Here is a 115,248-nt window from a genome sequence, read left to right as displayed (position 1 = left end):
TTTGTTTTGGCTTTTCCTTTCTCTATATTCCAGTCCCCCATGTTTTCCAGCTCTGAAATATACCAGAGTTTTTTTTTTATGAAATATACCAGAGTTGATTGTTTTGTAGCCACAGTGTCAGCAGGGTATTGCTTATTACACTTTTGTGCAACCAATGCCAGAAAGATAGAACTTTTTCCAGTTTGCTGATTAAACTCTTAAAAAGCAGTTTATATGATGGGGTTGGTGCCAACTTTTATAAATTTCATACAATCTGCATAGTCCAATACCACTCCTTCAGCCTCCGCATCAGCAATTTTGACCATCCAGATAATTAATGTTTTTTTCTTTTCCTGACAAAACTTTTTTATTTAAAATATTTCTATTATCTGCTTTGTTCCATAGATTATCATCCCATTTATCAGGGTTCTAATCACAGTGACAGTGGCTAATACCACATGTACTTTTCCTTTGTTTATTTTACCTTATCTTTCTTATGTTTATATTTGACTATATGGGCCGTGGCCCTCTCAGCTATTGATTGATAATCAAAACAATTTCTTCAAAAACTAAATTTTGATTCTGCAGTATTTACAGTTTTTCCTGTAATTCTACCAATTCCTTTTCATAATTCATTTTTCTTTTTTCAGAGATTCCTCTATTTTTCTGTTTATATACATTTCTATATTATATTAACATAGCTTATTCTTTTTTTATACATTCCAACTTTTTTTCTTTTTTTAATGGTATGCTTTTTAGATATAGAATGACCCAAATAAGTTTTTGCTATTTTATTTTATTCTCCTAATTTTTTACAGGGTCCTGTGCTTTCTGCTCATTCCTCTGCAAGTGAGGAGTAAGGTAAATTATCTCATCCTGGGATTTCTTTTTTTTTTTTTATTTTTAGCTTAAAGGATCTTTTTCCCTAAACAAAATGACATTATTTCCTAAACTATGTTAAAAGTCCATGGCTTACTCTTAATTCACTTTAAATAAACTTTGAAGAGGGCCTACTGACCTAAAATTTTCCAAATGTCTTAAAGCACCAGAAAGTATACTCTAGGGAGACAAAATATTTAAATTTAAAACAATTCTGCATATAAAAAGACAAGAAACCAGCAATTTTTAATTTATCAAGAATTGTCCTAATAAAACATCACAATATTTAGAAGAACATACTCCATAGTTTCTGCTCAATTTTTAAATTGTCTCATTTACCTCTACTATTATGAAGCCATGCTGAAATGCGAATCCTGCTCCCAGTGCCAATTTTGTACATGAAAGACAACGTGATATTTGGGGCCATTTAATTTATAAGTTCAGATTCGTGGACAACACTGACTTCAGTGACATAAAAATAGATTTTATCAGGAAAGTAAGTAAAGAAAATAATTAAAAGATAGCAACTAAAAGCCTTCAAGAATAGAGCATAGTTACATCACCAGGTAAGATGGCATTACCACCTGAAGAGAAGTGCTGGAGAATTTCAGAAGCAGCATTATAACTCTCAGTAAAAATCCATAGCAATTTTGTGGACAGCATTCAGAGTCTCCTTAGTTGAAATACATAGCAGAGCATAAGATTTTGAGGAGGTGCTGTCCCCCTCTCATAAGATATGAGAGGGAGACAGCACCTCTTTCCTCTTTTTATGATATCTTTTTATGATATCTTCACATAGTAGTGGCCAAATTCCAATTAGCTTGTGTTACTAGGCCCAGTTTGGTCCTCTGGGAACTGGTTAGGGACCAAGAGAAACTTCCTGAGACTTAGATATTTTTATTAAAGTACACCTCCTTCTGAGAGGATAGCCAGTCCTCCCAGCTAGAGTGCACATTTTAACTGTTTTGTTTGTTTTACCAAGGTTACACAATGGCAACATTAATTGTACAGAACAGATTCTTTTTATGAAATCAATTTTAAAACCCTTACATAGATGTTTTCCTTTTACTCTGAAATGTGTAGGATTTAATTTATAAGACAGAGCAATAATAAGCTGTAATACAAGAATATTTCTTCCTTTTATTCTTCCTAAAAGTGGTCCACTTTAATTCATATAGTTTTTTAAGTCAGTCAGGGGTCAGCTTCATTCCCCAGTCATTAGTAAAAGCTTTTTTAAAATTAGAAATCATGCATTTTAACTGAGTCTTACTGACTCCACCTCTCACATCTGTGGCACCAATGATTAGTGGGAGGGCTTGCAGACAAACAGCAAAGGGTTTTGAATAAACTGTGACTTCCTCCAGTCTGGCATCTCCCCCATGGAGACATTGGGCACCTAAACCCCCAGCCAGCCCCTCCTTTCAGGGTTGCTCACCCTGAGTCATACGAGGATTGCCACAAACTTGCAGAATCTGAACTCATTCGTGGTCTGCTGTGCAGCCCAGGACTTCCTTTCAGTCACACAATTCCACACACACACACACATTCTAACACCCCCCTGCACCACCCTTTCCAGAACCAAACCTGAAGACTTTCATTTCCCCTGGTCCTCCAGCTGGAGACCAGTACTTGGACAGTCTGGGAGTTGATCAGGCTCCCCTTCCACTCAGGCCCCCCTAGCCTTTTATGAGTGGGCTGAAACTGATGCACCTGGGTGCTTACCAGACAGATGGGTGGTGGTCCCAGAAACCTGCTTCCAGAAACTGTTCTGGATCCATTGCCGCTCTGGTGGTGACAGGCGCCCCATCCAGGGAGTTCAGGAATCTGAGAGATGGGGAAATGCCCCACTGCTGGCACTGGATTCTGTTGGGTCTCCAGTCAGGGCAGCGCCACTGCCTGTAGGTGGGGGAGGTGAAAGTACACCTGCTTCATATCCTGAATTAACCCCCACAAATTTAGCACAAAAACCAGGAATGGGGCCACAGGCCTCCAGGAATGTTTCACAAAGTTAGAACAGACTGAGACTAAGCATCTGTAGTTTTGGGAAGCAGATTTTATTTGCTATGGCCATAAGGCTCAGCTGAGTAGCCTCTGAAAGTCTGATCCACAAACAAAAGGCAACCTTTTTATTTGCTATGGCCATAGGGCTCAGCCGAGTAGCCTCTGAATGTCTGAGCCCCAAACAAAAGGCAACCTTAGCTTTTATAGACTGTGTGACAAGTTAAAGACAAGACAAACAATTGGCTGATTTAAGTTGAGAATGGCCCAGAGCTGAACTGTTGAGGGGCCCCCACCCCAGGAATGTCTTCACTTGCCTACGTGCATCTTCACCAGTTCCTGAAGGCTGGGGGAGGGGGTTTCTATCCCAGGAATGTGTCTTATCTCAGTTGCCTGCAAGGAGAGGGGGTTTGGGGATTTTTCACAGACAGCACAGCTAAACCAGAAAGAGGGGAAGGCCTGCTTGCTACAGTATGATGCCATGTATACAACAAGTATTAAATTATTGTTGATTTGTACTCATTTACCTTAGGAGAGGAATATATAGTAATATCATAATGAGTAAGATCCAGGGTCTTCTTGTTAGTGTTTGAAGATTAGCCACGGGATAGGAAAGTTCATGTAAACAGCACAGAAAACTCTCCTATGATGAGTGAACTGGTCAGTGCCAAGAGATCCCAAAGTGGAGTTCACAGGAGGTTCACACCAGCTTATCTGTTTTTTGAAATTTCCCAGAACTTGGCTCAATGGCTGGCAAACAGTGCATGCTCAGGTATTGATTGACACAATTGATGGAGTGACTTCTACTTTTTCCAGAAGGCTTGAAAGAAAGTAGGAAATGTATTAAGAATTGTCTCAAACTGTGTGTTGGAAAGGAAAAGTATAGATAGATTCAATAGTGGAGATAAGGAAATATGAACAAATCACTTTCTTTTAATCCTCTCTTTTGCATAATTCAAAGGTCTCACGTTCTGTGGGCTCTGTTTGTTCTGATGGCTCTGTTTGCTCCTAAGTGTTTTCAAAATGGTTCCCTCTTAAAGGGCTCCAGGAAACAATCCCACCTTGAATGGGTGGAGATGCATTTCCATGGAAACCATCTAATCAAAAACTATACCCACATTTGGGCAGGTTCCACCTCCACAGAAACAGTAAAAAAGATCCTTCCCAGCAATACTGAATGAGAATTTAAAAACACGAATTTTCTGGGGTAGATAGTAGCTTCAAACTGGCACACATGGGAAAAGTGGTTTTGTAGTTGTGATTATGTTAAGGACTTTAAAATAAGGAGAGTATCTTGAATTACCATGATGAACCCAGTCTAATTATATGCATCTTAAAATTAGAGAACCATCCCTGCCTGTCTTTAGAGAGGTAGACATGATTTAGAGGCCCAGGTTTGCTTCAGTTTTCTGTTGTTGCTGTGACAAGTTACCATATACTATCTCTGTGGGTTAACAGGAAAACAGGAAATGGCATCCATGGTTTTCACATCTAATTCATTCCATAGAATTAATTACAAGATAGATATCACCACTATCACTTTGTCAAGGTAAACACTAAAGCTTCAACAATTATTCCTAAATTTCTCAAGTAACACAGTCAGTGGTAGAACCAGAATTCTAGGAGAATCTGTTGCACATGCACAATCTATGCATCTACCATTAATCAGCACAGCAGCAGTATAATAACTAATATTCTTGTCACTTTTACTATTGATAGGAGGAATTCTAATTGCTTAACATATCAACTAGTTTATTCCTCACTATAACTTTTGAGGTAGTGATTACTATTATCGCTACTTTTCAGAAATGTTTTCCATCTGACTTGATCTTTTTTTGTATACTGTATGGCAGGGTCATATTTCATTATTTTTCCATGTGAGTATCCCATTATTGTAGAACCATTTGTTGAATTTTTGTTTGTTTGTTTTGCTTTTTGTCTTTTTTTTTTTTTTTTTTTTGGAAAGTGCATGGACCAGGAATCGAGCTCTGGTCTCACACATGGCAGGTGAGAATTCTACCACTAAACTACCCTTACACACTCCATCTTGATCATTATTAAAGCTACTTTGGGGGTCTTGTAGGACAGTTCTCTAGAACAAGTAAACATTTCTTCCATCTAAGTTTCTTGAAACACAGCTCAATTCTACTGAGAGTTGATGCACTTACTGGATATTGTATGCTCAGCCAAATATTCTACTTTATTTGACTTTTCCAATACCAGCTGTATAGGTTCTGCTTTTAATTACATGCCATCCTGGGAACTTCCCAACCTTGTCCTGTGGAATCATTTCATTCTTTCTAGGGTGAGAACCAACATTTTCCTTCTGCCATGTCTTTCATTTTAATGAACATATTTACTACATTGTGTGGGAGGCATTTCAGTAGCTAGGTTCTGAAGAAAAGGTTCAATGGGAGGTAAACCTCTTGAGATATTTTTGGGTTCTATTACGTTTCTTTCCTCTATGATAATTTCCACATATATTTCAGCCTTGTTAATTACATTCACAGAGTTGTGTTTTGATCACTCCATGCATTAGCAAAGCATTTCGATCATTACAAATAGGAACCCTATACAATTTTTTTTTCAGCATGGGTGGGTGCTAGGAATTGAACCTGGGTCTCACATGGCAGGTGAGAATTCTGCCACTGAACCACTATTGCATCACCCACAGATAGGAACCCTATACATTTTAAGCCTTAACTTCCTATGTCTCCTGGTTACCTATATTCTAGATTGTGAGTCTATGAGTTTTCTCACTGTAATTGTTTCAAATCCATGAGATCACACTATATTAATCCTTTGTGTCTGGGTATTCCACTCAACATGATGTCTTGAAGCTTTATCCATGTTGTCACATGTATCAAGACTTCATTCATTTTTATGACTGAACAATATTTCATTGTATATATATGCTACATTTTGTTTAACCATTCATCAGTTGATAAACAATTGGGCTGTTTCTGTCTTGAGGAAATTGTGGATAATGCTGCTTTGAACATTGGTGCACAAATTATATGTTTGAGTGCCTGTTTCAATTATTTGGAGTATATATTGAGGAGTGAGATTTCCAGGTCTTATAGTATTTCCTCATAACTTTCAGAAGAACAGCCAATCTGTCTTCCACAGCAACTGCAATATTTTACATTGCCTCCTGCAATGATGAGTGTTCCCATATCTTGCACCCTCTTAACACTTGTAGATTTCCATTTTTTTACATTAGCAGCTTGCAATAGGTGTGAAATGGTATGTTGTGTTTTTTATTTTCGTTTCTCTGATGGGTAATAATGTTGAGACTGTTTTCATGTGCTTTCTGACCGTTTGTATATCTCTTTGGAAAGATGTGAATTCAAGTCTTTCATTTGTTCTAAAATTGGGTTGTTTATCTTTTTCTTGTTCAGTGGAAGGATTTCTTTATAGACTATATAAAACCTTTATTGTATATATGGTTTCCAAATATTTTCTCCAATTGTGTAGGTTGTCATTTAATTTTCATGGTCAAGTCATTCCAGGCACAAATTTTAAATTTTGATTAGACCCAATTTATATATCACTTTTTATTCCTTTTGTTTTGGGGGTAAATCTAAGAAACAAATGTCTCAGACAAGTTCCTGAAGATGCTTCTTTATGTTTTCAGCTAGGAGTTTGATACCTCTAGCCATTATATTTAGGTCTTTAAAAGAGTTTTGGTTGATTTTAGTATAAGTTGTGGTAAGCCTCTTCCTACTTTTTTTGTGGAATGGAGATCTTATTTTCCCCAAACCATTTACTGAAGTGTCTATTCTTCCACAATTTTTCATTGAGAGTTTGATTAAGATTTTGTTGTAACTAGGTTACGTATTTCCTAATATTTAACATATACATTTTAATCTCTCTATTTTTCCTAATTTCATGTTTCTCTTTTCTCAACCTCACAAACATACTTCAGAGTCCTGTTTTCTCTTTCTCTTCTAATCTCCAACTACTAATCAATTTGCAGCAGTTTTGCAGAAGGAGTCAAGAAGCAGCACAAAAGAAGTGGGACAGAGAGCTAAAGTGCAGAAGAAGGCATTTGATTCAGCACGTTCCTCTTCACAGCAGAGAAGTCAAACACTCAAATGGTCAAAACAAAGCTGCTGAATGTCCCAGGGACTGCTGTCCACTCAGTTCTAGTCAGCCTTGACAATCTCCTTTCCTGCACCAGGAAGTAGTTTAGGTACCCTGGGGACAGAAAGATGAATAAAAGACAGAATCTACTTAGACCAAGAGTTAATACATGGCAGTGGTTATGTCACAACATTTAGGTCAAGCAGACCCGATCTCTTACTAGCTGAGAGAACTTGGACACATTATTTAACTATTCTTTGCCTTGGTTTCCTTATCTGTAAGACAAAGATGAATAAATTTATGTACTTCAAAGGGCTGCCTGGAGAATAAATGAGATAATACATGCAAAACCTTTATGGAGATTGACAAACAATAAAACCCTCAACAAACATTACCTGCATACTTTATCATCAAAAAGAATTTCTCAATCTTTGAAGCATAGCCACACAAGTAACTAAATCAACCTTGATCTTGGCTGCACCATGTCTGAGGGAAGGTGTGCTGGTTCAAGGACTCAGAGGAGGTTTTTGGAGAGGAGCAGATATTTGATAGAGAAACTCAATAATGATTGTTTTGACAAGTAGAAAAATAAACCTCTCCTGAGCTTTTCTATCATCCTCTCTTCAGTGTTACCACAATTTGAAGGAGAATAGAATTTTAATTTTTTAATAAATCTTAAGTTTTTTGTCCATAATTGGGGCCAGGACAACACAGTATACTAAAATATTTAATTAGATGTACTCTGTAACCATGGATCTATTAACACAAAGGACATGATTTTCTAGAATCATCAAGGGAAGTTAACCACGGCTGTTTCAAGCTTTAACTCTGTAGGTGAGGAGAGTCATGGCAAGGCTGCACTACAACTACCCAGTGGAGAGGTGAGAGAGGTCTTCCCTGTGCTCATTGTGGTCTTGTAATCACAGGGTGGCATCATTTGCAAAGAATGGGGACCCCACACTGCTATGCCTGCCTGCCACCATGTACTTTCAGAGAGCAGTGCAAAGGAAGGGAATCTGACCACTTGCCAGAGTACTGATTTGTGTCAAGGAAACTCATTCATGACAATCGATTGGAAAGTCTCAGTGAATTGGTGTGTTTATAGCATGATGAAGGGACATGGTGGAGGAGTAATAACATATTCTTAATAAATGGTTGATTTATTTGTGAAGCATCAATATTCAGGGTGCTAATGGACACAATTTTATAATGCCTATTATGTTTCCTGAATTCTAGTTGGGGTTTGTCATACTTTGTCATCCACAATTCTCACAACACCCCTGCAAGAAAAATAGTAGTAGTATGCATTTCCTAGATGAGATAAGAGAAGCTCAGCGATTATAGGTCCCCCCATGTCTTTTCTTAGAGATTCTAGTTTCACAAGCAAATATTTGTGCAAGTTTATATTAATTACAGATTAGTTATATGAACATAACAGGCAAACACATGAGCATCAAAAGACAAAACATGATGATGACAGTGCTGCCAGTCTGTGAACGATAACTGCAAACTCAGGAAATAACTAACTAATTTGCATCTCTTCGAAGTCTCTTGGGTGTTCAGACAGTGACAGATATTACAAAATGTGACATTTTGGACATTACAAAATTATTCCATATATTTTTGTGAGTTTTTAAAAAATAAGGTGATGATTTTTACTAGATATGAATGAGTTTTTTGAGAGAGCTTTTAAGCAGGAGCATTATTCAAGAAATTGATAGTAGGAAGTGAAGAGATGAAGAAAAACCTGTGAATTATGTGAAAATTTATATAGTTTAGAGTCATGAAAGGGAGCATTGAGGAAAGAAGCTGGAGGAATATGCAGAATTTAGTCACTGGAGGTCCTGAAAGTTTATTTTTTATGATCTGTTGTACAATGCTGGGATTGTATCTCTCCAAACTACTTTCTCAGAGTCCTCATACTCTAGCTTTGTATTAGATCTCTCAGTGAGGATGGGAAAGGGGACTTTCTTTCCAGCTTCATGAATGTCATTCCAGTGTCACATACAATTGTCTCCATCCTCTAGCTGCCTTCACTCTCCCCAGAGGAGCTGCCTCATTGTCTCAGAGGTAGCAGGAGCAGCTGAGCTATGCTCTCTTTTCAGTGCAAGTATTTGCTTTGTCTTCTGAACAACAAATTGGGCATACTCTCTTCTCAGAGATTAAAGCCCCAATCTTGTATGGGGCCCTTTCTCTGATACATTAGTTCTGTGAATCCCATTATTTTGTTATTCCAGTCCATCAATTCTCATAAGAAGTAAGAAATCATAGCAGTGGTTTGTTAAATATAAAACATTTCCCCTCTTCTGTCTCCACCACTGTCACTTTCCTCCTCTTCTCCCACCATCAGCATTCACAGCATCTCTTCAGTTCTTCCCTGTCACTGTGGGAAATGCTCTGAACAGTACTAGCCAATAAGTCATATGCTATAATATATAATTATATAAATAAATTAACAAATATGCAAGACTTGTGTATCATGAGAACACATGGAAACTATATTCCCTCTAGCAATAATGTGTTTATCTAAATCTTTGAAACTCTTGAAAAGAAATATGAACTGAAACTGTTGTCAGTTATGTTACATTCTAAAAGCATGATGGAAGCTTGATGTTGGAGGCCCCCTGTGGAGAATTATTTGTCATATGTGGAAATATAATTAAAGTAATCTCATCAAAATGTCATGCTTATAATGGGCTCACACTCACAGGAATGCATTATGGTTTAAGAAACACAAGAGTTAGTTTCCTTTAATTTTCTTATTTTACATTTAAGATAAGCAAGGTTTAAAGAATTTTACTGTCTCAAGACAACAGATTTTGGTGAAGTGAAGAAGTTGGGCAGAGTATTAGAAAGAAAGAAGAAATGCTGAAAAAGAGCTCTGGAAATCCAAACAGGATTCTTTTTAAGTGTTCTACAGAAGATTATAATATGTACACAATTCCCTGCAGCTTTTTGTTTCACCTGTCTTCACAAATATTAAATACAATTATCTAAAGTATCAAGTGGGCCCACAAATAACAGATTGCTAGAAAAAAATTCAGTGTTCTTTTAAGTAAGACAACAAATCTAAACAATTCAATGATAGCTGTCCAGTTATTTGGCCAAGCAGGGACTGGGCTGATTGTTAATGAGTGGATATTACATGGATTTAAATCTTAGTCATTGATTGAATTCATGGCTATTTCTATTTATAATGAACAAAGGAGTTTAACTTCAGCAATAAGAAGAGTTTCCTCACCCAATGAGTTGTAGGCTTTAAAACAGAACCAAGGGTGTTAGAAGTTAGAAAGATATATTGCTCTCCATACTTCATCCAGCTTGCTTTTCTTAGGGAATTCAACATCACTTTCATCAGAGTTTCCAACTGGTGGCTTCTTCTGTGGAATTTAACTTTACCTCTATCAAGTTGGCAACCTGTAATCTGCCCTACAGAATTTAGACTTGGAAATCCCCATGATTGTTAAACCCAATTCCTATAATAAATCTCTTAATATTTACATCTACATGTAAAATGTACATAGGTGTATACACTCATGTGTGTATATATATATGCACATAATATATTCTACACATTATACACATTATACACGCACACACACACACATATATATATTTCCTATCAGCTCTTTTTCACTGAAGAACCCTGAATATTACATTTCTAACCTGTTCCAATTCTCCTCCTAGCAACTCAGGTCCCAGAAAAGGCATCCAGGATGATATTTGTGACATTTAAGTCAACTAATATCAATTTTATTTTGAAAACATAATGATCTGATTTATAGCATTTTGACACTGCTAATGTTATCTCAATTCCTGAATTTCTAGGTAAGTGGTAGACCATAAAGATACTGATTACATAAGTATGAACTTTCATTTTCTTGCATTTGCTTTCACTGATAATAAAACTTCTTATATGTTTGTTAACATAGTAATTACCTCAAAAATATTGTCTGAACTTTTCACACAGTTCTTAAAACTAGGATTTTTAATTTCTATTTTCATGCATTTTGGGATAATAAGAAAGTTCTGATTTTGTTCAATGTTTGTGTGAGCAGCACACAGAATGTCTTCTGTATTTTTGAGTCCAAAAATCCAAGTCCACATATATGAATATTAATCCCTTCAAATACTCATTTGGTAATCTATAGCAGTGCAACTGTACTCTTTACTCATTCTCTTCTCAATGACTTTATTAGTTCTTATATAATGGCCTACCTACAGATTATTGAAAAGAAGATTATATGTGAAGAAAACTTGAAGTACTTCAATACATTAACACTTTAAAAAATGTTTAAGCTACACTTAATGCAGGTTTTAAAACAATCATTTCCTAACTAAATTAAACATGTATGTATTATGAGTTTATCAAGTATAGGCCTTTATTCACTCTAATTCAGTATGAGGCTAATTTTCTTATGATCTATCAAATATTTTAAATTACCCTTATCTTTGTGTTGATTCTAGACTACCTCTTGTGATTCATAGAGTAGCAAAGGTCCATTAAGTAATTTAAAATTACTCTTTAACTGTTACAACCTTGCTGAAAAAGGACATCATAATCAGAGTTTTTGGTTAAATATTTCATGAAATTGTTACTCATGAAACTTTGCAGTATTCTTCATTCCAAGGATGTAACCCAGTTCTGATTCACACCTGGGTATACCTCGGGAGATTATATAATTAATCATCTGAACTGAGAATGATATGGGAGCTATTAATAATTATTCTGGAGAGTAGTAATTGTCTTCAGTTAACCAAGATGTCACCCAACTGTAATCAAAATAGTAGAACAGAAGTGTAGTAGTCAGTGTTCCCTAGGGAAACAAAACTAACAGAAGATATTTGTAAATATGAGATTTTATAAAAGTGTCTCATGCAACTGTGGGGATGCACAAGTCTAAATTCTGTAGGGCAGGTCACAGGTTGGCAATTCTGATAAAGGTCTTTGATGAATTCCTCAGAAAAGATTGACTGGATGAAATAGAGAAGGAGAGATTCTCTCTTCTCACTTTTCCTTTAAAGCTTTCAATAGATTAGATTAAACTTCACTCATTGAAGAAGACACTCCCCTTAGTTTACTGCAGATTTAATAGCCATAGAGTCATTCAGTGTATTGATAATGTAAGCCCACAAAATGATCTCACAGCAACCAATAGGCCACTGCTGGCTCAACCAGACAACTGGGCACCATCATCTGACCAAGATCACACAAGAACCTAACCATCACAGTCCATTGACTTGGCAGCTATGCACATCATCTTAAACAATAAAAACAAAAACAGACATAGATTTCACCTTACAATACTCAACTGTCCCACGTCCAACCAGAAAAGTACTACATCTCTCCAGAATAGAGTGCAAGTCCTTAGGTAATAGTCACTCTTAAGCTTAATATCCTATAAGTTAAATGCTAGAACATGAATAATACACATGATAAGGGGCCAAGATTGAGAAGAAAACACAGTTATTTGCTTTATGTACAAATACAAATATACTCATAACAAAACAAGGAAGGAACATACATACCATTGCTGTCCTTATTTCTGTAGCTGATCACGTGGCAATAGTATATTTATAACTACTTTCTTATACAACCTATTCTATGGTCTCTTTACCATCAGCAAGCACCTCAGCTGGCCATGGTGCTTTGCCGGGTGGGGTGGCCCAAACCTTCATCCTCAAGTTTCTGGGCCATTGTTAGTTCTGCCTGAATTGGATTGTTGTAGCTTTCCACTGATGTTAATCAAAGGGCATGGTAGTACTAAAAGAAAACTTAAGGGATCTCCTGTATTTCAGGAAAACTTTTAGTTACTTTCATTGAGTAGTTGCAGTCTTATTTCCATTTTACAGTCAGAATTTGCCACCCCAGGCAGTAGTAATACTTTTTGTTTCCTGTTGATTAAGAGGAATGAGAAGCCCAAAGTGACTAGGTAGCTGTCTTAACTACAGTTCAATGAAATCACTGTTGGTCTCCTGCTGGAAGCACTCCTTCTGGAACCAAGACCTGTAGACCACCAGAGCTCAAGGATGCAGCAACAATTTTCCTAGTGGATTACTAGGGATAATGGTGGTACCACTCTCATTTTCAGCCCTTGATTCCTGGACCCATGAATCCTGGCTATGGGAGAAACAGGACCATAGAGTGAATGCTTATTCAGAGCATACACAGCCTCCTAGAGAATACTGACCCAGTGCTACAAGGCTTTGCCACCTACTAGGTACTATAATTGAGTCTTCAAAAGGTCATTCCACAGTTCTATCAATCTAGCTTCTTCAGGATGATGGGGAACATGACAAGACTAGAGAGTACATTGAACATGTGCCAATTATCACATTTCGTTTGCTGTGAAGTGGGTTCCTTGATCAGAAGCAATGCTGTGTGGAGTGCCATTGTAGTGTATAAGGAATTCTATAAGTCCATGCATGGTAGTTTTGGCAGAAGTATTGCATGAAGGGAAGGCAAATCTATATCCAGAGTATATGTCTATTCCAATTAAAATAAATTGCTGCCACTTCTATGATAGAAGTTGTCTATTTTAATTGACCTGTGACCATGTAACAGGCTTATGTGATGGTTAGGCTGTGGCGCCAACTTGGCCAAATGATTATGCCCAGTTGTCTGGTGAGGCAAGCACTGGCCTGATCGTTACTGCAGTATATTTGGGGGCTAGTTGATAAGCTAGAGGGCTGTTATATTAAGTCATCAGTTAGTTGATTGCCTCTGTGGCTGATTACATCTGTGATCAACTAAGGCATGTCTCCTGCAAAGATATAATGCAAACAGTTGAAGGCTTTTAACAAAGAAGAGAGCCTTTCTCACTAGTTCTTCAGTCAATGAGACTCTTCTGTGGAGTTTGTTCAGACCCTTAATTGGAGCCATCAGCTTCACAGCTTGACCCTATGGAATTTGGACTCTTCCATTCCCACAATTGCATGAGACATCCTTATAAATCTCATATTTGCAGATATTTCCTGTTGATTCTGTTTCTCTAAAGAACCCTGGCTAACACAGTTTGATAGCAGGAGTGGTTCTTGAGAAGCAGGGTCTTAAAAATGGGATTTTACAATTGGTTTTCTACTCTGACTAGACTCTGAGTCACTAATGACTTCACTTCCAACAATCAAGATGCACTGACAGACCATGGGGTGAGTTGGCAAAAGAGATACTCAAAATATGAAAACTATATTCTGCTAATTGTATGCTTATATGAGGCAAGGTTCTAGGCACTAATATTTTGAATTTTCTGGATTTTTTGTGGAATTAAGAGGCATAATATATTGGCTGGTTGTTATTAGATATGCTGGATACAGTGATGAGGGATAGGAATGAGCTAAAAGCATCAGATTAGAAACTTCAGCACCATATGAGTGATGTAAAAGTTTCCATGTGTCCTGAAAGAAAATCTTATATCCTGTGGTCACAGACTTGAAATCTCTGAAAACCAGATACAAGGCCTTATTGTGCAAGAAACAGCTTTACAATATAAACTAAAATCTCAACCTTGCTGATATCTGCTGCTAAGGAAGGGCTTTGATTGGAAAATAATGGGATCTTGAAACATGGGATGATGACATATGGCTCGATAATGATGGTGATGAGGAGACAGGATCCCTGGAATCTGATGATCCTTTTTTAGATAGATCTGTAATGGATTGCACTGAAGAAAGAGCTTCCTGACCTCCAGACTGCCTGGGGTAAATAACTTCCCAGCCTCCAGTCTCCTCAAAGGAGTCTGCCATCCAACCTCCACTTAATGAGATAAACACTTCACTGCTTGCTAACTCTGTAACCACCCTGGGGAAACAGCCCTCACTCTTCTGGCTGGTGTGATTAATCCTGTTTCACCAGATGAAGCTATAAAGGAATGTCCTAAGGTAATTGGTTTGAAAGACACTTCTATTTCTTTTCATGACCCACCCCAACCACCCCTCTTTTCTTCAAGATCTATAACTAAAGTCCCAAGAGTCCTCAAAAGTGAGGTACAAAGTTTGACCCATGAGGAGGTATGCTATACTCCAAAAGAACTGCAATAGTTTTCCAATATATAAGGCAGAAATCAGGGGAATATGTGTGGGATGGATACTAAGGGTGTGGGACAATGACAAAAGGAATATAAAGTTGGATGAAGCTGAATTTGTTGTATGTGCCCACTAAGCAGAGATTCTGCATTCGATGTTGTGGATCAAGAGGTAGAAAGAACATTAGCATTTTGTTTTGGTGGTTGGCTGAAACATGGATCAAAGGCTGGCTGACATTAGCTGTGATAGAAATGCCAGAACTGCCCTGCTATAATGTAGATAAAGGGATCAGAAGCTTAGAGAGATGGGAATGTAGGAGTGAATTTATCATGGGAGATCTGCTCACACTCCAGGAGTGTCCAGAGAACACATCTTTCACAAGAACCTTGAGAAATAAATTCATGAGACCAGCTCCATCATCCCTGAAGAGCTCTGTAGTCACCCTTCTCTGTAGGTCAGATATTACTATGGGAATTGTTATCACTGAGCTGGAATCCTTAAACACAATGGGAGTGATTGGAACCGCAGTTGACAGAAGCCATGTGGCAACAGTTAATCATGAGACAATGTGGGTATGGTCACCATAAAGGACAGAAGACTCAAAGCAGCAGTCAAAATAACCTGACTTGCAGAGACTCATGGAGCTGACTAGTATATCATTGGGTCCCTAGAGGTAAAATAGATGTGCAGTATACTAAATTCTTGTTTGGGCTGTATAAGCAGAAGAATTCTAGGTCAAGTGAATAGAATTTTAACTTGAATTACAAAAACAGAGAATTATGATCACTTAATAATTCCCAGACATGAGACAGTTTATAGATTGCACCAATTTGAAAGTATTATGTACCCCAGAAAAGCCATGTTTTAATCCTAATCCATTTTGTGGAGGAAGCCATTCTTTTCATCTGGATTTAATAATGTATGTTGTAATCTTTGGATTAGATTATTTCCATAGAGATGTGATATGCTCAGTTGTGGGTGTTAAGTTTTGATTAGATGGAGATGTGGCTGCATCCATTCCATATGGGTTTTGATTATTTTACTGAAATCCTTTAACAGAGGAAATATTTTGGAGACATCTAAGATATGACAGAACCTAGAAAAATGACAGAAGCTTCAGAACCAATCAAACCTTCAGAGCTGACACAGATGCAGATATGTGGAGAGCAGAGACAAGGATATTTGGAGATGCTTGGAGCCCAGCAGATGTTGTGATGAGATGTTATGCAAACCAGAACCTGGAGAGAGCCAAGGAAAGTCAAGAGATTAAAGCCAACCCTGGAGAAATAAAGTGAGGAACCTTCACAGGAACAGAGGCTTAAAGCAATGGAGCTCAGGAGCAAGGGACTAGCAGATGCCAGACATGTGTCTATCTAGTTGCCAGTGTGTTCCTGACCCATCAGCCTTTCTTGAGTGAAGATAACCTCTTGTTGGTGCCTTAATTTGTAGACTTTCACTTCTTTAGGAGTGTAAATTTATAATTTATTAAACTCTCCTTTATAGAAGCCATTCCAGTTGTGGCATATCATATTCTGGCAGCAGCAAACTAACAGATTCTGGTATCAGAGGAGTGGTCTTAATACCAAATATGTTGGAATGGTTTTTTAAATGGATAAGCCAAAGATTCTGGAAGAATTTTGGAGAGCTTGATAGAGAAGCCCTAGAATGCTTTGAAGAGAATGTTTGTAGAAATGTGGCTTCTAAAGATACTTATTATGCAACTTTAGACAGAAATGATGAATGTGTCATTCCAAACTGGAAGGAAGGCATTCCTTGCAGATGGTAGGCAGAATTTGAGAGTGATGAACTTGAATATTTCACAGAAGAAATTTCCAAACTAAATATGGAAAATGCATTCTGGCTGCTCCTCAAAACTCATAATAAAATGCAAGAGGAAAGAGTTAGGTTAAGAACTGAATGCGTGCACACAAAGATACCAGAAATTGATGGTCTGGAACATTCTGGGCTCCCAGAAAGTGAGAACTCAGTGAATAGGGTCCCATGTGAGGATTTAAAAACATATGGAAGTAGTCAGCCATTTCAGAAAAGTCCAGGATTGGAGATTGAGTTTCCAGAAAGGATTTGTGGGAAGTCCTTTTGTCTGATGGGCATGATCTCAGAATATTTCATAGAAAACCAACAAAAGTGTTGTGGGATTTATATAAACAGAACCACATGGGAGGCCAGAGTCCTTTGTGCCTTTGAGTCTAGACAGAATAGAAAAACATTCATAAAAATCCATTTTTAAGATTCTGTTTCTTAAAAAGCACTCCTGGTACCAAGATATATTAGTTAGAGTTCTCTAGAGAAACAGAATCAACAGAGAAAACTCGCAAATATAAAATTTATAAACGTGTCCAACATGACCATGGGAACACGGAGTCCAAAATCTGCAGGGCAGGCTGTGAAGCTGCTAATGCTGATGGAGGGTCTGGATGAACTCCAGAACCATGGAGGTTAAGGTCTGGAGCCAGAAACCTCAGGCCAGGAGCAAGGACTGACTCATACACTTGGAGAGGGTGACTTTGCCCCAGAAACAGAGGCTGTGCCTTCTGCTTCATTGCTCTGGAACAGTTGTACCACCTCAGGCCTCAGAGAGGGGTGAGTTCCTAAGCCAGGATTTCAGAGGAGCCTAGCTGCCAACCCATTGTTCTGGGAGGCTTGAATGTGTGCCCCAAGATGGGGGAGAGTCTTGGTGTGGCCCCAGTACTTGGAGAGGCTGGTGCCAAGGAAAAGGTCTCCTCAATGTCTCTCAGGGTTGCAAACTGCATGCCAGCATTTGGAGAGAGCAAAGCAACTGTACAGGATTTTGGAAAAGGTGTGATTGTTATTTTCTAAAGCCCCAAGGATAAATAACTCTCAGACTTTAACATCCAATGGGGTTTGCCCTGCAGGTTTTCAGAACTCTATGGGTTCCCAAATCCCTGATTATCTTTTGATTTCTCCCTATGATAATGGAAGCAGGTATCCTATTACTGTCCCTCTTTGTATTTTGGAGGCAGATAACTTTTTTTGAGTTTAAAAGGTCCAGAGCTAGAAGACAGTCTGCCTTAGAAGAAACTCTGATGAGACTTTCTACTGGTTTTAACCTCGTACTGTATTTATGTTGTTACTGAAATGGTCTAAGGCTTTTGTGATATTGTAATGAAGTGACTGTGTGTTGTATATGGAAAAAAACCAATCTTTTGAGTGGTGTGATGGTGAGGTCCATGTGTTGACTTGGCCAAGTGGTGGCACCTGTTTGTCTGGTTGTACAAGTCCTGGCCTGTCTGTTGCAATGAGGACATTTCATAGAATTAAATCATGATCATGTCAGCTGTATCTACAGCTGATTCCATTTGTAATCAGCCAAAGGGAGTGTCTTCTGCAATGAGTGATGCTCAGTCTAATCACTGGAATCCTTTTAAGAAGGATTCAGAAGACACAGGATCTCCTCCTGCTTCAGCTGGTGAGCCTCTCCTCTGGAGTTTGTCTAGACCCTCCATCAGCATTAGTGGCTTCACAGCCTGCCCTGTGGATTTTGGACTCAGTGTTCCCATGATCATGTGAGACATGTTTATAAATTTTGTATTTGTGAGTTTTCCCTGTTGATTCTGTTTCTCTAGAGAACCCTAACTAATACATCTTGGGACCAGGAGTGCTTTTTAAGAAACAGAATCTTAAAAATGGGTTTTTATGAATGGTTTTCTACTCTGACTAGACTCAAAGGCACAAAGAACTCTGGTTCCCATAATCAGAATGACACTCCCATTCCATGGAATGAGTTGGCAAAAGAGATAGTCAAAATATCAGCATTCAATTCTCTTAATGCTTTGCTTGTATGAAGCCAGGTTCTGGGGGATAATGTTTTTGACACCCTTACAGAGTTTTGTGGAAATAAGAGGTATAGAGATGTTGGCTGGTTGTGGTTAGATACACTGGCTACATTAAGGAGTGAAAGGGATGGGCTTATGGCTTCAAATGAGAAGCTTAAGCATCATCTAAAAGATGGAGAAGTTTCTATGAGTATACTAAAAGAAAATTATTTCCTGTAGCTGTACACTTTAGATTTCTGAAAATCAAACTCTGAGTCTTATTGTTGAATTCTTAGGTTTCAACATAAACTCAAATCTCAATGTTTCATGGTGTCTGCCATTAAAGTGAGGGCATTGATTGGAAAGGAGGGGGACCCTGAAAAATGGGATGGTGACATATGAATTGATAATGATGTTGGGGGTGAGGTTGAAACCCTAGGTCATGCTGAGCCTTCTCTAGATAACCCTGTAATAGTCTGCCCTGAGGACATGGTTGCCCCACTACCAGCCAGCCCTGAAGAGTTGGCCACCCAACCTCCTCCTGAAGGGATTAGCTCTAGAGTGACTAATCCTGTTTCACCAGATGAAACTGCAAATGAATGCCCTGAAGCAAATGGTTTGGAAGATATTTCTAATTCTTTTCATGATTCACCCCCACCACCCCTCATAACTTCCAGATCTATAACTAGACTAAAGTCCTAACAGGCCCCTATAGGTGAGGTACAGAGTATCACACATGAGGAGGCACATTATACTACAAAAAAACTGTGTGAATTTTATAATTTATATAGACAGAAATCAGGGGAGTATGTGTGACAATGGATTTTAAGGGTGTGGGATAATGGTGGGAGAAATATAAGGCTGGATCAGGCTGAATTTATTGATATGGGCCCACTAAGCAGAGATTCTGCATTCAATGTTATAGCTTGAGGGGTTAGGAAAGGTATCAACAGTTTGTTTGGATGGTTGGTTGTAACATGGATCAAAAGGTGGCTGACATTACCTGCGGTTGAAATACCAGAACTGCCCTGGTACAATGTAGATGAGAGGATCCAAGGGCTTAGAGAGATTGGAATGTTAGAGTGCATTTATCATGCAAAGTCTGCTCTTACATCCCAGAATTGTCCAGAGGATGCACCTTTTACCAGAACAGTGAGAAATAAATTGCTAGGTAGGTATATCTGACCTACCTTCTCTGTAGGTCAGATATTACTGTAGGAATGGCTGTCATGAGCTGGAATCCTTAAACACAATGGGGATGGTGGATCCTGAGTTGGCAGAAGCCAGGTGGCAGCACTTAATTACCAAAGACAGGGTAGATGTGGCTATTATAATAGACAGCAAACTCAAAGCAAGCATCAAAATTATATGACTCACAGAGATTTGTGGCATTGGCTAGTAAATCATGGAGTACCTAGAAATACAATAGAAGGACAGTCTACTAAATTCTTGTTTGAGCTGGATAAACAAAAAAGTTTTAGGTCAAGTGAACAGAAATCTAATCTGAATTACAAAAACACAAAATCATGGCCCCTTAATCAATTTGCAGGCTTGAGACAGTTTACAGACCCAGAGCCCCTTGAATGAAGGGGATGCCAGGTCCCCTTGGGGGAGAACCTTGTCACACTGCCACAAATTTATACTGTTATTCTTCCTTCAAGCCTTCCCCAAGGAGCCTGATGACCTTTTACCAGGGTAACTGTGCATTGGGGAAAAGGAAATGATCAGATATTTTGGGGATTATTAGACACTGGTTCAGAAGTGACACTAATTCCAGGGGACCAAAAATGTCACTCTGGTCCACCAGCCAGAATGGGGGCTTATGAAGGCCAGATGATCAACAGTGTTTTAGCTCAGGTCCATCTCACAGTGGGTCCAATGGGCCCCTGGACTCACTCTGCAGTTATTTCCCCAGTTCCAGAATGTATAATTGGTATAGACATACTGAGCAACTGTCAAAATCCCCACATTGGCTCTCTAACTCATGCAATGAAGGCTATTATGGTGGGAAAGACCAAGTGGAAGCTACTAGAACTGTCCCACTGAGCAAAATAGTAAATCAGAAGCAATATTGGATTCCTTGAGAGATTGCAGAGATTACTGCCACTCTAAAGGACTTGAAGGATGCAGGGGTGGTGATTCCCACTACATCCCCATTCAACTCTCCTATTTGACCTGTACAGATCTTGGAGGATGACAGTGGATGATTGTAATCTCAACCAGGAGGTAACTCCCATTGCAGCAGCTGTTTCAGATGTGGTATCATTGCTTGAGCAAATCAGTACATCCCCTGGAACCTGTATGCAGCTGTTGATCTGGCAAATGCTTTTTTCTCAATAGCTATTAGTAAGGACCACCAGAAACAGCTTGCTGTCAGCTGGCAAGATCAGCAATATACTTTCACTGTCCTACCTCAGGGGTATATCAACACTCCAGCCCTATATAATAATCTTTTCTGCAGGGACCTAGGGCGTTTCTCCCTTTCACAACACATCACACTGATCCATTACATTGAAGATATCATGTTGATTGGTCCTAATGAGCAAGAAGTAGGAATACTCTAGACTTACTGGTAAGGCATTTGCATGTCAGAGGATGGGAAATAAATCCAAGAAAAATACAGGAGCTTTACACCTGAGTGAAATTTCTAGGTGTCCAGTGGTATGGGGCATGTCAAGATATCCCTTCTAAGGTGAAGGATAAGTTGCTGCATCTGGCCTCTCCTATGACCAAAAAAGAGGCACAACATCTCCTTGGATTTTGGCAACCAACATATTCCTCATTTGGGTGTGCTACTCCAGCCCATTTATCCAGTGACCAGAAAACCTACTAATTTTGAGTGGGAACCTGAACAAGAGGAGACTCTGCTCTGCAGCAGATCCAGGCTGCTGTACAAGCTAGTCTGCCTCTTAGGCCATATGATCCAGCAGATCCAATGGTGCTGGAAGTGTCAGTTACAAATAGAGATGCTTTCTGGAGCCTTTAGCAGGCCCCTATAGGAGAATCACAATGCAGACCCTTAGGATTTTGGAACAAAGCCTTACCATCATCTGCAAATAACTACTCTCCTTTTGAGAAACAGCTTTTGGCCTGCTACTGGGCCTTAGTACTGACTGAACACTTAAGCATGGGCCACCAAGTTATCATGATACCTGAGTTGCTTATCATGAACTGGGTGTTGTCTGACCCACCAAGCCATTAAGTTGGGTATATATGAGATAGGGCCAGAACAGGTTCTGAAGGCATAAATAAGTTACATGAAGAAGTGGCCCAAATGCCCATGGTCTCCATTCCTACCACATTACCTTCTCTTTCCCAGGCCAGAACTATGGCCTCTTGGTGAGTTCCTTACAGTGAACTGACTAAGAAAGAGAAAACTTTTTCTGGGCCTGGTTTACAGATGGTTCAGTATGATATGCAGGTACCAACAAAAGCGGACATTGCAGCACTGCAACCCTTTTCTGGGGTATCCTTGAAGGATAGTGGTGAGGGAAAATCCTCTCAGTGGGCAGAACATCGAGCAGTGCACCTGGTTGTTCATTTTGCTTGGAAGGAAAACTGGCCAGAGGTGCATTTGTAATCTGACTCATGGGCTGTTGCTAATGTTTTGGCTGGATGGTCAGGGACTTGGAAAGACCATAATTGGAAAATTGGTGAGAAAGGGGTCTGGGGAAGAAGTATGTGGATAGACCTTTCTGAGTGGGATAAAAACATGAAGATATTTGTGTCCCATGTGTTTGTGCACCAGAGGGTGATTTCAGCAGACGAAGGTTTTAACAGTCAAGTGGACAAGATGACCTGCCCTTTGGATACTAGTCAGCCTCTTTGCCCAGCAACTTCTGTCATTACCCAATGGGCTCATAAACAAAGTGGTCATGACAATAGGGATGGAGGTTATACATGGGCTCAGCCATATGGATTTCCACTCACCAAGGCTGACTTGGCTACAGCCACTGCTGAGTGCCCAATCTGCCAGCAGCAGAGACCCACACTCAGCCCCCGCTATGGCACAATTCCCTGAGGTGACGAGCCAGCTACATGGTGGCAGGTTGATTACATTGGATCACTCCCTTCATGGAAGGGGCAGTGATTTGATCTAACTGGAATAGACACATACTCTGGATATGGGTTTGCTTTCCCTGCACACAATGCTTCTGCCAAAACTAACATCTGTGTGCTTATAGAATGCCTTATCCATCGTCGTGGTATTCCACATAGCATTGATTCTGATCAAGGAACACACTTCACCACAATGTAGTGTGGGAATGGGCACATGCTCAGCAATTCTCTGGTCTTACCATGTTCCCCATCATCCAGAAGCAGCTGGATTGATAGAACAGTGGAATGGCCTTTTGAAAACTCAATTATGGTGCCAACTAGGTGGCAATACTTTGAAGAGCTTGGGTAATGTTCTCCAGGAAGCTGTGTATGTTCTGAGTCAGTGTCCACTATATGGTGCTTTTTCTCCCCTAGCCAGGATTCATGGGTCCAGAAACCAAGGGGTTGAATTGGGAGTGGCACCACTCACTGTTACCCCTAGTGATCCACTAGGGGTATTTTCTTCCTGTCCCTGTGACCCTGAGCTCTGTTTGTCTACAGGTTTTAGTTCCAAAAGGGGGAGTGCTTCCACCAGGAGAAACAATGATTCCATTGAACTGGTATGTAAGACTGCCACCTGGTCACTTTGGGCCACTCATGCCCCTGGATCAACAAGCCAAGAAAAGGATTGCATTATTGTCTGGGGTGATTGACCCTAACTCTCAGGGGGAAATAGGACGGCAGTTAAACAATGGAGGCAGAGAAGAGTTTTCTTGGAATATAGGGAATCCCCTAGGTCTTGTTTTAGTACTGCCATCCCCTGTGATTAAAATCAATGGAAAACTGCAACAGCCCAATCCATGCAGGACTACTAATGGGTCTGAAACTTCAGGAATGAAGATTTGGGTCACCCCACCAGGCAAAGAACAGTGGCCAGCTGAAGTGCTTGCTGAGGGTAAAGGGAACATGAAATGGGTAGTGGAAGAATGCAGCCCTCTTACTTTTTTCTGTAGTTTGAGGAAGGTTACTGTCTTTAGAATTCCTCTGTAGGCTTTGCTAATGTGGGATTTGAAAAATGGCCCCTCTCAGAACCAGCCCTCAGCAATCTGAAGTAGTTGATGAAAGTATAGACACACATCCCCAGTGTTTTTGTGATGAAATCTTTAAGTCCCAACCTGGCACCAAGAAGATGAACCAGGTGCCAGATGTCCAGTCAGCACTGCTGTTGGCCACAGGGCTGGGGGAGGGAGTTGGTCTCTGCTATAGGGAGGATAAAAATTGCAGGCCTTTAAGGCAATTTGCCAGCCTCTTCCTTCTGCTCATCACCGGGTGTGTACTACATTCCTGCAGACTCTGTAATTTCAAAGTATTTGGTTCAGATATTTCCTGCTAGTTCAATAGCTGCTTTGGTGGAGGGACTGATTCCAGGGGCTTCCCAATCTGCCATCTTCTCACATTGCTTGTAATCAATATACTAAGTGTCCTGTTCTTGGAATTTTCAAAAGGGAGGAAGAGGAGGTGAGTACAAAGTAAATGGTCAACAACTACTCTGAACCCTTCCTGCATTTCATTACGTTTTAAGATTTTGTAAAAATAAAACCAAATGCCTTCAATATTTCCTCCCATTAGGAAAAGAATTCCCGTCATTCCAGCTTTCCCTTGATAATCAGTTTCCAGAAACTTGAATTCAGAAATACTCAGTCTTGAAGGCTGTTCTAGTTTGCTAGCTGCTGGAATGCAACATACTGTAATGGAATGGCTTTTAAAAAGGGAAATTTAATAACTTGCAAGTTAACAGTTTCTAGGCCATGGAAACGTCCAAATTAAAGCAAGTCTATAGAGATGTCCAATCTAAGGCATCCAGGGAAAGATAACTTGGTTGAAGAATGCTGATAAAATTCAGGGTTTCTCTCTCAAGTGCAAACACAACATCATCTGCTAGCTTCTTCTCCTGGCTTCCTGTTTCATGAAACTCCCTGGGAGGCATTTTCCTTCTTCATCTCCACAGGTCACTGGCTGGTGGACTCTCTGCTTCTTGTGGCCATGTCATTCTCTGCTTTCTCAGACTCTCTCACTTTCTTGAAAATGTTTCCTCTTTTATAGGATTCCCATGAACTAATCAAGACCCACCTGAGTGGGTGAAGACACGTTTCCACCTAACCAGTTTAACAACCACTCTTAATTGAGTCACATTTCCAGGGAGATGATCTAATTACAGATTCAAACATACAGTGCTGAATAGGGATTAGAAGGAACTACTGCCTTTACAAAATGGGATTAGAATTAAAACATGGTTTTTCTAGGGTACATACATCCTTTCAAACCAGCACAAAGATCTTTCCCTCCTCTCTCTCTCATCCAACCTGCAGCATGGTGTCACAGGCAGGATATTTATTATGATCATTTATGAAAAAATATATTGAGAACATTATAGATTTCTTCCTTCTCTGTGAGTGGTAGTTTTCAAATGTCACAATTAATAAGAAATATCTGGGTCTTTTCTGACTTGACTTCATTAATTCTAAATGTACTGAGTTTCTTTTTTTGACTGCTACACACCAAAGGACAATTCTGGGTAAGGACACTAGATATTTTCTCCTTTTTAGTAAACTTTGTGTGTAGGTAGTAAGGAGTGTCTGAACATTCTTGATGTTTGTGATATTGCTTTGGAAATGGTTTTCTGCACCATGAGTCCTGAGTGAATGAATCAATCAAACCAATTCCATATAACTGGCCTTTAATCTTATCAAAAGTGTGGTTCATCCCAACTACAGTGTTCATTCTATTTTCATTTTATTTTTGTCCCACAAACTTTGGCATCACTTTTTAATGCAATGGTCCACTCCCAAATAATGTGAGGTATTTTATAGGCAAAAGAAATTAATTCACTTCAATACAATTGTTACTTTAATACCTTCAGAGGACACTGAGGAAGTATGTATGAGTATTTTGTGCAATAATAATTTGTTAATTGACTAAATACTAGATATTTGGGTATCTGACTATCAAATATAGATTTTTCCACCCATTAGCACAATTTCTGAGTATGTTTTTACTGATTCTCCCAAACTGACTTTGTTTTCTAACCCTAGAGCAGTTTCTGTGATTTGTAAAGTTGCTAAGGTCAGTCCAGAGTTTTCCTGTATTTTTATTCCTTGTTTATATACCATTGCTTAAGGAATTTAGCCAATGTATCAGAGCTGTTAGTTAAACCATCAACAAGAAATTCTTTATCTACACACTTTGAAAATTTTCTTCCTTCTGGCTAAGTTTTCCAATGACTACTAAGAGTGCAAACTTCATGTACATTCACAGAATACATATTTTGAGGGGTGCACTAGTAAATATGAAAGTTCTTGATTCTTGAATGAAATAAAAGTTACAAGATAAAAATAAAATTTCTGGGAGTTCTAGGATTCCCTGCCCATATATGCTGTTACAGGCTCATCTTTTTTTTTTTTCAGGTCTTTTTTAAAAATTTATTTATTAATTAAAAAAATTAAGAACAAACAAAAACATTAACATATAATTCTGTTCTACATATATATTCAGTAATTCTCAATATCATCACATAGTTGCATATCATCCTTTCTTAGACCATTTGCATCAATTCAGAAAAAGAAATAAAAAGACAACAGAAAAAGAAATAAAACAATAACAGAAAAAAGATTATACATACCATACCCCTTACCCCTCACTTTCATTAATCACTAGCATTTCAAACTAAATTTATTTTAACATTTGCTCCATATGTTATTCCATATGTTCTACTCATTTCTTGACAAGGTACATAAAGGAAAATCAGAGACAAGGTTTTCACAATCACACAGTCACATTGTGCCAGCCATATCATTATTCAATCATCCTCAAGAAATATGGCTACTGGAACACAGCTCTACATTTTCAGGCAGTTCCCTCCAGCCTCTCCACTACATCTTGAATAAAAAGATGATATCTACTTAATGCATAAGAATAACCTCCAGGATAACTTCTCGGTGCTGTTTGGAATCTCTCAGCTATTGACACTTTGTCTCATTTCACTCTTCCCCCTTTTGGTCGAGAAGGTTTTCTCAATCCCTTGATGCTGAATCTCAGCTCATTCTAGGATTTCTGTCCCATGTTCCAGGAAGGTCCACACTCCTGGGAGTCATGTCCCACATAGACAGGGGGAGGGTGGTGAGATTGCTTGTCGTGTTGGCCGAAAAGGGATGTCACATCTGAACAAAAAAAGAAGCTCTCTTGGGGGTGACTCTTAGACCTAAATTTTAAGTATACTTGACCTATCTTTTGTGGGGTTAAGTTTCATAAGAACAAACCCCAAGATTGGGGGCTCAGTCTATAGCTTTGGTTGTCCACACTGCTTGTGAGAATACCAAGAATTCAACTTGGGGAAGTTGAATTTCTCCCCATTCTCACCATTCCCCAAAGGGGGCTTTGCAAATACTTTTCCACTTACTGATCAAATCACTCTGGGATTCATCGGGGCATCACTCTGGACAAGCCAACAAAATCTCACGTCCTACCTGAGATACCACGTACTTATGGTGTTCAATCAAATTATCTACATAAGTTATATTAGGAAATGCACAAGACAAAATATAAATTTTGTAACAAACATTTTTTGCTTTAGTCTCATACATAAGGTGACATTTTAAAATATTAATTACCATCTATTTTCAGCACCCTGCAATAATGACATTCCTTTGTTCTTCCTCATGCAAAAACATTTTTAAAATTTGTACATTTAGTCACTATTATTATACACTCTAGGCATTCCTAGATTATACCATCTCAATCTTTAACATCTATCTTTCTTTCAGATTTCATTTATGTCCCCAGCCTTCCTCCCTCTATCATTCTCACATGCAGCTTCATTCAGTGTTTTAACATAGTTGTATTACAGTTAGGTAGTATTGTGCTGTCCATTTCTGAGTTTTTGTATTCAGTCCTGTTGCACAGTCTGTATCCCTTCAGCTCAAATTACCCAATATCTTACCCTATTTCTATCTCCTGATGGTCTCTGTTACCAATGAAATATTCCAAGTTTATTCACTACAGTCAGTTCATATCAGTGAGACCATACAATATTTGTCCTTTTGTTTTTGGCTAGTCTCACTCAGCATAATGTTCTCAAGGTCCATCCATGTTGTTACATACCTCTTAGTTTATTCTGTCTTAGAGCTGCATATAATTCCATCGTATGTATATATCAGCTTCTTTAGCCAACTGTCTGTTGATGCACATTTTGGCTGTTTCCATCTCTTTGCAATCGTAAATAATGCCACTATAAACATTGGTGTGCAAATGTCCATTTGTGTCTTTGCCCTTATGTCCTCTGAGTAGATACCTAGTAATGGTATTGCTGGGTCATTTGGCAATTCTATATTCAGCTTTTTGAGGAACCACCAAACTGCCTTCCACAGCAGTTGCACCATTTGACATTCCCACCAACAGTGAATAAGTGTGCCTCTTTCTCCACGACCTCTCCAGCACTTGTCATTTTCTGTTTTGTTGATAATGGCCATTCTGGTGGGTGTGAGATGATATCTCATTGTGGTTTTGATTTGCATTTCTTTAATGGCCAGGAATGTTGAGCATCTCTTCATGTGCCTTTTGACCATTTGTATTTCCTCTTCTGAGAAGTGTCTGTTCAAGTCTTTTTCCCATTTTGTAATTGGATTGGCTGTCTTTTTGCTGTTGAATTGAACAATCTTTTTATAAATTCTGGATGCTAGACCTTTGTCTGATATGTCGTTTCCAAATATTGTCTCCCATTGTGTAGGCTGTCTTTCTACATTCTTGATGAAGTTCTTTTATGCACAAAAGTGTTTAATTTTGAGGAGCTCCCATTTATTTATTTATTTCTTCAGTGCTCTTGCTTTGGGTGTAAGGTCTATAAAACCGCCTCCAATTATAAGATTTATAAGATATTTCCCTACATTTTCCTCTAACTGTTTTATGGTCTTAGACCTAATGTTTAGATCTTTGATCCATTTTGAGTTAACTTTTGTATAGCGTGTGAGATATGGGTCCTCATTCATTCTTTTGCATATGGATATCTAGTTCTCTAGGCACCATTTATTGAAGAGACTGTTCTGTCCCAGGTGAGTTGGCTTGACTGCATTATCAAAGATCAAATGTCCATAGATGAGAGGGTCTATATCTGAGCACTCTATTCAATTCCATTGGTCAATATATCTATCGTTATGCCAGTACTATACTGTTTTGACCACTGTGGCTTCATAATATGCCTTAAAGTCAGGCAGCATGAGAACTCCAGCTTCATTTTTTTTTCCTCAAAATACTTTTAGCAATTCGGGGCACCCTGCCCTTCCAGATAAATTTGCTTATTGGTTTTTCTATTTCTGAAAAGTAAGTTGTTGGGATTTTGATTAGTATTGCGTTGAATCTGTAAATCAATTTAGGTAGAATTGACATCTTAACTATATTTAGTCTTCCAATCCATGAACACGGTATGCCCTTCCACCTATTTAGGTCTTCTGTGATTTCTTTTAACAGTTTCTTGTAGTTTTCTTTGTATAGGTCTTTTGTCTCTTTAGTTAAATTTATTCCTAAGTATTTTATTCTTTTAGTGGCAATTGTAAATGGAATTCGTTTTTGATTTCCCCATCAGATTGTTCATTACTAGTGTATAGAAACACTGCAGATTTTTAAATGTTGATCTTGTAACCTGCCACTTTGCTGTACTCATTTATTACCTCTAGTAGTTTTGCTGTGGATTTTTCAGGGTTTTCAATATATTATATCATATCATCTGCAAACAGTGATGGTTTTACTTCTTCCTTTCCAATTTTGATGCCTTGTATTTCTTTTTCTTGTCTAATTGCTCTGGCTAGAACTTCCAACACAATGTTGAATAAGAGTGGTGAAAGTGGATATCCTTGTCTTGTTCCTGATCTTAGGGGGAACGTTTTCAGTTTTCCCCCATTGAGGATGATATTAGCTGTGGGTTTTTCACATATTCCCTCTATCATTTTAAGGAAGTTCCTTTGTATTCCTATCCTTTGAAGTGTTTTCAGCAGGAAAGAATGTTGAATCTTGTCAAATGCCTTCTCTGCATCAATTGAGATGATCATGTGAATTTTCTGCTTTGATTTGTTGATATGGTGTATTACAATATTTGATTTTCTTTTGTTGAACCATCCTTGCATACCTGGGATGAATCTTACTTGGTCATCATGTATAATTCTTTTAATGTGTTGCTGGATTCGATTTGCTAGAGCTTTGTTGAGGATTTTTTCATCTATATTCATTAGAGAGATTGGTCTGTAGTTTTCTTTTTTTGTAATATCTTTGCCTGGTTTTGGTATGAAGGTGATGTTGGCTCCATAGAATGAATTAGGTGGCTTTCCCTCCACTTCAATTATTTTGAAGAGTTTGAGCAGGATTGGTACTAATTCTTTCTGGAATGTTTGGTAGAATTCACATGTGAAGCCGTCTGGTCCTGGACTTTTCTTTTGGGGAAGCTTTTTAATGACTTATTCAATTTCTTTACTTGTGATTGTTTTGTTGAGCACGGCAGCCATGTTTGGCAATGTTTTATGATTTCTCCGTCAGTCATCTATTTCTTCTCGAGTCAAAGTTGGTTGTTCATGCCTTTTTAGGAAGTTGTCCATTTCATCTACATTGTTGTATTTATTAGTGTAAAGTTATTCACATTATCCTGTTATTACCTCCTTTATTTCTGTGGGGTCAGTTGTTATGTCTCCTCTTCCATTTCTGATCTTATTTATTTGCATCCTCTCTCTTCTTCTTTTTGTTAATCTTGCTAAGTGCCCATCAATCTTATTGATTTTCTCATAGAATCAGCTTCTGATTTTATTGATTTTCTCAATTGTTTTCATATTCTCAATTTCATTTATTTTTGCTCTAATCTTTGTTATTTTTTTCCTTTTGCTTGCTCTGGGGTAGTTTGCTGTTCTTTTTCCAATTCTTTCAAGTGTACAGTAAATTCCTGAATTTTTGCCCTTTCTTCTTTTTTGATATGGGCATTTAGGGCAATAAATTTCGCTCTTAGCACTGCCTTTCCTGCATCCCATAAGGTTTGATATGTTGTGTTTGCATTTTCATTTGCCTCAAGATATTTACTGATTTCTCTTTTAATTTCTTCCTTGACCCACTGGTTGTTTAAGAGTGTGTTGTTGAGCCTCCATGTATTTGTGAATTTTCTGGCACTCTGCCTATTATTGATTTCCAACTTCGTAACTTTATGATCTGAGAAAGTGTTGTGTATGATTTCAATCTTTTTTAATTTTTTTATTAATCAAAAAAATTAACACAACATTTAGAAATCATTCCATTCTACACATGCACTCAGTAATTCTTAGTATCATCACATAGATGTATGATCATCATTTCTTAGTACATTTGCATCGATATAGGAAAAGAACTAGCAAAACAGCAGAAAAAGATATAGAATGTTAATATAGAGAAGAGAATTAAAATTATAATACTAATAAAATATATATATATATATAAAGGAAAAAGAAAAAACAAAAACAAAAGATACAAACAAACAAACAAAAAACTATATTTCAGGTGCAGCTTCATTCAGTGTTCCAACATAGTTACATTACACTTAGGTATTATTGTGCTGTCCATTTTTGAGTTTTTGTATCTAGTCCTGTTGCACAGTCTGTATCCCTTCAGCTCCAATTACCCATTATCTTACCCTGTTTCTAACTCCTGCTGGTCTCTGTTACCAATGATATATTCCAAGCTGATTCTCGAATGTCAATTCACATCAGTGGGACCATACAGTATTTGTCCTTTAGTTTTTGGCTAGACTCACTCTGCATAATGTTCTCTAGGTCCATCCATGTTATTACATGCTTCATAAGTTTAGTCTGTCTTAAAGCTGCATAATATTCCATCGTAGGTATACGCCACAGTTTGTTTAGTCACTCATCTGTTGATGGACATTTTGGCTGTTTCCATCTCTTTGCAATTGTAGATAATGCTGCTATAAACACTGGTGTGCAAATGTCCGTCTGTGTCTTTGCCCTTAAGTCCTTTGAGTAGATACCTAGCAGTGGTATTGCTGGGTCATAATCCATTCTGCCATTCTATGTCTTTTGATTGGGAAATTCAGTCTATTAACTTTTAGTGTTATTACTGTTTGGATAATATTTTCCTCTACCATTTTGGCTTTTGTATTATATATATCATATCTGATTTTCCTTCTTTCTACACTTTACTCCATACCTCTCTCTTCTGTCTTTTCATATCTGTCTCTAGTGCTCCCTTTACTATTTCTTGCAGAGCTGGTCTCTTGGTCACAAATTCTCTCAGTGACTTTTTGTCTATAAATGTTTTAATTTCTCCTTCATTTTTGAAGGACAATTTTGCTGGATATAGGAGTCTTGGTTGGCAGTTTTTCTCTTTTAGTAATTTAAATATATCATCCCACTGTCTTCTAGCTTCCATGGTTTCTGCTGAGAAATCTACACATAGTCTTATTGGGTTTCCCTTGTATGTGACAGATTGTTTTTCTCTTGCTGCTTTCAAAATCCTCTCTTTCTCTTTGACCTCTGACATTCTAACTAGTAAGTGTCTTGGAGAACTTCTATTTGGGTCTATTCTCTTTGGGGTGCACTGCACTTCTTCGATCTGTAATTTTAGGTCTTTCATAAGAGTTGGGAAATTTTCAGTGATAATTTCTTGCATTAGTTTTTCTCCTCCCTTTCCCTTCTCTTCTCCTTCTGGGACACCCACAACACGTATATTTGTGCACTTCATATTGTCATTCAGTTCCCTGATCCCCTGCTCAAGTTTTTCCATTCTTTTCCCTATAGTTTCTGTTTCTTTTTGGAATTCAGATGTTCCATCCTCCAGTTCACTAATTGTAGCTTCTGTCTCTTTACATCTACCATTGTAGGTATCCATTGTTTTTTCCATTTTTAATTCTCTGTCCTTCACTCCCATAAGTTCTGTGATTTGCTTTTTCAGATTTTCTATTTCTTCTTTTTGTTCAGCCCATGTCTTCTTCATGTCCTCTCTCAATTTATTGATTTGGTTTTTGAAGAGTTTTTCCATTTCTGTTTGTATATTCAGCATTAGTTGTCTCAGCTCCTGTATCTCATTTGAACTATTGGTTTGTTCCTTTGACTGGGCCATATCTTCAATTTTCCTAGTATCATCCATTATTTTCTGCTGGTGTCTGTGCATTTGATCAGATTTCCCTGGGTGTGGGACCCGGCTGGTTGAAAGGTTTTTCTGTGAAATCTCTGGGCTCTGTTTTTCTTTTCCTGCCCAGTAGGTGGCACTCGTGGTGCTTGTCTGTCTGCAGGTCCCACCAGTAAAAGATGCTGTGGCTCCTTTAACTTGCCAATCCGAATCTTGCAGTCGGCCAGGGAAACTGCGCGTGGAGGGGGGATCACCGGCCACCGCGGCTTGGGGGAGTGCCGGTCCAAATTGCCCAGCTGGCCTGAGATGCCAAGCGTGGCAGGAGGGCCCCGCTATCCAATGTTCCCAGTCAGATAGGGGAGCCACGTGCATGGAGGGAACCCCAGTCGCCAGCCACCCCGGCCGGGAAAACGCGTGCCCCTCGGGTATCTCACCGCAGCGGATTCTCCCTGCCCATTCAGCCGTCCCAGAATGGGGTACGCTGTCTTTTTGGTCTCTGTCGTGGCTCCGGGAGCTGTTTCGTATTGTTTCTGTTTCTTTAGTTGCTGTTCTGGAGGAGGAACTCATGCAGCAAGAAGTCTGGAGAAGAATGGTGGCTGGTAATTATTGGCTCATTGCTTCAAATGTGTCAAGGTGGCTGCCAAGACTCCAGAGGTCCCAACTCCATGCAAGCAGGCAGGAAGGGTCAGCACCCTCCTCAGCACCGCACCCACCTGCAGTGTTCATGCTGTGCAGTGCCCGCCCCACTCCCTGATTTCAATCTTTTTAAATTTGTTGAGACTTGCTTTGTGACCCAGCATATCATCAATTTTTGAGAATGATCCATGAGCACTTGAGAAAAAGGTGTATCCTGCTGTTGTGGGGTGTAATGTCCTATAAATGTCTGTTAAGTGTAGTTCATTTATTGTAATATTCAAATTCTCTGTTTCTTTATTGATCCTCTGTCTAGATGTTCTGTCCATTGATGAGAATGGGGAATTGAAGTCTCCAACTATTATGGTAGATGTGTCTATTTCCCTTTCCAGTGTTTGCAGTGTTTGCCTCATGTATTTTGGGGCATTCTGGTTCGGTGCATAAATATTTATGACTGTTATGTCTTCATGCTGAATTATTCCTTTTATTAGTTCATAGTATCCTTCTTTGTCTCTTTTAACTGTTTTACATTTGAAGTCTACTTTGTTGGATATTAGTATAGCTACTCCTGCTCTTTTCTGGTTGTTGTTTGCATGAAACATCTTTTCCCAACTTTCACTTTCAACCTATGCTTATCTTTGGGTCTAAGATGTGTTTACTGTATATAGCATATAGAAGGATCCTGTTTTTTAATCCATTCTGCCAATCTATGTCTTTTGATTGGGGAGTTCAATCCATTAACATTTAGTGTTATTACTATATGGGTAGTACTTTCTTCTACCATTTTGCCTTTTGGATTTTATATGTCATATCTAATTTTCCTTCTTTCTACACTCTTCTCCACACCTCTTTCTTTTGTTTTTTCATATCTGTCTCTAGTGCTCCCTTTAGCATTTCTTGCAGAGCTGGTCTCTTGGTCACAAATTCTCTCAGTGATGTTTTTGTCTGAAAATGTTTTAAATTCTCCCTCATTCTTTTTTTTTTTTTTTTAAAGAGGGAGGAAGGGAAGGAAAGACAGAGAGAAGGAAGGAAGGATGGAAGAAAGGGAAACATCTTTAAACATTTTCTTGTTTTATTGTATTTTGTTTGTTTGTTACATGGGCTGGGGCCGGGAATCGAACCGAGGTCCTCCGGCATAGCAGGCAAGCACTTTGCCCGCTGAGCCACCGCGGCCCGCCCTCTCCCTCATTCTTGAAGGACAATTTTGTTGGGTATAGAATTCTTGATTGGTAGTTTTTCTCTTTCAGTAATTTAAATATATGATCCTACTGTCTTCTCACCTCCATGGTTTCTGCTGAGAAATCTACACATAGTCTTATTGGGTTTTCCTTGTATGTGATGGATTGCTTTTCTCTTGCTGCTTTCAAGATCCTCTCTTTCTCTTTGACCTCTGACATTCTGATTAGTAAGTGTCTTGGAGAACATCTATTTGCATCTATTCTTTTTGGGGTATGCTGCACTTCTTGGATCTGTAAATTTAGGTCTTTCATAAGAGTTGGGAAAGTTTCAGTGATAAATTCTTCCATTAGTTTTTCTCCTCCTTTTCCCTTCTCTTCTCCTTCCGGGACACCCACAACACATATGTTCATGTGCTTCATATTATCATTCAATTCCCTGTGTCCCTGCTCATATTTTTCTATTTTTTCCCCTATAGTTTCTGTTTCTTGTTGGATTTCAGATGTTCCATCCTCCAGTTCACTAATCCTTTCCTCTGTCTCTTGAAATCTACCATTGAAGGTTTCCATTGTTTTCTTCATCTCTTTTACTGTGCCTTTAATTCCCATAAATTCTGTGATTTGTTTTTTTCAGACTTTCAATTTCTTCTTTTTGTTCATTCCTTGTCTTCTTCATGTCCTCCCTCAATTCATTGATTTGGTTTTTGATGAGGTTTTCCATGTCTGTTCGTATATTCTGAATTAATTGTTTCAGCTCCTGTATCTCATTTGAATTGTTGGTTTGTTCCTTTGACTGGACCATATCTTTAATTTTCCTGGTGTGATTTGTTATTTTTTGATGGTGTCTAGACATTTAATTACTTTAATTAGTTTATTCTTGAGATTGCTTTCACTTCTCTTACCTAGGGTTTTCTTGCTGCATGAATTTGTTGTCTATCTGCTGTTTGACATTCAGTTCAGCTTTTTCTGGACCCCTAGCCTAGGTTTTGTTTAGCAGAGGATAATTTTTTGGTTCTTCTTTTCTTGTTTCTTGCCCTGCTTCCCCTCACCCCAACCTTAAGAGGGTCTATGTAGGTATTAGACTCCAGCCGGGTTTTCCCAGACTAAACTGGCCTCCTATCATGGCGAAGGAGTCACCTGCATCAGTTTTCCCTGAGGGTGAGACCCAGCAGATTAAAAGAGTTTCCTGTGAAGTCTCTGGGCTCTGTTTTTCTTATCCTGCCCAGTATGTGGTGCTTGTCTGTCTGCAGGTCCCACCAGCATAAGATGATGTGGCACCTTTAGCTTTGGCAGACTCCCCCTGATGGGGATGTGGTGGAGAAAGAGGAGAGGTTGTAGGCTGGTTTTAATGGCTTCAAATTGCCAAGTCCTGGTGTCTGAATTCCTTGAGGGAGGGATTCCACCTGATTTGGGCTTCACCCCTCCCCTGGGGAAGGCACAGGTAGGAACAAGCCCTGAATATAGTCCATTTCTCCCTATGCCTGGGGCAGCTGCAACCCAAGAAGTCCCGCCACTGAATCCAGAGGCAACCAAGCCTCCATAGAAAACAGCCACAAAAACCTCCATTTCCTCCTCATTCCTCTTTTTCCGTTAGCCCAATGAGTGACCTCCGCTTTGATCAGGTTCACCTGAGCTGGGGGCCTATTTTTAGTAGTCAGAATTTGTGAATTATATCCACAATTGGCATTTGGTTGGGATAAGCCCCTGTTGCTGGTAAAGTCTGTTTCCTTTCCCCTCTGGGAAGCAGCCTGTGGGGGAGGGGCATTGGCCACCATAGCTTGGGGATCTCATGGTTCTGGGGAAGCTCGCAGCCGGTTCAGATGGTTCAGTCTGGGGTACGCTGTGTGTGCAGTCACTGACATGACTCCAGGAGCTGTTCTGTATGGTTTCTGGTTATTTAGTAGTTGTTCTGGAGGATGAAGTAAAACGCACACATTGCTAAGCCATCACCTTGACCACACCCCCAGGCTAATTTTAATGTGAGCCATTCTGGAGTTCCCCTTTTTCTTTGACTTTAACCTGCCTCCTTTCCCAACAATGTTAATGAGAACGGAGAGCCAGGTTTGAATGCAGAAAGTTCCTGTGCCCTCTGTCTACTCCCCATGTAGGCCTTTGTGAAAAGTCTGTGAGAACACTGACGGTGTTCACTCCCTACAATTGAGAGGGAGGTGGGTTGAAGGTGGATGCAGCCTGTGTGCAACCAGTGGAATGTTATGCCCACTCTTGTCGTTTGCATTTAGAAGACCTCTTCTTTCCTCTGGATCTTACACCATTAACACAAATATAAAATTCGTGGAGACCTCAACAGCAGGCAGTGAGCCAGGCTTACTTTCAGGGAAATTCCTAAGGCTATCAGAAAGCTCAATATATTTTTGTATCTTTGACAACATAATTAAACTATTCCCAAATTTAAATGGTGCTTTGTGTTTATACCACCCTTCAACCACCATCATCTCCATAATCTTAATAAAGTTGTACTGGGTTGGTGGAAAACAGAGGCTAAAACAGGCTGAGAATGGTTGAGTGACTTACTGATGGTCACACAGTAAGTAGCATGTCATTTTCTTTAAGTCTGAAGTCCTATCAACAACGTCACATAGATAGGAGATAAGGCAAAAAATAGAACATTTGCAAACAAAATACATAACTATAAATAAGCTTTCATGCCGTCTTAAAGGTAAAGCTCAAAATGCACATCATCACCTGAAAGTGGGCAAACAATGTCAAATAGGTACCATAAATTCTATATATTTAAATCAGTCAACTAACCCCAGGATTATAGAATGATGCAAGACATTGTAGTCTATAGATTGAAATCGTAAGAATGTGCATCTGTGTATGTTTCATATTATGTGCATTGGATGTTTTGTCATTTCTTGTTAACTCATTTTTCATGATGAATTTACACAGGTTTCATTATTGTCCCTGTACTTCAAGCCACCCCCAATTCTTAGTTACTTTTAATCAGAAAAGACTAATTAACCATTAATCCCTTTAATGAGTAAAACATTAGTTTTTGAGTCTGGAGCTAATAGTTTAGTTTTTCTGTTAATATCTGAACCTCATTTTATCACATGTTGAAGAAAAACTGCTTGTATTTTAAGGGAAAGTTCTATATTCACTGCAAGTATAAACAAAAAACAATTCCCTTAAATCATGGAAATGAGTGGCATTTCCCTTAAGTTACTTAAAATTTCCTGCTTTTATAAGATCTGGATCTTCTCTGCTTGTAAATCTAAATGTACACTGTGTCATCTGTAGTTTTCCCCTAAAACATCGAATATTTTATCAGAAGGGGATACAGGTAATGACAGGACAGAAGTCCATGACTGCAAGCAAAATGGCCCTTCCTGTGTGTGTTGGGGACAATGAAGGATCCCTTCACCAGGCTTCAGTAACCAAGGGAAGCAAAGGCACAAAAGGGGTATGAAGTCATATGAAATACCCTTGTCAAGGGAAAAAGATATGACATATGGAATGACAAAGAACAAAAATTTACTGGCCTCAAATATTCAGCTGATGTTCACCTTTTCATCTTTCTCACACTTGGCATTTAACATTTGCTTGTGAATATATTTTGCAGGGCATTTTAGGACAGTGAAACCATTCTGTTTGACTGTATGGTAGATACATGAAATTATGCATTAGTAAAAGCCCATTGTTCTGTGACACACAAAGAGTGAAGCTACAGTAACCCATGAACTTTGATTAATGAAAATGATATAACAATAAGGTATCAATATTGAGTCATAGTTTATTGAAATGCATCATTAATGCAAGTTATTATTAATAGGTGAAATTTTCCATAGTGTTGGGGGAGAACGAGTAAATGGAAAGAAGTTTCTGTGCAATTTTCAGAAACACTGATTATTCTACAAAATAAATTCTATGTAGATAGTCAGAAAACAGTATTCATAGAAATTTCTGCTTCTTATGGAATGTTCCCATGTATATTTTTTGATAACATCTGGTAAGGGAAAAGTCAGTGCTGTTGTTTTCCTGGTGTTCTGGATGAGGAGGGCATGGAACAGTCAGAAGATGGTATAAGTGAAGGTGTCACAGTGTCTCAAAATTTGAGTACAGTACGGATGCTGAAAGTGAAAATGAAACATATTATAATCTTAACACAAGAAATTTGATATTCTTCTTTATAGAGTCCGAGGAGGATAGGATGTGCCTCACTGGAAACTTAGTTTTGTATCCAGCTAATCCATTCCTATCCCCATATATTTAAGCACAAACAAGTAAAAGGAAGATCATTTTTACTGATTCTCTTTCTTGCTTTCTTCAAAGTTAAGCTCATGATTACATAATAATATGGCTTCTCTTTAGATTTCATTCTATCTTAACATCTTCATAAAAGAATTTTTATAACTCCTAGTGCTTCTACTAGTAATAACATGAAACAAAATGTGTAATTACTTGTAATGAATTCTTGGCATCTGCCATTCACTTTTAGATACCTTTCATGCATTGTGTCATTTGGACCGCCACATACACCAAAAAGCACTGTGAGATGATGGTTAAGATTGGCTCACTGTTTTGTCCCAAATTATTTACTTATAATTTATTTATATTTGTTTTTATCTTTGTACATATATGTATATTTATAAGTATGTATGTATGTTAGAGTTCTTTCAAGCCAGAGCAGTAAAATAGGAAATAAAAAGCTTACTTACAAAGATGTCTAAGTTAGAATTCTAGCTCTGCTGCTTACCAAGTGCATGTCCTATCTGAGCCTCATGTTCTCTATTCTTCAATAGTGAAATTAAGTCAGTATTTTTATGAAAAACGGATCCTAAGATGTGTAACTGCAGCAATCACCATAGAGCTCTACTGACTCCTACAATGAAAGTTTGGAGATATCCTGAATATTATCTAAATTTCCATCCATCAATGCTCAGCCTGTATTATGGGGCCAGGTAGAGGCTTAGGGGCTCCATGGTCCCATGATGACCATGTGGCTCTGATCACCCTTGCCTTTCAAGAGTGAGTGTCCACCTGGAAAGAGATCAAACTGCTGATGATTTCAGATTTGTGACAAAGTTCACAAATTTGTATTTACAGAATAGGAAATTCAAAGTAACTATTCTCAGCTTCTCATGATAGGTGAAAATATTCTACATGTAAATGAACTGGTAAGGGAAAACCAAGCACTCCAATATATTTCTCATTCATCTACCTCCTGATAAATATATCAAATTTCTTAGTAAAAAATATTTTTCTTTGCAAGCCTAAACCCTACTGTTTACACAGGCAAAGAAATCTACCTCTTTCCACAGCGAAGCAGGTCAAATCCTTCATTGATCTTTTCAAAAGGTAAAGCATGGGTTATTAATAGATCCAGTGGAATCTTGTTGGCCATAATATCAGCCACAAGTTCTGGGACAGAATCTTTACACTTAAGGCCTAGAAAAAAAAAGATATCATTGGTAGATTCAGACAGGGGTAAGTAACAGAATTGAGGAGAAGACTTTTCAAATAGAATTAAAATTAAAGTGCATAAAATGAGCTACACTCTATAGGTTGTCATTACTGAGGTTAGTAAGAGTTAATGTGTTTAATATCCTTTTGCAGCAATTTTCCCGTTTGTTTCTTTTACAGTTTTGTTCATCTCACATACCCCTCCACAATAAACTAGGGCCTGTCATTATCAGGTGTCTTCTAGAGATACTGTAGTGTAGATGACTCTGGCCAAATCATGCAGGCAATTTGGAAGTTTTCTAAATTTGGGTAATGAGGGCAGATGTGAACAATTTTGATGGACTGTCTGGCACCTACTGGGTGTTTAAATGTCTTATTCCTTCACCAGTATCAGAAGAGCTTTTGCTGTATGTCTTGGCTAGTCTACTGTGTCATAAAGAAATGTGTCTGAGTAGCTTCCCTCTGCAGTAGTTACACATCTGGTGGAATTTGACATTAAAGATCAATTAAAATTTTAACTTATCTTTAACTATATTGCTCTGCAACACCTGGACTTATCAATTATAAAATGGAACAAATCCTGAGGTTAATAAGAATTCAATCTTTAAGTACATACCACCCAAAATTGCCCCTTTCCAGGTGCGACCAGTAAATAGCAGCCTAGGATTCACCGAGAGGTTTTCAGAACTTGGAGTCGCCCCTACCATGACACATACACCAAATGCCTCATGACAGCACGACAGAGCCTCAAGCTGGAATGGAATGAATATTTTGCATTTAAAAATAAGCACTCTCATAGTTGCCCCTCGTGATAAACTCTAAGAATTCATGTACTATAAGCTTAGATTATGAGCATTCATAGGGCATAGGGTAGAAATTTGGTTTTGCTTCTTTGTTCTCCTTTGTATATACATGAGTGCTGTGGTATTAAGGAAAGTTCAGAAAACATTTTAGGATGGTTGAGAGAATGGATGTATGTAGTTGTGTGTGTGCATTTTTTAATAAAATATTAAAGAGGGAAACATCATTAAAAATGAATAATGGGTCCTTAAAAGATGGAAATGTTTCACATCACATGAATTTTAACAATCCATGTGTTGCTGAATTGTTTCTCTGTTATTTATTTAGCAAGTACATGAGTATCATATTAGACCAGGTATTTGTTGGCAAAAAATAATGTAATGATGATTAAATCATCAAAAATTGTACCTTGTCCTCTTGAGGCTCTTCCATTTAATAGATCTATACTTATTATCTATCTTTAAATTGTACATCACATAGATGTTACTTTTTTATCTCCCCAAAAAGGACATCAGTTTAACTATACCTCTTTTATGGAATCTCAAAAGACACTCCAGAAGCTTTGTTCCCCAGTCAGGTTTTGAAAGATAACAATAAAATGAAGTAGGATTCCAAAGGATTATATAATTATTAATCATTTGTGTTTAGAGTCTGATTTGGACAACCTGACACCCATAGAAATCGCGTTTTGCAGTCAACGAATAAAGTAACAATCCAGTCTATGTGAAAAAACAGGAGAAAAATAACACAAAAGAACTTAAGGCAAAAACTGACCTTGTAAAAAGTGAGAAATCTCTTGGATTGTTGGTGTCTTGGATATGGTCCCCGAGCAAGGCTGGAAAGCTCATTATTCTCAGGGTGCTGCTTCATACTACCAGTGAAGTTTGGACTTCCTGGGGAATCTCAACAATGGGGATTTATTGTTCTGGGGAATTTTTCAGTATTGTTTTAGAGAATTCTAGTTAAAGGGATTGCAGCTGGAGCTTTGTTTGTTAGTCATACCAATTGATGATATTTGTGTTTATTTGAAAGTAATATCATGGATATCCCAAAGATAATGTAGGCACTTTATTATTGGAAATAGTGTTTTATTATAACACAATAACCAGCTAAAGTTCTTTGAGTGTTTATCACTACCAAGTGGCTCTATGTGGAATACTTTGTATGCGTGTAATAGTGCATAATATTATTTTATGCTTCAAATGCTATATGATATGGATACTCTTTAGTACATTTTATATTCATGTAATGCTTCAAGTTAATTGCCTTAAATTCATGTAGCAGTAAAATCTGTCAATCCCTCACAGGCTTTATTCCATCACACAGATATTAGGTACCTATTAATTACCAGGCACCATGCTGCATGCTGCGATAAAACCTAGTAAAACATTAAAACAGTGCTTTCTCTAGGTCAAGTTTTTGATAAAATCATTTTTGGAATAATACTGATGATATTTCTTTTGATCAAAGAATTACATGTGAAAAGAAATCTGAACTCATTAAACATAAAAAAATTGTTAAAATATTTGCTAAGAATGTTGGAAAATAAAATTTTCTCAGTTTGAGAGTAGAAATTGTATTATTTATATGTCCTTCAGTTTGAATTTTGTACTAAAAGAAATCAAATAAATTTATAAGTGCCTAATATTAAGCAGCCTCTAATGGGGAACTGTGTCTTGAGACATGTTGCTGAACTGACAAAATGCAAGTTTCTTTACAATAATGTATAAAATAATGATAAGTAAGAAACAAGATACAGAATATTGTAATTCATTACAAATAGTCCTTATATACAACATTTATATCCTACTATTTAAAACATATCCTCATTAAAGAAGCATGAATCAGGGCATGTCATGGTACATACCAGGGTGTCAATCTGACCAATGACTTCAAACGAAAAGTCCACCCCACCTCCAGTCATTTCCTTCAGCACCTCATGAACAGGTTTCTGGAAGTCCTGAGGGTTGATGCACTCAGTGGCCCCCAGCTCTTCGGCCTTTGCAAATTTGTCCTTGTTGATATCCACCCCAATGATCCTGGCTGCTCCAGCTGCCTTACAGCCAATGATGACAGACAATCCGACTCCTCCAAGGCCAAACACAGAACAGGTGGAACCTGGGGTGACCTGCATTTCAGAAAGGACAAGAATGGATTAATTAATGATTGTTAGCAGCAGTCCAAGTTGGATAAAGTGGTAGCTGTTGATCATCATAAAGAAGTATTTGGATTCCTTTCCCCAAACTGCTTAAGTATCAATAGCTTGTTCACGCTGATAAGCTGATGAATTTCTATAGCACATGCTTTCAATTCTTTCTGCGGCCATATTCTACCCATACTCACTCCACATTCAAGTATCTCAGGGCTATTATAGTAGCAGTGGAAAGTTATCACTTAATTTAGAGGAATGATCCATAAACCCTGGGGAAAAAAATTTCTTACAGTCTGAGTGTATCTGGAGTTTTGCCTGTGGTCATTCCTACCTTGGCAACTTTGACTGCAGACCCATAACCAGTAGACAATGCACACCCAACAAGGCAGACTTTCTCCAGTGGTGCTGCTGCATCAATCTTGACCACTGAGATCTCATCCACCACTGTGTACTCAGAGAAGGTGCTGGTGTGGGCGAAGTGGTGGATGGGCTTCCCTTTGCAAGAGAACCTGATGGTGCCATCCTGCATGGTCCCTTTAGGGTTGGTCAGACTGGTCAGTGTAACAGAGAGAAACAGAAGGGCATGAGGCAGGAGCTCACCTGTTGTACAAACACTTTGGCTCCATCTGCAATGTTTCAGAAACCTACCCCAATTTCACACAGTTGTTGGCTTCTGGGTGTTTACAAACGATACATTCCCCACACTGGGGAACACACAGTGGGATGACTTTATCACCTGGAAGAGGACAATGCAAATTCTTTTTAAATTTCTATCCAAGGATTAATAGAGCGATACCTAAGATATTAGGTGTATATATAAGAGGCATAGGTCTTGGAAAGTTCTCACAAGAAATAGAGTGCAGTCACCACTATGTCATTGTTGACAGCCTATCCACATTGTTTATCAGTTTCATTTTTTACAGGCCTGAAGACTTCCAAAGAAGAAATGCAAATATTGAAACAACATAAATTTGTGTTATTTTGACTGTATTAATAATTACCTTTTATCATGTTTATATTTTTACTGGTGCTGTAGACACTTTGTCTCATTTAATCCTTAGTTCATTAAATATAAGATTTCTCACTGCAGTTCAATACATACTTTGGTTGAAGCAGACCTTCATAATGGACATGTCATAATTGATAATAGTTAGGGTTACAATAATGAGAAATTTGATCATCATGATTTACAAAATCTCTTGCTTGTCTTTACTATGAAATTAACACTGATATTTATGTAGCTCTGTTCAAGAAAAACTGAATAGAATGGGAGAAATAAGAGAAATTCAAAAATTTTTTCTGAATACTCAAATATTCTAAAGGTAGGCACTTTGTTTAGTATAAGAAATTCTCACTTAGTAAATTTAGGCAGTTAACTTGTGAGTATGTATTTTTCCCTTATCTTGGAGGAAGCAGATGTGTAAAGTATGTGTCATTACTGTGCAATTTTAATCAGTTGTAAAGAGAAATACTAAAATCTCAATTTCAAAACAGAAGACATTTTTATTTTGTTCACATGTCACTAAACATTTGGTAAATTGTATCCACTAGTTAAGTAGAATTTTTAGAATGAAAAAATAATAATTTCATTTTTTTTCTTTATTAAAGAAGTTATGGGTTAACTGAATACTCGTGCATAAAATACAGGATTCTTAATACACTTAGCATAAAGGTGGAACATTTGTTACAATTGATAGGACATTTTTATAATTTTACAATTGACTAAAATCCACGGTTTAAACTACGTTCCCCTTTTTGCGTAGCGTAGTTCCATGGAGTTTAAAAATTACAATTTTGTGCTATTTTCACAATGATCCATCACCAAAGCATTTCCATCATTCCAAAGAGGAAGCCCTGCACATTTTATTTTTAGGCTGTATGGTGGGGGTCACACTGCATTTTATTTTTAATGTGACTATCTCATTATTGCAGCACATTTGTTGATTTTTGTGTATGTATGTGGGGGAAATGACATGGGCCACAAAATATACCTAGGTCTCCCACATGGCAGGTAAGAATTGCCCTGTATATTATAAATCTTAACTTTCCATTCTCTATCTCATCTTGTCTCCTGGTAACCTATATTCTAGATTCTGACTCCTTAACTTTGCTTGTTTTAGTTATTTCAAATCAGTGAGATAATACAATATTTTTCCTTTTGTGTCTGACTTATTTCATTAAGCATAAAGTTTTCAAGGTTCACCAACATTATTGCATATATGATGAATTAATTCCTTTTTACAACTGAATAATATTCCATTGTATGTGTATACTATGTTTTTTATCCATTCATCAGTTAATGGACACTGTGTTGAGTCCATCTTTTGGCAATTGTGTATAATGTCACTATGAACATTAGTGTGCAAATTTCTGTTCAAGCCCCTGTTTTCAATTATATTGGGTATAAACCTATTAGTGGTACTGCCAGGTCATTCAGCATTTCTATAATTTACTTTCTGAAAGAAATGCCAAACTTTTCTCCATAGAGCTACAGCATCTTACATTGCCACTAGCAGGGAATGAGTGTTTCTGTTTCTCCATAACCTCTCCAACACTTACTTCCTTTTTCTAAATATCAGCCATTTTAATGTGTGTGAAGAGGTGTCTCATTGTGGTTTTGATTTGCATTTTCCTGATTGTTAATGATGTTTCACTTCTTTTCATATGCTTTCTGACCATCTCTTTATCTTCTTTGGAGAGATGTTTTTCTAAATCTTTGCTCATATTTTAATTCTGTTGTTTGTCTTTTATTTATAAAGTGAAGGATTTCTTTATATTTTCTGGATATTACCTTTATCAGAAATGTGAGAAGTATTTTCTTCCATTATGTAGGTTGTTGATTTACATCCATAATAAATTCATTTTAGGCACAAAAGTTTAAAATTCTGGTGGAGTCTCATTGCTTTATTTTTTCTTTTATTACTTGTTCTTTGGGTGTAAAATCTAAGAAACTATTGTCTAACATAAGATTCTGAAGATGCTTTCCTACGTTTTCTACTAGGAGTATGATAGCTATAGCTCCCATATTTAGGTTGGGTCCATGTTAAGATGGTTTTTGTATAAAGTGTGAGTTAGGGGCTCCTCCAACTTTTTTTTTTTTGCAATTGGGGATACCGTTTTCCCATCCCCTTTTGCTGAAGAGACTATTCATTCCCACTGAGTGGTTTTTGCTTGTTTGTCAAAAATCAACACACCAGGCTGGGCCACGGTGGCTCACTGGCCGAGTTCTAGCCTGCCATGCCAGAGACCTAGGTTCGATTCCTGGTGCCTGCCCATGTTAAAAAAGAAATGAAAAATACAAAACCAACAGGCCATAAATGAGGGCTGATTTCTGAGTTCTCAATTCAATTCCATTGGTCAAATATGTCTATCTTGTTTCCTTAATAAAGCATTTAGAGTTATAAATTTTATCTCAGTCTTGTATTTCCTGTATGCCATAAGTTTTGTTATATTTTATTTTCATTTTTATTCACCTTTCACTTCAAGATATTTTCTAATTTGTTTGTGATTTCTACTATAACTCATTGGTTGTTTAAGAGTACATTGTTTAATTTCCTCATATTTGTGAGCTTTCCATTTCTACCTTTGTAATTGATTTCTAACATATTTCTGATGTGTTCAGAGAATATATATTTTATGACTTCAATATTTTTGTTTTGTGTCTTTATACATGATCTTTCCTGGAGAGTGACCCATGTGCACTCAAGAAGAATTTGTATGTTCAATGATCCATGCTCAAGAAGGGAGACTATATAGGAGGAGGAATCTACTGCTGTATGGAAAAGGTTTTGGGTGATTTAGCCATAACCTCACAGCCCCATGCTGAGTACTGAGCAAACCACAAATACCATATAGTAACCCAGATTCTTAGGACATAGACGTCTTTTTGTTTCTCAACTCATATAGTTTTTTCTTTGTCCTGTTTATACTTCTGTTTTAGGCCGCAAAGGAGGACAATGCTCAGAAGTTCTAAAATGGCATTACTTGAGTAGAGCCCCAGGATGGCAGTCACTCTGTCTCCTTCATCTTCCAGTGTCCCAGGATCTAACCTGGTGCCTGACATCCAGGAGGGGCTCCAGGAGTCACTGCTGAAGGGGAGAATCATGAGGTCTGTCCCAGGGACCTGCCTGGACACATGAAGGAAATCAGGCAGGGAGAGAGGAAACATCCCTGTCTAGTTCCAGTTCCACCATTGGCTGCTGCTGGGACCTGTGCAGGTATTTCATGTCTCACTGCCTCAGTTTCCTCCTCCAGGCTCCTTGACCTTAGGAGGTCTGAATGCAGACACATCCCCTGAGTGAATCCTGTACCTGGTTTGACTGCAGTCACCCCATCGCCAATGCTCTCCACGATGCCGGCTCCCTCATGGCCTAAGATCACAGGAAGATTTACGATAAAATCCCCATTAACCACATGGTCATCTGAGCGACAGATTCCTGTGGCCACCATCTGTGCGGAGAAGGGGAAATAATCACATTCCAGAAGTTATGGCCTCAGATAGACTTAATACATCCAATTCCCCGAAGTCAGGCTTCTAAAGAGCTGTAAAAAATGTCTCTAATTACTACTCTTCCTGAATAAAAAATTCTGTTTACTCCTGGGAGTATTCAGTTTAAAATCTTCCTGCACTTTCCTTTCTAGAATTATACAATCTGGAATAATCTGCAAGGTAATTCTTTCTGTAACAGGCAAATCTTATATAAAATACAGTAATGCATGCTCTCTGCAGAAATAAAAATGGTTCATTAACAACCATAAGGTTAAATTTTCTAACATCAACTGGCAATTGCATTTGAAGTCTTGATAAATTTACTTTTGCATTGCATTTCTGTACAAACATATATATTTTTTATTTCTTGGGATTTCACACCATGATTTTAGTGTGATTACATTGATCACTTTACAAAATTTAACAATGAATGTCATTCATATCTTTTCTTCAAAAAGAATGAAATTAAATTGTAGTTATTAACATACTTTATGTTAAAAGCTTCTTTTAGTGAATTTTTGGTAGTTCCCACTTTTTAATATTTGATTTTTAAAACCAAAATGAAATAAAGGTAGAGAAAATTTTCACCTTAATACGAACTTCATAGGCCTTGGGGGGTGCGACCTCCACCTCCTCAATGGAAAAGGGTTTCTTTAGGTCCCAAAGCACAGCTGCTTTGCATTTTATTACCTGCACAATCAAACCAAGATAATATAGGGTTTCATAATCTTCAAGTCAGGTTATTGTTTTTCCATCTTTGCAATGAAAGAATTAGTCCTTAGATAACACCGACAATTGCTATATTGAAATGAAAAAGTTCTGGTTTGGAAAACAGTAAAAATATTTTTTAAAAGCCTGAAAAGCAATAACGTAGAGAAATTGAAGCAGAATTAGACAATATGAGAGCTTGAGATGAAGTTGAATACATTTTTCAAAGTCATTTTTATATATCTTTTTTTTTCCTCTCTAAGGATATTTACTATTGATACATTCTAATGCTCCCCTGCAATACGTTGTGGCTTTTTAAATGTAATTTTACTGAAGTATATGCTTAATATATCTCAATATGATCTCACATACCATATAATCCTCCAAAGTATAAAATCAGTGGTTCACGATATCATCATATAGTTGTACATTCACCACCACAATCAGTTTGTGAACATTTTCATTACTACAGAAATCTAAAAATAATAACAATAAAAAACACACAAGAACACCGACACTATCTCATTCCTCTTATTCAGCCCTCACCCATTTTAAATTTATTTTTAGTGTTTATTTCTTACTCATCTGTCCATACCCTGGATAAAGGGAGTGTTAGTCACAGGGTTTTCACAATTACATGATCAGACCATCAAAGTGCTATAGTAATGTCATCATCTTCAAGAATCTCTTGGTCACTGAATCTTATTCTGTTTCATTTCTCTTCTCTCTTTCATCAAGACGGGTTTCTCAATCCTGTGATGCCAGGTCCAGGCTTGTACCTGGAGTTATGTGCCACATTGCCAGGGAGATTTACACTCCTGGGAGTCATGACTCTCATAGGGAGGAGAGCAGGGAGTTTACCTGAAGAGCTGACTTAGAGAGAAAGAGAGTCCACATGTGAGCAAAAACAGAGGGTCTCTGGGTGACTCTGGCATAATTATACATATGCTTAGCTTCTCCTTTGCAGAAGTAAGTTTCATAATGGCAAGTCCCAAGATCGAGGCCTTGGCCTATTAAATCGGCAGTCCACAATGCTTGTGAGCATATTAGGTTTTCCCCAAGTGGGAAAGTTTAATATTTCCACCTTTTTTCCCCAGTCCCTCAAGGGAACTTTGCAAATACTTTCTTATTTTCTACTCAGATTACTCTGGGATGTACCAGAGTGCAAACCAAAAACATTTCCCTCCCTATTCATGTTTCCATGTAATTATGATGTTCAAATAAACTGGACATACAAGTTAAATTAGATAGTGTGCTACAGAAAATAATAATTTTTCACCAAATACACATCTCTTCCTTTAGTCTTATGTGGAAGCTGAAGTTTAAAATGCAGTGAATACAATACTTTATGTTGTACTCTGTTTTACTTAGACCAAGTTCACATTCAAGCAAAAAGAGAGGGTCTCTGGGTAACTCCGGGATAATTATACATATGCTTACCTTCTCCTTTGCAGAAGTAAGTAGGACTAGTAAGATCTAGCAATAACCAGATCAGCTATAGTCATATCTCTAATTGAAGTCTGATCTTTTTTCAGCTTTTAAACAGTTGCTATATGGGGTAATGCTGACTTACACAACTGCAGTACTCTAGCTCTTCATCTCAGGTGTCACACAGATAACTGAGGTTCCAGGGAATGACCAGGTTTTATACAAAGAGCTCAACATCTCAGAATTTGAAAGTAATCATTACAACTTGGGAATAAACATAACTGCTGTAAGAGCCTACAATCTGGTAACATTTACAATAAGCCTTCTGCTGATAACCTATGCTCTCAAATTCAATTCTCAAAGTTTGCACCTTCAATTCATTTTAGTGAGGAGGTATAATGTTTTTCTTTTCATTTCTGGCTTATTTCACACAACATACTGTCCTCAAACTTCATTCAATTAGTTGCTTACCTCACAGCTTCATTCGTTCTTGTAGCTACTTAATATCCCATTTTATGTATACACAGATTTTGCCCTTCCATTCACGAGTTAGTGTTCCCTTAGCCCACCTTCATCCATTGCAAATCCTGAATACTATTGCCATAAACAACAATGTGCAAGTGTCTGCAATGCACTGTTGACCCACAGTTGTTGGCTGGTAGATGAAATCCCCTGTCACTGTAATTTCATTAATTTTGACAAAAAGATTGGCCATTTTAGTAAAACCTAGTGCACTCTTGCTCAAATTTTTCCTTAAGCGAAAGAATCTGAATTTTTGATACCAGATACTATCGTTTCCTTCCTAAGTAAACTTTTCTTCATCACTTTGTTTCCCTGTGTATTAGTTAGGGTTCTCTAGAGAAACAGAAGCAACAGGGAACACTGGCGAATATAACATTTATAAAAGTGTGTCACGTGACCGTGAGTTCAAAATCCACACGGCAGAATGTGAAATGACAATTCTGAGGGAGGGTCTGGATGTACTCCACAGGAGAGGCTTACCAGTCGAGACTGGAAGGGCCTGTCTCTTCTGAATCCTCCTTGAAAGGCTTCCAGTGATCAGATTAAGCATTACTGATTGCAGAAGACACTGCCCTTTGACTGATTACAAATGGAATCAGCTGTGGATGTAGCTGACATGATCATGATTCAATTCTATGAAATGTCCTCATTGTAACAGACAGGCCAGCACTTGCCCAACCAGACAAACAGGTACCATTACTTGGCCAAGTTGACACATGAACCTAACCATGACAGTCCAACCCTTGTCAACTTGGCAGTTATACATACCACCTTAAACCATACCAAATTTCTAAATTAAAAAACAGTAAAACACACATTTTTTTTCTTTCACCTAACAATACTCAACTGTCCTCCGTATAACTGGAAACACAGTAAATCTCTCCAGAATAGGGTGCAAATCCTTGGGTAATATTCATTCTTAAACATGATATCTTACAACTTAAATAGTATAACATGAACAAAACAGCATTACAGTCCTAATTTCTGTAACTGATCATGTGGTCAAAATTCACATTTATTACTACCTTCTTCCACTACCCATTCTGTGTTCCCTTTACCCTCAGTAAGTGCTTCAGCTGGCCGTAGTTCTTTGCCTGGTGGGGGGACCCAGACCTTCATTCCTGAAGTTTCAGAGCCATTGTGGTAGTTCTGCCTGAATTGGGTTGTTGCAGTTTTCCATTGATTTTACTCACAGGGTATGGTAGTTCTAAGAGATTCCCTAGGGGATCTCCTATATTCCAAGAAAACTCTTCTTTACCCCCACTTTGTAGTTGCAGTGCTATTTTTCCCTGATAGTCAGGGTCAATCACCCCAGACAATAAAGTAATCTCCTTCCTGGCTTGTTGATTCAGGAGCATGAGGGGCCCAAAGTGACCAGGTGGCAGTCTTATATACCAGTTCAATGGAATCATTGTTGTTTCTCCTGGAGGAAGCATGCCCTGTTTTGGAACGAAAACCTGTAGAACAGCTGAGCTCAGGGTCATAGGGACAGAAAGCAAAAATTTTCCTAGTGGATCACTAGGGATAATAGTGAGTGGTACCACTCCCATTTCCACCCCTTGGTTCCTGGACCCATGGATCCTGGCTAAGGGAGAAACAGCACCATACAGTGGATGCTAATTCAGAGCATATACAGCTTCCTGGAGAACATTACCCCAGTCTTTCAAGGTATTGTGACCTAGTTGGCACCGTAATTGGGTTTTCAAAAGGCCATTCCACCGTTCTATCAATCCAGGTGCTTCTGGATGATGGGGAACATGGTAAAACCAGAAAATTCCATAAGCATATGCCCATTACTGCACTTCATTATCTGTGAAGTGTGTTCTTTCATCAGAAGCAATGCTATGTGGAATACCATGACGATGGATAAGGCATTCTGTAAGCCCATGGATGGTGGTTTTAGCAGAAGCAATGCATGCAGGGAAAGCAAATCCATATCCAGAGTATGTGTCTATTCCAATTAGAACAAATCCTGCCCCTTCCATGAAGGGAGTGGTTCAATGTAATCAACCTGCCACCAGGTAGCTGGCTGGTCACCTCAGGGAATTGTGCCATAGCAGGGGCTGAGTGTGGGTCTTTACTGCTGGCAGATTGGGCACTCACCAGTGGCTGTAGCCAAGTCAGCCTTGGTGAGTGGAAGTCCATGTTGCTAAGCCCATGCATAACCTCCATCCCTACCACCATGACCACTTTGTTCATGAGCCCATTGGGAAATGACAGGAGTTGCTGGGGAAAGAGGCTGATTGGTTTCCACAGAATGGGTCATCTTATCCACTTGGATATTGTAACGTTCCTCTGCTGAAGTCACCCTCTGGTGTGCATTCACAGGGGACATAAATATGTTCATCTTTATAGCCCACTCAGAAATGTCTATCCACATACATCTTCCCCAGACCTCTTTGTCACCAATTTTCCAATTACGGTCTTTCCAAGTCCCTGACCATCCAGCCAAACCATTAGCACCAGCCCATGAGTCAGTATACAAATGTACCTCTGGCCAATTTTCCTTCCAAGCAAAATGAACAACCAGGTGTACTGCTTGAAGTTCTGCCCACTGGGAGGATTTCCCCTCACTGCTGTCCTTCAAGGATACCCCAGAAAGGGGTTGTAATGCTGCAGCTGTCCACTTTCGGGTAGTACCTGCATATCATGCTGAACCATCCGTAAACCAGGTCTGAGTTTTCTCTTTCTCAGTCAATTCACTGTTAGGAACTCCCCAGCGGCCATAGCTCTGGTCTGGGAAAGAGAAGGTAATGTGACAGGACTGGAGACCATGGCCATTTGAGCCACTTCTTCATGTAACTTACTTGTGCCTTCAGGACCTGCTCTGGCCGTATCTCGTATATACCATTTCAATTTTACAATAGAGAGCTGTTGTGCATGCTCAACTTTATGTCTTGGTGGGTTAGACAACACCCAGCTCACGATAGGCAACTTGGGTCTCATGGTAATTGGTGACCCATGGTTAAGCATTCAGTCTCTACTAAGGCTCACTAGCAGGCCAAAAGCTGTTTCTCAAAAGGAGAGTAGTTATCTGCAGCAGATGGTAAGGCTTTGCTCCAAATCCTAAGGGTCTGCATTGTGATTCTCCTATAGGGGCCTGCCAAAGGCTCCAGAAAGCATCTCTATTTGTCACTGACATTTCTAGCACCATTGGATCTGCTGGATCATATGGTACAAGTGGCACAGCAGCTTCTACAGCAGCCTGGACCTGTTGCAGAGCCTCCTCTTGTTCAGGTCCCCACTCAAATTAGCAGCTTTTTTGGTCACTCAATAACTGGGCCAGTGTAGCACATCCAAATGATGAATATGTTGTTGCCAAAATCCAAAGAGACAAACTAGGCATTGTGTCTCTTTTTCAGTCATAGGAGGGGCCAGATGCAGCAACTTCTCCTTCACGTTAGAAGGAATATCTCAACATGCCCCACACCCCTGGACACATAGAAATTTCACTGAGGTGGAAGGCCCTTGTATTTCTGTTGGATTTATCTCCCATCTTCTGGCACACAAATGCCTTATTTGTAACTCTAGAGTAGTTGCTACTTCTTGCTCACTAGATCCAATCAACATGATATCATCAATATCATGGACCAGTGCGATGTCTTGTGGGAGGGAGAGACAATCAAGTTCCCTGCGGACAAGATTGTGACACAGGATTGGAGAGTTGATATAACCATGAAGTAAGACAGTGAAATTATATTGCTGACCTTGCCAGCTGAAAGCAAACTGTTTCTCATGGTCCTTACTAATAGCTATTGAGAGAAAAGCATTTGCCAGATCAATAGCTGCATACCAGGTAACAGGGGATGTATTGATTTTCTCAAGCAATGACACCACATCTGGAACAGCAGCTGCAATTGGAGTTACCACCTGGTTGAGTTTACAATCATCCACTGTCATCCTCCAAGAGTCACCTGTTTTCTGCACAGGCCAAATAGGAGAGTTCAATGGGGATGTGGTGGGAATCAACACCCCTGCATCCTTCAAGTCCTTAAGAGTGGCAGTAATCTCTGCAATCCCTCAAGGAATCTGGTATTTCTTCTGATCTACTATTTTGCTAGGTAGTGGCAGTTCTAGGGGCTTCCACTTCATCTTTCCCACCATAATAGCCCTCACTGCATGAGTTTGAGAGCCAATGTGTGGATTCTGCCAGTTGTGCAGTATGTCCATGCCAATTAAATATTCTGGAGCTGGGGAAATAACTATAAAATGTGTCTGGGGGCCCACTGGACCCACTTTGAGATGGACCTGAGCTTAAATTCCATTGATCACCTGGCCTCCATAAGCCCCCACTCTGACTGGTGGACCAGAGTGACATTTTGGGTCCACTGGAATTAATGTCACTTCTGAACCAGTGCCTAATATCCCAAAACATCTGATCATTTCCTTTACCCCAATGCACAGTTGCCCTGGTAAAAAGGCATTGGTCTCCTTGTGGAAAGCTTGGAGGATGATTAACAGTATAAATTTGTGTCAGTGCAACAGGGTTCTCTCTCAAGGGGCTCTGGGTCTATAAACTGTCACAAGTCTGGAAATTGATTAAGGGGCCATGACTCTGTGTTTTTCTAATTCAGGTTAGACTTAGGTTCACATGACCTAGAAATCTTTTGTTTATGCAGCTTGAACAGGAATTTATAGGTTGCCCTTCTATTGTATTTCTAGGTACCCCATGATTTACTAGCCAATGCCACAAATCTCTGTGAGATATATAATTTTGATTCCTGCTTTGAGTTTGCTGTCTATTATACTAGCCACATCTACCCTGTCTTTGGCGATTAAGTGCTGCCATCTGGCTTCTGCCAACTCCAGATCCAGTCATCCCCATTGTGTTTAAGGATTCCAGCTCAGTGACAACAGTTCCTAAAGAGAAGTGCAACCACAGAGCTCTTCAGGGATGATGGTGCTAGTCTCAAATTTATTTCTCACTGTTCTGGTAAAAGGTGCATCCTCTGGACCTTCCTGGGGTGTAAGAGTAGGCTTTACATGATAAATCCACTCTAACATCCCAATCTCTCTAAACTTCTGGATCCCCTCATCTACTTTATACCAGAGCAGTTCTGGCATTTCAACCTCAGGTAATGTTGGCCACCTTTTGATCCATATTTCAACCAACCATCCAAACAAACTGTTAATACTGTTTCTAACCCCTTGAGCTGTAACATTGAATGTAGAATCTCTACTTGGTGGGCCCATATCAATAAATTCAGCCTGATCGAGCCTTATATTCCTCCCACAATTATCCCACACTCTTAAAATCCATTGCCACAGATATTCCCCTGATTTCTGTCTACATAAATTGGAAAACTCACACAGTTCTTTTGGAGTAAAATGTACTTCCTCATGTGTGATACTTTGTAACTCATCTCTAGGGGCCTGTTGGGACTTTAGTCTAGTTATAGGTCTGGAAGAAATGAGGGGTGGTGCAGGTGGGTCATGAAAAGAATTAGAAATATCTTCTGAGCTATTTGCTTCAAGGCCTTCATTTGCAGTTTCATCTGTTGAAACAGGATTAATCACTCTAGGGCTAATTACTTCAGAAGGAATTTGGGTGGCCAATTCCTCAATGCAGGCTAGAGGTGGGGCTGTTATATCCTTGGTGCACACTATCACAGGATTATCTGGAAAAGACTCAGCATGATCTAGGATTTCAACCTCACCCCTTGAGAGAGAACCCTGACATCATTATCAATTCATAAGTCACCATCCCATTTTTCAGGGTCCCACTCCTTTCCAGTCAATGCCCTCACTTTAATGGCAGACCCCATGCAACATTGAGATTTCAGTTTACTTTGCAAAGTTGCTACTCTAACAATAAGATTCTGAGTCTGATATTCAGAAGACTGAAGTCTACGGCTACAGGAAATAAGATTTTCCTTTATGATACTCATAGAAATGTCTACATCTGTCAGATGGTGCTTAAGCTTCTCATTTGATGCCTTAGGCCCATCCCTTGCACTCTTTAATGTAGTCAGAATATCTAACAACAACCAACCAACTTCTCTATACCTCTTACTTCTACAAAACTCTGTAGAGGTGTAAAAAACTTTATCCCCTAAAGCCTGGCTTCATACAAGCAAAGCATTAGGAGAAACGAATGGTGATATTTTGACTATTTCTTTTGCCAACTCACTCCATGGTCTGGGGGTGTCATTTTGATTATGGAATCAAAGTCTTTAGTGCCTTTGAGTACAGTCAGAGTAGAAAACCATTCATAAAAACCCATTTCTAAGGTTCTGCTTCTTAAGAACCACTCCTGGTACCAAGATGTAGTAGTTAGGGCACTCTAGAGAAACAGAATCAACAGGGAACACTCGCAAATATAAAATTTTAAAAATGTCTCACATGACTGAGAGTCCAAAATTCACAGGGCAGACTGCAGAGCTGACAATTCCAATGGTGGGTCTGGAGGAACTTCACAGGAGAGGCTCACCAGCTGAGACAGGAAGGGCCTGTCTCTTCTAATTCTCCTTAAAAGGCTTCCAGTGATCAGATTAAGCATTGCTCATTGCAGAAGATGCTCCCCTTTGGCTGATTACAAATGGAATCAGATGTGGATGTAGCTGACATGATCAGGATTCAATTCTAGGAAATGTCCTCATTGCAGCAGACAGGCCAGCACTTGCCCAACCAGACAAACAGGTACCACCACTTGGCCAAGTTGACACATGAACCTGACCATGACACCCTGCTTCCTTCTTTCTTTTTTTCTCTTCCCACCATTTCCATTTGCATTACTAATTTGGAACATTGCTTTTGTGTATCTATGTTATTATCTAAATTATGTGTAACATTTCCTTCAGAATGCATTTAAAGCTAGAGAGTGAAAAATACAAAGACATACTTGCACAAAATGCATTTAAATCTAGAGAGTGAAAAATACAAAGACATGCTTGCACAAGAATACATGTATATTTTCAAATCAGAAAACCTGTGCTTATGTATAAATTTCTAGCTCAGATAGATTAACCATTAGTGTTTTTCTAAATAAGAGTTAAACATATGTTTTCAATATTTGAGAAGGTCCTTAAACCCTGTTTTCAAAGGGGCAAAGTTTGTGCAGGAAAGAGTGCTTTTATAAATAGTGAGAATGCACAGCTGCAAGTGTGATAAAATCAAATCAATTGCAGTGTTTTTTTTCTTTTTTGGCATCAGCAGGCTCCCAGAATCGAACATGGGTCTCTGAAATAGCAAGTGAGAATTCTGCTGCTGAGACACTGTTGTACTTCCCAAATTGAGTTTCATTCCTTTGAAATTTATTTCCATTATTCATTTTTCATATCTTTTCAATTTTTAAGCTTTTTGCTACAGCCGATATCCTGATAAATATTAACATACTTGGGAAATGTACACTGATGGCAGTGGTTTCTGAGTGTTGGTGCCTGTGATTGACAGGCACACCAGGTCCGGTCCCAGGGATTTTCCATGTTGATCTTCTACTCTTACAGGAATGCTACCAGGGGACAGATGATATTGATTCTGGCCTTATTTTACAGATGCAAATACTGAGGCTTAGATTGACTGAGTAGTTTTCTCAAAGCACAAATCTGGTTGTTCCAAGAATTCAGATATATTCATCATTATCTTTTCATTACCATATAACACATTTGAACTACAGCTTCTGAATACGAAAATAATTTCTTGATGAAAATATCTCTAATTTAGGTTTACAAATTAGTCATGATAGGTTGGATAAGTGATCATTCTAACTAGTGTGCATTTATTTCATGGAAGGAGAGAAATATTAAGAGATAGAGATGACATATATTTTGCTAAAGATAAGTGGGATTAACATATTTCTGCACAGTTTAAGATGCATTGTATCTTATGGCATACTTGTATACTGTATTTCACTATTTGTTGTTTCTAATTTAGAAGCAAAACCATTATTATTCATTAAAACTGTACCCATATATTTATTATACAATAAACATAAATTTTTATATTTATTTATCATATAATGTGAAGATATATCAAAGGTAAACTTTTTTTTTCTTTGCTTACTTTTCCTGCTGTGCTCATGTTGTTTCTGTCTTCTCTGCACGCCAGGAGACTTGTAAATTCTTGTGGACTTCCTTCCTATTTGAGGATGTAGAGCATATATTTTGCCAAACATTTTGCTTGCATGAAAAACACCTATTTCTACCCTTGTGATCTGGGATTTTTAAGCATACCCACCAGTTTATAATTAGACCAAGTTGAATCACTTATGAAAGGACCCTGTACCAAGGTACAAAAGTGAACTCTGATTGCAACATGCCAAATTCAGATGCAATATCATGATTTCATTGGGTAAAATATTTCTACTCACTTCAATGTTAATTATATTCTCTATTTATTCTACTTTGTATTTCTGCTTCCTCAATCCCACAAAGGCAGTTCAGGGTTCTGAAGTCTGTATGTCTGCATTAAACTACAACAGCCACTCTATTTGCTGCAGTTAGATATGAGGAGAGAAGAAGCAGGACAGATGAGGCAGAGCCCAGAGAGCACTACCAACTAGAGGGAGGTCTTGACTCAGCACTCTTTGACACTCTACAGAGCAGGTCAGACACCCCAAACGTCATAGCAAGGTGGTCACTGTCCCTGGCATTTCTGGCCCACTCAATACCAGTCAACCATGACTGTGAACCTCCCCATGCCAGGCAGTCATCTAGGTAGCATGGGGATGGCCAAGGTGAGTAAGAGACGGGCTCTCCCTAGACCAAGAGGCAGTACTGGCAGTGGCTGTGTTCATCTTTGGGTCTATGCAGATCTGGTTTCTTAGTGGCTGTGTGAACCAGGACACATGACTTGTATGGTTTGTGTCTTAGTTTCCTCAAGACTGGATGAGCTTGAATAACAGTACCTATTGTAAAGAACTGGGGAATAATGAGAAAAATCTGTGAGGTATGTTCTGAAGATGGAAAAAGCTCAACAAGTGGGGGTCATACTTATTATTCAAAAACATAATGTCACCATCTATAGACAATAGAGACAAAAAGGCAAGTAAGTCATTTTCATGTCAGCCTATTGAGGAAAGACTGTACTTTAGGGACAAGATAGTACTGGGAGCAGGGCTGTGGTAGGGTGGCATAGTGCCAAGGATGGTAGAATCTGACTCTAAAAAGGAGGATTTTGGGTGGACCAGCATTTGAAATAAAATTTAAATTATCTTGGAAAATAGAGAGAACACTCACATTTGAATTTCTGTTGTCTTAGATTGATTGTAGCTAGTATGTGCAGGGTTCCCAGGTAATAAGAGTTTGATTTTTCTCTTATCTGCACTTGGAAGTCCTATAAGCCATAGTGCATATTGTTATTTGATTATATGTAATCTTTCTCACAGATATTATAATATAAAGGACATATCTCTGTAAAATTTCTTAGGCTGCAATCTTACTCACAGTGTTTCATGCAGTGTGAATGATATTTTATGATGTAGTTGTGAGACACACCAGGGCTGAAAAGCATTTCTGCAGCAGAGAAGCAAGGGAGGTCCTTTGATTTCAGGGTACTACTAGTTAGGAAAGCTTTGAGGAGAGAAGAGAATCCCAAATCTTTTCTGTTTCATTCCAGGCCCTTTTACAACTTATGTCAAACTCTAAGCGCCTCATCTACCTCCTTCATCCTTAATATCCATGTTCATTCAAAATTTGCATCTCTGCCATGCTCCAAATCCAGCCCCTACCTCATTCAAGCCCTCCCTCACCAGGGTCCTCCTCCACTTTTCCAGTTCTTGGCTTTGTCATCCCTGACCCAAAGTGAGACTCAGGTCAAGTCCCTACTTGTGGTGATATGATCACTCCATCTCAAAGTCATCCTTGGCTCTCTGCATCCCATTTGGTTCTCACATCCCTTCTCTGGTATTGAGCCTCATGCCCTTCTCTTGTTCACAGTCTTCAGTATGGAGACCAACCTCTCTAATTGTACTGGAAATTTATGGTCATAGACCTTCTCCATACTTCAGTTGTGATCTCAGTTGCATCTAGTACAATACGATGTATATGATAGGCAGTTAATGATTGTTAATTTGTGCTCATGTATCAAAGGACAAGAATATCTAAAAATGTCATAAAGAATAAGATCCAATGTCTTCTGTTACTGTTTGAAGATTAGCCATGGGTCAGTAGAGTTCAGGTAAACAAGACAGAGAACTCTCCTATGAAGAATGACGTGGTCGGTGTAGGAGACTTCAGAGTGGAGTTCAGAGGAGTTCTAATCTGTTCATTTGAGATTTCTGCACCTGACTCAATGCCTGACACACTGTGTGTAATCAGATATTGATTGACACATAATTGAAGTAGTGACTTCCACTTTTTACAGAAGACTTGAAAGAAAGTAGGAAATTTATTAAGAATTGTCTCAAATTGTGAATTGGAATGAAGAGCTATAGATAGATTCAATAGCACAGATAAGGAAATTTGAACAAATCAATTTCTTTTAATCTCCTCTTTTATATTTTTCTGGTCTGTCATCTCCCATAACTGGAAAGATAGGATATGAGGTAATTATAATGATTATGACCTTATCGAACCTTGCATTCATGAAACTGAAACCCTGATACCATTTCTTTATTTCCAGAATTTATGGCTTCATGAGGGTTCCCAGGTTTATAGGAAGAGTCTCCTGTGTGTCCAGTTCCCTTCTTTGATGGACATGACATTTGTTCTGTTCTCATCCTCTTGGTGTCCTTTCTGGAGATTTAGATGGGCAGATGGGGTGAGAGAAAGGCTACAATACAGTATCAACTTTTCCATATCAGGAAGAAAATGAGAGGGCTGGATGGTTCAAAGTTAATCCTGCACAATTCTCAAGGTTCATATGGTATTACTTTCCTGTTTCTCTCCCTGTGTGTCTGTAACCCTGTCCCAGTTATGCACAACATTTCTATCAGTATATATCATCTCCTAAATGCAGGTTCTCATGAAAGAGGATATAATTGGTTCAGTTTGGTCAGGGAATCCCCATGTGTAGACAAAATAGTGGTCTCCATATAGGTCTGAATTCTTATACCTGGAAACTGAATTTATGACCTTATGTGGCAAAAGTGATTTTGTAGTGGTGATTATGTTAAGGACTTAAAAATATATGGAGAATATCCTGAATTATCATGATGAACTAGTCTTATTATATGTCTTAAAATTGGAAAGCAATCCCAGGCTGTTTTGAGAGCCACTAAGTCTTACTCCAGAGTCTATGTACCTTGCATTAATCAGCACAGCAGCAGTATAATAATAGCTAATATTCTTGCCACTTTTAGCTATTGTTAGGTACAATTCTAATGACTTAACATATCATCTAGTTTATTCCTCACCATAACTTTTTGAGGTAGTGATTACTATTATCCCTACTTTTCAGGTAATTGTTTTTCATCTGTGTCTTGATCACTATCAAAGTTACCTTTTTGAGTCTTCTAGGACAGTTTTTGAGAAACACAGCTCAATTCTATCAAAAGCAGATGCCATTACTGGATATGGTATGCCCAGCCAAATATTCTAGATCATCTGATGTTTCCAATACCAGCTGTACATGTTCTGCTTCAAAGTGCACTTGGGAATTTCCCAACCGTATCCTGAGGAATCACTTCATTCTTTCTAGGGTGAGAACCAACCATTTCCTTGTCCCATGCCTTTCTTTTTTTTTGCATGGGCAGGCTCCAGAAATTGAACCCAGGTCTCCAGCATGGCAGGGAAGAGTTCTGCCACTGAGCCATTGCTGCACCACCCCCAGGTCTTTCTTTTTAAAGAACATATTTATTAAATTGTGTGGGAAGTATTTCAGTAGCTAGATTCTGAATAGAAGGTTCAATGCGAGGTAAAGTTTTTGAGATCTCTTGTGGGTTCTAGCAGGTTTCATTCTTATATGATAATTTTCACATATATTTCAGCTTTGTTAATGACATTTATGATGTTTTATTTTGATCACTCCATGCATTACGAAAACACCTCCATCATTAAAAATAGAGACCCTATACATTTTAAGTCTTAACTTCCCATTCCATATCCACACCATGTCCCCGTGATAAGTTATATTCTAGATTGTGAGTCTATGAGTTTTCTCATTCTAATTGTTTCAAATCCATAAGATCATACAATATTTATCCTTTCAGTCCGGGTATTTCACTCAACATGATGTCTTGAAGTTTTATCCATGTTGTCACATGTATCAAGATTTCATTTCTTTTTATGACTGAATAGTATTCCATTGTATGGGTATGTTACTTTTTTTTCTTAACCATGTGCAAGTTAATAAACAACTGGGTTGCTTCCACCTTGAGAAAATTGTGAATAATGCTGCTTTGAACATTGGTGCACAGATTATGTGTTTGTGTGTGTGTTTCAATTATTTGGAGTATATACTGAGGAGTGAGATTGTTGGGTCTTATAGTAATCGCACAGTTAACTTTTGAAGGAGCAGCCAAACTGTCTTCCTCAGCAACTGCAATATTTTACATTGCCTCCTGTAATGATGAGTGTTCCCATATCTCTGCATCCTGTCCAATACTTGCTATTTCCCATTTGTTCTTGCTTGTTTTTTTTTAATAGCACCATTGCAATAGATATGAAATGGTATCTTCTGTATTTTATTTTTATTTCCGTGATGGGTAATGATCTTAAGACTTTCTTTGTGTGCCTTCTGGCCATTTGTATATCTCTTTGGAAAGATATCTATTCATGTGTTTTATTTATTTTAAAATTGGGTTGTTTGTCTTTTTCTTGTTCAGTTGAAGGATTTTTTATACAGTGGATATAAAACCTTTGTTGTATATATACTGTTTCCAAATATTTTTTCCAGTTGTGTAGTTGTCATTTTAGTTTCATGATAAAGTCTTTTGAAGTGCAAGAGTTTTAATTTGATTAAATTCAATTTATATATTATTTTTGTTGATTTTGTTTTGGAGGTAAATCTAACAAACACATGTGTAAGACAAGCTCCTAAAGATTCTTCCCTATGTTTTCTGCAAGGAATTTGACATTTGTAGCTGTTATGTTTAGGTCTTTAAAAGATTTTGAGTTGATTTTAGTATAAGGTGTGTGGTGAGCATCCTTCTTTTTGTCCAGTGGAGATCTAATTTTCCCAGAGCCATTTGTTGAACAGTCTAATCTTCCCCACTTGTTTGTTGAAAGTTTGATTAAGATTGTGTTGAAACTACATATCCATTTTGGTAACATTGGTATTATAACAATATTTAGCCTTTCAAATCATGAGTATGGCATGGACTTCCATTTATTTGGACTTTTTTAAAAAATTATTTCAGCAATGTTTTGTAGTTTTCTTAATACAAGTCCTTCTACAACCTTGGTTATATTTGTTCCTATATATGTGTTTCTTTTAGTTGCTGTTGTGAACAAAATTATTTTCTTGATTTCTTCCTCCAGTAGTTCATTGCATATGTATAAAAACACTACTGATGTTTGGTTTTTGACCTTACACACTGCCACTTTGTTGAATTCATTTATTAGCTCTGGGAGTTTTGCTGTGGATTTTCCAAGGTTTTCAGTATAGAGGATCATGTCATCTGGAAATAGAGAAAATTGGACTTTTTCTTTTCCAGTTTGGATGCCGTTTATTTATTTTTCTTGCCTAACTGTTCTGGCAAGAACTTTCAGTAAAATGTTGAATAGCAGAAGTGACACTTGGCAACTTTGTCTTCCTCCAGATCTTATAGTGAAAGTTTTCAGTCTTTCACCATTAAGTAGTATTCTAGCTTCAAAGGATTCAAATCTTGTATTTACTTCTTGATCTTCTGACCAAATGTTTTATTATTGAAATTAATGATTAATCCAATAATATTAATTATTGAAATTAACATTTAATGTAGAACCATCAATTTCTCCCTTCAAATCTTTCGTTGTCTGCTTCATAGATTTTGAGGCTCTGCTGTTAGGTATATATATATATATATATATTTATAAATGTTACATCTTTCTGTTGGATTTTCTCTTTTGTCAGTATATATATTATCTTTGAAAGTTTTTTTAATATGAAACCTAATTTATCTGATATTACTAGAGCTACCTTAGCTCTCTTTTGATTATAATTTGCATGGTACGTATTTTTCATTCTTTCACTTCCTATCTACTTGTATCTTGGAATTTAAGGTGAGTCTCTTGCAGACAACATATAGTTGGATCATGCTTTTATATCTATTCTGCCAATCTCTATTATTTGGATGGAGAATTTAATTCCTTATATTTCAAGTGACTAATGATAATTCAGGACTACTTCTGCCATTTGACTACATAGCTGCTGTAAGTCTTATAACTTTTTTGGCCCTTAATTCTGTTCTAATGCTTATTTTCATATTGTTTTAATTTTAGTGGGGGGTTGAATCATATTCTGAGACTTCTCTTTACTAAATGGATATATTTTTCATCTATTTTCCATGTGGTTACCATAGGGTTAAAATTTAACATCCTACATATGTAACAATCATATTTAGTAGATACCACCTCAATTTCAGCAACATACACATATATTTTTCCTATGCCACCTACACCCCTTTTCCTTGTATATGTTATTGCTTTTATTTTTAAACACTGTATGCCTCAAATCATAGATTTATCTTTACTTTTTATGCATTTGCATTTTTTTAATGTGAGAAGTAAGAAATAAAGTTACATCCTAAGCAATATACTACAATAATACTGGTATTTATAATACAAATTTGTAATTTATAATACTGGTATTTTTCTTTACCATTTTTCTTTATGCTGCTTTGAACCATGGTCCAGTATCCTTTCCTTTCAGTCTGAAGAATGCCTTTTAGAATGAACTTGTTCAGTTTTTGTTTATCTGGGATTGTCTTCATCTTGCCCCCCTTTTTTTTTCTTTTGCATGGCAATCCAAATTTATTGAACTACAAATGCCAAGTTATACAAAATTTTTCTAGCAATATCTTCTTTGACCTACTAGTTGTTTAACAGTGTGCTATTTAATCTCCCTATGTTTGTGAATCTTCTCATTTTTTGGTGGTTATTGAAATCCAGGTTCATCCTATTGTGATCAGAGAAAGTGCTTTGAATAATTTTAATGTTTTTAAATTTATAAAGACCTGTTTTGTGCCTCAGCATATGACCTATCCTGGAGAATGTTGCATGAGCTCTATAGAAGAAGGTATATCCTGGTGCTTTGGGGTGTAATGACCTACATATGTCTTTTGGGTCTGATTTATGCAGTTATTTAACTTCTCTATTTCCTGGTTGATTTTTTGTCCGATTGTTCTAACTATAGAAGGAAGTGGTGTACTGAAGACTTCTTCTATTACTGTTGAAACATCTATTGTTCCCTTCAGTTCTGCCAATGTCTGTCTTGTGTACTTTGGAGCTCCTTGATTGTGAGCATAAATCTTTATGATGGCTATGTGTTCTTGATGAATTGAGCCTTTAATTAGTGTATAGTGTCCTTCTTGTCTCTTATGATGATTTAACATGTAAAGTCTATTTTGTCAGATATTAGTATTGCTACCCCTGCTTTCTTTTGGTTACAACTTGTATGGAAAATCTTTTTCCATCTTTTCACTTTCAATCTATTAATATCCATGTATCTAAGATGAGTCTTTTGTAAATAGCATATATCTGTTTATGTTTCTTAATCCATTCTGCCAATCTGTATCTTTTAATTGGTAATTTTAGTCCATTAACATTCAAAGTTATTACTGAAAAGGCATTTCTTGAATCCACCATCTTTTTTTTTTGAATTTTATTTGTCAAAACTATATATTCTTTTCCCTCTTTCTCTTTTTATCCTTTAAATGGCTTTTATTGGCCCTTATCCATAACTCCTTCTCCTGTCATTTTTTCACCTGGCAGAACTCCTTTTAGTGTTTCTTGTAGGGCCACCCTCTTTTTTTTATTATTATTATTATTAATTAAAAAAAATTAAGTAACACAACATTTAGAAATCATTCCATTCTACATATGCAATCAGTAATTCTTAATGTCATCACATAGATGTATGATCATCATTTCTTAGTACATATGCATCGATTTAGAAAAGGAAATAGCAAGACAACAGAAAAAGAAATAAAATGATAATATAGAGAAAAAATAAAAATAAAAATAAAAAATACAAAAATATATAAGAAAAAAGAAAAAACAACTATAGCTCAGATGCAGCTTCATTCAGTGTTTTAACATAATTACATTACAATTAGGTAGTATTGTGCTGTCCATTTTTTTTTTTTTTTTAGAAATCATACCATTCTACATATGCAATCAGTAATTCTTAACATCATCACATAGATGCATGATCATCGTTTCTTAGTACATTTGTATCGGTTTAGAAGAACTAGCAATATAACCGAAAAAGATATAGAATGTTAATATAGAGAAAAAAAAATAAAAGTAATAATAGTAAGAACAAAACAAAACAAAACAAAACAAAAACCCATAGCTCGGATGCAGCTTCATTCAGTGTTTTAACATGATTACTTTACAATTAGGTATTATTGTGCTGTCCATTTTTGAGTTTTTGTATCTAGTCCTATTGCATAGTCTCTATCCCATCAGCTCCAATTATCCATTATCTTACCCTGTTTCTAACTACTGCTGAACTCTGTTACCAATGACATATTCCAAGTTTATTCTCCAGTGTCGATTCACATCATTGGGACCATACAGTATTTGTCTTTTAGTTTTTGGCTAGACTCATTCAGCATAATGTTCTCTAGGTTCATCCATGTTATTACATGCTTCATAAGTTTATCCTGTCTTAAAGCTGCATAATATTCCATCGTATGTATATACCACAGTTTGTTTAGCCACTCGTCTGTTGATGGACATTTTGGCTGTTTCCATCTCTTTGCAATTGTAAATAACGCTGCTATAAACATTGGTGTGCAAATGTCCATTTGAGTTTTTGCCCTTAATTCCTTTGAGTAGATTCCCAGCAATGGTATTGCTGGGTCGTATGGCAATTCTATGTTCAGCTTTTTGAGGAACTGCCAAACTGCCTTCCACAGTGGTTGCACCCTTTGACATTCCCACCAACAGTGGATAAGTGTGCCTCTTTCACCGCATCCTCTCCAGCACTTGTCATTTTCTGTTTTGTTGATAATGGCCATTCTGGTGGGTGTGAGATGATATCTCATTGTGGTTTTGATTTGCATTTCTCTAATGGCCAGGGACATTGAGCATCTCTTCATGTGCCTTTTGGCCATTTGTATTTCCTCCTCTGAGAGGTGTCTATTCAAGTCTTTTTCCCATTTTGTAATTAGGTTAGCTGTCTTTTTATTGTTGAGTTGAACAATCTCTTTATAAATTCTGGATACTAGACCTTTATCTGATATGTCGTTTCCAAATATTGATTCCCATTGTGTAGGCTGTCTTTCTACTTTATTGATGAAGTTCTTTGATGCACTAAAGTGTTTAATTTTGAGGAGTTCCCATTTATTTATTTCCTTCTTCAGTGCTCTTGCTTTAGGTTTAAGGTCCATAAAACTGACTCCAATTGTAAGATTCATAAGATATCTCCCTGCATTTTCCTCTAAATGTTTTATGGTTTTAGACCTAATGTTTAGATCTTTGATCCATTTTGAGTTAATTTTTGTGTAGGGTGTGAGATAGGGGTCTTCTTTCATTCTTTTGCATATGGATATCCAGTTCTCTAGGCACCATTTGTTGAAGAGACTGTTCTGTCCCAGGTGAGTTGGCTTGACTGCCTTATCAAAGATCAAATGTCCATAGATGAGAGGGTCTATATCTGAGCACTCTATTCGATTCCATTGGTCGATATATCTATCTTTATGCCAATACCATGCTGTTTTGACCACTGTGGCTTCATAATATGCCTTAAAGTCAGGCAGTGCAAGACCTCCAGCTTCGTTTTTTTCCTCAAGATGTTTTTAGCAATTTGGGGCACCCTGCCCTTCCAGATAAATTTGCTTATTGGTTTTTCTATTTCTGAAAAATAAATTGTTGGGATTTTGATTGGTATTGCATTGAATCTGTAAATCAATTTAGGTAGGATTGACATCTTAACTATATTTAGTCTTCCAATCCATGAACACGGTATGCCCTTCCATCTATTTAGGTCTTCTGTGATTTCTTTTAGCAGTTTTTTGTCTCTTTAGTTAAATTTATTTCTAGGTATTTTATTCTTTTAGTTGCAATTGTAAATGGGATTCGTTTCTTGATTTCCCCCTCCGCTTGTTCATTGCTAGTGTATAGAAATGCTACAGATTTTTGAATGTTGATCTTGTAACCTGCTACTTTGCTGTACTCATTTATTAGCTCTAGTAGTTTTGTTGTGGATTTTTCCGGGTTTTCGACGTATAGTATCATATCGTCTGCAAACAGTGATAGTTTTACTTCTTCCTTTCCTATTTTGATGCCTTGTATTTCTTTTTATTGTCTAATTGCTCTGGCTAGAACCTCCAACACAATGTTGAATAATAGTGGTGATAGTGGACATCCTTGTCTTGTTCCTGATCTTAGGGAGAAAGTTTTCAATTTTTCCCCATTGAGGATGATATTAGCTGTGGGTTTTTCATATATTCCCTCTATCATTTTAAGGAAGTTCCCTTGTATTCCTATCCTTTGAAGTGTTTTCAACAGGAAAGGATGTTGAATCTTGTCAAATGCCTTCTCTGCATCAATTGAGATGATCATGTGATTTTTCTGCTTTGATTTGTTGATGTGGTGTATTACATTACTTGATTTTCCTATGTTGAACCATCCTTGCATACCTGGGATGAATCCTACTTGGTCATGATGTATAATTCTTTTAATGTGTTGTTGGATACGATTTGCTAGAATTTTATTGAGGATTTTTGCATCTATATTCATTAGAGAGAAGGCCTGTAGTTTTCTTTTTTTGTAATATCTTTGCCTGGTTTTGGTATGAGGGTGATGTTGGATTCATAGAATGAATTAGGTAGTTTTCCCTCCGCTTCGATTTTTTTGAAGAGTTTGAGGAGAGTTGGTACTAATTCTTTCTGGAATGTTTGATAGAATTCAAATGTGAAGCCGTCTGGTCCTGGACTTTTCTTTTTAGGAAGCTTTTGAATGACTGATTCAATTTCTTTACTTGTGATTGGTTTGTTGAGGTCATCTGTGTCTTCTTGAGTCAAAGTTGGTTGTTCCTGTCTTTCCAGGAACCCGTCCATTTCCTCTAAATTGTTGTATTTATTAGCGTAAAGTTGTTCATAGTATCCTGTTATTACCTCCTTTATTTCTGTAAAGTCAGTAGTTATGTCTCCTCTTCCATTTCTGATCTTATTTATTTGCATCCTCTCTCTTCTTCTTTTTGTCAATCTTGCTAAGGGCCCATCAATCTTATTGATTTTCTCATAGAACCAACTTCTGGCCTTATTGATTTTCTCTATTGTTTTCATGTTTTCAATTTCATTTATTTTTGCTGTAATCTTTGTTATTTCTTTCCTCTTACTTTCTTTGGGGTTAGTTTGCTGTTCTTTCTCCAGTTCTTCCAAATGGATAGTTAATTCCTGAATTTTTGCCTTTTCTTCTTTTCTGATATAGGCATTTAGGGCAATAAGTTTCCCTCTTAGCACTGCCTTTGCTGCATCCCATAAGGTTTGATATGTTGTGTTTTCATTTTCATTCAGCTCGAGGTATTTGCTAATTTCTCTAGCAATTTCTTCTTTGACCCAGTCGTTGTTTAGGAGTGTGTTGTTGAGCCTCCACGTATTTGTGAATTTTCTGGCACTCCGCCTATTATTGATTTCCAACTTCATTCCTTTATGATCCGTGAAAGTGTTGTGTATGATTTCAATCTTTTTAAATTTGTTGAGACTTGCTTTGTGACCCAGCATATGGTCTATCTTTGAGAATGATCCATGAGCACTTGAGAAAAAGGTGTATCCTGCTGTTGTGGGATGTAATGTCCTATAAATGTCTGTTAAGTCTAGCTCATTTATAGTAATATTCAGATTCTCTATTTCTTTATTGATCCTCTGTCCAGATGTTCTGTCCATTGATGAGAGTGGGGAATTGAAGTCTCCAACTATTATGGTATTTGTGTCTATTTCCCTTTTCAGTGTTTGCAGTGTATTCCTCACGTATTTTGGGGCATTCTGGTTCGGTGCATAAATATTTATGATTGTTATGTCTTCTTGTTTAATTGTTCCTTTTATTAGTATATAGTGTCCTTCTTTGTCTCTTTTAACTGCTTTACATTTGAAGTCTAATTTGTTAGATATTAGTGTAGCCACTCCTGCTCTTTCCTGGTTGTTATTTGCATGAAATATCTTTTCCCAACCTTTCACTTTCAACCTATGTTTATCTTTGGGTCTAAGATGTGTTTCCTGTAGACAGCATATAGAAGGATCCTGTTTTTTAATCCATTCTGACACTCTATGTCTTTTGATTGGGGCATTCAGTCCATTGACATTTAGTGTTATTACTGTTTGGATAATATTTTCCTCTAACATTTTGCCTTTTGTATTATATATATCATATCTGATTTTCCTCTTTCTACACTCTTCTCCATACCTCTCTCTTCTGTCTTTTTGTATCTGACTCTAGTGCTCCCTTTAGTATTTCTTGCAGAGCTGGTCTCTTGGTCACAAATTCTCTCAGTGACTTTTTGTCTGAGAATGTTTTAATTTCTCCCTCATTTTTGAAGGATAATTTTGCTGGATATAGGAGTCTTGGTTGGCAGTTTTTCTCTTTTAGTAATTTAAATATATCATCCCACTGTCTTCTAGCTTCCATGGTTTCTGCTGAGAAATCTACACATAGTCTTATTGGGTTTCCCTTGTATGTGATGGATTGTTTATCTCTTGCTACTTTCAAGATCCTCTCTTTCTCTTTGACCTCTGACATTCTAACTAGTAAGTGTCTTGGAGAATGCCTATTTGGGTCTAATCTCTTTGGGGTGCACTGCACTTCTTGGATCTGTAATTTTAGGTCTTTCATAAGAGTTGGGAAATTTTCAGTGATAATTTCTTCCATTAGTTTTTCTCCTCCTTTTCCCTTCTCTTCTCCTTCTGGGACACCCACAACACGTATATTTGTGCGGTTCATATTGTCCTTGAGTTCCCTGATACCCTGTTCAAATTTTTCCATTCTTTTCACAATATTTTATGTTTCTTTTTGGAATTCAGATGTTCCATCCTCCAAATCACTAATTCTATCTTCTGTCTCTTTAAATCTATCATTGTAGGTATCCATTGTTTTTTCCATCTTTTCTACTATAGCCTTCACTTCCATAAGTTCTGTGATTTGTTTTTTCAGTTTTTCTATTTCTTCTTTATGTTCAGCCCAAGTCCTCTTCATGTCCTCCCTCAATTTATCGATTTCATTTTTGAAGAGGTTTTCCATTTCTGTTCGTATATTCAGCATTAGTTGTCTCAGCTCTTGTATCTCATTTGAACTATTGGTTTGTTCCTTTGACTGGTCCATATTCTCAATCTTCTGAGCGTGGACAGTTATCTTCTGCTGCTGGCGTCTGGGCATTTAGTCAGATTACCCTGGGTGTTGGACCCAACAGGTTGTAAGATTTTTCTGTGAAATCTCTGGGTTCTGTTTTTCTTATCCTGCCCAGTAGGTGGCGCTCATGGCACACATTTGTCTGCGGGTCCCACCAGTAAAATGTGCTGTGGGTCCTTTAACTTTGGAAAACTCTCTCCCGTCCGGGAGGTTCGCTAGTCGAAGCGGCTTGGAAGAGTGCCAGCCGGCCCGGGGTCTGAACGCGGGGAGGGTCGCTGGCCGCCGCAGCCCTGGGAAAGCGTCCGTCCGATTTTCCTAGTCGGCCCGGGGTGCCAGGCTTGGCAGGAGGGCGCCAGCCGCAGCGGCCCGCCCAGGAGAGTGCATGTTCCCGGGGAGTCACGGGTTTGGAACGCCCCCCCCCCCGTCGCCATTCTCCGCGGCCTGGGGATTTCCAATCCAATTCTCTCACTTGGTTTGGGGGTCCACGTGTGGTTTGGGTGCCAGCCGCTGTGGTTTGAGGGGATCGCCTGTCCAATTCTCCCAGCCAGACCAGGGAGGGGGAAGGGATTGAGTCCGGCCGCTTGCCGCCCCGCCCGGTGAAGCCCACGCCCCTTGGCGATCTCACCAGAGCGGGTTCTCTCAGCCAGTTAGCCGTTCCAGGATGGGGTACGCTGTCTTTTTTATCTCTGTCATGGCTTTGGGAGCTGTTCTGTATCGTTTCTACTCCCCTAGTAGCTGTCCTGGAGGAGAACTCAGATCCGTGCATCTTACTAATCCGCCATCTTCTCCAGAAGTCTCGCCAGTCTCTTTTTGACAAATTCTTTCAGAACTTATTTGTCTGTGAGAACTTATAATCTCTCCCTCAGTTTTGAAGGCCTGTTTGGCTGGATACAGAATTCTTGCCTGGAAGTTTTTCTCTTTCAGGGTCTTGAATATATCATTCCATTGTCTTCTCATCTCCATGGTGCTAGTTGAGTAATCAGAGCTCAGTCCTTTTTGGTCTCCCTTGTATGTAGTAGACTGTTTTTCTCTTGTCACTTTCAGGCTTTTCTGCTTCTCTTCAACATTTGACAGACTAATTAGTATGTGCCTTGGGGAAGGCCTATTTGGATTTATTCTGTTTGGAGTTCATTGGGTTTCTTTGGCTTGTATATTTATATCCTTTATGAGGGTTGGGAAGTTTCTCCACATCATGTCCTCAACTACTCTTCTTAGCACTTTACTCCTCTCTTCTCCTTCTGGAACACTAGTGATTCTTATATTTGTGCATTTTGTTTTGTTTATCATTTTTCTGAGATCCAATTCAAATTTTTCAATCTTTTTTACCATTTGCTGTTCTGAGTCTTCGAAGTCTGTTATCCTGTCCTCTATATTGCTTATGCTTTCTTCTGTCTCTTCAAATCTGGTGCTGTATGCCTCTAAGGTGTTTTTATTTGGCCAGCAGAGTCATAAATCTCTATGATATCTGCTATTTTTCTATTTATTGTTTCAAATTCCTGTTTATGCTCTTCTTCTGACTTCTTAATCTCCTTTATGTGATTTGCCATCCCACTTGTTTTATTAAGTATATTTGTATGAACATCTTTGATTAATTGCTCCAAAATTTGTATCTCCTCTGGTGTTATAATTTGGTCATTAATCAGGGCAATATCTGTCTGCATTGTGATATGCTTAGTGATCTTCTGTTGTTTTCACCACATGTAAATATCTTGATTGATTTACATGGGAGTTGTTTTCTTTCTGTAGTCTAAGGCCTTGTGTTTTGCAGGATGGTTGTGTTGCATAGAGCAGAATACTGGGTGGGCGTTCAGTGCAGTGATTTGTTTCAGGACAAGTATAGGCCCAGGTTGGGTATGTTATGCATCAGCTTGTGAACATGGGTGCCCATGACCAGGGAAGATATAGCTATGTGGGTACACTGGTCTGGGTGGTGTAACCCTGGTGTGCACTGGTCTAAAGTGTGGGGCACTTTGTTTGCATGTGTAGAGCTGTGGCAGCAGGTCAGCATTTACCTCCATGGGTTGGGGGCAGATGTTATCCAGCAGCACAAGTCAGCAGTTTTTCAAAGCTAGAAAATGTGGCTGAGGGCTGTACACACACACACAGTTCTAGGACTGCTCTAAATGGAAGTTCCCAGAGCTGAATGAAATGATTGGAGGCCCGAGCGCATGCATGTGTCTAGGTGTGTTGTAAACTGAAGTTACCAGAGCTGAAGGACAAGACTGGGGGTAGTGGGCATGTGCAGGACTAGGAGAGTCATAAACTGATAGGAAGAGCAGAGGGTGGGACAGAGTGAGGCTGTGCGACAGTTCAGGGTAGCCTGGGAATGGAGGTCAGTGCCTGCAGCCTTTATACACTGGCAGTAGCCTGCAGGAAACACGGAGGGAGGATAAGTGCTCAGAAAGGGTACAGGAGAGGTGGGTTGGGCTGCACTTGGGGTGAGTGTGTGGGGCAGTTACATGCACTGTGGTTGGTGGGGCGGGGTGCCTGAGCAAGGGAAGTGGGAGCAGGTGATGTGGTTCAGGTACATGGGGTGTGGGATGTGTCACTGGTCATTGGGCTGTGCTGGTGAGGGCAGCATGCCCAAGGGACATGGTCTGGCTCAGTTCCTTGTCCCCAGCTCCCTTCTGTGCACTCCTGTGGGCTCCATGCCTCTACGCCAGGCTCCAGCTTTCTGCCTCTCAGTTCCTCGGCTTTGCTTATTGGTAATTTTTTTAAATGTTTGTTTATTATATTCATATTAAGAAAACTTTCTTTCTTAATAATATGTCTGCCCAATATTTCAAAAAATACTTTCAGTATATTGTTAAACTCTATATCCCTCTTTAAGATATTTGATTTAAATATCTCATGAAAAGTATGGAAGTAAAGCAACATACTTTCACACACTATGAACATTTTGACCCTTGTCACTTCACCCTGGTCTCTTGCTCCTGTAATTCTTTTTTCAACTTTTATGACATTTGTCCAACTCTGCCCTTTAGCTTTGGAAATTAATGATTACTGACATAGCTGATAATTTGGGTGCTGGAATATCTTTTTAAATACAAATATATGCTCTGAGATTGACCTCTCATCAATAGTCAGCAACAGATCAGGTTTGTGTATAAAACTTCAGGGAATTCAATTCTCTGAAGAGAATCCCAAGATAAGGAGCAGTGGTAACTTTGATTTAAGTCTCAGAAGACTGAACTTGGAACAAGTTCAGCCATACCTGGACTTTGACCTGCAGAAACTGTGAGACAATAAATGGCTAATGTTCTAAGCTGCTAAATTTGTAGTAATTTGTATGCAGCGATAGAAAACTAATCCTATGTATACTTTAATTTCAGAGTTTCTCCTGCTACACCAGCTTGGAATGATCAAGAATCTCCTCTGACATCTCAGACCCGAAGTCCCATGGTTGCTTGATGGATATCTGTTCAATGACCATGTCTTGTTAAAAATGCATGTTTTGAATACCTGACCAACTTGTTTTCTTTTCGAAAATTTTTTCTTTTAATGGTGTGCCTATGTCAATAGTGTTTTCTTCCTCAATTCTTCAATGACCTGCAGAACTATGGACATCTTCAACTCTTCTCATGTGACAGGCACCAAGGTTGATGATTCTTACTTGATGACTTTTTGCTCTTTATTTTGGTGTTAGGTCTGGATATCTCTTTAACTGATGTGGATTTTTCCTTGTTGGACTCTACCCAGCCAGTTTATAAACCTTCACTTTTATGTTAATTTTCTGAATAGGCACATATGCTACATCCTCTATGGTCTTGTGTGGAGGAAAGAACAATATCCTGAACTGAAATTCTCCCAAGTCTGGCAACTCTCCTTGTCAATCATGTCTCCTTTTTCAAGGAAGTTTACTCACGGTTCCACAGATAATAGGGTGAACACTTTTTCCTTAGGATTTTAGCCATTGCCATCTCCATCACTGAAATGCCCCTACTTTTTCTACTTTATTTATGTTCTAAATTTTTCTCAATGTCTTATCACAGTTTTTCTCCCCCTTAGAGTCACTCAGACCAAACCGTGGATCCCCTTTCCCACACTCCTCAGAATCTTCTATACTTACCACTATAGTCCTTAGTTGATTGTTATCCCAATAGATTGCAATCTCCATGAAACCACTTATCTTGTCATACATCTTTTTATTCCTCAGGAATGAAAAATGTACTTTGTATATACATACATTACTTAAATATTTATCAATGATCATTATGTTATTAGGCAGTGAGGAAGAATGGATGAAAACAATCTTATTTCAAACACATTTTGCGTGACATAGTGTGGGTGACCATATTTTCTAGACTATTGTGGCAATCTCAGCATCATTTTAGACTATTAAATGGGAAAGTACAAATCATTAAGGGAAAAATAATACTTGCAATATAATTTCATCTAGAATACAAAATGAAATCTCCATGCATATTTTTCTTGTTAAAGTCACCATTAATATTTTGTTGCCAAACTCAGCAAATTTTGTTTTTGTTCTCAACATACTTCTGTGAAGTGTTTGTCCCTGATGAGTATAGTTTCATTTTGAAAATATTTGTCCTTGAGTGTCATCTCTCTTTCTTCTCCTGTTACTTTTTAGATCATTTGCATTTCTTTGTCTCTCTTTTTTAATTTTAAGTTTTTTAAATATCAAAAAAACACCAAACTCAAACACTCTTAACTTTTGATCATTCTCTTCTACATGTATAATCAGTAATTCACAATATCACACATAGTTGCATATTCATCATCAAGATAATTTCTTGGGACATTTGCTTCTATTCATAAAAAGAAAACAGAAAAAAATTCGTACATACCATATCGCTTATCCCTCCCTTTCGTTGATCACTAGCATTTCAATCAATTTATTTTATTATTTGTTCCCCCTATTATTTATTTTTATTCCATATGTTTTACTCATCTGTTAATAAGGTAGATAAAATGAGCATCAGACACAAGGTGTTCACAATCACACAGTCACATTTTAAAAGGTATATCATTATACAATCATCTTTAAGAAACATGGATACTGGAACACAGTTCTACATTTTCAGGCAGTTCCCTCCAGCCTCTTCATTACATCTTGGCTAACAATGTCATATCTATTTAATGCATAAGAATAACATCCAGGATAACCTCTAGAATCTATTTGGAATCTCTCAGCTATTGACACTTTATTTTGTTCCATTTCTCTCTTCCCCCTTTTGGTTGAGAAGGTTTTCTCAATCCTTGATTCTGAGTCTCAGCTCATTCTAGGATTTCTGTCCCATGTTGCCAGGAAGGTCCACACCCCTGGGAATCAAGTCCCTTGTAGACAGGGGAAAGGTGATGAGTTTGCTGGTTGTGTTGGCTGGAGAGAGAGGCCACATCTGAGCAAGAAAAGACGTTCTCTTGGGGGGTGAAACTTACCCCTAATTTTAGGTAGCCTTGACCTATCCTTTGTAGGGTTAATTTTCATATGAACATACCCCAAGATTGGGGGCTCAGCCTATAGCTTTGGTTGTCTGCACTGCTTGTGAGAATATCAAGAATTCTACGTGGGGAAGTTGAATTTCCCCATCCTTTTTGATGAGATGTCCTGCAACTATTCCGATCTATCTTCTGAATTCTTCTTCCAAGCTAAAATACTCTCACCTTGGACAATTTATGAATGCCCAGGTTTTCAGTGACACCTGGTAGTGGTCAAAGTTCACTATTACGTAGAACATAGTCTTCCAAACTTATTTACCCAGAAAGGATTTACTGAGGGATGTATGTTGTGCTTGTTTGAATTGATGTATGTATCCTGGAAAAGCCATGTTTTAATCTTAATCCCATTTTGTAAAGGCAGCTATTTCTCCTAATCCCTATTCAGTATTGTATGTTCGAAACCGTAATTAGATCTTTTCCCTGGAGATGTGATTTAATCAAAAGTAGTTGTTAAAATGGATTAGGTAGAGGCATGTCTCCACCCATTTGGGTAGGTCTTGATTAGTTTCAGGTGTCCTATAAAAGAGGAAACATTTTGGAGAATGAGAGATTCAGAGAGAGCAGAGAATGCTGCAGCACGTCGAAGGAGAGAGTCCACCAACCAGGACTTTGGAGATGAAGAAGGAAAGTGCATCCCTGGGAACTTCATGAAACCAGAAGCCAGGAGAGAAAATAAGCAGTTGACACCGTTTTTGCCATGTCCTTTCCAGATGAGAGAGAAGCCCTGACTATGTTCGCCATGTGCCTTCTCACTTGAGAGAGAAACCTTGAACTTCATCCGCCTTCTTGGACCAAGGTACCTTTCCAAGGATGCCTTTGATTGGGTGTTTCTATAGACTTGGTTTAATTGGGACATTGTTTCAGCCTTAGAACTGTAAACTAACAACTTATGAAATTTCCCTTTTAAAAGCCATTCCATTTCTCATATGTTGCATTCTGGCAGCTAGCAAACTAGAACATATGTGTAGCTAACAGAATCTTTGAGAGAATTGATATAACACTATAAACTGAACTTTGATGAATAGAAATCAGCACCTGGTATGCCGAGTGACCTGTGCCTCAAATTGATTACTGGACTACTCTTGATAGTATCTGTCTCAGTATGTGGAGACTCTATCCCCCACCTATTCCTGACAAGAATGGTTCTGCATCATGTTCTCTCATGGGTGTATTTGATGGGAGGATTTAAATGACCCTTTGCTCTTGAGAGCTTTTGTTTTGCATTTCACTGTTAGGAAAACAGGATTTACACTATGCAGAATTATCAGTGTCAGAATGATTCAAAATCTATATATTTCATCAAAAAGTATTGCTTGGCTCTATATTTTGTTTAGAAAACTCATTTAAACATATTAAAGTGATTTCAAATTTGTCATTTTCTATGTTTAGATTAACATATTCATTCTCATTTAGCTCCCAAATTGGTAAATTAATCTATCATCTTGACCCAGTGGTTTGGACAAACTTAGAAGAATAAGACTCATTTCCTCCAACTCCTCCTTGTCCATGTCACTCATGTGATCTTTGTGCTAAATCAAATTTGTGCATATCCAAGAATGCCTCATAGATCTACCGGTCTTCTTGCTCATCAACATTGCTCTCATTCAGACTGAATTCTCTCCTGCCTTACTAAGCTAATGCCTCATCACTCTGTGTGCTTGTTCCCTCACCTCTAGAGCACAACCCCCAGTGCTGAAAGAATGTGTATGAAAGTTAACAATCTGATGATACTACTAATTTGCTCAAAAAAAAAAAATTAAGAGTCCTCCCATTGCCCAGAGGATAAAATCTAAATCATGTGCATGGAATTCAGGAATCATTGTACCTAGGCCCAGAAATTTCTCATCATATGGTTTATGGGGCACCAGGACTAAATGCTGGCAATTTTCTAAACACAGTCTGTGCCTTCTTGAGGGGCCTAGGATATCCTCCCCCAATTTACTTCTGTCAGACTCATCCTCAACTTATAAAATTAGGCATACATCTCTGATTACAGGTAGCAATCAACATAATCACAGAATTCCAGGTAAAAATTTACATTTTCCCCTTCGGTTGTTAAATTTGGATATAATTGTTAATTTTTCTTCTGCCTCTTCATTGCCATTTTTTCTAAGAATATTGAAGATGAAGACTGTTATTATTAGAGATGTAGATTTATAGGAAAATCCGGCATAAAATACAGTGTTTCAACATACCTTCTTATTGTTAACACCTTGCATCAATGAGGTATATTTGTAAATTCATGAAAGAACATTTTAATAATTATACTATTAACTATAATCCATCTTTTATAGTGAGATTTTTATTTATGTTGTTCAGCCCTATGTTTTCATTCTGTTTGATTTTAGAATCATAAATAGAACAAAAAAAATTCACTTAATCCCATTCATATATGTAATCTAGTGCTGTTCATTACATTCACACAATTGTACTTTGCATATCCACAGTCTAGCAGCAGTGTCCCAACTGAGAGATGCTTGCCCTGCCTCAGGTTGCCTCTTCCTGCAGAGGGTAAAGCCTTGAGTCCTGTGCATGCAGCTCTACTTTGCTAAAATATGTGTAGTAAAATTTCCATCTATTCATTATCAAAACTTACAATCAAGTCAAGTAGAAACCATGTACAGTAACCATTACTCCACATTCTGTAACCACACCTTGTCCCCTGGTAAGCTATATTCTAGATTGTGACTCTATGAGTTCACTTATTCTAATCATTTCATTTTCATGAAACCATGCAATATTTATCCTTTTCTGTCTGGCTTATGACATTACGAATGATGTCTTCAAGATTCACCCATTTTGTTGTGTGCATCAAAACTTCGTTCCTTATTCAGGCTGGATAATATTTAGTTGTACTTACATACAATGTTTTATTTATTCATTCATTGCTTAATGGAGAGTTGGGTTGCCTCAGCCTTTTGGCAATTGTGAATAATGCAGCTATGGATATTGGAAGTGCAAATATCTATTGGAGCACTTAGAGGTCTTTAGGGCATATACTTAGAAGTGGGATTGCCCCGTCATATGGTAATTCTATATATAACTTTCTGAAGAACTTACAAACTGTCTTCCACAGCAGCTGCATCATTTCACATTCTCACCAACAGTAAATAATTCTTGGTATTTCTCCACATCCTCGCAATCAGGTCTTTTTTGGTGGATTCTGGATTACTATCTTCTTCATTTGGATGGACTATCAATTCAGGTTTCTTTGTCTTGTACTCTGTTGTTGCACAATGTACATTTACAATTTTACGGTGTCAGCTCTGAAATTAAGTTGCTGGGCTATCCATTAAGTTTGTATCCAACTAGATATAACTGAGATATTCAAAAGAAAAAAAAATACAAGGTAAGAAGATTCTTTTACTCTCTGAAAATGTCCCTGTTTTGGCTGGTGTTCCCCTCACAGCTTAGCCCCCCTAACAAGCAGATCAGCCCAAGGTAAATGGGATGTGCAAGTTCCTCTCAAGGTCTTATCTGAACTTGCTTGGAGTGGGAGCTGTTGGGGCTGACTCTTATCCTGGGCCAGTGCTTGATAGATGCCTAGAAATTCCTCCCGTATAGCTCATAGGAGTACAGGTGACATTCTCTTTACTACATTTTGAAGAGTTCCTACCCCTCCTGGATGCTGTTTGCAGTGACTTAATGCAGTCAGTCCTTTGACCCAAGCGTTTTTCAACTTAACTGTCTCTCCCACTGTGGTAGCTCTTGGCACACAGCTTCACTGCCCTCACGTCAAACTCTAGGAAGGCTATCAGAGTCAGGATTGATGGCTCAGTCTCCCAGATACCCTCAGTGTGCACACAAGGGCCATTTGGTTCCCTGTGCACAACGTCAGAAACCCACAAGGCAACCACATGTTGCACAGACCCGTGTGGTAGAGGAGGTGAGAAGGGGGCCAAAAATTGTCCCAGGAATTTCTATAGTTTTGCAGCTCAATTTTCTTAACTTACCATGTGCCCTATCAATGCAGACCTTTTACTTTTTTTCTGCAGTTTTAGGAAGGTTACTGTCTTTAGAATTCCTCTGTAGCCTTTGCTAAAGTGGGGTTTGAATAATGGCCTCTCTCATAACCAGCCCCCAGTAATCTGAAGTAGCTGATGAAAGTACAGACACAACATCCCCAGTGTTTGGATGACTAGATCTTTAAGTCCCAACCTGGCACCAAGAAGATGAGCCAGGAGCCAGATGTCCAGTCAGCACTGCTGTCGGCCACAGGGCTGGGGGAGGGAGTTGGAGGCTAAAACAGGCTGAGAATGGTTGATTGACTTACTGATGTTCACACAGTAAGTAGTATATCATTTTTTTCTAAGTCTGAAGTCCACTCAACAACATCATATAGATAGGAGATAAGGCAACAAATAGTACATTTGGAAACAAATACATAACTATAAATAAGCTTTCATGACATTGTGAAGGTAAACTTCAAAATGCACATCATCACTGAAAGTGGGCAAACCATGTCAAAAAAACTACCATAAGTTCTATATATTTAAATCAGCCAACTAACTCCAAGGTTATAGAATGATGTAAGACGTGGTAGTCTATAGATTGAAATTATAAAAATATGCATCTGTGTATGATTTACATTATGTGCGTCAGATGTTTTGTCATTTCTTGGTAACTCATTTTTCATGATGAATTTACAGAGGTTTCAGTATTATCCCTGTACTTCAAGCCACCCCCAGTTCTTAGCTACATTTATTCAGAAAGACTACTTAATCAATTAATCCCGTAATGAGTAAAGCATATTATTATTTGGAGTCTGGTGCTAATAGTTTAGTTCTTCCTTTAATATCTGAACCTCATTTTATCACATGTTGAAGAAAAACTGTTATTATTTTAAGGGAAAATTCTATATTCACTACAAGTATAAAAAATTAAAAACAATTCCCATCAATCATGAAAATGGGTGGCATTTCCCTTGAGTTACTTAGAATTTCCTGCATTTATAAGATCTGGATCTTCTCTGCTTGTAAATCTAAGTGTACACTGTGTCATCTGTAGTTTTCCCCTAAAACTTTGAACATTTTGGGCGGGCCACAGTGGCTCAGCAGGCAAGAATGCTTGCCTGCCATGCCTGAGGACCTGGGTTCGATTTCCAGTGCCTGCCCATGTAAAAAAAAAAAAAGTTTGAACATTTTATCAGAAGCGGATATAGGTAATGACAGCACAGAAGTCCGTGACTGCAAGCAAAATGGCCCTTCCTGTGTGAGTTGGGGACACAAATAATGAAGGATCCCTTCACCAGGTTTCAATAACTAAGGGAAGCAAAGGCACAAAAAGGGTATGAGGTCATAAGAAATACCTTTGTTCAAAGGAAAAAGACATAACGTATGGAATGACAAAGAATGAAAATTTACTGGCCTCAAATATTCAGCTGAGGTTCACCTTTTCATCTTTCTCACACTTGGCACTTAACATTTGCTTGTGAATATATTTTGCAGGGCATTTAGGACAGTGAAACCATTCTGTTTGATTGTATGGTAGATACATGAAATTATGCATTAGTAAAAGCCCATCATTCTGTGACACACAAAGAGTGAAGCCACAGTAACCCATGAACTTTGATTAATGATAATGATATAACAATAAGGTATCAATATTGAGTCATAGTTTATTGAAATGCATCATTAATGCAAGTTATTATTAATAGGTAAAATTTTCCATAGTGTTGGGGGTGAATGAGTAAATGGAAAGAAGTTTCTGTGCAATTTTCAGAAAAACTGATTGTTGTACAAACTAAATTCTATGTAGATAGTCAGAAAACAGTATTCAAGGAAATTTCTGCTTCCTATGGAATGTTCACATATATTTTTTGATAGAATCTGGTAAGGGAAAAGTCGGTGCTGTTGTTTTCCTGGTGTTCTGGATGAGGAGGGCATGGAACAGTCAGAAGATGGTATACGTGATGGTGTCACAGTGTCTCAAAATTTTAGTACAGTACGGATGCTGAAAGTGAAAATGAAACATATTAATAATCTTAACACAAGAAATTTGATATTCTTCTTTATAGAGTCTGAGCAGGATAGGATGTGCCTCAGTGGAAACTCAGTTTTGTATCCAGCCAATGCATTCCTATCCCTACCTATTTAAGCACAAACAAGTGAAAAGGACGATCAGTTTTAGTGATTCTTTCCATGTTCGCTTCAAACTTATGAAGTTCATGATTACAAAATAATATGGCTTCTCCTTAGATTTCATTCTATCTTGACTTCTTCACAAAAGAATTTTTTTAATTCCTAGTGCTTTTCCTAGTAATAATATGAAGCAAAATGGGTAATTATTTGTAATAAATTCTTGGTATCTGCCATTCAAGTTTTAAATACCTTTCATGCATTATGTCATTTAGACTTCCACATAAACCAAAAAACACTGTGAGATGATGGTTAAGATCGGCTCACTATTTTGTCCCAAATTATTTACTTATTATTTATTTATATTTGTTTATATCTTTGTACATATATGCATATTTGTAGGCATGTTTGTATGTTTAAGTTATTTCAAAGCAGAGCAGTATAGTAGAAAATAAAAAAGCTTGCTTACAAAGATGTCTAAGTTAGAATTCTGGCTCTGCTGCTTACCAAGTGCATGTCCTCTCTGAGTCTCATGTTCTCTACCCTTCAACGGTGAAATTAAGTCAGTATTTTTATGAAAAATGGTTCCTAAGATGTGTAACTGCAACAATCACCATAGAGCTCTACCTACTCCGACAACGAAAGTTTTGGGATATCCTGAATATTATCTAAATTTGCATCCGTCCATGCTCAGCCTGTATTATGGGGCAGGTAGAGGTTTAGGGGCTCCATGGTCCTATCATGACCATGTGACTCTGATCCCCTTGCCTTTCAAGGTTGAGTGTCCACCTGGCAAGAGACTGAATTGCTGATGATTTCAGATTTGTGACAAAGTTCACAAATTTCTGTTCAGCAGAATAGGAAATACAAAGTAACTGTTCTCAGCTTCTCATGATAGATGAAAATATTCTACATGTAAATGAACTGGTAAGGGAAAACCAAGCACTCCAATATGTTTCTCATTTGTCTATCTCCCATAAATATATCAAATTTCTTAGTAAAAACTATTTTTCTTTGCAAGCCTAAACCCTACTGTTTACAGAGATGAAAAAATCTACCTTTTTCCATGGCGAAGCAGGTCAAATCCTTCATTGATTTTTTCAAAAGGTAAAACATGGGTTATTAACAGATCCACTGGAATCTTGTTGGCCATAATATCAGTCACAAGTTTTGGGATAGCATCTTTACTCTTAAAGCCTAGAAAAAAGAAGACATCATTGGTAGATTCAGGAAGGGGTAAGTAACAGAACTGAAGAGAAGACTTTTCAAATAGAATTAAAATTAAAGTGCATAAAATGAGCTACATTCTACAGGCTGCCATTACAGGGGTTAATAAGAGGTAATGTGTTTAATATCCTTTACAGCAATTTGCCTGTTTTTTTGTTTTTTTTTTTTTTTTTGCAGTTTTGTTCACTGCACACATCCCTCCCCAATAAACTAGGGCCCTTCATTATCAGCTGTCTTTTAGAGACATTGTAGTGTCTGTACTCTGGCCAAATCATGTAGGCAATTCAAAAGTTGTCTAAATTTGGGTAATGAGGGCAGATGTGAACAATTTTGATGGATTGTCTGGCACCTACTGGGTGTTTCAATGTCTTATTCCATCACCAGTACCAAAAGAGATTTTGCTATATGTCTTAGCTAGTCTACTGTGTCATAAAGAAATGTGTTTAAGTAGCTTCCCCCTGTATTAGTTACACATCTAGTGGAATTTGACACTAAAGATCAATTAAACTTTTAACTTATCTTTGATTCTATCTCTCAGCAACACCTGGCCTTATCAATTGTACAATGGAACAAATCCTGAGGTTAATAAGAATTTGATCTTTAAGTACATACCACCAAAAAGTGCCCCTTTCCATGTGCGACCAGTCAATAGCAGCATAGGATTCACCGAGAGGTTTTCAGAACTTGGAGGCACCCCTACCATGACACTTACACCAAATGCCTCATGACAGCATGACAGCGCCTGAAGCTGAAATGGAATGAATATTTTGCATTTAAAAATAAGCTCTCTCATAGTTGCCCCTCATGATAAACTCTCAGAATTCATATACTATAAGTTTAGATTGTGAGCATTTATAGGGTAGAAATTTGGTTTTGCTTCTTTGTTCTCCTTTGTGTATACATGAGGGCTATGGCATTAAGGAAGGTTCAGAAAACATTTTAGGATGTTTGAGAGAATGGATATATGTAGTTGCATGTACATATTTTTTAATAAAATATTAAAGAGGGAAACATCATTAAAAATAGATAATGGCTCCTCAATAGATGGAAATGTTTCATATCACATGGATATTAACAATCCATGCGTTGGTGAATTGTTTCTCTTTTATTTATTTAGCAAGTACCTAAGTATCATATTAGACCAGGTATTTGTTGGCAAAAATGCTGTAATGGAGATTACATCATCAAAAATTGTATCTTGTCCTCTTGAGGCTCCTTCATTTAATAGATCTGAACTTATTGTCCATGTTTAAATTGTACATGACTTAGATGTTACTTTTTTATCTCCCCAAAAAAAAAGCTTTTTTATCTCCCCAAAAGCTTGGACTTCCTGGGGAATCTCCAAAATGGAAATTTATTGTTCTGGGGACTTTTTCAGTATTGTTTTAGAGAATTCTAGTTAAGGGGAATGTATCTGAAGCTTTGTTTGTTAGTCATGCCAATTGATGACATTTGTGTTTATTTAAAAGTAATATCATGGATATCTCAAAGATAATGTAGGCACTTCATGATTGGAAACAGTGTTTTATTATAACATAATAACCAGCTAAAGTTCATGTGTTTGTTGCTACCAGGTGGCGCAATGCTAAATATTTTGCATACATGTAATAGTGTATAATACACTTTTATGCTTCAAATGCTATATGACATGGATACTCTTTAATACATTTTATATTCATGGAATGCTTCAAGATGCATTGCCTTAAATTCGTGTGACAGTAAAATCAGTCAATCCTTCACAGGCTGTTAATTACCAGCACTAGGCTGCATGCTGTGAGGAAATCCAGTAAAACATTAAAACAGTACTTTCTTTAGGAAAAGTTTTTGATAAAAAGATTTTTGGACTAATAATGATGATATTTCTTTTGATCAAAGAATTACATGTGAAAAGAAATCTGAACTCATTAAACACAATAAAAATTGTTAAAATATTTGCTAAAAATGTTGGAAAAATAAAATTTTCCCAGTTTGAGAATAGAAATTGCAGTATTTATATGTCCTTCAGCTTGAATTTTGTACTAAAAGAGATCAAAATAAATTTGTAAGTGCCTAATATTAAGCAGCCTCTAATGGGGATCTGTATCTTGAGATATGTTTGCTGAACTAATGGAATGAAAGTTTCTTTACAATAATGTATAAAATAATCCTAAGTAAGAAACAAGATGTAGAATATTGTAATTCATTAGAAATAGTCCTTATACACAACATTTATATCCTACTTTTTAAAACATACCCTCATTAAAGAAGCATGAATCAGGACATGTCATGGTACATACCACGGTGTCGATCCGACCAATGACTTCAAACGAAAAGTCCACCCCACCTCCAGTCATTTCCTTCAGCACCTCATGGATGGGTTTCTGGAAGTCCTGAGGGTTGATGCACTCAGTGGCCCCCAGCTCTTTGGCCTTTGCAAATTTGTCCTTGTTGATATCCACCCCAATGATCCTGGCTGCTCCAGCTGCCTTACAGCCAATGATGACAGACAATCCGACTCCTCCAAGGCCAAACACAGCACAGGTGGAGCCTGGGGTGACCTGCATTTCAGAAAAGACAAGATGGATTAATTAATGATTGTTAGCAGCAGTCCAAGTTGAACAAAGTGGTAGCTGTTGATCATCATAAAGAAGTATTTGGATTCCTTTCCCCAAACTGCTTAAGTATCAATAGCTTTTTCACTCTGATAAGCTGATAAATTTTTATAGCACATGCTTTCAATTCTTTCTGCGGCCATATTCTACCCATACTCACTCCACATTCAAGTATATCAGGGCTATTATGGTAGCAGGGGAAAGTTATCATTTAATTTAGAGGAATGATTCATGATCCCAGGGGAAAAAAATTTCTTACAGTCCAAGCGTATCTGGAGTTTTGCCTATGGTCATTCCTACCTTGGCAACTTTGACTGCTGACCCATAACCAGTTGACAATGCACAGCCAACAAGGCAGACTTTCTCCAGTGGTGCTGCTTCATCGATCTTAACCACTGAGATCTCATCCACCACTGTATACTCAGAGTAGGTGCTGGTGTGGATGAAGTGGTGGATGGGCTTCCCTTTGCAGGTGAACCTGGTGGTGCCATCCTGCATGGTCCCCCGAGGGTTGGTCAAACTGGCCAGTGGAACACACAGAAACAGAAGGGCATGAGGCAGGAGCTCACCTGTTGTGCAAACTCATTCGCTACATCTGTAAAGTATCAGAAACCTACCCCATTTTCACACAGTTGTTGGCTTCTGGGTGTTTACAAACAATGCATTCCCCACACTGGGGAAGACCCAGTGGGATGACTTTATCACCTGGAAGAGGACAATGCAAATTCTTTTTAAATTTCTATCCAAAAATTAATAGAGCAAGAACTAAGATATTAGGTGTATATATAAGAGGCATAGGTCTTGGAAAGTTCTCCCAAGAAATAGTGTTCAGTCACCACTATGTCATTGGTGACAACCTATCCACATAGTTTATCAGTTTCATTTTTTACAGGCCTGAAGACTTCCAAAGAAGAAATGCAAATATGGAAACAACATAAATTTGTGTTATTTCGACTGTATTAATAATTACCTTTTATCATGTTTACATTTTTACTGGTGCTGTAGACACTTTGTCTTATTTAATCCGTAGTCCATTAAATATAAGATTTCTCACTTTAGTCATCAATATACACTTTAGTTGAAGCAGACCTTCATTATGGTCATGTCATAATTGATAATAGTTAGGGTTACAATAATAAGAAATTTGATCATCATGATTTACAAAATCTCTTTCTTGTCTTTACTATGAAATTAACACTCATATTTATGTAGCTCTGTTCAAGAAAAACTGAGTAGAATGGGAGAAAGAAGAGAAATTAAAAAAATTTTTCTGAATACTCAAATATTCTGAAGGTAGTCACTTCATTTAGTATAAGAAATCCTCACTTAAGTAAATTTAGGCAGTTAATTTGTGAGTATGTATTGTTCCCCTATCATGGAGGAAGCAGACGTGTAAAGTATGTGTTTTTACTGTGTAATTTTATCAGCTGTAAAGAGAAATATTAAAATTTCAATTTCAAAACAGAAGACATTTTTATTTTTATGACATCTCACTAAACATTTGGTAAATTGTATCTACCTGCTAAGGAGAAGTTTTAGAATTAGAAAAAAACTAATTTTATTTTTTTATTTATTAAAGAAGTTATGGGTATACTGAATACTTGTGCATAAAATACAGGGTTCTTAATACATTTAGTATAAAGGTGGAACATTTGTTACAATTGATGATAGCACACTTTTATAATTTTACTATTGACTAAAATCCCTGGTTTAAATTAGGTTCCCTTTGTGCATAGCATAGTTCCTTGGAGTTTGAAAATTACAATGTTGTGCTATTAGCAAAATGATCCATCACCAAAGCATTTCCATCATTCCAAAGAGTAAGTCCTGTACATTTTACTTTTAGGCTGCATGTGTGTGCATGTGAGGGGAATGACATGGGCCAAAAAATGAACGTAGGTCTCCCACATGGCAGATAAGAATTTCCCTGTATAATATAAATCTTAACTTTCCATTCTCTATCCCATCTTGTCTCCTGGTAACCTATATTCTAGATTCTGACTCCTTAAATTTGCTCGTTCTAGTTATTTCAAATCAGTGAGATAATACAATATTTTACTTTTTGTGCCTGACTTATTAAGCATAATGTCTTCAAGGTTCACCCACATTATCACATATATGATGAATTCATTCCTTTTTACAAATGAATAATATTCCATTGTATGTGTATACTATGTTTTTTATCCATTCATCAGTTAATGGGCACTTGGGTTGCGTCCATTTTTGGCAACTGTGCATTAGAACATTAGTGTGCAAATACCTGTTCAAGCCCCCGCTTTCAATTATTTTGGGTATAAACCTATTAGTGGGACTGCCTGGTCATTTGGTATTTCTATAATTTACTTTCTGAAGGAAATGCCGAATGGTTCTACATAGAGCTATAGCATTTTACATTGCCATTAGCAGGGAATGAGTGTTCCTGTTTCTCCATATCCTTTCCAACACTTACTTACTTTTTTCTAAATATCAGCCATTCTAATGTGTGTGAAGAGGGGTCTCATGGTGCTTTTGATTTGCATTTTCCTGACTGTTAATGATGTTTCACATCTTTTCATATGCTTTCTGGCCATCTCTTTATCCTCTTTGGAGAGATGTCTTTCAAAATCTTTGCTCATATTTTAATTCTGTTGTTTGTCTTTTGTTTGTTTATAAGTCGAAGGATTTCTTTATATTTTCTGGATATTACTTTTATCAGAAATGTGATAAGTATTTCTTCCATTATATAGGTTATTGTTTTACATTCATAATAAATTCATTTTAGGCACAACATTTTAAAATTTTGATGCAGTCTCATTGCTCTATTTTTTCTTTTATTGCTTGTTCTTTGGGTGTAAAGTCTAAGAAACTATTGTCTAACATAAGGTTCTGAAAATGCTTTCCTATGTTTTCTACTAGGAATGCGATAGTTATAGCTCCCATATTTAGGTTGGGTCCATGTTGAGATGGTTTTTGTATAAAGTGTGAATTAGGGGTTCCTCTATCTTTTTATTTTTTGCAAGTGAGGATACCATTTTCCCATTCCTTTTTGCAGAAGAGACTATGCATTCCCACTGAGTGATTTTTGCTTGTTTGTCAGAAATCAACACACCAGGCTGGGCCACAGTGGCTCACTGGCAAAGTTCTAGCCTGCCATGCCAGAGACCTAGGTTTGGTTCCCGGTGCCTGCCCACGTTAAAAAAAAAAAATTTTGAACCCAACAGGCCATAAATGAGGGTTGATTTCTGAGTTCTCAATTCAATTCCATTGGTCTAACATGTCTGTCTTGTTTTCTTAATGTAAGCATTTAGAGCTATAAATTTTATCTCAGTCTTGTATTTTCTATATGCCAGAAGTTTTGGTATATTTTATTTTCATTTTCATTCACCTTTCACCTCAAGATATTTCCTAATATGTTTGTAATTTCTACTATAACTCAATGACTGTTTTAGAGTACATTGTTTAATTTCCTCACATTGTGAGTTTTCCATTTCTGCCTTTGTAATTGATTTCTAGTATGTTTCTGATGCACTCAGAGTATATATGTTTTATGACATCAATATTTTTGTTTTGTGTCTTAATACATGATCTTTCCTGGAGTGACCCATGTGCATTCAAGAAGAATTTGTATGTTCAAGGATCCATGCTCAAGAAGGGAGACCAAATAGGAAGAGGAATCCACTGCTGGATATAAAAGGTTTTGGGTGATTTAGCCATAGCCTCACAGCCCCATGCTGAGAACTCAGCAAACCACAATTACTATATTACCCAGAGTCTCAGGATATAGACATCTTTTTGTTCCTCAACTCATATAGTTTTTCCTTTGTTCCATTTATAGTTCTGTTTTAGGCCCCAAAGGAAGACAATGCTCAGAAGTTCTAAAATGGCATTATTCGAGTGTGAACCCCAGGACAGCAGTCACTCTGTCTCCTTGGTCTTCCAGTGCCCCAGGATCTAAAGTAGCCTGACATCCAGGAGGGGCTCCATGAGTCATTGTTGAAGGGGAGAATCATGAGGTCTGTCCTGGGGGCCTGCCTTGACATGTGAAGGAAGTCAGGCAGGGAGAGGAAACAAGGACATCCCCTATCTAGTTCCAGTTACACCATTGGCTACTGCTGGGACCTGTGCAGGTATTTCATGTCTCACTGCCTCAGTTTCCTTCTTTAGGTTGCTTGACCTTGGGAGACCTGAATGCAGACACATTCCCTGAGTGAATCCTGTACCTGGTTTGACTGCAGTCACCCCCTCACCAATGCTCTCCACGATGCCGGCTCCCTCGTGGCCCAAGATCACAGGAAGTGTTGCGAGAAATTCTCCATTAACCGTATGTTCATCTGAGTGACATATTCCTGCGACCACCATCTATGAGGGGAAGGGGTAACAATCACATTCCAAAAAATTATGGCCCCAGATAGACTTAATGCATTCAATTCCTGAAAGTCAGGCTTCTAAAGAGTTGTAAAAAATGTCTCTAATTCCTGCTTTTCCTGAATAAAAAATTTGTTTACTCCAGGGAGTATTTAGTTTAAAATCTTCCTGCGCTTTCCTTTCCAGAATTATACAATCTGGAATAATCTGCAAGGCAATTCTTTCTGTAACATGCAAATCTTATATAAAAAAGTAATGCATTCTCTCTGTAGAAATAAAAATGGTTCATTAGCAACCATGAGGTTAAATATTCTAACATCAACTGGTAATTGCATTTGAAGTCTTGATAAATTAATTTCTGCATTGTATTTCTGTACAAACACATATATTTTTTACTTCTTGGGATTTCACACCATGATTTTACTGGGATTACTTTGATCACTTTACAAAATTTAACAATGAATGCCACTCATATCTTTTCATCACCAACAATGTAATTAAATTGTACTTATTACCATACTTTATGTTAAAAGCTTCTTTTAGTGGATTTTTGGTAGTTACACTTTTTAATATTTGATTTGTAAAACTGAAATGAAATAAAGGTAGAAACAATTTTCACCTTAATGCGAACTTCATAGGCCTTGGGGGGTGCGACCTCCACCTCCTCAATGGAAAAGGGTTTCTTTAGGTCCCAAAGCACAGCTGCTTTGCATTTTATTACCTGGACAATCAAACCGAGACAATACATGTTTTCATAATCTTGAAGTCAGGGTATTTTTTTTCCATCTTTGCATTGAAACAATTAGTCCTTAGCTAGCACAGACAACTGGTGTATTGAAATGAAAAAACTCTGGTTTGGAAAACAGTAAAATATTTTTTAAAAGCCTGAAAAGCAATAATGTAGAGAAATTGAAGCAGAATTAGACAATATGCAAACTTGAGATAAAGCTGAATACATTTCTCCAAGTCATTTTTACATATCTTTTTTCCTCTCTAAGGATATTTATTATTGATATATTCTAATGCTCTCCTGCAATAAATTGTGTTTTTTTAAATGTAATTTTACTGAAGTATATGCTTAATATATCTCAATATGATCTCACATACCATATAATTCTCCAAAGTATAAAATCAGTGGTTCACGATATCATCATATAGTTGTACATTCATCACCACAATCAGTTTGTGAACATTTTCATTACTACAAAAATCTAAAAATAATAAAAATAAAAAACACAGAAGAACACCGACACCATCGCATTCCTCTTATTCACCTCTCACCCATTTTAAATTTATTTTTAGTGTTTATTTCTTACTTATCTGTCCATACACTGGATAAAGGGAATGTTAGTCACAGGGTTTTCACAATTACATGATCACACCATCAAAGTGCTATAGTAATGTCATCATCTTCAAGAATCAAGGCTACTGGACTACAGGTCAATAGTTTCAGGTATTTCCTTCTACCTTTTCTAATATATTAAAAAATTAAAAAAAAGGATGGCTATATAATTTCTAGGAATAAACTCCAGAATACCTCTCAACTTTATTTGAAATCTCTCGGTCACTGAATCTTATTCTGTTTCATTTCTCTTCCCTCTTTCATCAAGAGGGGTTTCTCAGTCCTGTGATGCCAGGTCCAGGCTTGTCCCTGGAGTTATGTGCCACATTGCCAGGGAGATTTACACTTCTGGGAGTCATGACTCTCATAGGGAGGAGAGCAGGGAGTTTACCTGAAGAGCTGACTTAGAGAGAGAGTTCATATCTGAGCAAAAAAGAGAGGGTCTCTGGGTGACTCTGGCATAATTGTACGTATGCTTAGCTTCTCCTTTGCAGAAGTAAGTTTCATAGTGGCAAGTCCCAAGATCGAGGCCTTGGCCTATTAAATCGGTAGTCCACAATGCTTGTGAGGATATTAGGGTTTCCCCAAGTGGGAAAAGCTTAATATTTCCACCTTTTGTCCCCAGTCCCTCAAGGGAACTTTGCAAATACTTTTTTATTTTCTACTCATATTACTCTTGGATGTACCAGAGTGCAAACCAAAAACATTTACCTCCCTATTCACGTTTCCATGTAATTATGGTGTTCAAATAAACTGGACATGCAAGTTAAACTTGATAGTGTGCTACAGAAAATAATAATTTTTCACCAAATACACATCTCTTCCTTTAGTTTTACATGGAAGTTGAAGTTTAAAATGAAGTGAATATAATCCTTTATATTGTACTCTATTTTACTTAGAGAGAGAGAGTCCACATCTGAGCAAAAAGAGAGGGTCTCTTGGTGACTCTGGTATAATTATACGCATGCTTACCTTCTCCTTTGCAGAAGTAAGTAGGACTAGTAAGATCTAGCAATAACCAGATCAGCTCTATTCATATCTCTAATTGAAGTCTGATTTTTTTTCAGCTTTTGAACAGTTGCTGTATGGGGTAATGCTGACTTACACAGCTGCAGTACTCTAGTTCTTCATCTCAGGTGTCACACAGATAACTGAGGTTCCAGGGAATGACCAGGTTTTACACAAAGAGCTCAACATCTCAGAATTTAGAAGTAACCATTACAACTTGGGAATAAACATAACTGCTGTAAGAGCCTACGACTAGTAACATTTATAATAAGCCTACGGCTGGTAACCTATGCTCTCAAATTCAGTTCTCAAAGTTTGCACCCTATAGTTAGTCCATTTTAGTAAGGTGGTATAATTTTCGTCTCTTCATTTCTGGTTCATTTCACGCAACATACTGTCCTCAAACTTAATTCAATTAGTTACTTACCTCAGCTTCATTCATTCCTATAGGTGCTTAATATCCCATTTTATGTATACACCACATTTTGCCCTTCCATTCATGAGTTAGTATTCCCTTAGGTCACCTCCATCCATTACAAATCCTGAATATTATTGCCATAAACACCAGTGTGCACATGTCTGCAATGTACTGTTGACCCACAACTGTTGGCTGGTAGATGAAAACGTCTGTTACTATAATTTCATTAATTTTGACAAGAAGATTGGCCATTTTAGCCAAACCTAGTGCACTCTTGCTCAAATTTTTCCTTAAGTGAAAGAATCTGAATTTGTGATACCAGATACTATTGTTTCCTTCCTAAGAAAGCTTTTCTTCATCTCTTTGTTTCCCTGTGTATTAGTTAATGTTCTCTAGAGAAAGAGAATAAACAGGGAACACCCACAAATACAAAATTTATAAAAGTGTGTCACATGACCGCAAGTCCAAAATCCACAGGGCAGGCTGTGACATGACAATTCTGATGGAGGGTCTGGACACTCCACAAGAGGGGCCTGTCTCTTCTGAGTCCTCCTTAACAGGCTTCCAGCGATCAGATTAAGCATTACTCATTGCAGAAGACACTCCCTTTTGGCTGATTACAAATGGAATCATCTGTGGATGTAGCTGACATGATCAGGATTCAATTCTGTGAAATGTCCTCATTGCAACAGACAGGCCAGCAATTGCCCAACCAGACAAACAGGTATCACCACTTGGCCAAATTGGCACATGAACCTGATCATGACACCCTGCTTCCTTCTTTCTTTTATTCCCTTCCCACCATTTCTGTTTGCATTACTAATTTGGAACATTGATTTTGTGTATCTCTTTCATTATCTAATTTATGTGTAACATCTCCTTCCAGAATGCATTTAAAGCTGGACAGTGAAAAATACAAAGACACAGTTGCACAAGAATACAGGTATATTTTCGAACCAGAAGACCTGTGCTTATGTATAAATTTCTAGCTCATGTAGCTTAACCATAAGTGTTTTTCTAAATAAGAGTTAAGCACATGTTTTCAATATTTGAGAAGGTCCTTAAACCCTGTTTTCAAGGGGGCAAAGTTAGTGCAGGAAAGAGTGCTTTTATAAATAGTGAGAATGCATCACTGCAAGTATGATAAAATCAAATCAAATGAGTTTTTTTTTTTCTTTTCTGGCATGTGCACGCTCCAGGAATTGAACACAGGTCTCTGGCATAAGAGATGATAATTCTATTGCTGAGCCACCATTGCACTGCCCCAACTGATTTCATTCCTTTGAAATTAATTTTCATTGTTCATTTTTCAAATCTTTTAAATTTTTAGGCTTTTTGCTACATCCAATATCCTGATAAATACTAACATACTTGGGAAATGTACACTGATGGCAGTGGTTTCTGAGTGTTGGTGCCTATGATTGACAAACACACCAGGTCCTGTCCCAGGGATTTTCCATGTTGATCTTTTACTCTTACAGGAATGCTACCAGGGGACAGCTATTGATTCTGGCCTTATTTTACAGATGCAAATACTGAGGCTTAGATTGACTGATTAGTTTTCCCAAGTCACAAATCTGGTTGTTCCAAGAATTAAAATATATTCATCATTATCTTTTCATTACCACATAACACATTTAAATTATAGCTTCTGAATACAAAGATAATTTCTTGATGAAAATATCTCTAATTTAGGTTTACAAATTAGTCATGATAGGATAAATGATCATTCTAACTAGCTTGCATTTATTTCAAGGAAGGAGAGAAATATTAACAGATAGAAATGATACATATTCTGGTAAAGATAAGTGGGATTAACATATTTCTGCACAGTTCAAGAGGCATTCTATCTTATAGCATAACTGTATATTGTATTTCACTATTTTTTGTTTCTAATTTAGAAACAAAACCATTATTATTCATTAAAACTGTACCCATATATTTATTATACAATAAACTTAAATTTTTATATTTATTTATGATATAATGTGAAGATATATAAAACGTAAACTTTTTTTTTCTTTGCTTACTTTTCCTGCTGTGCTCATATTGTTTCTGTCTTCTCTGCAGGCCAGGAGACTTGTGAATTCTTGTGGACTTCCTTCCTATTTGACAACACAGAGAATATATAGTGTCAAACATTTGCTTGCATGAATAACACCTATTTCTACCCTTGTGATCTGGGGTTTTTAAGCCCCACCCACCAGTTTACTATCAGACCAAGTTGAATCACTTATCAAAGAACCCTGTGCGAGGGTACAAAAGTGAACTCTGATTGCAACATGCCAAATTCAGATACAGTATCATGATTTCATTGGGTAAAATATATCTACACACTTAAATGATAATTATATTCTCTATTTACTCTACTTTGTATTTCTATTTCCTCAATCCCACAAAGGCAGTTCAGAGTTCTGGAGTCTGTATGTCTGCATTAAACTACAACAGCCACTCCATTTGCTGCAGTTAGATATGAGGAGAGAAGAAGCAGGACACATGAGGCAGAGCCCAGAGAGCACTACCAACTAGAGGAAGGTCTTGACTCAGCACTCTTTAACACTCTTCAGAGTAGATCAGACACGCCAAAGGTCATAGCAAGGTGGTCACTGTCCCTGACATTTCTGGCCCACTCAATACCAGTCAGCCATGACTGCAAACCTCCCCATGCCAGGCAGTCATCTAGGTAGCATGGGGATGGCCAAGGTCAGTAAGAGACGGGCTCTCCCTAGATCAAGAGGCAGTGCTTGGCAGTGGCTATGTTCACCTTTGGGTCTATGCAGACCTGGTTTCTTAGTGGCTGTGTGAACCAGGACACATGGTTTGTTATGGTTTGTGTCTTAGTTTCCTCAAGTCTAGATGAGGAAATTGAATATTAGTACCTATTGTGCAGAACTGGGGAATAAATGAGAAAATCTGTGAGGTATGTTCTGAAGATGGAAAAGGCTCAATAAATGGGGGCCATACTTATTATACAAAAAAATGATGTCACTATCTATAGACAATAGAGACAAAAAGGCAAGCTAGTCATTTTCATGTCAGCCTGTTGAGGAAAGACTGTGCTTTAGGGACGAGATAGTCCTGGGAGCAGGGCTGAGGGAGGGGGCCGTAGTGCCAAGGATGGTAGAATCTGACTCTAAAAAGGAGGATTTTGGGTGGACCAGCATTTGAAATAAAATTTAAATTATTTTGGAAAATAGAGAGAGCACTCACATTTGAATTTCTGTTGTCTTAGATTGATTGTAGCTAGTATGTGTAGGGTTCCCAGGTAATAAGAGTTTTATTTTTCTCTTATCTGCACTTGGAAGTCCTATAAGCCATAGTGCATATTGTTATTTGATTAGATGTAATCTTTCTCACTGATATTATAATATAAAGGGCATGTCTCTGTAGAATTTCTTAGGTTGCAATCTTACTCACACTGTTTCATGCAGTGTGAATAATATTTTATGATGTAGTTGTGAGACACACCAGGGCTGGAAAGCATTTCTGCAGCAGAGAAGCAAGGGAGTTCCTTTGATTTCAGGGTGCTACTAGTTAGGAAAGCTTTGAGGAGAGAAAAGAGTCCCAAATCTTTTCTCTTTCACTTCAGGCCCTTTTACAACTTATGTCAAACTCTAAGAGCCTCATCTACCTCCTTCATCCTTAATATCCATGTTCTGCCCCATCTTGGACTTTGTGGAGCAGAAATGTGAAGTTTTTGATGATGAAGAAGAAAGTAAATTGACCTATACAGAGATTCATCAGGAATATAAAGAACTGGTTGAAAAGCTGTTAGAAAGTTACCTCAAAGAGATTGGAATTAATGAAGATCAATTTCAAGAAGCATGTACTTCTCCTCTTGCAAAGACCTGTACATCGCAGGCCATTTTGCAACCTGTTTTGGCAGCAGAAGATTTTAGTATCTTTAAAGCAATGATGGTGCAGAAAAACATTGAAATGCAGCTTCAAGCCATTCGAATAATTCAAGAGAGAAATGGTGTGTTACCTGACTGTTTAACTGATGGTTCTGATGTAGTCAGTGACCTTGAACAGGAAGAGATGAAAATCCTGAGGGAAGTTCTTAGAAAATCGAAAGAGGAATATGACCAGGAGGAAGAAAGGAAGAGAAAAAAACAGATAGCAGAAGCTAAAACAGAAGAGCCCTCAGTAGATGCTAGTGAAGCTGCAAAACGAGTAATTCCCACAGGGAAGGTGAACATTTTACATACCTACCTTCAGGTCTGAAGATACCTGGCTTAGAGCATGTGAGCATGGATGGACCAATAGCACATTTATCAGCCCTTGGAACAGAAGAGCTCCAGCAATGAGAGCAGTATCTCAAGCAGAAGAGAGATAAGTTGATGTCCATGAGAAAGGATTTAAGGACTAAGCAGATACAGAATACTGAGCAAAAAGGAAAACCAGCTGAAGAGGTAGAGGAAATGACAGAGAAACCAGAAATGACAGCAGAAGAGAAGCAAACATTACTGAAGAGGAGAATGCTTGCAGAGAAACTCAAAGAAGTTATTAACAAGTAATTCTAAGAAAGAATTTAGCTAACCAGCAGAAATTCAAATTTTCTTAAAAATAAATTATTTAATCCTTAAACCAAAAAAAAAAAAAAAAAATCCATGTTCTTTCAAAATTTGCATCTCTGCCATCCTCCAAATCTAACCCCTTCCTCATTCAAGCCCTCTCTCACCAGGATCCTTCTCCACTTTTCTAGTTCTTGGCTTTGTCAACTCTGACCCAAAGTGAAACCTAGGTCAAGTCCTCACTTGTGGTGATATGGTCACTCCATCTCAAAGTCATCCTTGGCTCCCTGCATCCCATTTAGTTCTCACATCACTTCTCTGGCATTGAGCCTCATACCCTTTCCTGTTTCCAGTTTTCAGTATGGAGATTGTATTAGTTAGGGTTCTCTAGAGAAACAGAATCAACAGGGAACACTTGCAAATATAAAATTTATGAAAGTGTCTCACGTGACCGTAGGAATGCAGAGTCCAAAATCCACAGGGCAGGCTGCGAAGCCGATGACTCCAATGGATGGCCTGGATGAACTCCACAGCAGAGGCTCACCAGCCAAAGCAGGAATGCAACCTGTCTCCTCTGAGTCCTCCTTAAAAGGCTTCCCATGATTGGATTTAGCATCACTAATTGCAGAAGACACTCCCCTTTGGCTGATTACAAATGGAATCAGCTGTGGATGTAGCTGAGGTGATCATGACCTAATCCTATGAAATGTCCTCATTGCAACAGACAGGCCAGCGCTTGCCCAATCAGATGAACAGGTACCACAACTTGGCCAAGTTGACACCTGTCCCCAACCATGACAAAGATCAACCTCACAAACTGTACTGGAAATTTATGGTCATAGACTTTTTTTAATTTCATTTATAGTCTCAATTGTAATTAGTATAATGCCATTATACAACAATTATTCAATTATTGTTCATTTGTACTCATTTACCTTAGGACAGGAATATATAGTAATATGTTAATGAGTAAGATCCAGGGTCTTCTTGTTAGTGTTTGAAGATTAGCCATGGGTCAAGAGAGCTCAGGTAAACAGCACAGAAAACTCTCCTATGATGAATGAACTGGTCAGTGCCAAGAGATTTCAAAGTGGAGTTCAGAGGAGGTTCACACCAGCTTATCTGTCCATTTGAGATTCCCCAGAACTTGACTCAATGGCTGGCAAACTATGCATGCTCAGATGTTGATTGACACAGTTGATGGAGTGACTTCTACTTTTTCCAGAAGACTTGGAAGAAAGTAGGAAATTTATTAAGAATTGTCTCAAACTGTGTGTTGGAAAGGAGAAGTATAGATAGATTCAATAGTGGGGATAAGGAAACTTGAACAAATCACTTTCTTTCAATCCTCTCTTTGACATGACCCAAAGGTCTCAGGCTCTGTGGGCTCTGTTTGTTTTGATGGCTCAGTTTGCTCCTAAGTGTTTTCAAAATGGTTCCCTCTTAAAGGGCTCCAGTAAGCAACCCACCTTGAATGGGTGGAGATGCATCTCCATGGAAACCATCTAATCAAAAATTACACCCACATTTGGGTGGGTTCCATCTCCATGGAAACAACAAAAAAGATCCCTCTCAGCAATACTGAATGCGAATTAAAGAACACGACTTTTCTGGGGTAGATAGTAGCTTCAAACTGGCACACAGAGCAAAAGTGATTTTGTACTTGTGATTATGTTAAGGATTTTAAACTAAGGAGAGTATCCTGAATTACCATGATGAGCCCAATCTAATTATATGCATCTTAAAATTGGAGAACCATCCCTGATTTTCTTTAGAGAGGCAGATGTGATGTAGAGTGCCATGTTTACTCCAGTTTTCCATTGTTGCTGTGAAAAATTACCACACACTCTATAGGTTAGCAGGAAAACAGGAAATGGCATCCATAGTTTTCACATCTAATTCATTTCATAGAATTAATTATGAGATAGATATCACCACAGCCACTTTGTCAATGTAAACACTAAGGATTCAACAATTATTCCTAAATTTCTCATGTAACACAGCCAATGGTAGAATCAGAATTCTAGGAGAATTTCTTGCATCTCCAAAATCTATGCATCTTTCTTTAATCAGCACAGCAGCAGTATCATAATAACTAATATTCTTGTCACTTTTACTATTGCTAGGTGGAATTCTAATTGCTTAACATATCAACTAGTTTATTCCCCACCATAACTTTTTGAAGTAGTGATTACGGTTATCCCTTCTTTTCAGAAATATTTTTCGTCTGACTTGATCTTTTTTTGTATGCAGTATGGCAGGGTCACATTTCATTATTTTTCCATGTGAGTATCCCATTATTGTAGGACCATTTGCTGGATTTTTGTTTGTTTGTTTGTTTTGCTTATTTGTTTTTTTTTTGGTGGAGGGGAAGTGCATGGACCAGGAATCGAGCTCGGGTCTCACACATGGCAGGCGAGTATTCTACCACTGAACTACCCTTGCACACTCTATCTTGATCTTTGTTAAAGCTACTTTTTGGGTTTTCTAGGACAGTTCTCCAGAGCAAATCAACATTTCGTCCATCTAAGTTGCTTGTAACACAGCCAATTCTATGGAGAGTTGATGCACTTATTGGATATTGTATGCTTAGCCAAGTATTCTACTTTATTTGACTTTTCTAATACCAGCTGGATAGGTTCTGCTTCTAATTATCTGCCTTCTTGGGAACTTCCCAACCTTGTCCTGAAGAATCACTTCATTCTTTCTTGGGTCAGAACCAACATTTTCCCTGTCCCATGTTTTTCTTTTTCTTTTTCTGTTTTTTTTCTTTTTTCTTTAATTTATTTATTAATTAAAAATAAAGAAATAAAATTAAACAACATACATAATCAGTAATTCACAATATCATCACTTAGTTGCATATTCATCATCTCTTAGAACATTTGCATTAATTCAGAAAAAGAAATAAAAAGAATAGAAAAAGAAATAAACACAGGAAAGAAAAAAAAGATTATACCTACCATATCTTTTTAATGAACATATATTTACTACATCGTGTGGGAGGCATTTCAGTAGCTAAATTCTGAAGAAAATGTTCAATAAGAGGTAAATCTCTTGAGATATTTTTGGGTTCTATTGGGTTTCCTTCCTATATGATAATTTTCACATATATTTCAGCTTTCTTAATTACATTCACAATGTTGTGTATTGATCACTCCATGCATTACCAAAACATTTCCATCATTACAAATAGGAACTCTATACAATTTTTTTTTCAGCATGGGTGGGTTCCAAGAATTGAACCCAGGTCTCACATAGCAGGCGAGAATTCTGCCACTGAACCACTATTGCATCGCCCACAAACAGGAATCCTATACATTTTAAGCCTTAATTCCTATGTTCCCTGCTAAACTATATTCTAAACTGTGAGTCTATGGGTTTTCTCATTGTAATTGTTTCAAATCCATAAGATCACACAATATTAATTCTTTGTGTCTGGATATTTCACTCAACATGATGTCTTGAAGCTTTATCCATGTTGTCAAATATATCAAGACTTCATTCATTTTTATGACTGAATAGTATTTCATTGTATATATATGCTACATTTTGTTTAACCATTCATCAGTGGATAAACAATTGGGTTGTTTCCATCTTGAAGAAATTGTGGATAATGATGCTTTGAACATTGGTGCACAAATTATATGCTTGAATGGCTGTTTCAATTATTTGGAGTATATATTGAGGAGTGAGGAGTATATATTGAGGAGGGTCTTACAGTATTTCCACAATTAACTTTCACAGGAATAGTCAATGTGTCTTCCACAGCAACTGTTATTCATGTTATTGCATGAATAACACCTATTTCTACCCTTGTGATCTGGGGTTTTTAAGCCCCACCCACCAGTTTACTATCAGACCAAGTTGAATCACTTATCAAAGAACCCTGTGCGAGGGTACAAAAGTGAACTCTGATTGCAACATGCCAAATTCAGATACAGTATCATGATTTCATTGGGTAAAATATATCCACACACTTAAATGATAATTATATTCTCTATTTACTCTACTTTGTATTTCTACTTCCTCAATCCCACAAAGGCAGTTCAGAGTTCTGGAGTCTGTATGTCTGCATTAAATTACAACAGCCACTCCTCATTGCCTCCTGCAATGATGAGTGTTCCCATATCTTGCACCCTCTTAAAACTTGTAATTTTCCATTTTTTTATAGTAGCAGCTTGGAATAGGTGTGAAATGGTATCTTGTGTCTTTATTTTCATTTCTCTGATGGGTAATAACGTTGAGAGTGTTTTCATGTGCTTTCTGGCCATTTATAGATCTCTTTGGAAATATGTCAGTTCAAGTCTTTCATTTGTTCTAAAATTGGGTTATCTTTTTCTTGTTCAGTGAAAAGATTTCTTTATAGAGTATATAAAACCTTTATTGTATATATGGTTTCCAAATATTTTCTCCAATTGTGTAGGTTGTCATTTAATTTTCACGGTCAAGTCATTTCAGGCACAAATTTTAAATTTTGATTAGATCCAATTTATATATTACTTTTTGTTGCTTTTGTTTTAGGGGTAAATCTGAGAAACAAATGTCTAAGACAAGTTCCTGAAGATGCTTCCCTATGTTTTCAGCTAGGAGTTTGATACCTCTAGCCATTATATTTAGGTCTTTAAAAGAGTTTTGGTTGATTTTAGTATAAGGTGTGGTAGGCATCTTCCTTCTGTTTTGTGGAATGGAGATCTTGTTTTTCCCAAATCATGTCCTAAACAGTCTATTCTTCCCCAATTTTTTGTTTAACGTTTGATTCAGATTGTGTTGTAACTATATATCCATTTGGTAGTATTGATATCTTAGCAATATTTAGTATTCCAAACCATGAATATGGCATGGACTTCCATTTATTTAGGGTTTCTTTGATTTCTTTCAGCAATGATTTGTAGTTTTCTTTATACAAGCCCTTTTGCAACCTTGGTTAGATTCATTCCTATATATTTGTTTCTTTTAGTTGCTATTGTGAACGAAATTATTTTCTTGATTTCATCCTCCTGTAGTTCATTGCATGTGCATAAAAAGACTACTGATGTTTGGATGTTGATCTTGTACAGTGTCACTTTGTTGAATTTGTTTGTTAGCTCTAAGAGCTTTGTTTCAGATTCCTCATGAGTTCCCATATAGATGATCATGGATTCCTCAAGATTTTCCATATATATGATCATGTCATCTGAAAATAGAGAAAATTTTCCTTTTTCTTCTCAAATTTGGATGCCATTTATTTATTTTTCTTGTCTAATTGCTCTGGCAAGAACTTCATAAAATGTTGGATAGCATTTAGTTGGCAACTTTGTCTTCATTTAGATCTTACAGAGAAAGTTTTCAGCCTTTCACCATGAAGTAGTATTTTAGATGTGTACTCTTGAAGTATGCCCTTTATCATGTTGAGGATAATTCCTTCTATTCCTAGTGTTCTAAATGTTTTCATCAAGGTGTGCTGGATTTTGTCATATGGTTTGCATCACTTGTTGTGATTGCGTTTTCTTCTCTTCACTCTGTTAATATGGGATATTACAGAGTTCTGGAGTAAAGTAGCAGGCTCCCTTTTTAATACCCACCTCTTGTCTGGTGCTCCAACACATCAATTTTATCTTCATTCTCCATTTTCAACTGTGCAGGTGTGCCGGTTTCATTGATTGGCTGCCCATCAAATCGGAATCTGATCTGCCTCATTGACAAACTCTGTCGTTCACAATAGGCTTTTGTTAGTTTACTAAGTGGTGTATGCCTCTTCATCTTAAACTGCACCACATCTTGCCCCACCACCTTCATATTAATATGATCATTGTTCTCAGTCTTTACTCCTTCCTTGGACTTTCGTCTACCACGGGGAGAGCAGGAGTCTCCTTGGCTACTGCTTCCCAAAGAGGTACCGGTGTCCACACCGTACCAGCAGACAAGCAGCACCAGGAGCGGCAGAAGAAGGAGGCGGCAGTTCTCCAATGCCTTCTCAATATCCTTTATGTCATTATGAACAACCTTAATTCGTTGTTCCACTTCTGTGTCTCTCCATGTCATTTAATTCTGTCATTTAGCTGAGTTATATCTGCCTGGCTCTTCTGTTTTAGACAGGGCATTTTAATGTCCTAATAAGGTTATTTTGCAGCTTTGTTTCTGTCTCTCTTGAACGATTTTGAGTCTACTTAAAGATCGTCTTTTGCATTTGTTTTGTCAGTCCTTCCCTTTGAAACCAAGATCCCTAATCTCAGTGGGGAATTGCTATATTTCCTGGGACTTTCTTTGAGAACTAGGCAGATACAGAATATGTCAGACTGCATTTTCCGCTTGTCCCCAGCAAAAGGCTCTCGAGTCTTGTCCCGATAGGATAACCTGTCCCTGACTGCAGATGTAATGTCTAGGGGCCAGTCAGTGCATTCAGCTGGCCCTGCTCTCTCAGCCTCACCTCTCCATCTGGACACACCTGTGTTCTCCGGGCCTCCGTGAGAGACGAGAAGTAGCATCAGAACCCAAATAAGTCTCTTTTGCTGGTTGGATGTCTGACCGGCACAATCGTACATCTCCCCAGCCTCCTTGGAGTCTCCCTGTCTTTGCCAAAAAAAAAAAAACAGCACCCACAACAGTGTGCCGCAGGGGGTGGGAGTAGGCGCTACATCTCGACTAAATGGGGTCTGTGCACAGGAAAAGCACATCTGTTGTCTTCCAACTTTGCCACACGAACTCCCAGCTACAGAGCCGAAGGGAAAATCTTCCTAAGCCAGCTACAGCAGTAGGCAGAGTTCTGACTGAGTACGTTCACCCTATTCTCTCCGTCCCAATTTTTCCAGTTTTTCTCTGAGGTACTCCCTATATGGGGTAGAATGCCCTCCCTGGAACCACTGTCCCCATCATTTTTCCATTGCGTCTCTCATTATAGAGAACTGGGGTGAACCCAGCCATCATGCCTGAAGTCCCGATTTTCTGATATCTTGTGTGCAGCGTAAATATTCAGCTGCCGTTAAAGACACTAGAAGATACAAATATAGACCGCTTGAAAGAAAATGCCAGAAACCAGAATTACTCACATAAACTCAAAACGTCTCCTCCCTTGAAGTCTCAAATAAATTGCAAACCTAATAAAGCTTATGATATTCGCATGTTAATAGCTCAAATATGTTGTCCTGAGAAATTTTTCATATATCAAGTCTTATACGGTTGTCTTAGATACCCTCAGGCTCTTCTATTGTCAACTAATAAAATTAACATACCTAGAACTCTAAGTGCAATATAGGAAAAGAGGTTTGAAAATCTTATCAAGGCTATAGAAACTGCTGAAGTTTGTTTTAATTTGGCATTTCTTTGGTATTTAACCACTGAACTTTTTTTTTTTTCCAAATAATGAAAAGAAGTTTCTCATTAGCTTTAAGTTATTTCACATTTACATATGAATTTTGGCAATGTAAATTTTTATTTCATTTCTTTGAAGTTTCTTTATAGTTTAAGAAAGTAATAAAATAAAATGCTAATTATAAAGATCATTGAAAGTGATCCATAAATGTTGTAGTTATAAATTTCACATTGATCATTCAATCCCAGTAGTCCCAAGAGCCTAATGCAAACAGCCTGTTTGGTGCATTTCTACACTTTACTTCATGCTCAGACAAACTTCTTTACAAATAAATGGGAATTTCGATTTTTTTTTTTTTGGAGTTATCAAATACTGGGTAATATAATTCATATTACTCTCAACCTTGCTATTCATGCTGGATACATCATATTCATTCCTCTTTAAAGATATAATCTGCTCCTTAAAATATCCACTGACAATACCAAAATAAAATAATGATGCATTATTTTTTACTCAAAAGATGTCAAAATCATTCAGATTCTTAAAGCTTTTTTTCTTTCTTCTCCAAACAAGACAGCATTGTCTCCGTATCTTACACAGACATACTAGTATTTCTGATGGGCAGGTTGCCAAGGGTGGTTCTGCTAGGGAACAGCTTATGTTTGTCTCAAAGTTTTAATATATATGTCCAATTGATTCTCAGAAACATATAATTCATATTTCCAGTAGCAGTGTAAGCTAGTAGGTGAGTGGTGTTATCTGATGTTTAAAATGTTCTTTCACTGACCATTAACAGTGGAACTCAGCACTTTTGCATATGCTTGTTGACTATTTTTTTCTCTGGATTTCCATTATTTTTCAGTTTCCTATTCACTTTTATTTTTCTTATCAAGATATTAATTCTTAGCCAACCAGGTGAAGTATAAAAATGCTTCCGTGAAAATGTTTACGTCACTATTTTCTTTATTTGAATTTATATGTCCTATGAGAAGTTACAGAATGAAAACAATATATTTTTATATATCTGGCACATTTTCTCTTCTGAATGCATTAGTTCCATTTAGTTTATTTAGAGCCTAGAGTTAAAATAAGAATTTTAATTCATTTTCAGCCATGTTGCTTTTCAAACACTGGTTTTGTCTCTTGTAAAAGGGAAGAAATCCTCAGGTTATAAGAAGTTGACCCAAAAGCCTAGTGCAAAACTCCAGAAATTTCTCCTTTACAGATATATCCAGTCAATAGTAAAATAGGGTTCATGGAGAGGTTTGTGGAAGCAGGAAGTTCCTTGTAATGATGCTGAAGCCATTTGCCTCCTGACAGCATACTTGACCTCCACCTGAAAGGAAATTATTTACCATTTTTGAAGATAGTGTATAGTTTGAAGCTTTTATGTACCCCAGAAAAGGCCATGTTTTTTTAAACCCATTCCTGTGAATGTAAACCTATTGTGGGTGGGATATTTTGATTAGATTATGTCAATTGAGATGTGGCCCACCTCATTCAAGGTGGGTCTTAATCCCGACAGTGGAGTCCTTCATAAGACGATAAAGGACACACAGGAAGAGCCCTGAGAGTGTAAGGAGAAACTGTAAGGAAGCTGAGATACAAGGGCACACTTTCAGATGCTGACTGAAAAAAGCCACAGATAGAGAAGCCAGAAGCTAAAGCGTTGAAACCCAGGAGAAAAGGACCAGCAGACTGCACAGTGTGCCTTGATGTCTAACAGAGGAACCCAGGCTTGCTGGTAATTGGTCTTCAGAAAAGGCATCATCCTGTCAATTCCTTAATTGAAACATTTTCATGTCCTTGGAACGGTAAATTTGTAAGCCAATAAGTTGCAATTGTTAGAAGCCAGTCCATTTCTGGTTCATTGCATTTCATCAGTTTTAACAAATGAAAAAGGATTGTTTTCTTCCATTCATGATACTCAGTTGGTGTTTATGTAAAATTGGCTTACCTAGCTGTGAATATGTGGAGTTTAGAGGTTCCGTCTTTTATTTTTTGTTCCCTTTGTGCCTTGTTTAGTGAGTGAGGGTGAAGAATGGAGCTGGCTCCTGGTTCCAGTACATGTTTAATTTCAAAGCTGAAAACTCGGCAGCTTAGCCCTTGGTCCTGCACTCTCCATGGTCAATCTAAATGCAAAAATTGGCCTGGTTACCATCTCATCGCTTCAAATCTTTTTTTTTTTTTTCATGTCTGTCATGGTCAGGTTCATGTGTCAACTTGGTCAAGTGGTGGTACATGTTTGTCTGGTTGGACAAGTGCTGGCTGTCCGTTGCAATGAGAACATTTCATAGATTTAAATCATGAGCATGTCAGCTACATCCACAGCTGATTCCATTTGTAATCAGCCAAAGGGAAGTGTCTTCTGCAACCAGTAATGCTTAATCTGATCACTGGAAGCCTTTTAAGGAGGATTCAGAAGAGACAGGCTCTTCCTGTTTTGGCTGGTGAGCCTCTCCTGTGGAGTTTGTCCAGATCCTCCATCGGCATCATCGGCTTCACAGCCTGCTCTGCGGATTTTGGACTCTGCTTTCCTGGGGTCACGTGAGACTCATTTATAAATTTTATATTTGCAAGTGTTCCCTGTTGATTCTGCTTCTCTAGAGAACCCTAACTAATGCAATCTCATTCATTTTTCTGTTGAAGGAAGCCTGTAAAAAGTTGCTACTCTGCAATTTTGCATCTTCAATATTAAATTGTCTTAATATAAAGATAACTTCTTGATTAAAAACTTTTCTAATATTAGATTTCCAAATTAATCATAGTATGCATGGAATTAATTATCATCCAAATACAGTGCATTTATTTAATATAGAACAGAATTATTTTAATAACACCAGTGTTATACATTTCTATAAAAGTAGATGAAAATAACTTGTTTCCATGTATACATTGTACATCATATATGCTATATGTTGTGTGCATTTTATATCAGTACACGTTGTACACTGCAACATATATTGTATATGTTTTTTATTGTATACTGTTTATAATTTAGGTTTCCATTTCAAATTATTCACTAAATGTTATATTCACTTATTGCATTAATGTAAATATACTGCATAAAATAAATTACTTTTGCTTATTTTTCCTGATGTACTTATGTTGATTCTGACATCTTTGCAGGTCAGAGATCTGATGAATTCTCTAGGAATCCTCCCTTGCCAGAGTATACAAAGCAGATATAGTACATGATTTTTGGTTTTTGGCTTGAATAGCACCCAAAGCTACACTTGAGATATGGGCTCTTGAAGCCACATCTACCAGATTAATGTTAAAGAAAGTCAAATAAATAAGAAAAAGACCCTCAATCAATATGCAAACTAGTCTAGTATTCAAAAGCTGTCATTGGATAATGCCAATTTCCTGTTTTCACTAGGTTAAGTATTTCCTAATATTTAACATATACATTTTAATCTATTTTTCCTAATTTCATATTTCTCTTTCCTCAGTCTTACAAACATACTTCAGAGTACTGTTCTCTCTTTGTCTTCTAATCTCCAACTTCTAATCAGTTTGCTGCAGTTGTGCAGAAGGAGTCAACCAGCAGGACAAAAGAAGTAGGACAGAGAGCTAAAGTGCAGAAGAAGGTATTTGATTCAGCACATTCCTCTTCAGAGCAGAGAAGTCAAACGTCCAAATAGTCAAGGCAAAGCTGCTCAACGTCCCAGGGACTTCTGCCCACTCAATTCTAGTAAGCCTTGACAATCCCCTTCCCTGTGCTAGGGAGTAATTTAGGTACCATGGGGATAGAAAGACTAATAAAAGACAGAATCTGGTCAGGCCAAGAGTTAATATGTGGCAGTGGTTATGTCACGACATTTAGGTCAAGCAGACATGATCTCTTACTAGCTGAGACAACTTGGACACATTATTTAACTATTCTTTGCCTTGGTTTCCTTATCTGTAAGATAAAGATGAATAAAATTATATACCTCACAGGGCTGCCTGGAGAATAAATGAGGTCATCCATGCAAAGCCTTTATGGAGATTGACAAACAATGAAACCCTCAACAAACATTACCTGCATACTTTATCATCAAAAAGAATTTCTCAATCTTTGAGACATAGCCACACACAGGTGACTAAATTAGCCTTGATCTTGGCTGCACCGTGTCTGAGGGAAGGTGTACTGGTTGAAGGATTCAGAGGAGGCTTTGAAGAGGAGCAGATTTTTGAATGAGAAACTCAATAATGATTGTTTTGACAAGTAGAAAAATAAACCTCTCCTGAGTTTTTCTATCATCTTCTCTTCAGTGTTACCATAGTTTGAAGGAGAATAGAATTTTAATTTTTTAATAAATCTTAAGTTTTTTGTCCATAATTGGGGCCAGGACAACACAGTATATTAAAATATTTAATTAGATGTACTCTGTAACCATGGATCTATTAAGACAAAGGATATGATTTTCTAGAATCATCAAGGGAAGTTAACCACGGCTGTTTCAAGCTTTAACTCTGTAGGTGAGGAGAGTCATGGCAAGGCTGCACTACAACTACCCAGCGGAGAGGTGAGAGAGGTCTTCCCTGTGCTCATTGTGATCTTGTAATCACGGGGTGGCATCATTTGCAGAGAATGGAGACTCCAAGTTGCCACCATGTACTTCCAGAGAGCAGTGCAAAGGAAGGGAATCTGACCACTTGCCAGATTCCTGGTTGGTGTCAAGGAAACTCATTCATGACAATCGACTGGAAAGTCTCACTGAATTGGTGTGTTAACAGTTTGATGAATGGACATGGTGGAGCAGTAATAACATATTCTTAATAAATCATTGGTTTATTTGTGAAGCATCAATATTCAGGGTGCTAATGGACACAATTTTATAATGCCTATTGTTTCCTGAATTCTAGTTGGAGTTTGTCATACTTTGTCATCCACAATTCTCACAACACCCCTACAAGAAAAATGGTAGTAGTATGCATTTTCTAGATGAGATAAGAGAAGCTCAGAGATTATAGGTCCCTAAATGTCTTTTCTTAGAGGTTCTAGTTTCACAAGCCAATATTTATGCAAGCTGGAATGGCTTTTTGAAGACCCAATTATTGTGCCTACTGGGTGGAATACCTTGTAGGGCTGGGGCAATATTTTTCAGGAGGCTTTATATGCTCTGAATGAGTGTCCACTCAATATGCTGTTTCTCTAATAACCAGGATTCATGAATCCAGGAATCAAGGGGTGGAAATGGGGAAGTGGCACCACTCACTATCTCCCTTAGTGATCCATTAGGAAAATTTTTGTTTCCTGTTCCTGAAACCTTAAGCTCTGCTGGTCTACAGATCTTAGTTCTAAAAGGAGAATTGCTCCTTCCAGGAGAAACAATAATTATTCCATTGAACTGGAAATTATGCCTGTCACCTGGCCACTTTGGGCTACTGAATCAACAGGCACAAGAGAGGATGACTGTTTTGTCTGGAGTGATTGATCCTGACTTTCAAGGGGAAATAAGACTGCAATTACACAATGGAGGCACATAAGAGTTTACTTGACATATAAAAGATCCCCTACTACTGTGCCTTCTGATTAAAATCAAAGGAATAGTGCTACAACCCAATTCAGGCAGGATTATCAATAGCCCAGAAACTTTAGGAATGAAGGTCTGGGTTATCCCACCTGGCAAAGAACCATGGCAAGCTGAAGTGTTTGCTGAGGGCAAAGGAAACATGGAATGGATAGTAGAGGAAGGTAGTGATAAAATGAACTACAACTACATGACCAGGTACAGAAATGAAGACTCTCATTATACGAATATTTCCTTCAGCTTCATTATGAGTATGTTTGCATTTGCACACAAGCAGATATCCTGTTTTCCTCGTATCATATGCCAAAATGTTCCTTAAGGACTTGCTTCCTATTCTGGAGTGATGTGATGCATTTCTGGTTGTAAGCAGGGCAGTTGAATATTGTTAGGTGAAACATATGTCTGCATTGTGTTCTATTTGGAAATTAAGTGTGCTTCAAGGTGATGTGTATAGCTTCCAAGTTGACAAGGGGTGAACTGTGATGGTTAGGTTCTGGTGTCAATTGGCCAAATGATTTTTCCCAGTTCTCTGGTCAGGCAAGGACTAGCCTAACCATTTCTGCAAGACTATTTCATGGCTGTTTGATAAATTGAAAAGCTGTTGTATTAAGTCATCATTTAGTTGATTGCATCCTTGGCTGATTAAATCTGCAATCAACTAAAGCATGTTGCCCACAAAGATATAATCCAATCAGTTGAAGAATTTTAAGTAAGAATATACTTTCACTGTTTCTTCAACTAGAAAGCCTTTCCTGTGGATTTCATCCAGACCCTTCATTGGAGCTTCCAAGACTGCCATGTGGAATTTGAACTCCTCCGTTTCCACAGGTGCATGAGACACATTTATAAATCTCATATTTACAGATCTCTCCTGTTGGTTCTGTTTTGCTAAAGAACCCTGGCTAACACAGGCTTATCACTTCAGAGAATGGTTCCATATCAGGGGCTGAGTGTAGATTTCTGCTGAGGGCAGATTAGGCACTCAGCACTGACTGTAGTGTGGTCAGTCTTGGTGAGTGAAAATCCATGTTACTGAGCCCATGCCTAACTTCCATCCCTACCATGATGACCACTTTGCACTTGAGCCCACTGGGTAATGACAAGTGGCTGGGGAAAGAAGCTGACTGGTATCCAAAGAACAGATCATTTGATACACTCGATTATTTAAACTTTCCTCTGCTGAAGCCACTCTGGTGAGCATTCACTTTGGATGCAAATATTTTCATTTTATTGCCCACTCAGAAAAGATAATTCATGTATCCCCCAGACCTCTTTGTTGCCAATTTTCCAAACATGTTCCATCCAAGTCCCTGACTGTTTAGCCAAGACATTAGCAACAGCCCATGGGTCAGTATACAATTGCACTTCTGGTCCATTCTCCTTCTAATAAAAAGTACAACCATGTGCACTGCTCAGAACCCTGTGCACTAAGCAGATTTCCCTTCACCACTGTCATTTAAGGACATCCTAGAAAGGGGTTGTAGTGCTGCAGCTTTCTTCTCTCAGGTAGTACCTGCATGTTGTGCAGAACCACCTGTAAACCAGGCCTTAATTTTCTCTTCCTCAGTCACCTGATTGCAAGAACTCCCCAAGAGGCCTTAGCTGTAGGCTGGGTAAGAGAATATAATGGCAGGAGTGGGGGGTCATGGACATTTTGGCCTTTTCCTCATGTAACTTAGTTGTACCTTCAGGTCCTGCTCAGGCCCTATCTCATACATACCATTCCCATTTTATGATGGAGTCTTTCTGTGCATGCTCAAATTTATGGTTTTGTGGGTCAGACAACACCCAGCTCATGATAGGTAACTCAAATCTCATAGTAACTTGGTGGCCCATTATTAAGAATTTTGTCTTAATAGAAACACTTTTGTTTTTATTATAGATGGCCAAAATTTTTTCTCAAAAGGAACATCATTATCTGCAGAATGTGGCAAGGCTTTCTCCAAAGTCCTAAGGGCCTGCATTTTGATTAACTTATAGAAGACTGTCAAAGTCTCCAGGTAGCATATCTATTTTCCATTGACATACTGAACTTGTACACTACTGCAGTCTCATCTACCATCCTTGATTTTAACCCAATTCCTTCCCCACCACTGTACATGAAATAAATGCCAATGTTAAGTAGCTACATTCCAACTGCTTGGAGGACTGTGTCTTGTTCTGCAAATCCTGACTATTCCACCTGTGCCTGGTTAACCATCTACCATCATTTTAGAAGGGGATTTGGAACTAGATGAAGTCACTGAGAATTTTATGACTCCATGTATTAGTCAGGGTTCTATAGAGAAACAGAATCAACAGGAGATATCTATAAATATGAGATTTATTAATAGTGTCTCATGCAACCACAGGGAGGGACACATTAGTCCATAATCCATAGGGCAGGCTACAAGGCTGGCGAGTCTAATGAAGTTGCCAGCCTCGAATTCCACAGGAAAGGCTCACCAATTGAAGAAACAGTGATAAAGTTCTCTTCACCCTTAGAAGTTTCAACTGATTTGGGTCAAATCTAATTAATTGGATTCTCCAGCTTATAGAAGATGCCCTTATTTGATTGCAAATGTAATCAGTCACTGCTGCAATCAACTGATTGATGATTTAATAAGCTTGCCTTCTGGTTTATCAACCAGCCATGAAATATCCTTGCAGTAATGGTTAGGCCAGTGCTTGCCTGACCAGACAACAGCATACCATCACCTGACCAAGGTGACTCCCGAACTCAACCATCAGAGTACACCCCTTGTCGACTTGGCAGCTATACACATCACCTTAAACCATACTTAATCTCTAAATAGAACACAATAACAGACATGTTTCAACTAACAATAGCCAGCTTCTTGCATACAACCAGAAGTGCACTAAATCTTTCCAGAATAGGGTGGAAGTCCTTAAGTGACACTCACTCTTAAACTTTATATATTATAGCTTAAATGCTATAAAATGCACAATATATCTTATGTCATATGATAAGAAGAAAGCAATTCCTCAAAGTCCTTGTAAAAGGTGTGTCCTCTAGATATCCCTGGAGTGTGTGAACAGGTCTTCCATGATAAATCCACTCCAACATTCCAATCTCTCTAAATCTCTGGGTCTCCTCTTATATATTATCCAGAGCACTTCTGGCTTTTCAGCCTTAGGTAATGTCAGCCACCTTTTGATCCATGTTTCAGCCAACTACCCAAACAGTTAATGTCCTTTCTAACCCCTTAAGCTACAACATAGAATGCAGAATCTCTGCTTAGTGAGCACATTATCAATAAATTCAGCTTCATTCAACTTTATGTTCTTTCAGCCATTATCCCCCACACTTTTAATGTCCATTCCCAAAAACATGCTCCTGAGTTTTGTGTATATAAATTAGAAAGCTCATGCAATTCTTTGGAATATGGGTCATGCTTTGAACCTCACCTTTCTTGACCTGTTGGGACTTTAGCTAAAGTTCTTAAATAAAACAGGGGTGGCAGGTGTGTGTCACAAAAAGAATTAGAAGTGTCCTTCAAGCCAATTACCTTAGGATATTTCACTGCAATTTCATCTGGTGAAACATGATTAATGTCTGCAGACAGAGAAAGGAGGTGGTTACAAGTTTAGCTTACTGAAGGAGGAATCTTTTCAAGTGGAGGCTGGATGGAAAACTCTTCAGGGAAAACTGAAAGTTGGGGAGATATTTCCTCAAAGGAAGCTGGAGGTTGGGTGAATGTTTCACTAGGGCAGGAACCTATTTCCTCAGGGCAGACTATTTCAGGCTTATCTAGCAAAACCTCAGCAAAGTGTAGAGTTTCAATGTTTCCACAGCCATCATTATCAAC

General features: G+C 37.9%; 2 protein-coding genes and 2 pseudogenes across 3 annotated transcripts; 1 reads left to right on the top strand and 3 right to left on the bottom strand.

Moving 5' to 3' along the window:
* Window positions 1–38,497: 38,497 nt before the first annotated feature.
* On the bottom strand, window positions 38,498–58,435 carry LOC143668471 (alcohol dehydrogenase S chain-like). Its single transcript, XM_077143226.1, has 9 exons — window positions 58,276–58,435; window positions 48,205–48,306; window positions 47,438–47,576; window positions 43,776–43,863; window positions 43,459–43,678; window positions 42,843–43,103; window positions 40,791–40,926; window positions 40,021–40,159; window positions 38,498–38,841 (listed from the first exon to the last, which is right to left on the bottom strand). The coding sequence occupies exons 1-9, from the start codon at window positions 58,291–58,293 to the stop codon at window positions 38,817–38,819; spliced, it is 1,128 nt and encodes a 375-aa protein (XP_076999341.1). The 5' UTR covers window positions 58,294–58,435; the 3' UTR covers window positions 38,498–38,816.
* Window positions 58,436–82,690: 24,255 nt separating this feature from the next.
* On the bottom strand, window positions 82,691–99,174 carry LOC143668121 (alcohol dehydrogenase S chain-like). 2 transcript variants are annotated; one of them, XM_077142729.1, is made up of 10 exons: window positions 99,074–99,174; window positions 96,143–96,217; window positions 91,964–92,065; window positions 91,200–91,338; window positions 87,618–87,705; window positions 87,301–87,520; window positions 86,686–86,946; window positions 85,022–85,157; window positions 84,241–84,379; window positions 82,691–83,057 (listed from the first exon to the last, which is right to left on the bottom strand). In XM_077142729.1, the coding sequence occupies exons 2-10, from the start codon at window positions 96,158–96,160 to the stop codon at window positions 83,033–83,035; spliced, it is 1,128 nt and encodes a 375-aa protein (XP_076998844.1). In that variant the 5' UTR covers window positions 96,161–96,217; window positions 99,074–99,174; the 3' UTR covers window positions 82,691–83,032. The 2 variants fall into 2 exon arrangements, with proteins under 2 accessions (XP_076998844.1, XP_076998843.1); XM_077142728.1 differs by lacking the exon at window positions 99,074–99,174 and having other exon boundaries at window positions 96,143–96,269.
* On the top strand, window positions 97,764–98,653 carry LOC143668156 (cilia- and flagella-associated protein 36 pseudogene; annotated as a pseudogene).
* Window positions 99,175–104,179: 5,005 nt separating the features above from the next.
* On the bottom strand, window positions 104,180–104,650 carry LOC143668600 (small ubiquitin-related modifier 2 pseudogene; annotated as a pseudogene).
* Between the last annotated feature and the right edge of the window lie 10,598 nt (window positions 104,651–115,248).

Source organism: Tamandua tetradactyla, chromosome 24 (assembly GCF_023851605.1).
Source record: "Tamandua tetradactyla isolate mTamTet1 chromosome 24, mTamTet1.pri, whole genome shotgun sequence".
NCBI classification, from domain to species: domain Eukaryota; kingdom Metazoa; phylum Chordata; class Mammalia; order Pilosa; family Myrmecophagidae; genus Tamandua; species Tamandua tetradactyla.
This window is presented reverse-complemented; position numbering and strand designations above follow the sequence as displayed.

What these genes read in the sequence shown, in the direction of transcription:
- LOC143668471 (XM_077143226.1), bottom strand. An exon ending in AACAACTGTGTGAAATTGGG is followed by an intron (nt 43,679 to 43,775) that starts GTAGGTTTCTGA and finishes TACACTGACCAG; the next exon opens with TCTGACCAACCCTAAAGGGA. An exon ending in TTGGTCAGATTGACACCCTG is followed by an intron (nt 40,927 to 42,842) that starts GTATGTACCATG and finishes ATTCCATTCCAG; the next exon opens with CTTGAGGCTCTGTCGTGCTG.
- LOC143668121 (XM_077142729.1), bottom strand. An exon ending in GGTGACTGCAGTCAAACCAG is followed by an intron (nt 87,706 to 91,199) that starts GTACAGGATTCA and finishes GTCCTCTTCCAG; the next exon opens with GTGATAAAGTCATCCCACTG. An exon ending in GAAAGGGGCACTTTTTGGTG is followed by an intron (nt 84,380 to 85,021) that starts GTATGTACTTAA and finishes TCTTTTTTCTAG; the next exon opens with GCTTTAAGAGTAAAGATGCT.